This window comes from Panthera uncia (assembly GCF_023721935.1).
Source record: "Panthera uncia isolate 11264 chromosome B2 unlocalized genomic scaffold, Puncia_PCG_1.0 HiC_scaffold_24, whole genome shotgun sequence".
Taxonomy (NCBI): domain Eukaryota; kingdom Metazoa; phylum Chordata; class Mammalia; order Carnivora; family Felidae; genus Panthera; species Panthera uncia.
The window spans coordinates 5,147,637-5,268,504 of NW_026057580.1; the positions used below are offsets into that span (position 1 = coordinate 5,147,637).

The 120,868-nt window shown below is 44.5% G+C and overlaps 2 protein-coding genes and 1 pseudogene across 5 annotated transcripts; 2 read left to right on the top strand and 1 right to left on the bottom strand.

Moving 5' to 3' along the window:
• The first annotated feature begins 17,976 nt into the window (after positions 1 to 17,976).
• CCDC167 (coiled-coil domain containing 167) lies at positions 17,977 to 34,984 on the top strand. The gene is made up of 4 exons (XM_049653347.1): positions 17,977 to 18,086; positions 32,426 to 32,520; positions 32,701 to 32,753; positions 34,389 to 34,984. The coding sequence occupies exons 1-4, from the start codon at positions 18,045 to 18,047 to the stop codon at positions 34,490 to 34,492; spliced, it is 294 nt and encodes a 97-aa protein (XP_049509304.1). The 5' UTR covers positions 17,977 to 18,044; the 3' UTR covers positions 34,493 to 34,984.
• On the bottom strand, positions 32,520 to 87,249 carry CMTR1 (cap methyltransferase 1). 4 transcript variants are annotated; one of them, XR_007462659.1, is made up of 24 exons: positions 84,868 to 86,980; positions 75,344 to 75,495; positions 73,617 to 73,775; positions 70,623 to 70,715; positions 69,143 to 69,214; positions 67,951 to 68,045; positions 67,765 to 67,837; positions 62,697 to 62,895; positions 61,790 to 61,908; positions 59,403 to 59,499; positions 58,954 to 59,086; positions 58,062 to 58,241; positions 46,184 to 46,240; positions 45,347 to 45,404; positions 44,777 to 44,845; positions 44,013 to 44,144; positions 42,922 to 43,044; positions 42,175 to 42,266; positions 41,271 to 41,339; positions 40,045 to 40,092; positions 39,074 to 39,186; positions 38,351 to 38,459; positions 34,056 to 34,200; positions 32,520 to 32,707 (listed from the first exon to the last, which is right to left on the bottom strand). XR_007462659.1 is itself a non-coding variant. In XM_049653344.1 (24 exons), exons 2-24 carry the CDS (start codon positions 84,998 to 85,000, stop codon positions 37,425 to 37,427), a joined length of 2,508 nt encoding a protein of 835 aa, XP_049509301.1. In that variant the 5' UTR covers positions 85,001 to 85,005; positions 86,987 to 87,249; the 3' UTR covers positions 36,071 to 37,424. The 4 variants fall into 4 exon arrangements, 3 of the variants coding, with proteins under 3 accessions (XP_049509303.1, XP_049509301.1, XP_049509300.1); XM_049653344.1 differs by lacking the exons at positions 32,520 to 32,707; positions 34,056 to 34,200 and adding exons at positions 36,071 to 37,557; positions 86,987 to 87,249 and having other exon boundaries at positions 84,868 to 85,005; XM_049653346.1 differs by lacking the exon at positions 32,520 to 32,707 and having other exon boundaries at positions 33,304 to 34,200.
• On the top strand, positions 78,249 to 78,689 carry LOC125938153 (cytochrome c oxidase subunit 6A1, mitochondrial-like; annotated as a pseudogene).
• Positions 87,250 to 120,868: the final 33,619 nt, after the last annotated feature.

A 120,868-nucleotide genomic window follows, 5' to 3' on the forward strand; every position in this document is an offset into this window, starting at 1 on the left:
AACTTCACCACAATCCGATGAGGCAAGCACTCTCCTAATCTCCTTAGCAGATGCAGAAACCAGGCACAGGGAGATGAAACCCCTTGCTCCCGACTGCACGGCAGTGAGAGATGGGGTTCAGACTGGCATCTGGGCAGTGGGACCCCTCAGCCTGCGTGCTCCCCCCGAGACCCAATGCACTTTCTCAGAACCGTGGACTTCACTCTAAGTTCTTTCTTTCCCTCCACCTGCCCAGGCAAACCCCTGCCCCGTCCACACCTGGCATCCTCTGCGGGCTCATATGAGCGCCGGGCCCCGTTATGGCAATGCCAGGAGATTTTGGTCTTGATCCTGAAGGGAAAGGGAGAGAAGGAACTCCAGGGAGGCCCAGAAAGTACAGAGCAGCCAAAGAGAAAGGCACATCGAAAAGGGGGGGCCTTTTGTGTTGGGGGTGAGATTTCCAAAAGGAAACATCACGTATCTAATCTCGTGTATACGATGGGGAGTTAACGACCATCTACATGTTAGTGCTTTTCTTACGTGTTCTCATTTACACCCACACATCAACACTATGCAGCTTACACTCTCACCCTCATTTTACAGACAAGACGAGGCACAGAGATGGCAAGTAACTTGCCTGGGGTTGCCCAGCTCATAAATGTTAGAGCCAGTCTGTGTGACCCCCCCAAGCCCACCCTAGGTGGCCTCACTCTTACAAGATCTCTGTCAGAGATCTTTATATCCGTGACAGAATTCTGTTCAGATGCTGCTGCCTCTTCCCTCACCACCCTCCCATCCCCCTCCCATCCTGCTACCACAATCTGTAGTCAACATATGCCTCAAAAAGGCGACAAAGCCACAGACGTCCTCAGAGGTTTAAAAAAAAAAAAGTAGTATTATTATGCAAGAGCTGAGAGAATCATCGCTAGAAACACCCCTTGCCTTACGCAGTCCTGGCACGTTTGGAAAACCCGTCCTAAGACAAGGATCTGACTGCCTTCGGGCACCAAAGACCTTGGACTGGTCCTCCTCCACCCCCTGCCTCAGGGAAGGAGGCCTCTCAAATACCGGCTGAGCTGGGGAAGCGCCCCTCTGGAGATGGAGATTTATGTTTCCCCAGCTCGGGCCATGGATTTGTGATAACCTCTCCACAGGGAGAGGCCCAAAGCAGGGGTGCAAATCCGGGGGCCCGGGGGTGGGGGAGTCGGTGCTGCTCGCTCAGAGCTCAGCGTGCCTTGGTCCCTGGAGCTGCTGCCGTGGGCCCACCGCCTCCCCAACTGGCCTCAGCCCCTCAGGGCCCCACTGCCCAGCTGTCAGTCCTTCCAGGGCTTTGCACCAGCCTATGGGTGGCCTGCTCCAGACCTTGTGGTATTTTAAGCCCCAACTTGAGGCTGACTGATGGCTGGATACTGGGCGGCCCACACGTCTGGAGTTCTTCCCGGGAGAAGCCCCAAGTACAGCCCAGTAAATCAATAAACAAATTAATAAGCAAATACTGCTGTCTGCTGAGCCGAACTGGGACTCCCGGAGAACAGATTTCAAATCAACAACAGACGGCCACAGGGCATGCCGGGAACCAGGGCATCATTTCTGGGTGGAATTTTCAAAGCCCCCCCTTGCTCCCAGGACTAGTGACAAGGTTGGGGGCCGGAGCCAGCAGGGAGCTGAGGGGGACAGAGTCTGTTATGGAGGAAAGCGTCTTTCGGTCCCGAGTTCATCTTTCATTCTCACTTGTGCGGGTCCGCTGTTTCCTGCCGAGAGCGGGGCTTGGTGCGCAGCTGGCAGGAGCTTTGATCTGGGTACCACGGATGATGATGTGGGTGACAAAGGAGCCCTGAGTCACACAAGGCACCAATTAAGGGAGTTGGCCCTTTATTGCCGACTCTCATCTACACGCACAGGGGCTTCTGTTCACTTCCCAGAGGGGCCTGCACAGGCAGGAGGAGGAAGGCCCAGCAGCCAGGTGGAAACAGGTGCCTGTGGCAAAGGACAGACCCCGGTGGGCGCCACCCCCATCACCCCAGTTTTTGAGAAAGTGTGCACATAGGGTGCCTGGGCCTGGGGAAGACTGTTACTCCAGCTCTGGGCAGCCCGCACCAGATCCTCCAGGCGAGGAGGCCCTGGTAGAAATCCCTGTGCCAGCCCCCTCCCCGGGCAGCAGACCCCCCACCCCGCCCCACCCCCACCCTGCACTGCCCAGGGCCAGGGTCAGGACGCAAACAGAAATGCCCAACAGCCGAAAATAGACTCAACCAGACCTCCAGAGAATCTCCAGCCAGGAGGCCGGTGGCGCCCTTTTCTGAAAGGGACTCCAGAATGCTCGCGTCTTCTCTTTTGTGCTCACAAATGCCACCCAATCGCAGCGAGGCCACTGAAGCTGAATAATAAGGCAGAAAGAGTGTCTGCCTGGGGCGCTGGCCTCTGGGCTGTCTGCCAGGGCTGTCAGGCCGCCCAGACTTCAATACCAACAGAGAGAAGGGACAAGAACACAGCTCCGGTAAAGGCATGGAAGCTGGGGAGGGAAATGACCTGTCTTGTGAAGTGACAGAGTTCAGCCTGCCGGAGGCCTTGTGACGCGAGGCTGTCACGAGGAGGCCCGGGTGGGCAGGCTCTCCCCCACTGGGTGGGCACTTAATGGTGCCCACGGTCAGCAAAGCAGACCTTGTAAGCGCTGCCCTGCCTGGTTGCCTTACGGCTGGTGCTGCTCATGAGCTGGGCCTACCATTTCTCTTACAGTCGTTGGCGAGGGGTCTTGTCAAGCAAACAATCTTCAGAAAGGAGGACAGAGGCCAGCCCCAAACACCCCAGGACACTGGGAGGATTCTGATCGTGCAATGCAGGTGCTGACAAACCCCCCGTGATCCTCCACGGGCTCACAGAACAACATCAAGACTCATGAATATGTTCCCCTGCTGATTCAGTCAGAGGGTACCTGCTCCATCCCAAGCACTTTTGGAGGAAGGTGTCCAGCTGGTGACAGTGAGCAAGACAGACATGGTTCCTACCCTGCCTGAGCTTGTGGTAAGAAGGAAGCCCAGCTTGCAGATTCAAAAGGTGGGCTGGGGTGGGCAGGACACTCTCCAGAGGGAGGGCAGGATTTCAACAGGGCCTAGAAGCGGGCTGGGATGGGCTGGGAGCAGAACACATTGCAGACAGTGGGGAGGAGGCTGGCAAAGGGCAGAGGCCAGGATCAGCCAGTCAGGGAGAAGAGGAGGCCAGTCTGCCCAGAGGGAAAGGGTATGGGGCAAACATAAACCTCTCCTTCTTCCAGGCCAGGTGGAGGGACAGAGGGCCCAGCTCCAGGGCCTGACTCCTACCTCCCAGGCCACTGGCCCTGAGGTGCCCAGCTAGCCCAGGCCAGGATGGATCCCATACCAATCACCACATGACAGGAAGAGAGTAGCGGGGGAGGGGTTTGGAGGAGCTGAGAGAGGAAAAGAGATCAGGGCACAAGACGGCTTCCTTGCCTGCCCCAGGGAAGCTACACAACTATAGAGCACAGACCTGGGGGCCGAATCCTAGCTCTGCCTCTTAATAGCTGTGTGGCCTTGGGTGAGTCACTTCCCTTCTCTGTGTTTTGGTTTCCTCATTTGTTAGATGAACGTAAAAATAGTACCAATGTCCATAAGTTGTCATGGGATTAGATGAGTTCCTGTGTGTGAAGTGCCTAGAAGAGCTTCCAGCACATAGTAAGAGCCCTGTAAGTTTGACTCATTACGCTCAGGAACAGGCAGCTGGGCCTCCCCCCGAGGAGGGTGCACCGGGCCCAGACACTGTCAGTGTGGACAAAGGGAGAAAAGAGAAGAAAGGGGGGAGAAGTAGCCCTGGACGACAGGCTGCTCTACCCTTTCGGATGAGCCATGGAAGCCAGGTAGGAAACCACTGAGCTCTGAGGTGTGTGTGTGTGTGTGTGTGTGTGTGTGTGAGAGAGAGATTTAGGTATAGTCGAATGCACTACTCTTAAGTGCACAGCTCGGTCAGTTTTTACACACGTGTACACTCCTGTAATCACGATGCAGGTCAAGATGATATTTCTGTCACCCCAGAATGTTCCTACAGGGACATTGGCCTTTACAAAGCAGTCTGCATCAAAGCAGGGAGCCCACATCCCAAGGAGGCATGAAATAATCTATTGGGGTGCCGCTTCTATTTTACCTTATCCTTTTCAATTTGGCTTTTTGTGTGTACTTTATAATACATATAATACATTAACACAGTTGTGTGTGTTTAGAATTATTAATAGATAAACACATATTTGCTGGGGATATGAGCTGAATATCTCCCCCCTTGGCCCTCCTCCACCCTGCCCCGAGGCTCCCTGCCCTGGCGTTTCGGGTAAGATTTGGTTAATAGGAGGGTTTGTTGGAGGACAGTCCAGGGAAGGAATTTATTCTCGTGCCCCCCCCCCCCTGCAGAGCCACCTCAGACCGCTGTGTCCCTTACTAGAAAGCTCCTCACAGGTTGACTCTCTCCCTCCAAATTTCTATAATCATTCCCTTCTCTTGCCTGTGGACAGAGGGGTGGTCTTTTCTCTGCTTACTGCACAGTCCCTTGTGGTTCCTGTACACCCACATCTCTTTTTTTTTAAGTTTATTTATTTTGAGAGAGAGAGAGAGAGCGGGGGAGGGACAGAGAGAGAGGGAGAGAGAGAGAGAATTCCAAGCAGGCTCCCCACTGTGGGTGCAGACCCCGACACAGGGCTTGAACTCATGAACCATGAAATCGTGACCTGAGCCGAAGTCAGACGCTCAACCGACTGAGCCGCCCGGGCTCCCATACACGTACATCTTTACAAAGAATCCTTTGTATATAAACTCTCTTGGATTACCCTCATTTAAATAGGACATCTGTTTCCCCGCCGGGACCCTGGCTGATACACAGGCACATCCTCAAAAATGTTTCACCCACAGGAGTATGTGATCCAAACATTTGGAGATCGCTGTTAACTCCGTGCTCTGTTACCCAGAAATCTGGACCCATCGGGGCGGCCTGGCTCTTCCAAAGGGGAGAGGGGAAGACAGCAGTCTCCAGCGTTTGTTTCCCCTCCAAACTTGGAAGCAGCAGGTGTTTGGTCTGCTTTAGAGATGGACCTGACTGAACTCCCACACGTGGCTCGCCAGCGACTCCTCATCCAGGAGACGGGACAGTGGGGGCTGGGGTGGCCATGCCTCCTGCTCACCCCACTGCCTCTCGGTCCCCATTTCCTGTCCGTGAGGGGAGTTTAATGGTTTGCTTACAGAGGTACAGACAGGGTTTAGGGAAGCCCGCAAGGGGTAGCCCAGCACCCTAGGGCTGAAGAAAGTGGGGAGCCCCTGAGAGAGTAGCAGTGTGGAGGGGGCCGCCTGACAGTGCGTAAGGGTGGGTGGAGGGCACAGCCAGCCCGTGATGACCTCACCAGGAGGGAACTGGATAATAAAGTTCCCGTCCTCACTCCCTTCCCTTCCTCCAAATGCAGCAGGAAGCCAGAGGTCAGGGGAGCCCTCGGAGGCGGCCAGGAGGCAGCAGGATGTGGGAAGGTGGGATGTGGATCTGGAGGGACAAGGAGAAGGTTTCCTGTCCAGCACCAGAAACGACCTCTGTTCCCGAAAGGCCTTGCCGCTGCCCCCGGGGCCCCCGGCCCCCCAGGCGCTCAGCGTGGCCACAGCCCAGCTCCACACAGCCCTCCAGGTACCAGCGGGAGGGACTCTCACCCCAAGCAGAGGCTGGAGGAGTGAGTGGGAGGATCCAGGCAAGCCGAAGGTTGGAGGAAGAAATCTGAGCCTTCCAGGCAGGCGGGTGGAGGCAGCTAAGCTGTAATCTGGCTAACTCCTAGCCTGAGCCGGCACCCAGCAAGGACAGAATCTCTCTGAGTCCTCACAGCCTCAACGAGGGGAGGTGAGGGAGAGGGGAGGCCATAGATAAAAACGCCGGTGCCTCCAGCAAACCATTTAGGAACAGCTCCTCCTGAGCCTTTGTTCACCGCAAGCACAGGGAACTGATTCTCCCTTTCCCTGGAGCAGGGGTTCTGGTGTTTATGGCTGAGAAGGAGAGGGGAGGGGAGGGAGAAGGGGAGAGGTGGCTGGCAGAGAAGGTGGAAACGAGTTCTCTCGCCCTCACCCCTGGGAAAACTCGGACCCCCTCAGACCCGGCTTGCATCTTTCTGACTGCGTAGCTCCGGGCAGGTTCCTGCATTTCTCTGGGCCGCAGTGTCCTCATCTGGAAAGTGGCAATCATAGCACCCTCTTCCCCGGGTTCTTGGAGGAGTAAATGCGACAACACGTGTGGAAGCATATGTTCCTCACCAGAAGAAACGGGGGATGGTGGGCAAGTGCCATTTTATGGAAGACCCAAAAGGAATACTCGTCTCTAAATGTGTCTTGTTGAAATAACAGGACCTTTCCCCCGCCCCCTATGGGTTTGCTGAGTGTCTTCGTGGGCCCCCCTGCCCTGCAGGCTGCCTTGGAGCAGGGGAGAGGATGGGGGCTGGCAGCTGGGCTGGAGGTCAAACACAGACATAAAATGTGGGAACTTTGGGGGTAGGGGACACAATTTGGGGCGCATTTGGCAATTCTGGCCACTCTGCCCGACTTTCCTGTCCCAGCAAATGGCAAGACCATCCACTGGTCCAAGACAGAATTACATGCTTGTAATATGTCAACCAGTGTACCGGTGACATATTACATTAGCATCATGTGACGTATTACATTAATAGAGAACGTGATACACAAAAAGAGGTTTTGAAAGTACCTGCATGGTTTCGCTTGGCCTCTTGCAGTCTTGCCATTTGCTGCAAGGAGAGGAAATTCCCAGCAAACTGTTGTCTCCTCTGCCTGAGTCCCCAAATGAGACATACACGGAGCAGATGCGAACCTGAGCAGGATCACCCCAGCTAACCTGAAATCCTGTGAGCAAGAAGGGGAAATTGCCCCAGAGGAGACAGGCAGTGTGGCTAAGCATAGCTAGAGTCAGAATTCCAGGGGAGGGGCACCTGGGTGGCTCAGTTAGTTGAGCGACAGACTCTTGATTTCAGCTCAGGTTGTGACCCCAGGGTCGTGGGATGGAGCTCCAGTCAGGCACGAAGACTGTTTAAGATTCTCTCTCCCTCTCGGGGTGCCTGGGTGGCTCAGTCGGTTGAGCAACCGACTTCGGCTCAGGTCATGATCTCACGGCTCGTGAGTTCGAGCCCCGCATCGGGCTCTGTGCTGACAGCTCGGGGCCTGGAGCCTGCTTCGGATTCTGTGTCTCCCTCTTTCTCTGCTCCTCTTCCACTCACACTCTGTCTCTCTCTCAAAAATAAAGATCAAAAAAAATTTAAAAAAAAAGATTCTCTCTCCCTTTCCCTCTACCCCTCCCCTGTGCTCTCACTTGCTCTCCTCTCTCTCTCTCTCAAATAAAAATAAAAAAGAATTCCAGGTGAGGGGAGCCACCGAAGTAGAAGCAGGAGACTGGAACAGGAACATCACCCAGGAGGGAGGCAGGGCAGGGGCTCTGTGCTGGGGCGGGCTGGTAGGAAGGGCCACATACAGGACCTGGGACAGTCCATGCTGTCAAACACCACACCGTGTGTCTTGATAACCTCAGATGTAGAGACCCTACCCCAGAGAAGCCCCTCCAAACCTTTGTCCCTCTTGCTGTCTTTCGCTACTCCTTCTGAGCAAAACCCGTCCCTGAATTAGTCCAGCCATCTGCCTTTATTCTCCAGATTGCTGAGGTCTGCAAGAGAAAATGATTCCTTCTTATTCGTCCTGGAGCCCCTGCAAATTCATTCATATATTCATTCATTCATTCCCACATTTATTCATTCAACCAATATTTATTGAACATCTACTACTTATGTTCACTATTCTAGGCCCTGGGGGATACATCAGTGAATGAAATGGAGCCAGGTCCTCAGGGAGAGAGACAATGAACAAAATAAGTGAGCAAAATATAGAGGAGGTGCTATGGAAGAACAGGAAGGAGAATAAGGGGACTTGGGAGGGGGCATCAACTTAAAGAAAGTAGCCAGAGAGTATCTCATCCAGAAGGTGGCTTCTGAGTAAAGACCTGAAGAGAGCGAGAGAGGAAGCCATGGAGGCATCTGGGGGGAGAGTATTCCAAGCAGCGTGAACAGCAGGTACAAAGACACTGGGGAGTGTGGAGGTGGGAGTGGGCCTGGCATGTCTGAGCAACAGCAAAGGCCAATGTGGCTGAGGTAGAGTGAGCAAGTGAGAGTAATAGGAGGTGACATCAGAGTTAGTGGGCGGGAAATCCAGCTGTGGAGGGTTGTGGAGGCTATTGGAAGAGCCTCAAGACCTTAACACTGCATTTGGTTTCCTTCTTTCAAGCCACACTTCGGTTATTTCAAAATGTCAAATCCCCTGTGTCAATTAGGGTGCATTCGGCAATTAGGATGCATTTGAAAAACCAACAGTCAGTGGCTCAAATCGTGAGGGTATATGTTGTGTACTGGACAAGTATCTGCAGGGAGCAGGTCCCAACACTAGTTTAGCAGTTCTACAGATGTCATCAAGGCCCCAGACTCTTCCTGTTTTTTTCATTCTGCCACCCTTAATGTGTCTCCTCGTGGTGACAAGATGGCTGCTGCAGTTCCGAGCCTTGCACGCCCTCCCAACGGCTGCCCAAGTAGAAATGAAAGGGTCAGGCAGAGAAAAATTGTATGTGTACCGTGAGAAGACAGGAAGATTTTCTTCTCACGTATGTCTCTTATCATGGAGGAAACAGTTTCCTAGAAAACCCAGCAGACCTTTGGTTTTGTTGACCAGAATGGGGTCACATGTCTACTCCTAAGACGATCACTGGCAGAGGGGACTGGATGGTCATAACTGGTTTGTATCTATCATGATTCATCTTGGGCCTGGGCACACTGACTGGTGGAGAGGATTTGGGCTCTCTTAGTGAGGGAGAAGGAATCCTGTAGAGTAAGTGATAGGTAGTGTCTGCCATGCCCATCCCAGTCCCCACTGCTCCCCTTCTGGAGCACAAAGAACACAGAGACCTTCATGCTCCCTCAACCACCCACCTGCCCTCCCATCCCATCTATGACCCCTCCAGCTGTACCCTGGAGCCCAGCCCTCAGGGTCACCACTCCATTGAACTCATCACTGTTCTTCCTAAATCAGCCACTCTGCCCGACTTTCCTGTCCCAGCAAATGGCAAGACCATCCACTGGTCCAAGACAGAATTACATGCTTGTAATATGTCAACCAGTGTACCGGTGACATATTACATTAGCATCATGTGACGTATTACAATAATAGAGAACGTGATACACAAAAAGAGGTTTTGAAAGTACCCGCATGGTTTCGCTTGGCCTCTTGCAGTCTTGCCATTTGCTGCAAGGAGAGGAAATTCCCAGCAAACTGTTGTCTCCTCTGCCTGAGTCCCCAAATGAGACATACACGGAGCAGATGCGAACCTGAGCAGGATCACCCCAGCTAACCTGAAATCCTGTGAGCAAGAAGTAAATGTTTGTTGTTATAAGTCAGGGAGATTTTCTTAGGATTATTTGTTACTTAGCATTTTTTGCCAAATCGCGGTAGTAGCTGACTAATACAAGGGACGTTTAAGTTGTTTCCAGTTCTTTGCTATTGCAACAAGACACATGCTTATAACATGTCAGCTGGTGCACGAGTCCATCTTCAACTTTTCTGGTTAATGCTGATTTGTTTTCCAAAATATTGTACTAATTCACATTCCACCAGCAGTGTTTCAGAGCTTCCGTGGCTCCACACTCTTGTCAACCCTTGGTTTTGTCAGATGTCTGCTGATCTGATGGGTGTGAAATTGCATTGCCTGTCTAACTCTTACTCACCTTTGCCTTCCTCTGAGCCTTCTTCCCTAGCTCCCCAGTCTGGTTTTTTTTTTTTAATATTTATTTATTTCTTGGGAGAGCGCAAGCAGGGGAAGGGCAGAGAGAGGGGTTACAGAGGATCTGAAGTGGGATCTGCGCTGACAGGCTGACAGCAGTGAGCCTGATGTGGGGTGCGAACTCACAAACCGTGAGATCATGACCTGGGCTGAAGTTGGACGCTCAACCGGTTGAGCCACCCAGGTGCCCCCCTAAGTCCCCAGTCTGAACTAGGTCCACATTCTCAACACATCCCTAGCTCCTTACGTTTGCCTCTCTTACAGGGCTGGTAACATGGCATTGTATTTCTCTTTCAACCTGTCTGCCAGCCCCAGTATAGAGATCAGCACTTAGTAGGCACTTAGTAAATAATTATTGAATGAATGTTTGATGAGAAACTTTAAGCAAGCCGGTCAGTTCCTGAGTGTACGAGTTGAGACAACTGACTCATCACAGGTACAATACACATCAAGGTGTGTAAAATGTCAGAGGCTGATTGCTTTTCATGTGGGTCTCTGATTTGGGCTTTGAATGCTGCTGGTTTTTAGGCCGAAAATGTGATCAGACCAAGGTGGATCTCAGGAGACTAGCAGCAGCTACAGAAGTGAGTGAAAGCTAAACCCTAAGGGCCTGGGAATGTTTTGCGGGGAAATGCAATCTAAAAAAAGCAGGTAATAGTAAACAGCTAGCATTTACTATTGTTGCACACTGTTCTAAGCACTTTCTACATGTATGGAGGCTTACAGCAGCCCTGTGGGAGTAAATATCAGAGGAGGAATCTGAGAAAAGCAACTTGCCCGAGGTACACAGCTGGTGTGGAGGACCTTGATGGGTTTGAACTCAGGCAGTCGGGCTTCGGAGCCTGAACTTTTAATCTCCATTCTCTGTTGCTGTTGGAAACCATCACATGCACCTCCAAGGCAATTGCTTTAGAGATCATGGAATTTGCACCCCCCCCCCCGAGATCCCTTCCCTGAAGTGCTGAGGACCCCTTTGGATGGCATGGTTTTGTATGATATATCTAAGGTCATATTCAAAAGCCAGAGTTCTGAGGGATCCTTGAAAATGCATCTCTGCTGCCAGTCAGCGTGATGGAAAGAACACAGATCTGGGAGCCAGAAGACTTGGGTTTAATCCACTCTTGGCCACAGTCTTAGTTTAGGTTATTTTTGTTGCGAGAAGGAAGAAAAAACAACAACAACAACTCCAAAATTCCCAAAATGAAGACGAAATACAATAAGGGATGGGTGGTGTTCGTGGCATACCCAAGTGTCGAACCAAGAACTGGTGCATTGATCGGACCATGCATTCTTTCTGTGCCTTTCTTGCTAGGCTTAAGACCATCATCTCGTTCCAGGGTCAGATTCTTAGGTGATGAAATCTGATTGGTCCAGCTTCAGTCAGGTGCTCTCCTCAGGTCCCAACAGCTGTGATGTGGAAGGCAAGATCCCATAAACCTCAGAAAAGGGGGATCGTTGTGAGCTAGGCAGATTATCTCTAGAAGGTGTCTAATAAAGTTGCAAATTCATTGTAGACCTTAGGGAATCCATCTTCCTTCCCGGGACTCAGTTTTCACATTTGTAAAATAAGAGCTTGGATCTGTGTCTGTTTACCATTTTATTTGCTATGCTTGGCATATGGTAGATGTTTAACAAATGTTTGTTGAATGAATGAATGGGATCCAGCCATCTCTGTATTACCTTCTGATTCTGATAGTCTGCCTTCTGGAATGCTTATTTTCAAACTGTGGGGGTTGTGAGAGCTGACAGTGAGGAAGAAGAGGGAGAGGAGGGTAGACAGACACCAGCTGGAGGTGTCCAGGGAAGCCAATTGAAGCAGCCCTTTCTCTGGGCATCTTTCCAGTGTCAATCCTCTATCCTCACCAAGCACAGCCTCCTGGACAGAATTTGGCTTCTCTAATGGACTCTGCCCCTGGAGGGATAGTGCCCTTTGTAACTGAAATTGGCTTCCTGACAATAGACAGCACAGTGTCATTTGGTCTCAAGGAGATGACCCTGGTTTCGTTTTTTGTTTTGTTTTGTTTCGTTTTTCCCCTGGATTTGACTCCAGTGTCTAGAATCCAGACTCTTCCAGTTATTCTATGACCCAGGTGGGTCACTTAACCGCTCTGAACATCAAAGTCTTCATCAGCCACACAGATATGAGAATATTTGTTCTGCCTCATTCATAGGAGCGCTTGAGGAATATTGCACGTAAATTACCCAAAATAATTGAACTACATTTATGGCGTGCTAATAAGGTGCTAGGCGCATCATTGTATGCTAAAAGGGATGATTTCATATAATCCTCACACGAATTTTATGAGGTATCTACTATTATTATCCTCATTTTTTTATAGATGAGGAAACTGAGGCTCAGACATTAAATGACTTGCCCAAGTTCACACAGTTGATGAGCAACAAAGCCATGTTCGGAGCCACTCTGAACCACTAAGCTCTACGGCCTTTGTCGATGGCCCAGCTATAGACAGGTGCATGACAAGGTGGTGGTAATTACTATTATTGTTGCCCAGAGCCTAAGCCCCCTTGGTGAAGCTAAACATTGAGGTTCCTGACATGGGATCCAGGAAACCAAAATTTGCACCCCAGAGAAACAGAACTTCAGAGTATACTCCCTTAGAAAAGAAAAAAAAAAAAAGTCTAAATATTATATGAATTAAGAAATCTCTAGGCTGTAAGTGAAAGAAACTTAGCTCAAACTAGCTTACTCAAAAAAGGAGATTTCTTGGCCTCCATCCTGGGAGGGGCAAGGGTGAGGAACATGAGCTCCAAACAGCTGCTGGGCATCCTCTGTCTGTCATAGCTGCTGTTTTCTGCATGCTGCCGGCCTTCTCTCATATTTCACATGAGCTGCTTCTTCTCGAGAAGAGTATAGCTCCCAGCCGTTCCAGGATCACATCCCAACAGCTCTACAAGCAGAGCTGAGGTGGAATTTCATTTCCCAGCTAGAGATTAAAAATCTCAGTGAAGAACTCCATTGGCCCAGCTCAGGTCATGCGATTGGTCTGAACCAATCACTATGGTCAGGGGCATGTAGTTCTATGATTGGCTGCCCAACTTGAGTCACATGCCACCCATATGAGCAGTGGGAGTGGGTCTGTTACCAGAAAGGAGGGGCCAATAGAGATGGCCACACAGAGATAGACTCTGAGGAGGGAGGAGATTTCCGAAGCCAGCGGTCACCCCAGTTTGTGTCCTGTCCAACTGGCGACTCCAACCTTGGTTGGAGTCCTTCTCCTTCTCAATCGACATCTTCTAATAGAAAGTTACTTAATGGGCTGTTAGTTTCATATTCCTGTCTTTTTCTTTAAAGGTGTTCAGTGGTCTAGATATATAGAGGGTGAGTCTGTCCTTTTCTGCAAGTTACTGCATTCATGGATGCACCTCAGCTTCCTTGCCTGCAAAATGGGGCTGATTGAGTGTCTACCTAACTTTCCTTACGGGGGCGTGTGAGGATCCACAGAGCTAATGGATGCGAAAATTGCTTTAGAAAGAACAAAGTGCCATATTTACAAACACAGGATGTATTTATTGATTTATTTATGTTCTTTGTGTTCCAAAACAGGATTTGAGGTAGTTTACCAAGATGCACACAATAGAGTGAGATAAAAATAGAGTGAGAGAGCAAAGGGAAAACAAGGGTAGAAAAATAAAATAAAGCCAGGGAAAACAGTAGTCCTTTGAAACCTATGCTCAAAATCCCTGAACAAGTTCACACCTGAGCTTCCTCATGAACCCAAATGTGGGAAGCGTGATCAGTTACAAAAGAGACAGTGGCGGGGCGCCTGGGTGGCGCAGTCGGTTAAGCGTCCGACTTCAGCCAGGTCACGGTCTCAAGGTCCGTGAGTTCGAGCCCCGCGTCAGGCTCTGGGCTGACGGCTCAGAGCCTGGAGCCTGTTTCAGATTCTGTGTCTCCCTCTCTCTCTGACCCTCCCCCATTCATGCTGTCTCTCCCTGTCTCAAAAATAAATAAACGTTAAAAAAAAAAATTAAAAAAAAAAAAAAAAACAAAAGAGACAGTAGCCATCAAGGCAAAAACCTAACAACATGCCGGGGAAGGTCACACAGCTTATCTTGGCACTAGCATCTGATCAAGAGGATATTGTGGATATCAAGACATTAAGGATATGCATATTCAATAATATTTAGATCCCTGTCCTTTTGTTTTTGCGATGTCACGTGACATCTACTTCAGGGTCTCATGGAGACTCATCATTTATGATTTGATTCAATTTAGCTAAAAAGCAGATGCCAATTAAATAGCGAGCAAAAACATCCCTTTCGTCTCTTTTGCTTTCTGTTTATGGTAAAATGAGATTGGGCGCAAGGAGTGCTACATCGGTTCCCCAGTGAAGTACAGGACAGAAAAGTTCGAGCACCTTGGCTTAGCCGAAACGAATAAAAATCACCAAGACATAAAACTGATCCAAGCAGGCCATAAAGACACCGCTGCCTTTGCCTCAGAACTTGGGCTGTAATCTGCTGTCCTGGAACAAAACTCAAACATAAATCAGCCTCCACTGTATTTTTAACCACCTACGAAATTCTTCATTTCCTGCCTGAAATGCTTCTGACAGTGAAGGATTCCACTCTCCCCCACTCCTGCTCTGAGAAGGTGCCCTCGAGGCAGTGGGGGCGCGGAGAGGAGGGTTGGGGTCCAGGTATGGGCCCCACGGGTCAGGCAAGCCCAGGATGGAACAAGGGATAGAAGAATCGACCCAAGGGTCTCCGTGACAAATAAGCCAGGGCTGTGGCTAGCCTACACAGCGCTTTTGTGCAAAGTTGAAAGGGTGACCCTGTAGGCATGGGAAGGCCCTTGGGGTCCCACCTGCACTGTCCTCTCTTCCATCGTCACCTAACTTAACCTTGTCCATCCTGGGACCCACAGCCTAGACAAAGCCCACAGCATTCTCTTTTTTTTCTGAGCTCTAATGCATTAATGCCAGACAGCTGGCATTTAATTATATGATGTCTGGCGTTCACTATTTCATGTTGTCAGTCTGTCTCTCTAACTAGATCGAAGATATCTTGAGGTTAATGATTGGTTCTTATTTTACATGTCTCCTTTACGGTCAAGGAGGGCACCTTATGTCTAGGCACTTGACATATCACAAGGTCATTAAAACAGAATCTTAAGGTGTCTAAGCTATCCAGTCCCCCGCCCCATGCCCATTTCACAGATGAGGAAATTGAAAACCAAAGAGGAGGCTTTACCTGCCCAAGGCCATGCAGTGAGAACCTGGCCTTGCCAGGAATGAACCAGTTCTCCTGTCTGCCAATGCAGTGCTCTATTTCCCTTAAACACTTCGCTCTAAAACTCATAAATAGTTCAGAACCACAGCCCTCTGGAGAACAAAGACGGACAGACAACTGGCCCACAGTAATCCATCTGTGTGTGGGCAGAATTTCCAGCACAAAGCCAGGCCAAGCTGCAATAGGCTTGGCAGACAGCTCCCATGGGAATCAAAGCTGGTCTTTATATGTACCAGGGGGACGAAAGGACGTCGGGGGCTTACCTGGGGCTTTTCAGCCTCCCCAGCACCACAGGGATCACACTGACTATATGTCTGGACACGTGAAACCCATGACTGATGGTCTCAGCAGGAAAGACAAGTAGAGAGGTGGAGAGAGCATCACAGAGAGACCCTTGTGCATGTTGGGGGCTGTCTTTTGCAGTGAACCACTCATCCTTGACAGCAGGAAACAACCCAAGTATTTGCCCCAAACTCCTTACAACAGGTGCTTTACAACAGTGTCAAAGCTGATTGCAACCAATACCAAAACAATGCCAAAAAATACCAATGGCAGAAGTTACTAAGTGAAACCTATACTGGAAAGCTGGCCCCAGAGGCATCTCTCCTGGTCATTCACAAAGCACAGCACCAACCACTTCAGAATTCTCACAACAACCCTACAAGCCCGGCTCCACGAGCTCATTTTGCAGACGTAGAAAACATGGCTCAGGGAACTTAAGTGTCTCGTCCCAAATCACACCACTGCTAAGTGGCAGAGCTGGGATTGGAGTTCGGGGCAGTCTCCCTCACTTCCCTTACACCCCAACCCACACACACTCTGATTCCAGCCCCATTTCAAGTATTTGTCCCATCATCAGAACCATGGGGCAAGGTTTGGCGTGGAAAATCTGAGGCTCTTCCAGGAGAAGGATGATAGCTTGCCTAGCATTTCACAGGGGAATTGGGGACAGAGACAAGGGACCGAAGCCCACTTAGATCTCTGTGGCTTTTTCTTGGTGCAAACAAATGCAGAAGGAACCACTTCTAAAAGAACACAGTGTTTTTCCCCCCTCTTCTCACCTCCCCTGTGCCTGTGCCTGTGATAATTGGGAAGACAGAGTCTGGTTTTTCTGGGATTGGAACCAATACTGTGAAGAGTGTTCTGACAATAAATGCTGTTGATTGACAGTTGATGGACAATGTTCTTGAGTAAGTTTTTCCTGTGCTGGGTGTTGAGAACTGCTCTAAACAACTGCTCAACAGCCTGCCTCCTGTTCAGACAGGATTTACTATACTTTCCCTCTGTGGGCCTCAGTCAGGCAGCCAGGAGAGATGATATCTCAGGTCCCTTCCAGCTCCATCACTCAATGACTCTATCAAGAAGAGAACACAGATCTGAAAACATTTTTCCTTCCCCCCCCCCCCGCCCCAGACATTGAGTTGGGGTTATCACTCACACACACAAACACAGGTTCCAGTGGAGAGATAACTAGTCAGAAAGTAAGGAGCTTTGATTCTGGTATCATCCTCTTCGACCCAAAATTCCACTTGTGTGAATTTATCATAAAAAGCTATGTATACAAAGATGTTTGCTTTGGCTTTATTTGGAAGTAATGTCTAATAGAAGACTGTCCGATACAAGAATGGCATATACTTACCTGGCAATATATACAGCTATCACAAATGATGATTTCAAAGACATGGGAAAATGTTTATGACTATTTTTGAAATTGCAGTTCAATATCCATTAATGGGCCATGAAAGAAACTTAAAAGGTTTCCTACCACCAACTTTATTTTTTATTTTGTTTGTTTGTTTATTTACTTATTTATTTTATATTTTTTTAATTTTTTTAACATTTACTTTTTTTTAATTTTTTTTTTTTTCTTTTGAGACAGAGAATGAGCAGGGGAGGGGCAGAGAGAGAGGGAGACACAGAATCCACAGCAGGCTCCAGGCTCTGAGCTGTCAGCACAGAGCCCGACGCGGGGCTCGAACTCACAGACTGTGAGATCATGACCTGAGCTGAAGTTGGACACTTAACCGACTGAGCCACCCAGGCGCCCCTACTTATTTATTTTTAAGTAGACTTCATGCCCAGCATGGAGCCCAATGTGGGCTTGAACTCACGACTCTGAGATCAAGACCTGAGCTGAGATCAAGAGTCGGAAGCTTAACCAACCAAGCCACTCAGTCACCTCCCACCAGCTCTTTTTAAAAATGAAATAAGGGGGGCGCCTGGGTGGCGCAGTCGGTTAAGCGTCCGACTTCAGCCAGGTCACGATCTCGCGGTCCGTGAGTTCGAGCCCCGCGTCAGGCTCTGGGCTGATGGCTCGGAGCCTGGAGCCTGTTTCCGATTCTGTGTCTCCCTCTCTCTCTGCCCCTCCCCCGTTCATGCTCTGTCTCTCTCTGTCCCCAAAATAAATGAAAAACGTTGAAAAAAAAAATTAAAAAAAAAAAATGAAATACGGGTGTCTGGGTGCTCAGTGAGTTGAGCATCCAACTCTTTTTCAGCTCAGGTCATGATCCCAGGGTCGTGGGATCAAGCCCTGCGTTGGGTTCTGCCTGAGTGTGGAGGCTGCTTGGGATTCTCTCTCTTTCTCTCTCTCTCTCTCAAAAAAATAAAAATAAAAAAATAAAAAATAAAATGAAATAGAATGGAATGCGGTGAAAAAAGATGCGAAATGGTTTTGAACTAGAAAGAAAAGGAGCAACTCCATCCCTAGAGGGTGGGCCATTGCTCCTCACGGGCCAATCTAGCCATCCTCTCCACGCCCCTAGCCTGAGACCTCAAATTAGAGGTTGCCCCTCATAAACATGGCCGCCCCAAGCTGGCCACGCCCCTCAATAAGATGGTGACCTCCAGCAGCCCCACGCCCCCCGCCGCCGCCACGGCCAATGAGGGAGAAGCACGATTTTTGCTCATGCGTGGTGCCGCCAGTGGGTGCGTCCAATAATGACTGGGGGATCCCTGCGAGTAACATGACCAAAAAGAAGCGGGAGAATCTGGGCGTCGCTCTAGAGGTGAGGGGAGAAATGGGGGGGTGGGCCGGGTCGTTCGTTGCCTTCTCCCCGCGGCGGGGAAGTGGGTCGGCCCGGCTGCAGGTTGGAGGAGGGGTGAGGGGAGAAAGTGAGGGTGACGCGGGTTCGGGCGAGGGACGCGAGGGGCCATAGAGAGTCCGAGGGGGTGCCCGGGGATGAGGGGCGGGCTGAGGGAAAGGCAAGTTGGAAAGTCCGAGGGGGCACCAGAAGTGAGGGGACCTCCAGGGGGAAAGAGACGTGGGGGTGAAGGGAAAGCCCCAAAGAAGGCGGGACACGGAAATAAGGAGGCCGTAGTGAAAACGTGTAACTGAAGAGGACGTAAAAGGGGCGGGCACTGGGAGGTGAGGGGGACCCCAAAAGCATGCCTGTGGATGAGGGAACCCCCGCAGAAGTGAGGGGGCCCATGCCGTTTACTATATTACTAAATGGCTTAAATATCTCCTGAGATAGGAAGTTTTCCCTCTGGGGTGCTGAAGCTTGTAGCTTGAAAATTACTTTGGCGATCTGTGGGATTTTGTAGACAATTGTGGAATGATGAAGTTCCCAAAGAGCTTAAAAATAATTGACTGCATATGGAAGGGAAAGAAGATTGAAGCATATTGAGCAAGTGACTGCTACATTGTACTTCATTTGCGTTCTCAGTCCTCGCTATGGGCCTGTGAGATTTTTACAGGTGGGGAAACTGAGGTTGCAGATTGAGGCCAGGTCGAAGCAGTGGAGGAGCTGAGAATCAGCACAGGTGATTTGCCCTGTAATGCATCTTGTTTCTTCTGGGTTACAGTTCCCTAGATTACTGTCCCAGTGCAAGAGAGATAGATACAGGGTAATAGTCTTCCTGAACTTACTACCAGTAAGTAGTTCTCAGACTTGTGAATGTATTAAGAATAATTTGTCGAGCCTGGTAAAAATGGAGAGTTGTGGGGCACCTGGGTGGCTCAGTCGGTTAAGCATCCGACTTTGGCTCAGGTCATGATCTCCTGGTCTGTGAGTTCAAGCCCCGCACCAGGCTCTGTGCTGACAGCTCAGAGCCTGGAGCCTGTTTCAGATTCTGTGTCTCCCTCTCTCTCTGACCCTCCCCCGTTCATGCTGTCTCTCCCTGTCTCAAAAATAAATAAACATTAAAAAAAAATTTTAAAAAAAATGGAGAGTTGAATTGTCTTCTACCCCGAGTAATTTAGTAGGACTTGGGTGTGTATTTTCAACAAAGAATCTGCTTTTTTTTTTTTTAAGTAGGCTCCATGTCCAATGGGGGCTTGAACTCATGAACCAGAGATTGAAAGCCAAATGCTTTACCAGCTGAACCAGCCAGGCATCCCCAGGAAGCTCCATTTTTAACCAGCTGCACACACCCATGCCGATGCAGAAGGTTTTTTAGACCACCTCTTGAGAAATACTAGCCTACGTGGCACGAAAAAAAAGGTTGATGGAAATGTGAACCTCCCTCCAGAAGAGAATATGATTGGAAAAATGAGATAGCAGTGTGTGGTGGGAAGAGCATAGACTTTATAACCTGCATTAGGACATAGTAGGCTGCTGAAACAAATTCAAAAATTCAGTGGCTTCAGAAAGTTTATTTTTTTCTAATAGGACAGAGCAGGGATTGGCAATGTTGTCTATAAATGGCCAGATAGTACATTTCTAGGCTTTGTGGGCCATATGTCTCTGCTGCAACTATAGTTGATCCTAATTATTCACGGATTCTGTATTTGTGAATTTGCCTTCTTGCTAAAATGTATTCGTAACCCCCAGATCAGTACTTGCGATGCTGTTGCAGTAATTCCTACACAAACCGGTGAAAAATTGGAGTCACCTGAGGCCCAGCTAAGGTCGAACAAAGCAGTGCTCTGCCTTCGTGTTTCATCTTATGCTGTAAACATGTGTCTTTTTTGTGGTCTGTGTAGTGCCATGTTCTTTGTGTCTCTGTGCTTTTTGTTGATTTTGTTGTTTAAAATGGCCCTCACGTGTAGTACCCAAGTGCTGTCTAGTTTTCCTAAAGCACAAGAAGGCTGTATTTGCCTTCCAGAGAAAATATATGTTAGATAAGCTTTGTTCAGAGATGAGTTATAGTGCTGTTGGCTCTGAGTTCGATGTTAATGAATCAATAATATATATTAAATAAGGTCTCTAAACAGAAACACAAAAAACAAGGTTTTGTATTGATCAGTTGATAAAACTGTTGTGACCAGAGGCTCACAGGAATCTAACCTGGTTCAGTATTTGCTAATTCATTGTTGGCAGTAACTGTAATAGAACATGACTACCATGAATAAGGAGCATCAACCATGCTTAGACAGGCTGTCTTAGCACAAAAGCAGCCATAGACAACGTGTGAATTAATGGGAGTGGCTGTGTTCCAATAAAACTTTATTTATGAAAAAAGGCAGGGACTGTATTTGGCCCCCAGGCCAACAGTTTACCAATCCCTGGTCTAGAGTACCAGGGCAGTAGTGGTTCTGCCATATTCCTCTCATCTTGTGACTCTGCGCTTCTTCAGTGCCTTAATTTCACCTCATGAATGAAACTAAGTCACATCCCATTGATGTGTCCACTGGCAGGGAAAGAGAGCAGAGGAAGCATAAACATCACTGTCTTAAGAGTCGTGGGCCCAGAGCGCCCACTTTCGGTTGGCAAAGATGCGAGCTAAGACTCCAGAGCTCACCTAACTGTAAGGGGGCGCAGGGAAATGCATTCATTGGCCAGGAGGCCGCATGCCCAGCTACAGCCCCATCACTGTGGAAGAAGGGCCTAGTGTGTTTAGTGAACAGCCTGCAGTCTCTATTGCAGATTGCAGTTTGCCTCAAGTGTGGTTTCGAGGCTCACATGAGACCATAATGTGTGAAATGCCTAGCTCACGCCTGGCTCAGGGTGGATAATCAACAAACAGCGCTCTTACGAGTAGCCTTTGTAGTCCTTTTGCAACCTTCCATCATGGCTTAGGCCCCACATTTGGACTTTAGTTGCCTTTTCTGTGGCATGAAGGCCTTAAACTTAACCGGAGATTAGAAATTCATTGACCGTGATCCCAATACGGATCACAGATGTTTTCGTTTGGCTGACACAGGTTTCTAAAATGTTTCAAATTTGGTGGGCATATGCTCTCCTGGTGTCTTTACTGGTCACGTTCGCCTTTTTTTTTTTTTTTAATCTTGTCGATACTGATTTATTTACATATGTGATCTTGTTCTCTAAGGTTACTTTTTGCTTGGATATTCTAAGATTCGAGATCTATAACTGTGCACCTTAGGAAAAGCTTGGCATCTGGCTGTCTCCCCACCTGTTCCTCTGTTGCCCCCAGCAGATCTGAGTTTTGAATGTGCACTGATATTCAGTAGCAGGGGATATTGTCCTCTTATTAAAAGTCATGTGCTCAGAGCCAGTGAAGTGGTGATTTAATCAAAATGTTTGTTAATCTGACGAGTGCAATAAAACCCCCACAAGTGAGTGATCTCAGCACCTGCAAACAGTCTCCACTTGTTGTAATGAACCAATTACCACTGCCTGCTTGGTGGTTCTCACCCGAAGACTGGCTTGGGCCAGCTGTACTGGGCTGTACCAGGCAGTCACCTCCCAGGACAACCAAGACACCTCCTAGCCGCCTCTGCTTTTATCTCTTCTTAAGGTCTTTTTGTCCAACCCATTTGCTACTTTCCAAGATCTCAGAGTTGGAAAAGACTGGCTATGAGTTTTAGCTTCTGAGAGTTAATTCTGCATAATGAGAGAGCATTCAGATGAGATTGATTTTAATGTGTGGAAGGAGGGATAGGTGGCATTTCAGTCTAAACTGATAGGATTTTGGCTGATACAAAACCTGTTTCTGTTTTTTTTTAATGTCTGACAGTAATGAGCTGTTGGTCACTGTACTTTTCTTTTGTAGCTACACCGTCCATTCAGGTTGGTGTCTTTAGATGTTTCAACAGCCAGTGGGTCTTTTTTTTTTTTTTTTTAATTTTTTTTTAACGTTTATTTATTTTTGAGACAGAGAGAAACAGAGCATGAACGGGGGAGGGTCAGAGAGAGGGAGACACAGAATCGGAAACAGGCTCCAGGCTCTGAGCTGTCAGCACAGAGCCCAACGCGGGGCTCTAACTCACGGACTGCGAGATCATGACCTGAGCCGAAGTCGGATGCTTAACCGACTGAGCCACCCAGGTGCCCCATCCAGTGGGTCTTAAGAGATGTGTGGTGTCCTAGCTGACATCTTAAGGGAGATAACTGGCTTAGATCTGGTCCCCAGTACAAAAATCTGTCAGTTTGGAAACTTTTTGCTACAAGGTACAGGAAACTGACCTATATGGCCTAAGTAAATAGGAATATACTTTTTTCTCTCTAACAAATTTGGAGGTAAATGTCCCCTGGCATTTATTGGTTCAAAAGCTCAGCTAAGTCAAGGCTGGTATTTCTGCATTCTCTTAGCTATTTCCTCATAGTCACAAGGTAGCTGCCACAGCTCCAGTCATCATATCCAACTTTTAAGTCAGGAAAAAGGATAAAGGAACTACAACACTGTCCCTTTTATCAGCAACGCATAAGCTGTCCCAGGAGTCTTCCAGCTGACTTCTGGAACATCTCATTGGCCAGAACTGGATCATGATCACCCCTAGCTGCAGTGAGTCTGGGAAAGCACCTGTTGAGCTTTTCTAACCTCTGTAATGGAGGTGGGCAGAGGAAGAGGGGTTTGGGAATCAGTGTTGGGTTGGCCAACTAATAGTATCTGCTATAGGGAAGAAAAGTTAATGGAAGTCATTAGAATTCACTGGAATCCTTACCAGAAAAAGAGGTCAGGATCACTGAGGAGTAAGGAGAGTTGGTAAATTGAGGGGAGAAAATGGCCTACGCAGGATGAGCACCAGGAGGAAAGAACCTTGACATTGTAATTATTTGTTCGATGATAAGCCACTGCTGTAAACTCCCAGCAGGCATAGAGGGGCAAAAGCACCAAGTTGTTGGTTTGCAAACAGCCCCCTGACCTGGAGGGCAGAGAGAGACCCAAGAAAGGGCAGGCCACTCCAGACTGGTAGGTGGCAGGTTTAATAAGGGAACAGGGGCGCCTGGGTGGTTTAGTGGGTTGAGCACCCGATTTGGGTGATCTCGCAGTCCATGAGTTTGAGCCCTGTGCTGACAGCTCAGAGCCTGGAGCCTGCTTCGGATTCTGTGTCTCCCTCTCTGCCCCACCCCTGCTCACGCGCTCTCTCTCTCTCTCTCTCTTTCTGTCTCTCAAAAATAAATAAAAACATTAAAAAACTTAATAAGCAAGGGAATTCACATATGAGGCTTGTCTTGGGTGGTGAGTAGACCTCCACACCCGCCTGCCAAATCTTAAGTTTGTATAGAGGCCTTAACTGGGTTCAGTCATGTATGCTGTCCAGATGGTCTCCACAACACATTGGTCTCTCAAGGCTATGTCCTTAGAACAGCTCCCACTGTGGGAACAGTGGGCAGAACGTACATTCCAAGGTCAGGGGAGGGGTGAGGAGCCTCCAATTGCCCTAGTCCTGCGCGCAGGTCAACCTGCCTGCGGTCACACTCCCTTCATTACCTCCTGCGGCACAAAGGTGAAGACACAGTACTGGGATAGGCTGTGTACAAGGCTAAGGGGAACCTACCGGTTTTCTGAGACAAGGGGAAGCAGCAGCTTAGTGGATCATCAATATATATTTACTGAATTGGCTTGAGTGGCTGGAGGAAGCACTTGAACCCGCGCCCCTGACGTCTGGGCCCCATTGAGTGGTTCACTGGTCAGAGGTTAGGAGGCCACGGTGGGGCAGGCAGCTGGATGCCTCCCATCCAGGGGCCGGGAGAGAGGCTCATGGCGTGCGGAGACTGTTCAAGGGCCACTGACCATTAAATGAGCCTCACCTGCTGCCAGGCGCAAGCGACAGGTTGCCGTTGGGCAGGTGATTTCTCTCGGCAGCCCGTGTCTGGCTCCGTTCCACTTGACGGGGGTCAGGAGACTAAAACCTCATTACCTAACACGGCTGGATGTCAGCATGTGTGGAGTGGCTGTTTGCCAGCATCTTAATTAATGAATTCATAAGGCATGGGGTGGATGCCAGTTCTTGAACAGTGCTTTGAGCCTTTCAGCGATGAAGAAGCTTTTGCTAATTTATCAAAAAACATATATTGGGGGAAAGAAGGGAAAACAAACCCCAAACAGCGTTCTGGCCTGGGGACAGCTGAAGGCCTCAGGCCGGGACTGACGTGGCTCTCCTCGCAGAGCTGCTCGGCACGCCAGAAGGTCTCGCGGGATCTCAGAGCTGCCGTGTGCTTCGGCAGGGCCCCTCGTGATCCTGACCCAGGGTGGGGGGCGATTCTCCAGAGAAATGACAAGCCCTTTGGCTGTCTGCTTTTCCTGGAAGTTGTTTGTTAATTAAAAACTCGGAGGGTTTACTGTCTTCATCTGCTCAGCCTGGGAGAGAAACTTCTGATGATTTGGGGAGCCATGGGTGAGGTTTTTGTTTTCTGAGCCACCTCCACAGAAAAACACCCCTTAAGCGGTGTCAGGGTAACCGGCCCTTTGGGGTTTGAGGCTGGTCGCCCAGAAAATCGAGGCCCGTGACCCCCATGTGACTTGGCTGTGTGGTCTGACGGCCTCAGATGGAAAGCCCCAGTGCTCTTGCCAGAGACCATCTGTGCAGGTGTTCTGGCCTCTTTACCCATTATAATAAATGTCCCAGGGCCTCCCTGATGTGTGAAAATGATTCCAGAAATCCAGTTCCCCGGCCACTGGGGCTGGAGGTGAAGCCACTGACACCCTCTTCAGGGCTGTAAATTGGCAGGTGAAAAGAAAGGCCTTGCCCCCCACTGGGGAAAGAAGGACTTGTCAGGGCTAACTAGACCACCTTTTCCTTCTAGAAACTGGGTCTTTTTGTGTGAATTTTGGAGGGTGCTGTGGCAGTTTAGGCAATCTGGGGGAGGGTGCCAGGGATGTTGAAGAAGCTGGAAGGTGGGGGCGGGGGTAATTGCCTTTAACATGAGGACAGGCGCTCTGCTCCTGTCTTACTGTCTCCAAGCAGATTGCAGTCAGGTTCTTCCCTCACCGAGAGTATCTGTTCCGTGGACAGAGACCAAGCAAAGCCCTCGTACAAGATTATTCAGAGTAGAGAATCTGTTGAAGCCAGATCAACAAGCTTAGATTGGCTTCGACTGGGATGTGGGATGACTTTGTTCCCCAGAACCCTTCTTTGTCATGAATGTTTTCATGAGGGATTTTGGAGAAAGAGCTTGCAGTATTGGAAGGAGCATAAGCTCTGAAGCAGAAAAACTCAGATTCAGATCCCCAATTCTGCCACTTCCCAGTTACATGACCTTAAAATCTCCCCACCGGGAGTTTGCTCCCCTCTACAACAGGGACAGTCCCTTCCTTGCAGAGCTGATGCCGACATCAGTAGCATATACGAAGCCATCTCAGACTGCCTAGCCTGGGGTACAAGGAGCGGAGGTTACGCCCAGGAGCTGAGTGGCTTCGGGCTGGTAGCTCTCTGCTTTCTTCGTTGGGGGTTGGGGGGGGCAGCTAACAGCACAGACTCCGACTGCCCAGTTCCCCTATGGGTAGCCCTGGACAAATGGCTTCATTTCCATGACCTTAGTTTCGTCATCTGCAAAAGGCGAATACAGGAGATCCCCCTTACCCGTGATGTCAGTTACCTGCGGCCAACTCGGTCTGGAAGCAGATGATCCTCCCCCTGACATATTGTCAAAAGGTGGCAGGCAGGTCAATGCTCCCTTGCAAAGCCTGCGTCATTCACTTCATATCATTCTCATCACGTAGGCATTTTGTCATCTCATATCACAGGAAAGGTGAATACAGTACATACAGTAAGATATTTTGAGAAAGAGACTCCATTCACATAACTTTTATTATAGTTTTACTATTGTTAATCTCTTACTGTGCCTAGTTTATAAATTAAACTTTATCATAGGTATGTGCGGATAGGAAAAAACACCATATATGTATATATATAGGGTTCAGTAGTATCTGTGGTTTCAGGCATCCACTGGGGGCCTTGGAGCGTGTTCCCAGCAGACAGGGGGGACCACTGAGCAGGGGGGACCACCTCATAGGGTTATCGTAAGCATTCCGTGAGTGAAGTGCTCAGAACAACCTGGAATATAGCTCATGCTATAGAAGTGTTGGCTGCTACTGGTAGTGTGATTTAGTTTTGCATGGACTTTCGGCTTCCAGAAGCTGCTTTGACTCATGCTGTGCCATCTAATACCCTGACACCATGCTCTCTATTAGCAAGTACCTGGCCAGGCAGGTGTGGGATATGCCCCGTGACCACTGTCTGACTTCGGAGGTTAACCTATTCTGGCAATTTCTGTCAGTCACTGGCCAGAAGCTCTTGAGAGCAAGACTGGGAAAACCAGAAATAACTTCCCAAACCGGAAAGTAGAGTGATCTGCATTGTAACCCAGAGCTAAGCCCTGAGGGTGCTTTCTGCCCTTTCCCAGAAGAAAGCCTGGCCCTAGACGGTGGTTTGGGGTAGGCAGGGAGTCACCTCCCAGGCCATCAAGATGCTCATGGGAGCACCATTCAGCCACCTTCAGTAGGAACACCTGCAGCAGAGAAGCAGCAGCCTGTGGCTCAAGCTTGTCAGCAGAATATGAGCTGTGCACAGGGCCCAGCAGCAGCCAGACCTGGGGCTGCTCCCCCACCCCTGCGGGGCCTGACCTGACCAGCGTGCTGGGCAGTTACCCATGCGTGAGCTGGCACCCGGGTTCACCGTCCCCAAAGAGGCTTTATTCAGGGTTTCGATTCCAGGAGGCTCCACACTCCTGAAAAAAGTGCCTCACGGGATTTCAGACGAATTTTACAGTTTCTCTTAACACAGTGGTTTTATGGCGTTATAGGACCCCAGGGAGACTTCCCGAAAGCTCTGAGAATAAGGTGTTATTCCCCAAGTCAGGTGGCAGAGGGGCTTTTCTTAGCTGGCTCAGGGCTCCTGAACTGCCGGGGCGGCACACAGAGCACACGGCACTCAGCCGCATCTGAAGGGCACTTGAGGAAGAGGCTGCAGGAACTCTGCCCCCCAAGGACTGGAAATGAAGAAGCCCTTTCTTCCCTTGGCACCTGCCAACAGGATCAGTGGCCCCACTTGGTCTCTGCTGACCTTGACTGCTGGGCTGACTTCAGATCTTCACCTTGTTGTGCAGGAAACATCCCCCGCTCTGTGGAGAATCCCTGGTCCTAAACTTCTCACTGAGCCTGCTCCTCTGCCCGCTCTCGAAGCCGCCCCCCAGGCTCTGGGCTCTGATGCCCCAATCCATGTTTGGGGCATCAGAAAGACAGCGGTTCTCATCCTGATGGCGATGGAATCACTTGTGGGCTTTCTTGTTCAAGTACACCCTTCCTGGACCCTGGTTCCAGGACCGCCTCTGGGACCTTCAACTCCTTCCTGTATCCTTCTGCCTCCCTACCTTACATACTTCTTTTTCCCTCCTCCTCTGCATCTTCCTGCCTGGGCTCAGACCCATAGTCCCCATGGTCTCGTCTCGGGGATAAGAACAGACTTTGCTACCAGGACACCCTGCACACTCCCCACCTACTTCTCTGTCCACTGAACTGCTGCACACAGGTTTTCACACCTTCCAGGTCCTCAACTCTGCGTGAAGTGCCAGAGGTCACAGCTAATGATAGCTCACACCGCCACCTTTCTGACTTTTGGTGTGCCTTTATATCTGTGCTTCACTGGCTGACCGTCATCTCAAAGACTTACAATATTCTTTTTCCCTGTATGAAAATGGACACTTGGTCTTTTGAATATAAACGTAATGCATTTTTTAAATGTTTATTTTGAGAGTAAACACACATGCGAGGAGAAGGGCAGAGAGAGAAAATTCCAGGCAGGCGCCTCGCCCAGCACGGAGCCCCACACGGGGTTCAGTCTCACGAATTGTGAGATCATACATGATCTGAGCTGAAATCAGGAGTCAGACACTTAACCACCTCAGCCACCCCTTGGTATTTTTTAATGTAATTTTACATCAGTATCCACTCTGTGCTCCCACACTGTGTCTAAATGAGTGCCTTGTCTGAGTCCCCCCTGGCTGTTACCACTTTGCCTGTGACAGTCACAGCCAGCAATGTTGTCCCCTTTAGCTCCAGAAAAGCCCCAGTACCTGAGCTTACCTCGGGCCAGCCGTGCTCTTCTTGCCAGTTGACCCTGTATCGTCCATTGGGCAGGAGTCCTAGGAGACACTATGGCCTCCAGAGTGTAACCTTCTCTTCCTATTTGAGTCAGTCCAGTCTCTTTGACAGTCCCTTTCTTAGTCCCGGGGCTTCACATTCCTGCTGTCGGCTTAACTGGATGCCAGGCCCATGGTGTGGCCAAACACGGTCTCCAATTGCCAGGGTCCACCTGCCATTTCATGTCTCCTCAGAGGCCCATCTGTGCCCACACCACACCTGAATCTGTTCTGCCCTTAGGCACTGCTCTGGCCTCATCCTTGGGCCCAGCCTCAGCAGGCTGGTGCTGGCTCCAGAGCCCCACGCTTCCAGCTTCATCCTCAGACAGGAACATGAGGTTCCCAGCATGCTGTGTCCTAAGCCAGCGTGGTGGGCCAGCCTTTAGAGGCAGTGCTGTTTTGATGGTCTGTGCTGCAGGCCCCCCCTCCCCCACCGAACCCCACCACAGACCCAGAGGATGGCCATATCCCAGCTAGAGGGTCTCCCCTTCCCACTGCTGCCAGCCAGTGAGGAGTAGAGATTCCTCTCCATCACACACCCCACCCACTTCTGTCTCCTCCTCTTACTCTCACCTCACATTAACTCACTTTCCTTTTTGTTCTCCGAAGATCCAGTGAAAGCCATTCTCTGCTAATAGTGATAGCACACACTTCTTTAACTTTTAGGCACTATTCTAAGCACCTTACATGTATTGCCTCTTATTCTGACAACAGCTTTTTTTGAAATATGAAACATTAACTTTGTTTTGCACATGAATAATAGGTGCAGAATTAAGGAAGTCCGTTAGAGGGCAAGTGAGCAGTCAGCTGAGGCACCTGATCACAGCCCACACTCCTTACTACCACACTTTTCAGGAACCACAATTTCAGGTTTCTGGGCACTTGGACTCCCAACTGCTTGTCCAGCTCTGACCCTATGTTTCTAGAATCTGCTTGACATTCATCTCTTTATTCTGGTCCTAACCCTGTTGTCCTCTCTCTTGTCCTGGCTGTATTGTCTTCTATTGCCTTTAGCCTGGCAGCAGAGAGAAAGCTAACCAAGGATTATAGATTTGCACTGGGGAATCTGCAAGGTGAATAATCCACCTTGAGAGTGTCATTGTGAGTTGACTGAAAACCCAATGAGAGGCTTCCTTTAAGGCCCACTTTCTAGGTCCTCTCCCCCACTTCTGGGCCCATCTTGAGTCAGTCCCACTCTGTAGCCACCACTCCTGACCCCAGTCATAACTAAAAGCTGCGTCCTGACCTTCCCTCCCTGCCTTCTCTGCAGCCAGGTTACCCTGGATCTTTGCACCCATTATTAAGCTGCTTGAAAGCTGCCTCCTGCTTCAGCAAATGCTGCAGGGTGGTTGCCAGCAGAGTCACCTACTGAGGACAGGTTTGTGGCCTACTGAAGAGCTTCCTGACAGTCTCAGCCTCCCCTCACTCGGCCCACATCAAGCAGCTGGGTTATAAAAAAAAAGGGGGAACTTGCTATTTAGAAGGGAATCAGAGAGAGCTGTCAGCAGGACATAAATATTCATAGAGGGAGGTTAGAACTTGAGTCCCTAAAACCTTGATTTGTGTTCGTCCATTTAAGCCTCATTAAAAAGTGGTAAATGAAAGTGGGGATATTCAGTGGAACTGCAGATAAATTGGGCTTGTTCAGATAAAGACCTCCTACTGCCAGCTCCACACGCCCTGCCCAGAGCACGACAGCAGATTGGCTTGGCCACTTGTGGTTTGCCAACCTCAATTTAACGATTTTGCTTAGTGTGAGTTCCCGGTCTTGTTCTGGGCCAATTACCACTTGTTTGGGCACCCGGTAGCCTTCCAGAGATGTTTAGGCGTGGAAATACCGAGCCTGCTTGGGGACATTTGAACCAGGACTTGGCCCAAGGAGTGGCAGGAAGACATCTGACGCAAGAGTGAGCTCTAAGGGAGGGTTTCAGGCTCTAGTTTCTTCTACATGAGGCCTAGATGTATCTGTAGCCCCTCAGCCCCATCCACGTTCAACTGCAGTCCTTCCTCCGTGGCTACAAACACAAAGACTGCAGCAGGACAGGCTTTGTGGTGATCACAAAGGGGAGACAGACGGCCGCCATTCTAGGATAGGAGCTACAAAGTCAGGTATCCTTAGGAGCCGGGCAGTCACATTTGCAAGTGGAATGGGCCAGTCTGGGCTAGACTTGATCCCTGGGGTACAAGTTTACAACATCTGCCCTAGGGGTTCCCAGAGTATAGGAAGGTGAGGTTTAGACACCCGTAGCTGGGATGACATCGTGTGCAGTCAGCCTTAGGAGAGCCAAGGGAAGGAAGTGATACTGCTCCAGTCAAGGGCAGTAGAGAAGGCCTGTGGAGGGGGTAGCACTTCAAGAACTAAGCTTTGGGACCTAGCGTGGAATTTGGTGCCCTGATTGTGGTTTGCACACCATGGGATGGAAACAGCAAGTCTCAGGGCCCCAGGAGCTGGGCTGTGTGTGTTGAGGGTGCTGCTGGAAGAGGGGGCTGCATGGCGGCCTACACCACCTGCTGTTCTCGTTCAGCTCCACTGACCATCACGTCACGCTCTTGCTGTTCCGAGCCTGACTGCCCAGTGCTTATTTCCCTGTAGTGCAGGTTCCAGGATAGCCTTCGGCCTCCCAAGGCACAGGCCCCAGCTCGTGGCTGGGGCTGTTCCCCAGGACAGTCCTTCCTTTGGTGCCCATTAGCAGAGAAATGACACAATTAACCAGGCAATCAACTCAGGGCTCTTCAGTTGCTCCCTCCCACAGGGCCTTGCCTCTGGAGCTGCAGTTGGCAGGTGGCTGAGGCTGTAGGGAAGGGAATAGATGGTATGTCTAGAGCTAGGCGTTGGGACAAGGCAAAGTGGCTGACCCAGAAGTGGCTGGGAGGGGTGCTGGCCAGGGAGAGGGGCAGAAGGCTTCAAGTGCATCTCTCCTAACACAGGCCTCAGAACACCTGCCTGGGACTCTGGGATCTGCACTTGTAATCATTGATCACTGTCTCTGCAGGGGCCTCTCCGGGAGGAACTGGATAGAGAACTGGCTGAGACCAGTTAAGGAGAGGGGTGCTCCAGTCTGACTCCTCGAAAAAGTCTTTCCCTTTGGGGATCCCAGCCTCCCATATAGAGGTCATATTTGCTATCCCTCTCCAGGGATGTGATGGAAAATTGAGCATCATGGGACCCCAGGCACTATTCAGTCACCTGCCACTGAGGGACACTGGGCCCTCTGAATCTTCCCACCGACTGAGATCTAGGCTGCCTCCAGCAGGGCAGAGGTACAGGAACAGACCTGGGCCCAGAGAGGTGGCAGATTAGACACCTGGAGACAGATGGACAGAGATGAACTTTCAAAGCCACATACATGATACCAGGAATCAGGCTTGAACGATCCAGTCCAGTATTTTAGAAAACATTTTCCTACAACTCACATTATTTCCCCAAGAACATGACTCTGAAACTATAATAAATTAAAAAAAAGGGGGGGGGGGGGGAAACTGATACCTTTGTCAGCCAGCCTTTGAGGAGCTTAGCTACTTTGCCCCACAAGCGACAGCTACCTTGATGATAGGCAATGTTTTTGCACAAGAACCAAGTCAGAAACAAGTTTTTGAGCTGTGTTTTTTTACAGTCCGTGATTTTTATTGATTCTCATGGGAAAATATATATATATATTCTTACAACTTAAAACTACCTTAAGTGTGTCAACGCAAGAAATACCTCTGCTTCTTGGCCCCTATATGTCTAATCCCCATCCCTCATGTGTGTGGAGTGCTGGGGAAAGGCAGGGCCTCCCATAGCAGTGCCTTGTTCCCTCCTAGACCAGGACTGTCTCAGGTCACTTCTGCTGTCAGCCTGGCCGGCATGCGTCCTGGGAAGACAGGGAGATTGCTCCCGACGGCCCCCCACCCATGCCTGGTCCAGAGAAGCAGGGCAACTGTGGGAACCGCACCACACCCATAGCTGTCTGCAGTGGGGCTCAGGCTGCACTGTGTGGAGGTAGAGGACGGCAAAACAAAGATGCTGGGGGGACGGGGTGCCGTCCAGGAAGACTCCTAGAGGCCCCTTCCTCCCCATCCGAGGACCCCAACTGTTTTAAAAGTTGAAAGGCTCTGTCACCCATCTCTATCTGCCCATGTGCTGTGTGTTTCAGATCGATGGGCTGGAGGAGAAGCTGTCACAGTGTCGGAAAGACCTGGAAGCTGTAAACTCCAGGCTCTGTGGGACGGAGCTGAGCCCAGAGGCCAGGTAAGGCATCTGCCCTTGGCCCCTCATTCTCATCCTGGGGACCTGGCCCTGAGCTTCCATTTGCCCTACTCCTTGCCGCTGGAGATTTGGGCTCCTTGTCCATCCTGCCCCGGTGTGCCAGCTGCCCCTCAGATGGGAAGGAAAAGGGCTTGAGCCATAATACTCCTTCTCCCCTTACAGGAAGTCTCTGGAGAAGGAGAAAAACAGCCTGATGAACAAAGCCTCTAACTATGGTAAGAAAGTTCCCTTCCTTTACCAGCCCCATCCTCCAGGCCCAGGGAGCCCACCGGGTGATGGGGATCGAGAGGGTTCTTTGGGAGGGAGCCATCCCCCCCTGCTCCTCCACCGAGGCTGTAGGAACCCACTGTAGGCCCAGCAGCCTGGAAGGAGAGCAGGTTTGTTTCTTTGTTCCAGGGGAGATGGAGAGGCCTATGGGCCTCTTCTTCCTCTGTGGGATGAAGGGGAATGGCTGTAGTCAGGTTCAAAAGAGACTCTCATATCCACCCAGACTTGGGACATCTGTTCTCCGAACCCCCCCCCTCCCCCCGCCCCCTTCCCCTCCATTCCATCCCAGGACGAACCTCCCACTTGGGCAGCAGGAAGGGCTACTGTGGGTGGAGCAATGCTGCCACCTTCTGGGCGCTGGGGGCAGAGCCAGGTAGAACCAGGTAGGGTGCAGAGCAGGAAGGTGGCTGGTACCACCCCTACCCCCACCCTGCTCCAGCCAACCTCAGAGGAACATGGTCTACAGAGGCTCATCAGACTTCTCTGTTCTGTCCTCCCCAAGAATCAGCCCCAGAACAGTCCAGGTGACAGGGAATCTCCCAGAGGGACCAGTTTGAATCAACACTGTAAGCACATACACACCCCTGCGTGGGCCCCAATCTCAGTCTGGCCTGCCCAGCGCTGATTTACAGGTACATACCCACTCTTTTATGCAAGTAGGAGTGGGATATCCATTTTGCCTCAAGCCCAGCAATTTTTTTTTTTAATGTTTATTTTTGAGAGACAGAGAGTGAACCGGGGAAGGTCAGAGAAAGGAAGACAGAGGATCTGAAGCCGGCTCTGCACTAACAGCGCAAGATGCAGAGCTTGAACTCACAAACTGAAATCATGACCTGAGCCGAAGTCAGACACTTAAGTGAACTACCCAGGTGCCCCTTAAAGCCTAGCAATTTTTACAGCCGCAGCATCAACCCCATTTCCCTGAGAGGTACGGTACCTCAGTACCACCCACCTGCATGTCACACGAGGGGATGAATGGATTCAGTGTGGCCATAGGACTGGCCTCCTCTAGAGGCGAGCCCAACCACCTTGTGGGTACAAACTGCTTTCTTTTAGTGTCCCTGGTTCCTGCTTAGCTGGGTGTCCAGCAGGGAGCAGGACTGGAAGCCATGATGGTGTGGCCCCACCCTGTACCCGCTCCAGCGTCAGGCCCCAAAAGTCCCAGCTACCCCGAGTCTCTAGTTGGCCAGATGAGAACACCTGAAAGGATGAGCACCACGTAGCCCCCACCCCCAGCCCAAAGGACTCACCTGGTGATGCCATGCCAACACCTAGCTTGGCTTTCAGGTGTGGCCTTTTTCATAACCCCCTCACACACTCCATCCTCAACTTTCACTGCATTTGAAGAGAAACGGCTGAGCAGCATTGCGTGGTGGGATTCCTTTGGGCCAGGATCTGTAGCCAAAAGGTTGTGAGAATCTGGGCAGATCAAGGATAGTCATTTTTATAGATAAGGAAGTGGAGAAGCTGGGAAGGAACACGTCTGCCCCTCAGAGCAATGTGTGTGCCCATTTGTGAGAGAAGCAGACAGAGGAGAGTAGCATATGGGCCCAAACTACCTGTCCACTCCTGTTTCCTCCCAGAGAAGGAGTTAAAGTTGCTTCGGCAGGAGAACCGGAAGAACATGCTGCTCTCTGTGGCCATCTTTATTCTCCTGACCCTCATCTACACCTACTGGACCATGTGAGCCTGAGACTTCTCCAGAGTCAGCACGGGGTTCCTCCTTGGCCCCCTGGTCACAACCAAGCAGGCCCTTCAAGCCTCAAGACAACCAAGGTACAGGCGTATTTCTCCCCGACCCCGACACTGGATCAGGGCTGCCAGCCCAGCCCCTCTTCACTCCTGGTCCTGCTGTGGGGCCTGGGTCTCCAGAAGGACTTTGTGTTGATTCCCCTCTCAGCCCAAGGGAGAGGCAATAAAGAACGGCCAGGCTGCTTCTGTCTGCTGAGTAAATGTCATGGTCTGACTGCAGCTGGAGGGCAGTGGGGGTGGCACTCGGGAATCAAGGAAGAAAAGATGTTCAAGGGGAAGTGTTCAGCTTAGAACTCAGAAAGGAGAGGGAAGGCAGGGCTGCGAAGGTGAGTCCCCAGCTTAAGTGGGGAATAAGGAGACAGGAGGAAGCATGTAAAAGCCAAAACTATTCTGGGAGCCATTTCCAGGGCTTAGGCCTTGCACTACCAGTCCACCGTGCCCACCAAACACACTTTCTTGCCCTCCAGTCACGGTCGCTGCCTGTAATTGTGGCATGAAAAAAAAAACAAAAACACACGCCATGCAGCAAAGGGTGACCAGGGAAGTGGTCATGTGGAGGTACCACAGAGTTAACCCATCTTCAAGAGGCAAGCAGGGCTGGTGAGGCCCGGCAGAGTGAGTAGGCGGCAAGAGCCATGGTAATGACCAGACTTACAGTGACAGTGGGCAGCAAATCAGGCAGGGTTGGCTGGAGTGAGGGCAGGAGCAACAAACACGGCCACCCCCCAACTCTGCTCCCAGCACCAGGGGCAGGAGTGGGAGGCTGAGCAAAGCCGAGCATAGTAGGGCAACCAGAAGGATCAGGGGCTTGGCCTGGAGACTACACCAGTTAGGAAAGTGGAGTTGCCCTAGGAGCTCAGGGTGTGAGACATCAAGGACCCTCAGGGCCAGGGTGAAGGAAGGAGCCAAAGTACAGCAGGCTAGAGGAGGCCAGCACCAGAGCTGTGGAGCTGGTGGAGCAGCTCTAGCCCTGGGCTGAGAGGGAGGCACCATCAGCACCTGCACACCTCACCCCAAGCACCGCCCCCCCACCCCCACCGGTGCAGGCACAGAACGGAGGGGAGGCTGGCCAGGGGTCAGTGCAACCGTCTCTCCCTCCCTCTCTCCCTCCGGTCTAGTGACACTAATTGGTCTGACACCTCTGTTATTTTAGTCACACAAACTGATCCTGGATTGTCACAGTGCTACCATGGGGTGAGCCGTGTGATTTATGTAAGGGAGAAGGTGCCTCCCTGCCCTGCTGGGCAGTAGGTTCTTTCATTCTCCAGTCCCTGCTTCCAACAGGAGCTGCATAATTTCCGGACTCTTCCTAGGTGGGGCCCCTCTCTAGCAGCAGGGCCCACAAGGCCCAGGAGCTTGTAGAGGCTCTGATTAAACAAACCTGCTTTCCTCCCCACTTCTTAAGTAGAGCTTCCTCCCCTTCTCCAGCCCAAACTGTTTCATCCAAGCCAATCCCAGACCACACAGCACCAAGGACAAACAGCACTAGCCCCAGCACAGAGCCACACAGGCATTAAAAATATGTTTATCTTTAATGATCCAAGATTCTGCAAGACACACTGATATACCCAGAACGGGGTGGAAACACACCTTTCTCAGCCGTGCTGCCACCAACCTGGGGGGAGGGAGGGGCTGGATGCTGGCTAGGCGACACCACCCCCACCCCCAGGTAGAGTCATTTCCAACCTCACAGGGAGTCTCTGTGGCCTATCGCCATGGAAACCAGCCTAGCACTGGGATGGGGCTCTAGGGAGCCCATAAGAGCATCTCTGAGAGGTATTTCCCATTAAAAACAACCACAAGTACCCTCCCCCACCCAAAGCTACTGCCCAGCTTCCCTTCTTCCCCCTCTGCCAAGACAGAGGAAATGGAGTGACCGCAAAAGGACAAACAAAAGTGACTGTACTTCCTACTGGGGAAGAAAAAGGGGGTGAGTAGCAAGGTGGCTGTGGCAAATGGGGGGGGGGGGTGCCATGATTGCCAGAAGGCTGGGTGTGACCCAACCCGAGGTACCTCTGTTGCCAGGGGGCCACTGCTGCTGGGGCATAGAAAAAGGTCTTTAAAGGCTGCTTCCTCTTCTAGAGCTGCCCAAGGTTCAGAACAAAAGGGAATGGGGCCCAGGAAGGCTCTACAACCCCAGGAGGCAGTCATGCCCGCTATCGAGACAGCACTGTGTCCCGATGCAGTGGCAGGGAAGTATGGCCCACGTGCCTCCCTTCCCGGCCTGCGGGACTGTCAGAGGTCCGGCTGGGACGAACTCCAGGGAAGACCAGGACAGAGGTCAGGGAGGAGATAAAATCATCTCCAACTTGGCATCAAAACAGAGCAAGTTCAAAGAAACAAAACCTTGATTTGTACAGCAGCTGCCCCTGGCCTACACCCACTCAGGGTTGGCCCAATAAAAAGCTGGGCAGAGCACGGGCATGGCCGCCCTCAGGGCAGTGCACGGAACTCAGAAAAGTGAGTCTACAGGATACAAGAGAGAATGGCAGAAACAAAGCCCTGCTGTTCTCTGACACGTCCTCCACTGGCCACACATGCCCTCGGCCCTGACCTCAAACCCGCCTGTAGGAGCAGCATCCTTCAGGCTGATTCCTGGCAGGGAAGACAATTCCCAGGCAGGTCTCTGGGGAGGGAAGTCCAAAAGGTGTCCCAGAAGGAATGTCAGAGTCCTCAGAAGGCCCCCGACTGAGTTCTTCAGGGAGAATGGAGAGGAGACCACCCACCCCTTATGGTCAGGCTGCAGTGACTGTGCTCCCCAGTCCCTTTCCGAGAAGGGGTAAAAAACCAGTACTGTGAGCCCCAGGCAGAGCGCCCTGACTCAGAGAATGACAGATCAGTCAGCAGGGGTGGGCATCCCCACACCCTCAGGCGCTGTGCATCTGGATGAATGAGAGGACATCTTCCTTGGACAGCTTGTCTGGGTCCTGGGGCTTCTGGGAGTCATGAACACGGATGCCATCCCCCCACTCCCAGAAGAGCCTGCCATAGTAGCAGATGCTGGGGAGAAGGAAGAGAAAGGAGGTCAGAGGGCTGTACCCGGGTGGAGCAGGACCAAGAGATCACCACCCCAACCCTGGCAACCATGACTTAGAGGACTGATCCTTAAAGGGGTGGGTCATTTAACTCCAGTTGAGGGTCTTCCCTCTAGCAGCCAACAGGTACCCAGTAGGCCCCAGCTCCTTTCCAACAAACAGATGCTGATGCTAATTGTGTCCAACTAGATTCCTAGAATTACTGATATTCCTGGTTTATCTGTCTGTGCCGTTCTAATAAAACAGTATTAGTGTAGCAACAGACACTGGTGTCAGTGGCTAATTATAGGCGCATTAGAGCTACTGGCTGCTGTCAAAACCTATGACTGTAACAGTCTGGCAAACGGACTCTGGGTGCTCATGAGAGACACCTAAGACCCCTGAATCCCAAGGGGCAGGGCTGCAGGCCCTTGGTAGGTCTGCACCACCAGGCCAGTGTCAGAAGGTCACATAAGCAGTGGCTGCTCCATGGGGCAGACAGATGCCCTGCCTGGATGAGGCTCTTCCCACCCAGGACCCCCAGCCATCACAGCAGGTCTTGGTGTCACTTGCTTCTGAGCTTCTATCCAGAACTGGGGGCCACGCCCTAGAGGGGGCATAGCCCCACCCTTGGGAGGAGCCCAGTCTATGCTAGGGGAGCCCCTGCTTGGGCAGCCATCTTTCTCAGGACCTGGGGTATGCCCCAAGAGGGCTGGCCGGCATCCTGGCAGGAGCACCTGGGGTTGTGGAGAGGACAGGCACAGAGGAGGGCCACTTACTGAAAGGGGGCGATGGAGTCTGCAGGGAGGTCAAAGGTAGAGATCTTGGTTTTCTTATTGTAGAAGAACTTCCTCTTGAAGCTTTTGCTGAATCCCATAGTCCATGGCTCTGACAGAAGGAAGAGGGGAAAGCTCAGAAAAGGACACAAAATATTCATGCGGGACAGGAACAGACCAACATAGGGGTGTGCCTTTCTGCACTTGTGTTCTTCCATTGCCCTCTCTCCCAAAAAGCAGGCAGAGAACAGCCTGTGAGGAGGATGCAGCCTTTATCACCAGCCCAAAGGGGCTCAAGGAGGACGACTAAGATAATTACTTCTCAACAACCCCACCCCAGTCCTGCCAACCTGCCACCAGGGCAACAACTCTGGGAAGAGGGAAGGCTCTTTAGCCAGAAGGCACTGAAGAAAAGGGACTGTACAGAGGATACAAATGGCCAAGCCTGACTTGCTGCCACCCCCAGAGAAGGCCCTTTACCTGCATGAGGACACTGTGTGTGCACAAACCAACTGGGCTCCTCTCTCTCAGCCCCAACCCGACCCCCAGGACCCACCAAGGAACAGAAGAGGCTCGGGAAACAGTCCCCAACCCCACACCTCATAGAAACGCCAGCCTGGCTGCCATGCACCTTAGTAGGCAGCCTTCAGCTCCGGCTCAGACAGGGTCTGGGCCAGTCACCCTGGCTGCAGGAAAGAGGACAGGCAACAATCACCCATCACCTACCATTCACCGTCCTGACGATGTAGAGGCCAGTGGGCACAAAGTGCCGGTCATCCCGCCCTGTGTAGCTGAGCTTCGGGGTGCCACTGGAGCCCTTGATGATCTTCATTTCTAACCTAATTTCCCCGAGGTGAGTAAACAGCAAGTGTGGTTTTGTGCATGAGAGCGAGCCCTCACATTATTCTCCGGCTAATAATAAAATCCCACCACCCACAGCATTTTATCTCAGTTCAACATAAGAAATGGAAACTGAGGCAGAGATGTGAGTTGCTCCAGTTGCTCCAGGCTACCCATCGAGGGAGTCTGTGCAGAGCTGGATGGAGGACTCAGGCTCTAAACTCTAAGCAATGGAGTCAGGAAAGTGACAGAGGTCCCTGCTCTGTTGCTGCCGTTTGGGGGACAGGTGGGGGGGGGGGGGTGTTTCAAGGGTGACACAAGTAAGGTTAAGATCTGAGACCAGAGGTGCCACTGGGTCTTCGATCCCCCACCAAAGGCATCACTGTGGCCACTAAAGAGTTAACACGAGACCACGGAGACCTGGCCCAGCTCCCATGGCCGCAGCAGGCACAAACCCAGGATGAGACCCCCCAGATGAGAGCACCCTGCACACCACTAATGCAAGGAAGCAGTTACGCCCCCCTGCCCCTCCAGGCTCAATCTCTCTGTCAGCACCAGGAGCTGGGATTTATAGTGTTTCAAGCAGCTTGCTGCTCTGCCCCTCGCAGGGACAATCGTAACTATTACAGCATCAATGAGCCCGTATTTCTGCCTGACACACACCGCCCTGCTCCCCTCCTGACGGTGCTGAATCAGCTCTCAGCCGGGGGGCTCTTGGCTGCGGCAGGGGGGCTAAAGGCAGCCTGCCAGGGCCAACTCACCACCTCCCCCACGACACACCTCTGCAAAAAGAGAACGCTGCTGCACCCCCACCCCAACTCTCCTCTCAGATCCTGCACTAAGACTGAGTCACTCACCTGACAAAAATCTTCTCCATCTCCTCCAACCTGTACACCTCCTTCACCCTGTGTGTAGAGGGACAGAGAGAGGACAAAGGTTTTCTGGGGTGTGGGGCGCAGATATTCTTACCCAGCAGCAGCTGGAGGCAGGAGGCTGTGCCTGTCCTTGTCTTCTTCTGGCCCCAGTACCCCAACCCACCAGAATGAGAACCTCCAGCCCCGTGTGCTGCTATCCAACACAGATGCCCTAGCTCAGAGCTACCAAACACCCCCTTGGGCCTGCCCCACGGCAACTGAGGAGCACAACTATGGTTACTGAAGAAGGGGGAGAGAGGAAGATCTGGCAGACACCCAAGTCATCTTCACTGTCACCAGGGGCCCAAATACCAAGGTCCAGGCTCTTGTGTAGGTCACCATGGATTTTAGGGCTTCCTGTAGCAGAGTTATTTCCAAACAGTCCTAACGGGCCTTTTACCATAGGGGGTAGGGAGACCTCTACCCAGGATGCAGGGTTCCTTCACCTCTGGGGGCCTCTGAACACATCTTTGGAACTGCTGGGTAAGGTCTCCAGGGACCCAGCAACTAGACAACAAGCAACACAGGGAGGGTCCCCAGAAGGTGTCCCTCAGGACCTGGCAGACAGGACATTTTATAAAAAGTGTAGAGAGACACCTCGGTCTCCAGTCATATAGTCTGGGTCTCCAAGCCCCAAAGGTAATAACCTCTGACCCGGGCACAGCCTGGAAAGTCTGGTCTCCCTATGTGGGCTCCCTGACTGTCCTCATCCTCCTCTCCTACCTCAGGGCCTGGAACTTTCACACCATCTAACATGGCAACAAACACTCTCTTCTTCCTGTTCAAAAACTCCCATTCCCTTAGCACCCTTTTCTCACCTGAAAAAAAAGAAAAGGCCAGGTGGTATGCTAATGAGTGTGAATGTGCAAGGTGTGTCAGTGCCCCGAGAAGCATGTGCATCTTCAATGACACCTTAACCCCTAGGAATGCATCTCCTGTGGAGGCTGGCCCACCATGACAGGCGGGATGGGGAGACACTCTGGGGCGAAGGACACACCTACCCAGCACCCACCCCAATTCACATTCACCAAGGGTAGTCTTATCTCTAACCACAACTTTGCCTGGTCCTCTCTACTGAGCCCTCCCATCCTCCACAGGATGGGGAAGCAGGCACTGGCCAGAAAGAAGCAATGGGGAATGGGGGTTTGGGAGGGAGACCATATGCTCACCTGATGGGATTCATGTCAGGCCGACTGGGCTTGGAAACAGCTTTCACAAATTTCTCAGCAAGCTGAATTCTAGAGCACAAACAGAGTCTCTCAGAGGTGAGCCAAGGCGCCTCCACTAGCACCCCTGCCCCCAGGGCATCTGCGTGGCACCAGAGACGGAACACTTCTGAATGTGGAGCAAAGCCACTCCAAGAGGCAGCACTCCTATGCCTGAGGAAGCCCACCCTGCCCTTCTCCACTAACATCTTTGTGCACGCCCTCCCTCTGTAGATTTGGACATCCAGTTTTGCTACATGTTGGTAGGCTTTTCTGAAGTGTGCCTTGAGTTGTGCTCAGTCCCCTCCACTAGAACTTCAGATGTCATCTGTATCGTGTATGTCGACTCACCCCAAACCACTGATGCCACAGCACACCCACTCAGAAGAACCAACTTAGGCATATCAGTATCACGGCAGTGTGAGAGGTCCCTCCTTTGTGTCCCCCACCCCCCTTCTAACAACTGATCAGTCATCCATCCACAAGCAAAAGGGCCGCTGTGGGATCCAGATGAACAGACTTAAACGGGACCACCCATGCTCAAGACATGTTCTTCAGAGACCCTCCCTCTCTCCATAAGCCTATCCTCTTGCTCAACCTGAATCAAAACATCACTTCTGATCTGAACAGCTGTGGCCAAACGGAGTGTGCTGGTATCTGTGGCAATGGAGGCCCCCAAGCCCCAGCAAACTCTGCAGTGCAGATACTAATTCCTCACCCTGGCCCTGGAACCAGCCCACGGGTGGGGAAGGAAAACTAACGATAGCCTTAGGCAAGAAGGCCTGGGTGAGGGACCAAGCCTCAGAGGCTGCTGCCACACAGCTGACCTGGCCTACCCTGCCCTCCCTCCCCAGGACCCAGGTCAAACCGCTGGTTAAAGTGCTGCTCCCGCACGTCACTGCCATTCAGCACGAGGACATCGAGGATGTGGATGGCACTAATCTTCCGCTGGGCCTTCCCCTAGAAGAAGAAGTGCGCTGCCCATCCTGCCAAGCATCGGCCTGGGGCCCACTGCCCACCATGGCATGCTGGCCTCCGTTCTACCTATATATCACCGGGGGAAGAGAAGGACTCCAAACACAGAACTTTCTTGTGCCTCCCTCCCAGATCATTCTCAGCACCACACCACCCAGACTTCCGAGCAGCCAGAGATCTGAGGCTTTAGGTGATGAGCACCCCTGAACCTCAAACTCAGTGAGGCTGCCGCCATGGTGCTCCATTCGGGGCCTAGCTTCCCAATCTTGTCCACTGTTCCCATTGACTGTTCTGAAAGTCATCTGTATGGCTGTCATGGCCAAAGCTCAAGGGATCCCTGGTAAAAACAAAATCAGCAGCTAAAAAATACCCAGCAGGCCCACTAGGGCCCAGGATGCCCAGAGATGACTGAGGTTCCCTCTTGCACACATGGGGACTGTGATCCTTCCTACCTAAACGTATCATTGTTTCGAGCAACTACCCAAGGAGGAGGAATCATTTCACAGCCTTCCCCCAGCTCTGGGCCCTGTCAAGCACCACAATGTGACCCAGTTAACTTGGGGGGAAAAGGGCCAGGCTCAGCCGTGCCCCAGTTCCCTAGCTGGCAGGGCCAGAACACATGAGCAGAACCACCTCTGACCTCCCCTTTCAGTTCATGGACGATCTCCACAGACAGTAGAGTATCCCGGGGTAGCTCTGTCTTCAGGTCTAGCTTGACCCAGCGGTCTGACTGGCGGCCGTCCCACGTGTAGATCTGGGACTTCTACAGGCAGAGAGAAAGGGCCTCATGAGGCAGGCATGGAGACTGAGGGGTGAGCGCTCAAAAGAGCTTTCAGTTGGCGGTTATAAGCTGATGGGGCTGGGAAATGTCAGAAGAAAATGTCTAGGAGAGATTAGTGTTATACTTCAGCGACAGAGATCTGGCTCAGTCCTGGTGGTAGGGAACAGGCCCAGGGGACCATTCAAAAGGCCTAAGTCCAGGGGTATCTGGGTGGCTCAGTTGGTTAAGTGTCCAATTTTGGCTCAGTCATGGTCTCTCGGTTCAAGGGTTCGAGCCCTGTGTCGGGCTCTGTGCTGACAGCTCAGAGCCTGCTTCAGATTCTGTGTCGTCTCCTCTCTCTGCCCCTCCCCTGCTCATGCTCTGTCTCTCCCTCAAAAATAAACAAACATTAAAAAAAAAAAAAAAAAGGCCCAAGTCCATGATTAGTGACCCTCAAAAAAGATCAAGCTTATGGAGCACCTGGGCCTGGGTGGCTCAGTTGGCTGAGCACTTTTTTTTTTTTTTTTTTTTTAAATTTATTTATTTGTTTTGGGAAAGAGAGAGGCAGAGAGAGCGAATCCCAAGCAGGCTCCACGCTGTCAGCACAGAGCCCGATGGGGGTGGTGTTACAAAGAAATGGCTGCATGGATTCAAGCCACAGTAGCCTGCGGACAATCCTGTTAGCCTAGGAAGCTTAATATCACAAGAAAAGAAGCAGTGTTCCCTTTACAATGCACAGAGATGAATGCGCAAATGTGAATGAATGAAAAACTGAATGGATGAATGACACTTGGCTAACTCACAGAAAGGAAGTGAAGCTTTAAGAAATACCTTCCCTGGGGTCAAAGCCCCAGCTCCCTAGTGCCAAGAGAACACGCACCGAGGGTGGCAGGCAGCTGTCCAGACTCCCACAGACACAGAGCAAGGTTCCACCACCCCGACAGTAGAGAGGAAGCCAGCAGCAGACTTACCCCCAGACCGATGAGGAACTTCTGCTCGCTGCCAGACACCATGCAGCGGTAGTCAAGCACTGGGCGGATCTTCTCCAGGGTTTTGGAGGTGAGCAGCGTGGGCTTATAGCTGAAGATGTCAATCTCAGTGCCCTGCAGCCCCGGGTCAGAGAAAACATGGCTGGGTTGGGGGAAGGGACAGGCGCTCAGTATGGGTGCCTGTATGAGGGATGGGGGCAGGCTGGGAGAGGCGAGGGACAGGAAGCACTTGCTCTCTGAAACATGCCCCCCTGCTCTCCCTAACCATGCACTAACTGGGATCTAATTCCATCTGCTTGGAGTGTTCCTTTAGGACCTATTAGAAGAGGCTGGGAAGGGAAAGAACACCAACTCCCTGAGTACAGATCAATTTACCAGAACTATAAGGAAATGCCTCCAGAATATAAAAGCCACCCCTTCAATAAAACTGAAGGCGAGGACTCATCAGTAGTTGGTCTGAGAGCAGTTAAGTGACCGCTCCACCCCACTCAGAAATATGTACACATGCTACTCTTCTGAGGTCATCTGGAACCTCATTCTCCAGTCCGTGACCTCACAAAACCAGCACAACGGCCCCATAATCTGGGCTAGATTTAAATGAAGCCCAGCCCCTCAGAATCCAGGAGGTGCCTACACAAGCCCTCTGGAGGCCAGGCATCTGGAGGGAGGATGGCACGGGTCTGATACCTTCCACATCTGAAGTTAGGCCTCTCTGACTTTTTATTTTCAACAGATACCAAACTCACCTGGATTAGCTCAAAGAACTTAGATTTGGGGTCTGAGGAAGAAGGAGCAACTCGAGCCTGGTCTGGGATCTGAAAGGAGACAGCAAAGAGCTTTGATTTGCAAATGTACTTTCAATGAAAGCTGTGTGTATGCACATGCAGGCGAGGAGATAGGTCCAGACAGGGGAAGAGGCAATGGCCCCCAACAAAGGGGGCTAGAAAGCAGGAGATGGGAGTGGGTAATCCGGTCACTACCTCACTTCAAGCCCTGTGGTTGCACACCACAAAGGCCCCTTCCCTCTGTCTGGGACTCTCTGTGGGCAGAGAGTTGCTGTATAGGGCCCTGGCAACAAAATGAGGCCTGGTCACCCACCACCCTTGTCCTTTTTGACCCAACTGCAGGACCACAATGTCAGTGAAAGGGCCAAAAAGGTAACTCCTGACAATGCTAAGACGTCTAACTCTGGAACCCTGTGAGGGTAGGGAGACGTTTACATGTAAGGAGAAACCCTAAGTAGACAGGGTTGGTCAATCCATTCTTCTCTACAGCTTCCCTGCTCTGGAGTAATAATGGGCTAGGGAGATGCTCACCCCCCAAAGTCGAAGGCACTCTTTCCGGATCTCTGCCTGCCGAGGCTCACTCAGGGTTCTGGGAAAATAAAACCAACAAGTGATTAAAACCTCCAAGAGGTACAAGGAGTGTGCATCCCATGCACCCCTCAGAACTCCCAAGAGAGGAAGCCCAGATGAATAAACGTGTGTGCACACAGAGGCCATGCTGCCATTAGCCCAGGATGCTTACAACACTCACATGGCTCTGCCCCTTAAAGAAGGGGGATCAGATGTAGACAAAATGGATGACCTCCCCTTCTCACCACAAAGGGAAGGAAGACTACCCTCCCGATCACCCTGAATGCCAGAGTTCCCCACACACTCTCCTCTCTGAGCATGTTCTGGCTTTTCCTCTGCTGATACACATTAAGTCCATCCCAAAGGATGCCACTATGCTCCAGAAAGCTTTATCAGCTTATGCTGACCCCCTACCAGAAGAATGGTTTTCTTAGACCAGTCCTATCTCCCCTCTCTTGATCACTCTTTATTCTGTGTCCCCTCAACAGGGGACTGTTGGTATGGCATTCTACTCATACTATGCCACTCTACACCCTCTGATGCACCCTCTACATTCCTCCTGTATCCTTTTCCTGGGGTACTCTTATCTGCCTAAACACAAACATAAAGTCTTTGAGGGCAAGGTTCATGCCATCTACTTCTCTGGTATGCTTCACAGACCACAGCAGAGTAAAAGATTAAAAAAAAAGAGACGTTTTTAAATGTTTGTTGAAATGAAATAAAGAGCTCAGAGGAAGGAGCAAAATGAAAAGATCTTTCCTTGAAATAAAAGAATTCTGGGGAGTGGGCAACACTCACGTGTCTTGAACAAAGGCATGGATTTTGGCCAGAGCTTTGATCTGCAGACTACAGTGGCTAGAGAGAGGGGGGGAAAAAAAAAGATTTAATTTCAGAAGGATTACCAAAAAAAGGCAAAAGATATCAAAAAAGAGAAGCTCAGCCAGAGCAGTGGCCATCTACATTTGGGGGAGAGGGGCGGGAGAACTGAAAGAGAACCCCCTTGACTACACCCCAAGATACAGTTACATGGGGCCTGCTAAAGGCTTACAATAAAGCAGAACTGAGTCAAACCCGCTAGACACCCAGCTCCCAAGTCCTGCTAAAAGGAAAGTTCTGATCCCATCCTTAAAAACTTGAAAGCAGTAGTGAATTAATTCTAAATAAAGCAACGACAAAGCCCAGACCCAGTTCAGCTGCAGACTGAACTGACTCAACCCACCTACACTAGCAGCTGCCCTTGCTACTGTAATCCCCACTATCCTTTTATACAATGTCTGGCGTTAAATTAAAGAGTGTGTGACATGTGATAAAGCAAGAAAATGTGACCAGCTAACAAGAGGGGAAACAATCCAATAGCAGAAGATCCAGAAATGGTCCAGATGTTCATATTATCAGACATGGCCCTTAAAATAACTGAAAAACATATTAAAGGATCTAGTAGAAAAGATGTACAACATTCATGGAAAGATAGAGAATTTCAGCAGAGGTACAGAAACCATATTTCTAAAAAACCAAGATTCTAGGATTGAAAACTATGATATTAGAGATGAAGAATGATTTTGATGGGCTTATCACCAGACTGAAAACAGTAGAGGAAAGAATCAGTGAACTTGGGGACAATGAGGTCAACAGAAACTCAAACCAAAACATAAAGAGAGAAAAAAGTGAAAAAAAAAAAAAATACCAGTATTAAAACTCTACAGGACAATAGCAAACAGTTAAACATAAATAAGTAGAGTCTCAGAAGCAGAAAAAAGAATAAGACAAAAATATTAACAAGATAATAGCCAAGAATTTTCCCAAACTGGTAAATGATATCAATCCACAGATCCAAGGTCAGAGAACCCCAGGCAGAATCAGTACAAAGAAAACCATATATAAACACACTGGTCAACATGTTGAAAACAAAGATAAAGGGAAAATCTTAAAAGCACTCAGAGGAAAAAGGACACATGATATGCATGAAAACAGTAACAGTAATGACTGACTTCTCTCATCAGAAACAAGGAAGGCAGAAAACAATGGAACATTATCTTTAAAGTGCTGAAAGAGAAACACGACCAACCTCAAATTCTATATCCAATAAAAGTATCCTTCAAAGAGGAGAGGGAAATAAATACATTTTCAAAAGACAAATTACTCCAGCATACTTGCACAATAAAAATAGGCTAAAAGAAATTCTTTAGGCCAAAGGGAAAGGATTCCAAACAGAAACCCAGTTCTGCAAGAACTAGAAATGAAGAACACCAAAATGTGTAAATAGGTCAGTAGATACAGAGGACCTTTGTAAAAAATGTAAATGTACATATGCAGGCATACCTCGTTTTATTGCACTTCACATTACTGCACCTGACAGATAATGCATTTTTTACAAATTGCAGGTGGCAACCCTGTGTTGAGCAAGTCTATTGGTGCCATTTTCCCAACAGCATTTGCTCGCTGCATGTCTCTGTGTCATATTTTGGTAATTCTCATAATATTTCAAACTTTTACATTATTGTTATATTTGTTATGGTAATCTGTGATCAGTGAACTCTGGAGCCTGAAGATGTGGCTGAATTGCTATAAAACTTTATCAGATGAGGAGGTGCTTCTTATGAATGAGCAAAGTAAGTAGTTTCTTGAGATGGAATCTACTCGTGGTGAAGATGCTGTGCAGACTGTTGAAATGACAACAAAGGATTGAGAGTATTACATAAATTTAGCTGATAAAGCAGTGTCAGGGTTTGAGAGGATGGACTCCAATTTTGAAAGAAGTTCTGTCAGTAAGATGTTATCAAACATCACATGCTACAGAGAACCCATTCATAAAAGGAAGAGTCAATCAATGTGGCAAATGTCATTGTCTTATTTTAAGAAACTGCCACAACCATCCCAACCTTCAATAATCACCACCCTGATCAGTCAGCAGCCATCAGCACTGAGGCAAAACCCTGCACCAGCAAAAAGATTATGACTCACTAAAAGCCCCGACAATGGTTAACATTTTTTTTAGCAATAAAGCATTTTTTAAATTAAGATTTGTACATTGTTTTTTGTACACAGTGTTACTGCACACTTAGTAACCTATAGTATAAACAACTTTATATGCACTAAGAAACAAAAATTAATTTGACTTGCCATATTGCAATATTCACCTTACTGCAGTGATCTAGAACCATACCTGCAATATCTCTGAGGTATGCCTGTACAGGGAGATATACTTTAAATCTCTTTAAAAGATGATATAGACTTTATGGTTTAAAATAAAAATAATAGCAAGCTAAAGTAGGGTTTATATAAAACAAGAACACAAAGGCAGAACTGTAAATACATATATACTGTGGTAATAAGGTTCTTACATTGTTCATAAAGCAGGATACTCTTTGAAAGTAAACCATGATAAATTAAAGATGAATACTGTTATCTTTAAAAGAGCTAAAATAACTCTCAACAATAGCCAAATTCTGGAAAAAGCCTAAATGTCCATCAACTGATGAATGGATAAAGAAATTGTGGTTTATATACACAATGGAGTACTACGTGGCAATGAGAAAGAATGAAATATGGCCCTTTGTAGCAACATGGATGGAACTGGAGAGTGTGATGCTAAGTGAAATAAGCCATACAGAGAAAGACAGATACCATATGTTTTTACTCTTATGTGGATCCTGAGAAGCTTAACAGAAACCCACGGGGGAGGGGAAGAAAAAAAAAAAAGAGGTTAGAGTGGGAGAGAGCCAAAGCATAAGAGACTCTTAAACACTGAGAACAAACTGAGGGTTGATGGGGTATTGGAAGGAGGGGAGGGTGGGTGATGGGTATTGAGGAGGGCACCTTTTGGGATGAGCACTGGGTGTTGTATGGAAACCAACTGGACAATAAATTTCATATATTAAATAAATAAATAAATTAGCTAAAATATAAAACAAAAAGACATAAAAAAGAAAAAATCCAAGGAGATATAAACGAATATTAAAAAATACCAACCAGCCCCCCCCCCCCAAAAAAGGAAGGAACTGAGACACAAAAAGAAAACAGGATAAAGAGATACTAAACAACCAAGATAAGAGGATTTAAAAAAAAATTTTTTTTAATGTTTATTTTTGAGAGAGACAGAGTACGAGCAGGGGAAGGACAGAGAGAGAGAGGGAGACACAGAATCCAAAGCAGGCTCCAGGCTCTGAGCTGTCAGCACAGAGCCTGACACGGGGCTCAAACCCCGTGCTCTGTGCTAACAGTGCAGAGCCTATATAGGATTCTCTTTCTCTTCTCTTTCTCCCTCTCTCTCTGCCCCTTGCTCACTCACACTCTCTCAAAAATAAATAAATGAATTGAAGAAAAAAAGACAAATCAATACTAAGCAAAAGAAAGTTGATGTGACTATATTAATACCAGATGAGGTATTAATATACTCAAGACAAAGAGTATTACTAGAGATAAAGAAGGATATTTCATAATGACAAAAGGTCAATTCATTAAGAATAACAGAATACAGATTTAGAGACTAATAACCCTTATGAACACAGACTCAACTCAATAAAATATTAGTAAATCAAATACAGAATATATAAGAATGATATTCATAACCAAAGCATATTAAAAAATGCAAGACTGGTTTACCATCTGAAAATCATTCAATGTAATTCATTGTATTAATGGAATAAAGAATAATACCATAATAATTTCTATAGATACAAAAAGTATCTGACAGAACTAAACATCCATTCAAAATAAAAACGCTCAACAATCTCAAAATAGAAGAAAACTCAATCTGATAAAGGACGTCTACAAAAACCTATTGCCAACACCACACTTAATGATTAAACACTTTATGCTTAAAATTAAGAGTAAGGCAAGGCTGTCTGCTTTTATCACTTCAATTCAACATCAAATTGAAGGAATTAGTCAGTTCAATAAGGCAAGAAAAAAACCAGAACTACCATATGATCCAGCAATTACACTTCTGGGTATTTATCCAAAAGAACTGAAATCAGGATCTTGCAAAAATATTAGCACCCCCATGTTCACTGAAGCACTATTCACAGTAACCAAGATGTAGAAACAACCTAAATGTCCACTGACAGATGAACAGATAAAGAAAATGTGGTAATATATATACAATGGAATATCTTTTTAAATTTTTTTAAGTAAACTGCACACCACATGTAGGACTTGAACTCACAACCCCAAGATCAAGAGCCATACACTCTACCCACTGAGTCAGCCAGGCACCCCTTTACATACAATAGCGTATTTAGACAGAAAGGAAGGAAGGAAGGAAGGAAGGAAGGAAGGAAGGAAGGAAGAAAGGAAGACAGGAAGGAAGGAAGACAGGAAGGAAGGCAGACAGACAGGAAGGAAGGAAGACAGGAAGGAAGGAAGACAGGAAGGAAGGAAGACAGGAAGACAGACAGGAAGACAGAAAGACAGGAAGAAAGAAAGAAAGAAAGAAAGAAAGAAAGAAAGAAAGAGAGAGAGAGAAAGAAAGAAAGAAAGAAAGAAAGAAAGAAAGAAAGAAAAAAGGAAAGAAATTAAGCAATATGAGACAACATGAATGAACCTTGAGGATATCATGCTAAGTGAAATAAGCCAGTCACAGAAACACAAATACTACATGATTCCATAACTTATATAAGTTCTCTAAAATAGTCAAATTCGGGGCGCCTGGGTGGCACAGTCGGTAAAGCGTCCGACTTCAGCCAGGTCACGATCTCGCGGTCCGTGAGTTCGAGCCCCGCGTCGGGCTCTGGGCTGATGGCTCGGAGCCTGGAGCCTGTTTCCGATTCTGTGTCTCCCTCTCTCTCTGCCCCTCCCCCGTTCATGCTCTGTCTCTCTCTGTCCCAAAAATAAATAAAAAAACGTTGGAAAAAAAAAAATTTTAAATAGTCAAATTCATAGAACCAATAAGTAAATTAAGCATTCTCACAAGATACACAATCAATATACAAAAGTCAACTGTATTTCCACATACTAACAATGAACAACTGGAAAACAAAATTTTTAAAATACCCCTTACAGGACACATGATGGATCAGTCAGTTAAACATCCAACTCTTGATTTCGGCTCAGGCCATGGTCTCATGAGATCAAGCCCTGTGTCAGGCTCTGAGCTGAGCGTGGGGCATGCTTGGAATTCTCTCTCCCCCTGCCACTCCCCCACTCTCTCTCTGCCTCTTTCTCAAACAAACTTAGAAATAAATAAATAAATAAATAAATAAATAAATAAATAAAAATACCACTTATAAGAGCATCCAAATACACAAAATTCTTAAGGATAAATTTAACAAAAGATGTGTAAGACCTCTATACTGAAAACTATAAAACACTGCTGAGAGACATTTAAGAAACTAAATAAATGGGTATTGTTTAATTTATGGATAGAAAGATTCAGTATTAAGATGTCACTTCTTGCCAAAATGATTCATAAATTCAATGTAATCTTCATCAAATCTTATAGAAATTGACAAACTGATTCTAAAATTTACATAGAACTGCAAACAACACACCTAGACTAAGTTGAAACAGTCCTGAAAAAGATCAATGCTGGAGAACACACACTACCTGACCTCAAGATGACCTGTTTGAAGGTACAGTCATCAAGAGAATATGGCAGAAGACATACAGATTAACAGAACAGAATGCTCCAGATAAATTTTCAACAAGAGTGCCAAGACAATTAAATGGAAAAAGAAAAGTATTTTTAACAAATGGTGTTAGAACTGGGTATCTCTAAGGAAAAAAAAAGAACTTCAACCCCTACCATTACACCACATACAAAAAGTTAATTTCAGGTGGGCTATAGACCTAAACAAAAGAAATGTCTACATGAAAAGAGAAGAATATTTTCATGACTTTAGGCCAAGACTGTTTAGAAAGAAAAATCACTAACAAAAAGAAAAACTGATAAGCTGGATTTCATTATCAAAATTTAAAAGTTCTAGGCATCCAAACTGGAAAAAAAAAAAAAAGTAAAATTATCTCAGTTCACAGACAGCATAATCTTTCATGCAAAAAAACCCTAAAGATTCCACCAAAAACTATTACAACTAATAATCAAATCTGGCCAATTTGCAGGATACAAAATCAACACACAAAAACCAGTCATTTCTACACAATAATGAATAATCTGAAAGGATGAAGAAAATAACTCCATTTACAATAGCATCAGAAAGAATAAAATACTCAGAAATAAACTAAAGAAGTGTAAGACTTGTACACTAAAAGCTACAAATCACTGCTGACAAAAATGGAAAAAGACATAAATGGAAAGACATCCTGTGATCATGGATTGGAAGACTCAATATTGTTAACAAGACAATATTATCTAAAGCAATCTACAGATTCAATGTAATCCCTTTCAAAATCCCAAAGGCAATTTTTGCGAAAATGGAAAAACCCATCCTAAAATTCATATGGAATCTCAAGGGGCCCCATAGCCAGAACAATCTTGAACGAGAAAAACAAACTGAAGGTCTCATATTTCCTAGTTTCAAAACTTACTACAAAGCTAGAATAATCACAACTGTGGTACTGGCATAAAGATAGGCATACAGAACCAAAGGTACAGAATAGACAGCCCAAAAGTAAACCTCTGCATATATGATCAAATGATTTTCAACAAGGGTACCAAAACCATTTCATGAGGAAAGAATAGTCTTTTCAACAAATGGTGCTGGGAAAACTGGTTGTCTACATGCAAATGTATGAAGTTGGACCCTTACTTTATAACATCTACAAAAATTAACTCAAAATGGATCAAAGACCTAAAGATGAGAGCTAAAAGTATAAAACACTTCGAAAAAAGCAGAGTGAAAAGTTTCATGATGCTGGATTCAGCAATGATTTCCTGAATATTACACCAAAAGCATAAACAATAAAAGAAAAAAAAGAAATTGAACCACATCAAATTAAAATCTGTGCATTGAAGGACACAATCAATGCAGGAAAAAAAACACATAATGAGAGAAAATATTTTCAAATCATATATCTGATGAGGGATTAATATCCAGAATATTAATAAAGAATCCTACCATTTGACAATGAAAAACACCAATTTAAAAATAGGCAAAGGACTAGATAGAATAAGCATTTCTCCAAAGATACACAAACAGCCCGATACGAAAATATACTCAATATCAAAACTCAAAACTACAATGAGACACCACCTCACACCCATTAGGAGGGCTATTATCCAAAAAAAACAAAAACAGAAACAAAAACACAGAGACAACAACGGGTGTTGGTGAGAATGTGGAGAAACTGGAACCCTTGAGCATGACTGTTGGTAACGTGAAATAGGCCAAGTGTTGTAAAAAATAGTATGGCAGTTGTAGCTGCACCATTTTAAGCACAATTACCATAGGATCCAACAACTCCACTAAGTGTATACACGAAAGAACTGAAAGCAGGGGCTCAGTTACTTGCACACCAATATTCAAAGCAGTATTATTCACAGGAGCTAAAATGTGGGGACAATCCAAATATCCAACAACAGATGAATGGGTAAACAAAATGTGGTGTGTGTGTGTGTGTGTGTGTGTGTGTATGGAATATTATTTAGCCCTAAAAGGAATGGAATTCTGACACATGCTACAACATGATATAAACCTTAAAAACATTATGCGAAGTGAAATAAGCCAGACACAAAAGAACCAATATCGTTATGATTTCACTTATATGAGGTACCTAGAACAGGCAAATTCATCGAGCTTCAAGGTGGGAGAAATGGGGAGTTATTGTTTAATGGGTACAGAATTTCTGTTTTGGATGATTAAAACATTCTGGAAATATACAGTGATGATGGTTGCACAACAATGTGAATGTATTTAATGCCAGTGAATTATACATTTTTTTTTTTTTAACATTTATTCATTTTTGAGAGAAACAGAGACAGGGAGTGAGCATGGGAGGGGCAGAGAGAGGGAGACAAAATCTGAAATAGGCTCCAGGCTCCGAGCTGTCAGCACAGAGCCCGACGTGGGACTCAAACCCACAAACTGTGAGATCATGACCTGAGCTGAAGTCAGACACTTAACCGACTGAGCCACCCAGGTGCCCCAGAATTACACATTTTAAAAATAGAGGCACCTGGGTGGCTCAGTTGGTTAAACCTCCAACTTCGGCTCACGTCATAATCTCACGGTTTGTTGGTTCAAGCCCCACCCCACGGTCGGCTCTGTGCTGACAGCTCGGGGCCTAGAGCCTGCTTCGGATTCTGTGTGTGTGTGTGTGTGTGTGTGTGTGTGTGTGTGTGTCTCTCTCTCTCTCTCTCTGCCCTCCCCTGTTTGCACTCTCTCTCAAAAATAAACAAACAAATAAAAAGGGTCAAAGTAGGGGGCACCTGGGTGAGTTGGAGCCCTGTAACGGGCTTTGTGCTGTCAGCAGGCTCTGTACAGAGCCTGCTTGGGATTCTCTCTCCCCCTCTCTCTCTCTCTCTCTGGCCCTCCCCTACTTATTTATATTCTCTCTCAAAATAAATAAACTTAAAAAAAACTTTTTTTAACTTCTGTTTATCAAAATATACCATTAAGAAAATGAATAGGCATGTCACACATTAGGACAAAATATTCACAACACACATATTTGAAATCAGACTTGTATTCAAAATATAGAAAATAGAAAATATATTACAATTTAATAAAAAGAGGGGCACCTGGGTGACTCAGTCAGTTGAGCGTCTGACTCTTGATTTTGCTCAGGTCATGATCCTAGGGTTACGGGATTGAGTCCCATGTCAGCCTCCATGCTGAGCATGGAGCCTGCTTGGGATTCTCTTTCCCCAGCTTGTGCTCTCACAAAAAAAGAAAAAAAAAAAATCAACTTTTTTTAAAAAGTTTATTTATTTACTTTGCGAAAGTGAGGAAAGGGATAAGAAAGAGGGAGAGAGAGAATCTCAAGCAGGCTCCGCACTGAGAGTGTGGCTTGATCCCACAAACCGTGAGATCATGAGTCACATGTTCAACAGCCAATAAACACATGAAAAGAGGTTCAATGTCATTAGTCACCACAGATATACAAATCCAAACCACAATGAGATATCACTTCACAGAACTATTATCAAGAATAAAAAATAAAACAAGTTAAAAAAAAAAAAAAGAAACTGAAAACCAACCCCCCCCTCCCCAAAAAAAGACAAGAAATAACAAGTGCTAGAGAGGATGTGGAGAAGAGAACCCTTGTGCAGTGATGGTAGGAATGTTAATTGGTACAGCCACTATGGAACACAGTATAGCATTTTCTCAGAAAATTAAAGATATAAAACTACCACGGTCCAGCAATTCTTCTAGGTATTTATCAAAAGAAAACAAAAACACTAATTTGAAAAGACATATGTCCCCCTAGAGTCATCACACCATTATTTATAATAGCCAAAATGTGGAAGCAATCTGAATGTTCAACAGATGAATGGACAAATAAAATGTATATATACAATGGAATATTACTTGGCCACAAAAAAGAATGAAATCTTATTATTTCCAACAATATGGATGGATCTAGAGGATATTATGCTATGTGAAATAAGTCAAAATAAGAAAAAGACAAAAACACTTACACGTAGAATCTAAAACACAAAACAAATTAACAAATAAAACAAAACAGAAACAGACTTACAGAGAACCAACTGATGGTTGCCAGGAGGGAAAGAGTGGAGGGGGAATGGACAGAATAGGTGAAGGAGATTAAGTGGTGCAAGTGGTACAATCTTCCAGTTAAATAAATGAGAGACGGGAATGTAACATATAGCACAGGGAATATCGTTAACAATATCGTAACAACTTTATATGGTAACAGATGGTAACTAGACTTATTGTAGTTACCATTTCATATATGTATATAAATGCTGAATCACTATGTTGTACTCCTGAAACTAACACAGGTACTTAATTAACTATACACACACACACACACACACACACACACACACACACACACACAAACAAAAATAGAACCCCCCACCAGAATAGCTAAAATGAAAAAGACTAACAATACCAAATGTTGGCAAAGATGTAGAACAATCAGAATTCTCACACTCTGCTACAGGGAATATAAACTCATATAAGCACTTGAGAAAACTGTATGGCATTATTAAAAAGTACTCATCTAACCTATGACCTACAATTTCCACTCTTGGGTATTTATCTAAGAAAGGTGAAAACATTTGTCCACCAAAATCGCTGTACAAGAATGTTTTAGCAGCTTTATTCAGAATAGCCCCAAACTGGAAATAAAGTGTCCATTAACAGAAGAATAAATTTGGTATGCCCATACAATGGAATACTATTCAGCAATAAAGAGGAACAAACTAACACCACATGAGAGAATCTCAAAAATGTTATGGTAAGGAAAAAAGACAAATTAAACAAAAAACAGACACATAAGTGTGTATGTATATATGATTCCACTTACACTAAGTTCTAGAACGGGCAAAATCAGCCTAAGATAAAAATCAGAAGAGTGGTTACTTCCAGGTTGACTAGGTAGGGGCACAAAGAAATTTCCTGAGGTTAATTGTTTTTTTTTAATCTTAATAGGAATGTAGGCTATATGAAGATATGCATTTGTCAAAAATACACATAAGATCTGCATTTCAATTATGGAATTATCCATCAATCTTTAAAAAAAAAAAAAAAGCAAACTGATTCATTGTAGGTCTGCTTAAACACTGCACTATTGGGAGCCCTGCAGAGTCCAGTTCCGCCATGCGTCCACACACATTCATAGCAGATGGGAGCACGGTTCAGCAAACAGAAATGTTACAAAGCCCTGGCGTTGCTGACTCTAGACCAGTTCCCGGACCTGTTTCCTCATGTATAACATACCGAAGCTTAGTGTCTTCTCCACCGTGGTGCCTAGCATTACCATCAAGATGAAAGCGCTGATGTGGCAGTACTGTGCAAAGTTAAAACACTGTAGGATGGTGGGCAAATGGGTAAAGACGTTCTATCCTTCTGTGATTCTCCAGGGCCACCTATACGTTCAAACTTCCATGGGAGACAGGATTATACCCTTAGAAATGACAACAACACCTGTTTGGCCCTGTGAGAAAGCACTTCTACTGATCCACTGTTACTATACAACTCTCCAACTTACCTCAAAAATTTTTTCTCCAAGTTTTCCCTTAGAAAACTGAGTCAACTGTCAACTTTAAATTATTACCAATAACAAGAAGGGGGCAGAAACCAAAAAAAGGCTTAAAACAAACAAACAAACAAAAAAACCCCAGCATTCAGATCACGCATCTAAAGAATTCATGAACTGGCAAAAAAGTTTTACTACCAGAAATTTCCAAAGCACGTTGCATATTTGCTTTCTAGCCATCTCCTATTTCCAAACAGGGAGTTTCATAAGGCAACAACCATGATGGCTTTTCACAAACAGAAGCAAATAGAGTTACTCCTGCCTCCAGGGACCGGGCAAGGCTGCTCTCTATCAGGTTCCACTATCATATTCAGGCTCCCATGGGCAGGGCAACACCAACCAGGTTCCCACTGGCCACCCTAGGGACAGGGCATGGGAGTAGGACAAGGGTCCCCAAGGTCCCCCACGTCCCAGAGAGCCCTGGAACAAGCACACCGATCCTAGTTACCAATGTTTGGGAATCGACAAAGTGATACTAAGAGCCATTCAGTCCTTCAATCTCTGGTCTTCCTTGATAACTACAGTGGTATCAGCAAAAAACACTGGGTTTGCTTACCTCTCATTGGACCGTATCATGTAGTCAGTAAATTCATGGTCTCCCTTGATTACCTCCAAGGGGACCACAAGGTTGACATCAGAATCAGTGTTCCGCAGCTGGTTGAGTTTAATATTGACTGAGAAGAGGTAATCGCGCACGTCATCTATGCCCACCTTCAGGCCCTTGCACACCACATACCTGGCAGAAGATACCCTGTCACTCCACTGAGCAAGGGCTTCTCCCCCACATTCCTCCTCCCCAAACTCCTTGCTGAGTCATAAAGCTAAAGAATCTTAAGTCTATGCACAAAGAACAGTACCAATTCTGTGCTGCAAAAGTTCAATTCAATTCCTTCCTTTTTATGTTGGGCTATATTTCTACTCTCTGTGGCAGTGGTTCCCAACTGCCCGGTGCCAGGCTGGCTGTATCACTGTCACTAGGGAGTCTGTTAAATTACAGACCTTGTCAATCAGACTCCCCAGGAACAGGGCCCAGAAATCTGTGTTTTTAACAAGCCACCTAGCAATTCAGACTGGCCACATCTTCTCTCACGTCATGCATGAGCACTGTGTCCCAACTAGGATGCCAACAGTGCCTCTGGTTGGTGGCCCTCCTGCCCTGGCCCAGCCCATAGGTGCCCCTTTTCACTTTCTCTTTCCCGGACCAAGCCAAGGATCCCCGACCTAAGTGTGAGGAATAAGGCTTGTGGAGAAGGAGGCAGAAGTTGCACTGACACACCACAGAACCAGTAAGATCCAAATCTTGACTCCTCTTGGCTCTAATCACTTCCTTAAAATCAGGGTTTTAATGTAGCTTGAGTACAAGCTTGAGTAGTTATGCCAGAGAGCTGCACTTTTCTGTTCTAACATTTAGTCAACTAGTCTGATTAGAATGGAGAGGAAGGCTTTACCTCTCGGAGTTGGCAGGACGGCTGGTAATCGGCTTAAAGAGACACACTCGTTCAAAGCAGCAGTACAGCAGGTAGATGAGCCCCACGCTGAACGGTGTGAACAGGTCAAAGGTTTTACAGATGAAGTGGCCTCCTAGATTAGAGTGAAGACACCAACAGCCGTCAGTGGGCTCTTACCCAGTGGTAAGGTAGTCTGAAGGAGTAAATGTGACAAAGCCAGGGACCCAGCACTCGGGTCCATTAAAAGAGGCAATTTAAGGGGTAGTCTCAGTTTTAGAGGGGACTCTGGGGGATTCTATTGCACTAACTTCCCTAAATTCCTCATTTAGCCAACTGACACCTGATTTAAGCAGGTTTTTTTTTTCTTACTCCAAAACCCCATACGTGCTCGTGTCCAAACGGGGCCTCTAGCGGACCCCAGGCTGGGGAGACACCTGAGGAAGCATTACCTGTTCGGACAACAGACAGCGCCATGAGGAACTGACAGAGCAGCAGCTGCTTGCTGAGGATCTCTTGCAGGTTCTCCTGTCCCTCCACTGAGAAACCCTGAAATGAGAGTATAAGAATCGGGAGTAGGAAAGAGTAGTGATGAGGACCTCGTTCATCCCTACTACATCTTCATTAAGATTTCCTGAAGCGTTTCCATTGATTTCCACCATCAGGCTGATAAAAAATACAGCTCAGTGTTTAGATTATTTTGCACAGTCATATGGCTCCTCGCAGACGGAGCCAGTACCAGGACCCAGGCCTGACTCCTAGCACAGGGCCACTCTTCTGCTCCATCACTCCCAGGGGATACAACCAAGACTACTTTTCCAAGGAGATGGTCCAGAAAATTTTAAAACCCATTTGGGAACCCAGGGGAAGAGTAAGGCAGGGCAGAGGCAAAATACTGGCTGGTCACAGGCCAACTACAAGATAGGAAACAGAATGCCCTGGTCAGTCCAAGACCCTGAGAGTGGTGTGAATACTCTGCCTGGGCTTAGCCACTGTTCAGGCCCCAGGATGGTGATAGGTGAAAAATTAACACAACTGACAGTCACAATAATCTCGTTCTCTGCTAACCAAAACCCCCTTCCTGTCTCAAGACCTTGGAGCCTCTCCCTCTAGCTGGCAGGGTCTCTGGCCAGGGTGTTTGTTCAAAGAATGTGCCTTGCCACCCCTGGAGTGGTCTCCCTCTCTGTGAGATACCAGCAGGGAGCAGAGAGCCAAGCTCGCACAGAAGTAAAGGAGGCTAGGAGTTGGAGGAGGGGGGAGAGGAGAGTTGTTTAATGACTACAGAGTTTCAATTTTACAAAAAGGAAAAAAGCATGGAAATCTGTTTCACAAAAATTTGAACATACTCAACACTACTGAACTTAAAAATGGTTGCAATGGGGGGGCGCCTGGGTGGCTCAGTCAGTTGAGAGTCCAACTCTTGATTTTGGCTCAGATCATGATCCCAGGGTCGTGAGATCAGGCCCTGCATTGTGTTCCACGCTGAACATGGAGCCTGCTTGGGATTGATTCATTCATTCATTCATTCTCTCTCTCTCTCTCTCTCTCTCTCTCTCTCTCTCCCCCCCCCCCTCTGCCCTGTTTGCACTCTCTCTCAAATAAAAAAATTAAAATTAAAAACAATTTAAAAAAAATTTTTAATGGCTGAGATGGTAAATTGTATGTGTGTTGTTGTTGTTTTAACAATAACTTTCTTAAAATGTAAAGGACGCTGATGACTGTTAAGCTGGCACCAGCCAGGCCAGGTCTCCCTGCCTCAGTCCTACAAAGGTAATAGCTAAATGACTCAGAATCAGAAATTATTTAACAATGTCCTCCAGATTTGTAGATGTTTCTCAAAATGCATGCCTGTTCACAGAGTCAAATAAATAAATAAATAAATATCCCAAGTCATCAGGCTCCAATGCCCAAACAGAAAGACAATCCTTGAGTTTGTGCTCTAGCTGCCACAATGCAACAACAGCCCCCCAAGCACTATCAGGCCCTCACATCTGCTCAGCTGGAGCAGCCCCTCCCTCTTCTCCCCCAAGCCTATCTGCTGTTCCCTGCCACGCACGGTGCTGTGGAAAGCCAAGGCATCTTCAGAGCCTATGCTGACATCCTACACACTCTTTCACCTTTCCACATGGTTACTGCTTCAGAGGCCACCCAAGGAGCTCTAGAGGCTCTTCTCAATTCTAGCCATGTGACCCTGGAGCAACTGCCACATTCTGTCTTTCCTCTTAGTGAGTGGTGGCTTCCTCCAAAAAAGACTACCTGCAGCATCAGATTTCTAGGTGAGAAAGCTACAGTGGGCTCCCCTCTGTGCCTCAAGCAGCTGCCCGAAGAACAAGGTTCCTTGAATATTCACTGCAGCCCAGTCACTGACAGGGCTTCCAGTGGATTCCCCTGAGCCACTGCCTTTGGTTATGTGGTCATCTTCAGCCCATCCAGAGGCTTAGGTATGGTCATGTAAGGACAGCCTCTACCAGGAGCCACACCCAGGTGACCAACGATGGAAATGTTCTTTCCAGTCAGTTTTACGTAGTCCATCTTAGTCATGGTTCTCCCCTACCATTTCTCACAGCCAACCGAGGCCCTTCGAAGAAGTGAGCTCAGAAGGTCCACTTGCTCTAAGCAAAGGTGTCCACAAAATCACAGCATTGACAAAGTTATCATTGAAAATATGTGCAGAAAGAATAAAAAAATGTATCACATATCCCTACTATCTGAATAGTGAACTACCATTTTCTAGGGCAGCCAAAAGGACCAAGTAAAATAAAACAAAACAAAAGCAACTCTCAAGCTTCTAACATGATAAATCCTTAAAGCATCGCTCTATGGAGAACAGATCACCTACCCCATCAGCCATCAGAAAGTGGACACCCTTGCGATCTGTGTTATCCAGGACAAAATTCCGAAAAGCAGTGATGTTCTCTGGGCGGGTAATATCCCCATCTCCATCGATGCCACCCTCACCTGGCAGGACACAAGATTCACATTTAGCTCATCTGCCCTGTGGATCCCAGGAGCCGGAACATAAGCTCTCTGGGACTGTGAACACAGGTTCTCCTCAAGGACCTGGAGAAAAGGCCCTGTGAGGAGCAACTCAATGCAGGATCCATCCTGCAAGGCTGCCTTACAGTGATGGACCAAGAGGCAAAAACAGGGCTTGTTGTGATAAAGCAGAATTCAAAAAGAGTTGTCCAGCCAAGAGTCATCAATTGAAGTAGAGGGCCTTCCTCTTCAAGACTCAAGTTGTGTTTAAAGCACCTATATTTAGGAACCAACATCCACTTTTAAATAAGAACTGTTAAGAAAGAACTTGGGACTTTCTGCCAAATCACAACAATCAAGAAAGAGTGGAGGGGACTGCTGTGGGGCTGCTGAGCTGTCCGTTATCCAGTGAATTCCACACCCCGTGCACAGGCTGGAGATGGGCATGGAGTTTGTATTTGTTAATAACCCTGTCATTTCTCAGCTGGAGATCAGGCAGTTTCATTATCTCCTGTCACCACAAGAGAAGAAAAGGGGAATTAATATGGTTTTGATGAGAGTTTGCCTAGTGGAGTGTTTAACCTGTATCCTACAGGCCTGGGGTAAAAAGGGAAGGTCTAGAGGGAACGGAGATCTTCAGGACAAGGACTGGAAACCCCAGGCTGAGAGACCTAGGAAAGAAAGCATGCCAAGTGGATAATAACTGCATCTGACCTAAAGTCCCCACAGAGGACTCTCTCAAAGCCCATCACCCTCCTCCATGTTCCTACCATAGTAGGGTTCGAAGAGCTCACTGGAGGCCGAGTAGAAGTCCTCCAGCTTGAAGTCATTTGGGCCCTTCAGAGTCATTCCAAAGCCCTTCGCATGCCACTTCTTCCTCCACAGCACATACTCAGAAAAACCGCCTGGGCCTGCGCAGACGTCAGCAAAGTACAGAAGCTCAGCTTCCCGGTCCTTTACCAGTGGTTTCTGCAAAGGTAAGTGGAGGACAGGGGAGGAAGGGAAAAAGTCTGGCTCAACGGGCAACAGGAAGGAGAATGCAGGGGAGTAAAACGAGCCTTTCAGCAAGCGGAGTGCAGAACTCCCGCCAGGGCCACGACACCCAGGATATGTATCCTCTGTGATCATCACCCCCTGGAGTTGCCCATTCGTGCTTCAAGATACCCCTAATGCCTTTCAACTACATGGCCTGACTCAGACTCCTAATAAAAACATCTTAATGGGAATCTGAGTATTCGTTTTTATTTCTGAGTCCTTTCCTTACCATATCCTGCCTCTAAGAGTCCCATTGAGCAGAATAGATGCTGTATCCCCCACTTACAGACAGGGAAAAAAGACACCAAGACACAAAGCAACCTGTTCATAGCCTGTGTGCAACAAAGCTCAATCAGAATCCAGTTGGCCTGACTGCTGGACTCCGGTCTTCCTATCCAAAGTCTGAGAGGTCAGGGTTCCTGGGTGGCTTAGTCGGTTGAGTGTCTGACTTCGGCTCAGGTCATGATCTCACAGCTTGTGAGTTCGAGCCCCGTGTCGGGTTCTGTGCTGACAGCTCAGAGCCTGAAGCCTGCTTCAGATTGTGTCTCCCTCTCTCTTTGCCTCTCTCTCTCTCTCTCTCAACCATAAATAAAAAACATTAAGAAAACAAACAAAAACAAAGTCTGAGAGGCTTTAACATGTCTCCCTCCTGGTCACAGGGCCTACCTTTCCAAACCATAGCCTTTGCTTCCCTTCTCCCCTTCCTTCTTGGTTCTCCCTATTTTTTTCCAATTAACTTTTTATCTTGGAATAATTTTAGATTTACAAAAAAGTTGCAAAGACAGAGTTCTCATATACTCTTCATCCAGATTCCAATTTTGTTAGCATCTTACAAAATCTGTCAAAATTAAGAAACCAACACTGGTACACTGCTATTAACTAAATTCAACTTGATTCATATTTCACTAGAGTCCTTGTTTTGTTCCAAGATCCAGTCCAATATATCACAGTGCTTTGAGTCTCCTCCTTTTATGCACTCCCTTCTTCTCCTGCCTTTGCCCCTCTGCTAGCCAGGAGTACGGGGCAGTGCAGAGCTGGAGGCTGACAAGGCAGAGGGGGAAGGAGACACTGGCATGGAGCTTCCAGGCAGCCCCCAGGGTACCCACCCACACCTTAGGAATAACTAAATTACAACAAGTATTTGAATTTTTGCTGGATTATAGTTTTTAACCCTCCAGTAGCTTTTAACCCTTAATCTGAAATTTACGCTGAACCAGCACTGGCCCATATTGCGTTTATCTTTTACACACCTGGCCCTGGAGGGTGAATTCTACTTGTTCCGACCTGGCTCCAAGGCAGAGGGGATATACCACCTGCACACTGGTGACAACAAGAGGTTGAGCTCTAGAGCAGGTAACTAGAGGACCCTGAGGAACATCCAGCTAGAAGGAGCTTAGGCAGCTCAGCCTTCCCTCTCCATAGGTTTGTCTTGGCTGAGTACTTATCCAGAGTTCTGTAACTGCTAGATAAAGATCAGAAAGCTTTCAGGGAAAGAGCTGTAAGAAAGAAATGGAAAATACTAATGTTCACAATCTAGTCACTTTCTGGGTGAAAAGGGCCTAGCCTCTGATGATAGCTATCCTGCTTAACCAAAACAGTTGAAGAAGTCTCTGGACTTTAGCTAAAAATAAACTTCATCATCCTAAGACAAGCCTACCCAGGCATGCTGAGATGTATCAGTTCCTTCTCTTCTTTCCCACCAATCGGCCTCAGTATCCTTCCTTTCTGAGCCATCAATTATTCATATTTTTGGATTATATTCACTTGCACACATACAAAAAAGGCCTAATGGCATTTGCTGAGAACATTATGTAGCATTTTCTAGGCAGCCCAGTGGTAATGAGGCAGGGGTCACAAGTTTAAGGCCTGCACACACTGGAAAGAGGAAAAACAATGTTTCTCATCACTGGCTATGCCCTAGCCCCAGGCTCTAGGCTCTCCAGGTGAGCCACTGGCCCAAAGGAAGACCAGGCAGAGGAAGGAAAATGAATCAGTGAAAGAATCTCACCTCCAAAAAGAGCACTTAAGTATGATCTCCATCTGTGATTTCAAGACCTCACAGGTCATGGCCAGAAGGTCTTTTCATAGAAAGGACAGCTGGAGTTCTCACCTCTGCCACTTACTGGCTGCGCAGTTAAGGGCAAGCATAAGATTTATGCCTCTAAGCTCACATTCCCTCAACTGTAAACTGGGATTAATGTAACTAATTTCTCAAGGCTGTTGTAGGATTAAAGTATCATATGTCAAAGATCTTTATAAACTGTAAATACTAAATGTAAGATGACACAACATTCAACTGATCAACTTCCTTGGAGTCAAAACTCTTGTCTTTTCCCATCTTTTTCCTTTTCCAATGCCTAGTGCAGTACTCCACACTCAGTAGGCACTTTATAAGTGCTATCTAATTTCCTCTAAGATAGCACTGAAACTTAAAGATCTACATTCAATTTTTGTCTCCTGAGGCTACACAATGTTTACTACCTCAGCAATACCCCCAGGCACACAGAGCCTGCACATAACGTGCTAGCATATACCCAAAGAATCTTAAACTCTCTTCTTTCCCTTATCTCTTCCAATTCATATTTACAATTTGTTTCCCTAGTCTCTTTTCTCCTTTTACCACAACCCACAGAACCAGAAACCCAGTAAAAAAATTCACAGTCCCCTCTGCTTCCCACCTCGAACCTCCTCACACCTATCTAAGCTTCAAGTTCTCCATGCTCTTATTCTAAAGTTTGTGTGATCCCAGAGCCACTGAGATTCTAGCAAACCCAGTGTGTGTCTGGACCTTCAGCCACTCCCATCTCTGCTGGGGATTGCTCTGGAGTGTCTCTGCTCGCCTGAAAAACACACCAAGACTACTGGGCTTGGCTATCACTCTGGTCCTCAGGGGAAAACAGAGATGAAAAGAGGGAAGAAAACACTAGGGGCTGGAGAAAAATCCCTTTTTATAGCAGAGTGTAGAGAAACATCTCAGAAAGGGCAATTCTCCATGGCCACTAACAATCAATTCAGGTCAAGAAGCTGCCTGAAGCGTTACAAACACAGTTGCCTTTTCCTATGTAACTAACATCTCCACCCTTGACCTGAATGGTACAACCCTGGCGCCTACTTCATTTTCCTGACAGCAAAAGACAATAACCAGATACCAGCTGCTGGAGGCGTTTACATTCAAAAGCCCAAAATGATGCTGTGACTTCCCATCAGCTTGACAGAGCTCCTCTGCCAGGCAGGGGTTTAAAGGAAATCATTTGGAACTCAGAAAATTAAACCAACATTATATCAACCTAATTTTCTCAAGATGCTAATTCCAAGAGCCCTTTTGTGCTGCCTGCTGGTCCTGGCAAACAGAGAGGGAGACCTGGGAGAGAGAAATGACTACAGGCTGGAGGGGTCTACATGCCAGTTTTGCCAGCATTGAGGGAAGCAGTAAGGGAGGTGGAGCTGAAACACTAAAAAACTTGGAAGATAAGTTCCTTTAGCAGGTGGATAATCATGAGGCCTACTGGAAGGACAGAGTGTGAAGCAGAAACAGGTTTGGGAACAGCTGGCTGCCGACCCTTCACTGTCAAAGAGAACTAACTTTCTAGGACCGGGCAAAAATGCTTTGAAACCCTAAAGGAAATGCCAGAATGAAATTTCCTTTTTTCTTTCTCTATAATTATTGTGTGTCTGGGTTCAGATAAATGAGATGTAGCAAAGTAGAAAATCATTCTGCTCTACCACTTCTTGAGAAGGGCCAAAATCTAATAATTATGATCCCACGCAAAGCTGGTTCAGAAAGGCAGAAAGGGAAAGTGGCCACATCTGAAATCACAGATCTTAGATCTGGAACAAATCTTAAGGGCCTTTGGTCCAACCCTCTGGCAGGTTAGTAGGACTAATTCCAGAGATGAGGCAGCCGAGCCCCAAAGAAGGGATGAACTTAAGTGACACTACTTTCGATGGACGTTCTGTACTTCCTGCCCCCTGCGACCCCTCACTGAAAAACACAGCCTAGATTTTCAGACGTGATACTGATTTTAAATAGACCAGTGAAAGGACCCAGATGCCCACATTTCATTCAACACTCACATCACATTTGCCAGAGCACTCCCTTCTCATACCAGCAACAGCACTGAAGTCAGACGATATCACAAATTTGAATTTGGAAAATAAGCTCACTGTAAGGACTACATACTCACCCTTACCACTCCACCTCATCCATGGTAGGAAGGCAGCAGTCTAAAGCTCCCTGGCCGCAGCTGCCCTCCACACACCAATGAGCCCAGAAAGGCTTTACAAGCATCTCAACCCTGCACCCTTACCAGTTCTCAAATCCACCAGAACATCCGGAACCTAAGTGCCACGGGGGAAGGGATCACATCTATCTCATTTAAAATTATATTCCTGGTACCTGGCACATAGTAGGATAAATACATGTTTACCGGATGCAGGAGGAGGGCCCACGCCCTATCTCATAGCCTCACCTCCCTGCTCCCTAGGCCTGTAGGTAGAACAACTGCCGACTTTGCCCAGAAATGTCCCTTTGCCACTGCTGCAAGCCCTGCCCTCCTCCACTTGGGGTGGGCAGGAGGATCTGCAGAGTTGGGGGCTGGAACTCTGGGCCTGAAGCCCTAGGCACAACTGCCTTGTGGAGCATCCCTGGGACCAGAGGAAGCACTGAGGGACCCAATTTGAGGAGCTCCAAGCAAAATCTATCTCTACCACATAGCAGGAATACTCTCTTAGCATTGCACGAATGGCAATTTCTGGGCCGCTGAAGCTTAAGCTATAAATTCACACACAGAATCTTGTTCTCACCCCACAAGAGTCCCGCGGATTTGTAAACATGCGATCAAACACAAAATCCATGTTAGCCATCTTCATTGCCGCCCTGCAACAAAGACAGAAAAGTGCAACTCAGTACACCAGATGTACGGAAAGCTGAGGCTCAGATGAAACGTGCAACAGTACATATCAGGGCAGGGGAGGGGAACGTCCGCAAACCTGTTTAGGAAGAAGACTCCACGGATCATTTCGTAGGGATTAGCCCGGGTCCGAGCTCGCCGCATCTCCTCCCCATCCAGGACATCAAACACACTCTGCCCAGAGACAATCAGAACCTCGAGGTGAGCATCACCCTCCAGGATGGGACAGGGGACTCAAGTGCTAGAGGAGCCCAACTCAGCCCTCTGAGGAGGTAGAATACTGCTGCATCTCAGCTCTGAAACGACCGGTTGTGTGACCCCAGACAAGTTGCCCAATCACTCTGACCCTCCACTATCTCACCTATTAAGTGGAAAAGAGAAAATGTAAGCACCTCCCTGCATGGTAAGTGGTTAATAAATGGCACCTGTGGTTATGCAGAAAGCCACCTGTTGGCATCACAAATCCTTAGAGCAAATCTGTTTCTCCACTCCAACAGCAACTTTCCAGGGACCAGAATTCTGATGTTGAGCTCACTCAGAGAGGGCAAACAAACCAAGACCAGTGTTTTCTGATGGCACCTAATGCACAACGGAGACCCCTTCTTCCTTCTCCCAATTTTTTCCCTGGGGAACAAAAAGCCTCATTTCACCTGAGTTCCAGTCACCTTAAGGATATTCCCAACCCTCTGCCGGCAAAAAACATAAGTTCAGTGAGGCTGGTCTGAGGTATTACTTCTTCTCCAACCCATTTCTTCCTCAGAGGTTCCCTGGCTCATTCTGCCCCAGGCAACGTACTTCCCGACACAAAATCACTCCAAAAGTATCAAGGAGAGACTAACATTCACCCAGCGTGTCATGAGCTTCACGTGGATTATTTCATTTAATTCTCATAACAATCCTGGAAAGTATTCTCTCCCCATTTTATAGATGGGGAAACTCAAACTCAGAGCAGCTAAAGCAACTGGCCCAAGGTCACACAACAAAAAAAAACCTGAAAAACAAGGATCTGAATTCAGGTCTGATGGTAAAGAACGGACCCACTGAGTTGTTAAGTGAATCCTTTCCCGGCTACTGACCACAGGGACAGCGCACTACTGCAGGGAACCAGGAAAAAGGATACTATCTCAGAGAAATGTAGCAAGACACACATCTGATCTCCAGGAAAAACCTCAGCTAAACTTCAGCCCCACAACCAATTCAAAAGAACTGGAAGAGCCCAGAACATCCCCTCACACAAGGTTTTCAACCCCAGCTCTAGCCACAGGCCTTACCTTACACTGCAACACACTGTGAAGCAGCTCTTCCCCACAAAACTCTGTCTCATCTTCAATAATCATCTTTCTCTACAGAAAGAAGAAAACAATCAATAACGACCACGTGTGACTGCATTTAGGGGAATGAATGGAGAAACGAGGGTTCCAAGTGAGTAGAGCAAGAAGGGGCTTGAGTGTCTGCCAAGGAACATCAATCCCTGGGGGAAGGGAAAGAGAAAACCTTAAATCCCTCTGGCTACACTCCAGATGGCTGTGAGATGAAGCAGCCCCCTGGGTGCTCTGACTAGAGCACCATATGGATATAAGACTCATGAACGCTGAGGCTGAGAAAAGCAAACAGGAAGGAAACGTTCAAGCTGTCTGCCCCCAGAGCATGGAGGCAGACGGATGGGGACCACCCTAAATGACAGAAGCCTGTTCTTCCTTCAACCAGGAAGCCTCCTGATCGATGATGAGTACAAAGGTAGGACACCAGGCACCAGGTAGGAGCTGGTAGCATCAGAGAAGACAAGGGTTCAAGAGACCTTCACATGGGTGTCAGATCCAACCTCAGGTCTGAGTGAGGCTACCTCTAAACCAACGATGCTCAGACTTGGGTGTTCTCAGGTTTTACACACTTCAAAATCACTGAGGACCCCAAAGAGCTTTTGTTTATGTGGGGGATATATACGTATCAACATTATTAGAAATTAAAACTGAGAAAATGCTAAAATGTCATTCAGTGTAAAAAAGCAATACATTTTGTTAACATAACATATTTATGAAAAGTAACTATATTTCCCCAAAAAACTTTTAATGAGTGGCACTATTTTCCATTTTTACAAATCTCTTAATATCTGGCTAGATTCTCCTCTCTACATTTACATTCAATTGGTTGTGGTGCAGCCTCTGGAAGACTCCACTGGACACTTATGAGAGAATGAGTGAAAAGACAAGTAACTTTCCAGTACCATTATGAAAATAACCGTGACCCTGCAGAGCCCCTGAAAGGGTCCTGGAGATCCCCAGGGGGCCCTACACTTTGAGAACTGTTCTCCAGACCATACTGATTTGGTGGCTATCTACTTTATTCTTACAATTTTCCAGAAGGAGATTAAACAAATTCCCTCTGTAACAACTCCCTCATTATTTTCTGAGGACAGGGACGGTGTCTTTTCATCTACCTGGAACAGTGCCCAGCAGTGACCAGAATATACACAAATGTATAATCAGCTACTCTAAAAAGCATCCATGAGGAAGACAGAAGTTATGCATTTTGTGCTGCCTTGCAAGTTAAATGACTAGGAGAAAAAAACCTTGTCACATCTCCTAGGGGAATATCTGTAAAGCCCTTGACACACCATCTTGACACAGCTTTACTCTTGCCAGAATGGCAGATTTACATTTTTCTTAAACTATGAGTATACATACTAGACTCAAGGAGAAAAGTCAGGAGATAAGTGCCAATAATTCAGGGTGTATTTTCCTGAAATCCTACCTTTCCCACAACCATCCAATCACTCATTTCCTGAGTGTCAGGAATTTCAGTGGTACATTCTGGAAACCATGACACCTGCTCACAGGCACTGGGCTACAAACAAAAAAGAGGCAAGTAAGTCAAGTAAAACAACCCCTTAGGGCTATGCCCCAACTCATTAGGGTTTCCCCCAAAACAATCAAAAGGGACTCAGACAAGACTAGGAAGGGTCCCTTCAGAAAGCTGAGACCAAATGCAGTGGTCAGACATGAGAATTGAGAGCCATGATGCTAAAGTTTAACTTCTGAAGGCCAGCAACAATTCTAGTTTGAATCTCTAGAAACTTCCCAAAACTTCAAAGTTTCTTTTATTTGTTCCAATGTTATTTCAAAAATACATACTATGGGCTAAGTACTCAGAATGCAGTTAAAAAGACATGGTCCTTGACCCAAGGGGCCTACAATCAGAGCAGTAGGGACACAGGGAAGCACACATAGGATATAAGTCTATGAAAAGGTAATTATACCAGGAAGACCCAATGGCAATGTGTCTCACCTCCTGATGCCTTTCAAAGTGTTATGAACAAATAAGATTCTTCACCTATTCATTCCAAAGCCGAAACTGGCACCTCAATGGTGTATTCTCTTAATTTTTCAATTACATTATACATTAGAAATATCTTCAGTCCTGTTTTGTTTTTTTTTTTTAAGATTTTATTTATTTTTAAGTAATCTCTTCACCCCACGTCGGGCTTGAACTCACAACCCAAGATCGAGAGTCGCGTGCTCCGCTGACTGAGCCAGCCAGGCACCCCTCTGCGGTCCTTTTAAAAACTACTGATAGCTAGGCTCCACCCTCAGAGTATATAATTCTATCAGTCTGAGGCAGAATCTGGTTCTAAGTACATTTTTAGCTGTCCCCAAATGATTCTAATGTCCAACCAGGACTACATTCACTGGATTATAAAACCTAAACAGGTGGCTAACCTGCGTGGCAACACTACACACTGCCTCCCAAGCAAGTGTGGAGAAGAGACTCACCACTACAAACTGAAGCAATGTGATTAAAGGCAATATTCCATGCTCTGAAAAGCATAAAATGGTAACGCAATGCAAGGTCATGAGAGCAAGCCAACCATCAACTAGAGAGAGAAAGTTTCAAAGAAAAGTTACTGAAGCCTTTTGTCAATGAATCTGGCAGTGAATCATGGCTTCCCCCCCTCCCCCCACCCTGGTCAAATCCATTTGTAAATGGTTATACATTATAAACTCTAGGGGGAAGAAAACTCACATACACTTGGCATGTCCTTTTGGAGAAAATAAGCAGACTCAATCTCCCCACAGAAGTGCGAACATTAAGGGCAAAAATGGACCGCAAAGAGGACTTTGTCCGAAGGGTCAAACCTTGCATTCCACATTCCTGGGCTGCAGCAGGCACCAAGCACTTTCTCTGCAGCGACTCCAGGATTGGACAGTCACCCCAAGGCAACCCAGACTCATCTACCTTAAAGAAGTGGACACCAACTAATAGGCCAAACTCTTAAACAATAGGGCAGCTCTTTTAAGAGAAAAACTGAATCACAGTAAGTGATAATTAGGACAGCCTTGCCTCAGAAAGGAATTTCAATAGCCTGTGTCCATTAAAAACAGAGATCTTACAGGCAAATTTGAGATTCTGAGTTAAGTTAGTTCTAATTCTGCCCCACTAAGAGAATCAAATCAAGACTCTTTACTGGTTTTCATACAAATGAAGACATGGAAAGCACCAAGTATTTCTGAGGTAAAAACCTCTACCTAGCACCCAATTACAAATATTTACCCTATTCTGCACTGTGTCATCTGCTATTCTGCTGGTCTCGTCTCCTCACAACTACAAGGCAACACAGCAGGACCACCTCCAGAAACCATTAGCTCCTGACTTGTCAGCGTCTTATTCTGAAGCCTTATTAGGCTTTTATCATGTGCATTCACGAGAGTTCTTTCCTGAACTGGAATATCAGGGAGACAAAATATCAATTCTCCAGAGTTCAGAGCCACGTGTGAAGCTCAACTACAGCAACTAGGTAGAAGACTAGACATTTGTGTTCTATTTTCTCTAGTTTCAACTCCGTAATGGTAATATTTCATCATTATTTTTAGTTGCTTTTATCGCATCTACTTCAAATCCTCTGTGAAATACGATAGGACATAAATAAATGAATAAAAATAAAATCTCAACATCATCTGTGCCATGAAAAAGGACAGGAGTCCCTTTTGGTAGTTGGGGTTAGAACTGGTACCCAACCAGATAAGCAGACCAAACAGTAACTTATGGAGTATAAACAAACACCTACATAGGTAGAGATGGGGTGTCATAAACCCATAGAGGTGCAAGACCTTAGAGGGCATCTAATCCAGTCACTCACACAATGGGTAAACGGGTCCTCATTCAGCGCCTCTGAATCCTTTCAGCAGAGAGAGGGACCTCACTATCTCATGAGGTACCTTAACCACTAGTGGAAAGGTATACCTATTTACTAAAGTTCTTTGTGGGAGCGCGTGGGTGGCTCAAGTCGATTAAGCATCTGACTTCGGCTCAGGTCATGATCTCACAGCTTGTGAGTTCAAGCCCCACGTAGGGCTCTGTGCTGACAGCTCAAAGCCTGGAACTTGCTTTGGATTCTGTGTCTCCCTCTCTCTCTGCCCCTCCCCACTCACTGTCTCTGTCTCCGTCTCTCTCTCTCTCTCTCAAAAAATAAACGTTAAAAACAATTTTTTTAAGCTCTTTGTGAAGTCAAACTCTGTCTTCCAGCATCTTCTACCCACCGGTCCTTAACAGAAAACAAACCCACATCCTATCATATCTCCCTCAGTATATCTCTTCTGTTTCCATTATGGACATCCCCAGTACAAGTCCATGTAAAAAAAACCAGTTCCAATCCCCACTGCCTCTGGAGACTTCTAATTTGTTAATATGGCTACTTAAGGCCACGTATACAAATTGGCTTTCCTGTCTCCTCCTCCCCTCACCAGTTACCTCTGGCTCATCTCGCCAGTCCACATTCAGCTCTTGATCAAAACCTTGCAGGGTCAGACCCAGGCCTCTTCGACCTTTTTGATTAGAGGCCTCAACGATGTCCTTCCGACCCTGGCTGTATTTACCCAATCCTTCACCTTCCCTGAAGCCCATCTTGGCCTGAAAAAGAAATAAGATAGAGCATTTAAATAAATAAACAGATAATAAGGGAGCACTTCTATAAACAGACATTTACTTAGCCCCTATCACGTGTCAGACATTGTGCTAAGCTCTGAAAAAACATGAGTTTTTTTTGAGTAAGGCCTGAAGTTTTCCTTTAGGAAAGCCCTAATGAAGAAAATAAGCACAAAAAGTAACTGCAGTTTAACTGTGGGTCCAGTGGCTGTCTATTCTGGAGGTGAAAGTCTAGGGCAACCAGAAGCTGGATAAATGAGAAGGAACCTCATAGCTGTAATTAAAAGCACCAAGAGCACTTAACAAATCTCATTGGACATTTGCACAACTACCCTTCCAGCTAATTTGTCTGATTAACTGAAACGTAGCTCTAGAGTAGAGTTGATAAAGAGAACATAATTTAAAATGGAAATGCTTCAAGCAGCAACTCCACCTTACTCTCAGCCACTCAAACAGCCTTACCAGGTAAAGACAATGAGGGCTTGCAGGAGCCCACTTAATCAAGATATTAACTGAAAAATCACTTCATGTAACACTGAGGTATGGAAGGTACCATAAGATACTGGACAGGAATGTTTTTTAAATGTCACCATTGTCCATAAGCTCACACTAATCCCCTGAGGCATTGGGCCCAGTTATATGCCCCCAAAATCAGAAACCCAAATCCCAAACCCAAGCACCCTTATCTAATAAAAGAACTCCAATCCTAAGAAAACATAGTTCCTCCTTGAGGGTCTATATTCCCTTTGGAAGGAGCATTACCAACTCAAGAACTGGACAGAATTCCTACAGCAGCCACAAATCTCTCCCCAGGTCAAAAAGGCTGACTGAGCTACAAACCTCCCCACTGTCCACTTCCCCAAAGTTTGTGGCCCCCCAGACTAGAATCCGGACTATGACTTCAGAAGTTGCAGTTCTTACTCTTAAATGAATCCAAAAGAAAATGGAGGGGTTAACTATAATATTAATATTTCTAGTCAGAAAGCAAACTTGAATTTCCCTAACCTTTGTGCACTAACGTTTGATAAGGAAAGCAAGCAGGTCTTCCTGGTCGCTTTCCTTCTTCTGATATATCAATGGAGTATAGAAATTGGGAAGGAGAACCGGACCTTCTTTCGAAATAATATAAAAGACTGTTCTGCTCCCACTTATTTTAGGCATCTGAGAGTGAGCAGGATTTTAGTCATTTCTCTTGAGATTACTCACTAGAGCAAAAATTCACAGCATGAAGCCTCTTTACCCATCCACACACATCTATGTGTAGGGAAGTATGTTCACATGTACTTACAATAAGCTTTCATTACTAGGGAGACTAAAGAGTGATCCAGCTCTGGACAGAAGAAGCAGGCTTGTGCAGCCACTTACCATGGATGATTCAAATGTGACAGATAGTTCTATTAAGAAGGGGGCCACGCTCTCTCTACTAAATTTCAGTGGCTGAAAAGCAGAGGAAAAACTCATGCCCTAGCTTTTCTTCTTTTCATACCAATACAATTTCCCTTCTCTTACTCTGCTGGTGGAGCTTTAGAAACCCAACCCGAGCACTGACATACCATAAGCTTCTGGGAGACACTATTATACATGGAATAGCGAGAAGAAGTTCCCTCCACAAGGGAGTCTGCTTTGAACGCATCGTCAAAAGAGTCAGAGCTGTGTTGCTTCCCCTCAGTCTCACTGTCGGACCCACTTAGGCTCGTGGTAGATGCTGGAAAAGAAGAAAAGAAACTGTTTAGGTGAGCTTATGGCACGAAGTATCCTCTAGAAGTCCAGGTTTCATTTATTCAACTAGTGTTCAGTTTATGCATCGCACACATAAAGTCCATTAAATGACCCAGGGTCAAACGTATTCTCTACCTCTTACTATGTTAACGTGAGCAAGTCACTCAAAGTTCCTAATAGTACTTGACACACGACGGGAGCTCAGAAATAACAGGTGTCCTTTCCCATCCTTTCAATTTCTCCCCCACAAAACTGAGATGATAATACCTACCTCATGGGGTTGTATGAAAGTTAAATGAAACCAGTGTTTGGAAGTACACTGTCAAATATAAAATGTATTTATTGAAATTTTATTTATTATTTGAACATCAACTTCCAAACACTGATACCTAGCTCCATTTTCAACAATTTTATCATGGGACTAACAGTTTCTGATTGCTTAATCTCCTGGTTTCCTCTGTTTTCACAGTCCTTCAAACATGTAGGTAAGAGGGCAGATCTACAGCACTGCCCCAGAGAAGAGGTAGAAGAAGAGCAAGGGAAAAGAGAAGGGTGGGAAGAAGGAAAAAGAACAGGAAGGGGGAAAAGAAAGGAAGGACAGGGAAGAGGAAAGGTGCTTATGCAGCAGCATCAACTAAGGCAAACAGCAGAGGAGCTACACCTAAATGCTTCAGGAGGAAGCTGGTGGCCTAAATAAGCTAAACCATTATCTTCATGGTCAACCACCTCGTTACCAAAGGACTCCAAATAAGACCCACCTTAGCAGCTGCCAGAAGTGGTCGGTTACCTGTATCCTGGCTCAAAGTGGGATGACTCACACTCTATTCACTATGTCTGTCTGGCTCTTACCCTCTCTTTTATAGATACATGAATTTCTTAAATTGAAAGCGATTTCAACCTGATGTAATTTTATTCAGGTAGTTTCTCAGACAAACCCAACCAAATTTAGAAATGGACCGTATCTCAAAAACTTATCAATTTCTGCATATTCCCATTGAAAATGGTATAACTTGCAAGCCAGGAAGAATGCAAGACAGAAAATGAGGGTGGTGGTGTCTAATCTCATCCCAAGGCTTGAGATGTTGTACAGTGCTCAACGGTACACACATTTCATTAATAAGTAACTGTACTTATTTAAGAATAAAAAAATTTTTTTCCAGTTTACATGTATTATGCTTTCAAACATGTACTAGTTGTTACACTAGAAATGCTTGTTACTTAGACCTAAATATTAATAACACAAACTTTTAGTTATTTCTTTTGGTCTAGGAGCATGGTGAAAAAGTTAAGGGAACACTGAGGGTGCCAAGAATCAAAAAAAAAAAAACACTTGGGAGTCTCTGCTCTATGTACTGAAATGAACAGATCACCAGGACATACTGTCAAATGAGTAACAGAAGAGCTAGACCATATGCATGACACATGGCATCCTAAGTCTATACTAAAGAGAAAATAAGAATATATATTTATATTTCTTGTAATTGCACAAAGAGCTTTTGGAAGGAAAGATGTACAAAAAGACCAATAAAAGTGATTATCCACATATGCGGAGATGAGGCATGGAGACAGAATGCCAAAATGATTACTTGGAACAAGTGAAAGACATGACATTTGATTTACATTTTATATCACTAGAGTTTATACTTACTATCTTTTTATATTTTTGATTTATGAACCATGTGAATATATTACCTATTAAAATTTAAAATAAATGTGAAAAAGAAAGTGACTGACACAATTCTCTTAAGGAAGAAAGGAAGTCCCGGAGAAGAGATGCGGAGTCAAAGCCTGGCTGCTTGTTAAGGAAAGGCACTCGGGTAAAACAATTCTTCAAAAACCCAAGATGGTTACTATTCAGGTATTCGTAACTTGCAATGACGTCATAATTCTAAAGCCTATCTGCACTGATCCGCCCACTTCCCCATGAGAACACAAACTCACTAAGGGTGAACATTTGAGAAGAGCCAAGCCTTCCTCCAGCACCCCAGGCCTGATTCTCCCTCCCACCGGGCCCCAGCAGCAGCAGCAGCAGCAGCAGCACTATCAGCCCAGCACTCATCACAAATACTAGGACAGGGTCACTCCCAGAGAGCAAGAACTGTGTCACACTCCACATCCCATCTCCAACACCTGGACTGAATCTTTCCATTTAACAAAAATTAAGTACTCACTGCAGTGAATTTAAAAAAAAATTTTAAGCCTTGATTTATGGTCTTAATGTATTAACTACGAATACATTTGTCTATAGAATGAGACATGTACAAAGTAATCTAGAAATTGCAACATAAATTTTCCCTTCAATAGTTTCATATAGAGGAGAAAACTTGAAAATAGTAATACCCAGGGGACAAAATGTACAGTATTGCCAAGAATGGCTTCATGTCTCACTTAGGTACATTTAACTTTGTTTTACCGTTAAAACTCTGACAAAGATGGTTTTTAAAAAAGCTGCTTTATGACCTAATGCCATAAAAATTTTTTAAATTAAGTCTTTAAACTTTTTTTTAAAAAAGGTTAAGAACAAAAAGTTTAAGCATGAGTGTGAAATGCCTATACCTTAACAGAGAATTGGGCCTTCCTTGGACTATTAACAAAGCCCATTCCCCCACCCCTCCCACCAGTAGGCTGAAATAGGACATGTGTCAGATCTGTCAGAAAACAAAACACTGGTATTGTTTAATTGATCAGACAACCACTCTGGTTCAGAACCTGTTCTACAAAAGGTCCATGCTATATATAATGGGGCACTCCCCTAAAGTAATAACTCTACCCTCAGAGTTTAAAAATCAGATAGCTAAGGTCCTGGTTGAAAATGGTGGCAGCAGCTGGGTACAGGTTTCTAGGCCACTGGGTTGGTCCAGGGCACAACTGGGGTGGTCCATGTCAGATGGCACACATGGCAAGGAAGGCTCAGCCTGCACGTGTAAGGCCCTCACCCACTCTGTAGGGCTCCCCAGTGTGGAAGTGAGCATGTTGAACATCTTCCTGAAGTCATCTCATGGAGAGCACGAGAGATTGGGAGTTCATCACCTACCCCCATTTCCACATCAGGTCCAAGCCCTTTCCGTGGGGAGATGGTAATCATACTCTATTCCATAACTCTCACATGAATTCACTTCCCACTAGCTATGAAGATGAATAAAGAGAACCTGGACCACTGCCCCGTGGGGACCACAGCACTGGTTTAGACCATGACTCAGCACAAGGACCAGAAAAGTATATAGGAGGGGCACCTGGGTGGCGCAGTCGGTTAAGCGTCCGACTTCAGCCAGGTCACGATCTCGCCGTCCGTGAGTTCGAGCCCCGCGTCAGGCTCTGGGCTGATGGCTCGGAGCCTGGAGCCTGTTTCCGATTCTGTGTCTCCCTCTCTCTCTGCCCCTCCCCCGTTCATGCTCTGTCTCTCTCTGTCCCAAAAATAAATAAAAAATGTTGAAAAAAAAATTAAAAAAAAAAAAAAAAAAAAAAAGAAAAGTATATAGGACCTTAAGCCCACCTTCCTTACTTGTATCAGATGATGACTGGTACACTGATCTTGAGTCCCTTTGCTTATGGCAGGAGATGGCTTAAATAAATAACTTAGATTGGTCCATGAAAAAAAAAAATTTAATAATAATAAATAAAAATCAGATAACTAAATATGCATTTCTTTTCTTTCAAGGATATAGCATTTTGCAAAATAAAGAAAAGTCCTATGAACATGTTTGAAAAAAATAGAATAAACTTAAAACCAACATTCTGGTTCCTAAGCAGTTAGCAAGGAGAAATTTTGGTTGAGAACGTCCTGTATGAGAGGTTATCAAATCTACCCTTTCCTCTTAAGGTTTCTCCAATTCTCTCAAAAAGGAACTGACTTGCTTACACAGACCAATGCAGCACATGTCACAGAGTGCCAGAGAATGCCACTCAGAAGGAAAGACCCAGAACAATGAGTAACCATGGAAACTGTGAGGTGAGGTTATATTTATTTTCTGTTTTGCACTTGTCTACATTTTCTGTGTGAGAAATAAGAATATATTCATTAGAGGGCGGCTGGGTGGCTCAGTTGTTAAGCATCTGACTTCGGCTCAGGTCATGATCTCACAGTTCGTGAGTTCGAGTCCCACATCGGGTGAGCATGAGCCCTGCTTGAGGTGAACACGAGCCCCGCTTTGGGTAAAAAAAAAAAAAAAAAGTCCTGCCTCTCTCTCTCTCCTCCTCTCGTGGGATATTTTCTCTCTCTCTCCCCGCCAAGCCCCGCCTCTGCCCCTCCCTCACTTGCACACACACACTCTCTCTCTCAAAAAAAAAAAAAAAGAAAGAAAAAAAAAAAGAATACATTTGAGTTAAAAAATAAATAAATAAATAAAGCTATAAAGAAATAAAGTACCATTCCACACCTTGAGAAGAAGCCAGTTCCTTTTTAGACCAATCTTCAGAGGGCAGCAGATCTAAAGAGGAAGAGCTCTCAAGTGGCTCAAGACTAACCCTGGGTTTCTCATCTATTCTCTCACATACAGAGGAAACAGATACACTCTACAGCACAGTGCCCACATACTAAAGAATTGTGCTTCCAAAGGTGAAATTCTCTTTACTCAATTGTTTCCGTGCCTTCAACCTGTACCAAATGACACAGAAAGAGGTGGTATGTGGGCAGGTCCCTAAGCACAGCCCTTAAGTTTCTTTCTGTGTAGCCCAGGGATTCAGGGTCCTGACTAACCAGAAGCTACAATGTTAAATCAGTTACTACTCCTTTCACCAGCTCTCTGGGGATTCATAGGCCTACCTACGACAAGTTAGGAAAACCTGGTATCCTCACCAAAGGAGAGTGTGCCCTTGGTCTAGCTCCAGTTAGAGTTGCAGGCTCTCAGGTTTGCTTGAGGACCTATCTGTGGTCACTCATCAATGGTATGAATATCATTCCTGGGCATGCAGGGCACACACCACCCTCAAATCTCAAAGAGAAATCTTTTGTCTTTTTTGTCTTCGTAACATTCTTGGACCAAAATGACAGGGAGAACCAAATTTGAGTGGAAGGCTTATCAGGCAAATCAGTGGTGACTCTGGTGCAAACTACCAGCACCAGATTCTGGCACAAATTACCTTTCCACTCCGTTCCTCTTCCTTAGGCGTTACCTAGCATGCAGCTGTCTACATGGTTCTGAGAGTGAGGTTGACGGGAGCTAAAATATCACCTTACCAGGCATTTGTGAGATCAAGAAGTGTCTTGGATAAGCCTTATTTCTTTTATTTCATGCAGTATTTGAAGCCAATTCTTAGCCTGCCATGATTTAAGATAAAGTTGCCTGGATTAATCCTGATGCCCACAGACTGCCACAGTCACTACCCATTTTACCCCTGGGCCTTTGGGGCCACTCTTTTCAGATGAAAAGGAGACAACTGTCATTGCTGCAGCAGTAACTAAAGAGGAGATTTAGCCTCCCAAGACTGATAAGAATTTAGCAAACACTGGGCAATTTTGCAATGAAGATATAAATTAACAGGAGTAATAAGGTCAGTCTATTAAAATGATTAGTTTCATTAAGAACTTGCCAAAGCTGGGTGGCACTCCCATTTACCTCCCCAGGAGCTCCCCTTCTAAAACCTAGCAGAGAGCCCAAAACATTATTTAGAGTTTTCATTTAAGAATTCTTCTCTACCTGATAGAAATCATTACTCTTAAGTCATTTTAAAGAAGAAAAGTTCAAAATTTTTCACATAGCAATACAACAGTAGGGCAGAATTTTTTACATGGCAATAGAACAGTAGGGCAAACAAGCCAAGATTAAAAATGAGAGTGACAACACATATAGAGAGGCAGTTCCAACCACTAACGGCCAAGGTGAGCAGCACACAGATACAGAAGAATAAATTATGGATTTTAATAAATATCGCATCCTGCCTAACAACTGCTTTGGAATACACTCATTCCTGTTTAAAGACTCAATTTCTCCTTCATGCCAGACAAATGGTAACTCGTTAGAGCAATTTAAGCAGATACCGATAAAGGAAGTTTTTGATTAAGGTCATGAATCTGGGCTGACAGGAAAGCGATGGTGTTTCAGGGAAAATAGCCTATTTAGGGAAGAATTAAACCTGGTGGAGGGGAAGACGCTACTAGCGTGGTGCCAGCAAAAGGGCCTGGCAACATCCAAAGCAACACACTGTGGGAGGGCCAGGAGCCCGCACTGGATACACACACAGCTGAAGAGAAAAGGAAACTGTCTTGGAGCCTAGACCGCATTTTCCCTGAGAGAAACAACTAAAAAGAACAAAATGACCTCCACCTGCCTCTTCTTACTTCAAAAGGTTGTTACTTAATAGCAAATTTCCAAGAGTTTATTTAGGCTTAAAAATCCTTCAAAGTCCTCTTAAAATACTCAAAAGAGGGGCACCTGGGTGGCTCAGCTGGTTGAGCGTCCATCTTCAGCTCAGGTCATGATCTCGAGGTTAGGGAGTTCGAGCCCCACGTCAGGCTCTGTGCTGACAGCTCAGAGCCTGGAGCCGGCTTTGTATTCTGTGTCTCAGTCTCTCTCTGTCCCTCCCCTGCTCACACTCTGTCTCTCTCCCTCTTTCAACAATGAATAAACTTAACAAAACAAAACTCAAAAGAACACATGATGCCAGAGTGGCCATTACAATAACATCCCTTTTTTCCTCTACTCTGGTCAAATGTCAATCTCTGACCAGGCAACGCAGTTACCTTGTCAATAAAGTAAAATAAACACACTGATTAAACTAAATAGATCTATTAATGAGTCATTGCACTGAAGTAGCAGACAAAGCACAAATAAAGACAGAAAGCACAAGAAAGCACAGAAAGACAAAAACAGTAACTACTATTTTTTGTTTTTCTATTTGTACTCCCTAAAGAGCATTTTTCAGTCATCTGTTCAACAGTATGTTCAGGTAGAAGTGGTTGAAGCAAAAGGAAACGCATTTGCTTTAATGCAATGACCTCACTAGGAAAGCTGTATATAAACCCCAGCAAATGTAGTTTCTGGAGAGACAGTAAACTACCAGGGCACACCGTCCAGAGGACACCTAAGAGAAGCCAATACAGAACAGAAATGATATAAATGCTAAGTACTTAGTGAAATGATCTTCTACAGAATGGAGGAGGACAGGCAAAATGAAAGAGGTGAAGCATTTTAAGCTCCTTGGAAAAGATGCTACTGGTACTTCTATCAATTCTATTCAGTGAATATTTATTAAGCATTTATTCCATGTGCGAGGTGGGGTGGGGGCAGCACAGAAAGCAATCTTGCTGATGAAGACACCAGACTCCAGCCCTCAGTTTTTGTGACGTGGAGCTGCCCCTTCTTAAGATAAGCTAAACCAGGGAAATCTCACAATGTTTCTTTGCCTCTGCCTCCCGCCTCATTTCCTGAAAAATGAAAAGGACCAAATGGCCTGCTGCCAGACACATACAAGGTACTGGCCACATCTAGACTTCCATTCTGTACACACAACAGCACTAGTCAATCTAACTGAATCATATGGCGCTACTTCCAGAAAAGGTTAAAGCTATTTGGTGCAATTAAGGGGGACGCAGGGGGGAGTTGGGTAATCTCAATTCAGTCCATTTTAAAAGCTTGAAATTTAAATCAGACTGGTTCCCTTATAAGATCCTTAACCATGTACCTTCCTCTACCTGGGCGCTGCCCTCTCCTTACCTCAAAGAGATGTCCCCCGAGAACCGCTTAGACCCAAATACTGCCGGCACCTGAGCACATCTGAGAAACGTGAAAAGCATTTGAGAAATTGTGAAAGCACAGATGTGCTTTCCCTTCTTCTCTTGTAGGCCATCTCTCCCAATAACCCACAGTTCTACCTAAGGAGACTCTACTTTCACCAAGCTGCTCAAACCCCAGGTGAAAAGCAAAACTCCCTTTCTTCAACAATCCCTAGAACCAACGCACCCAGTATGTTTTTGCCTTCCCACTCAGTAACCTCAATTACATACAGCCTTTCTCAGCTACCTGGAATGGAAGCTACTATGACAACTTTAAAGGCAAACATATCTCCACACACAAGGTTATGAGTCTCTTATTCAACCGGGACCACAGCTGCACCAAACGCTTCATTCAGCTCTATTGCCAGTCAAGCTTCTCCTCTCGGAACCAGCTTCTCAGTACAATTGATGAGTAACTGTCCTTCCATTAGTCTACCACTTGTAAACTGTATTTCCTACCACTCTCAAAGGATGCTTCACACCCTTTCAGTCACCAATCTGTCACCAAATTTCATTCTAATTTACCAGTGATCCAGCAAAGGATCCAAAATCCAAGATGGCTGGTATACTGGACTGACTAGCGTCCCTCCAAAAAGCTATATCCACTCAGCACCTGGGAAATGTGAGATTTGGAAATATGGTCTTTGCAGATGTAATCAAATTAAAATGAGGTCATACTAGATTAGGGTGGGCCCTGATCCAATGACTGATGTCGTTATAAAGGAAATTTTGCACACAGACACACACAGAGGGAAGTCAGAGGCAGACTGGAGTTATGCTGCTATAAGCCAAGAACACCAAGGACTGCCAGCAACTACTAGAAGCTAGAAGAGGCAAGGAAGGATCCTTCCCAAGAGACTTAGGAGGGAGCACAGCTCTGCCGACACCTTGATTTCAGACATGGGGCCTCCAGAACTATGGAGAATAAATTTGTTGTCTTAAGCCACCCAGTTTGTGGTAATTTGTTACAGTAGCCCTAGGAAATACAGCTGGCAAGTCAAGGTAAATGTAAGTGGAACTACTTCTAATTGCTTGGTATCTGAGGCAAGCTCGTAGGCACCTTACAATTTCTCACAGAAAGCTACCTATGGAAACTGTGAATGTCCATAACCCTAAAAAACAGGCAAAGCAAACGTCAGTTTCAACCAGATCAGTGAAATCTTTTGAGTTTAACGTCAATAGTGAGCACAGGATGCTCCAATTCATTTAGGTGTTTCTGGTCACACATGCTGAGGGAATTGAGAAAACAGAATACAAAAACCTGAGGGGAATTAGGCCAGATCACTGCAGCAAAGAGCCCATCCCCTGTGAAAGAGCCCCGGGATCATTAAGAGCAATTAAGAGCACAGGGCACTCAATGCTCACCACTACTTCCAACAGGTTTAAGGCAGCAAAAGAGTGCCACCTGCTGAAAGGCCAGCAGCAGAACTAAGGCACTACTGTCAAAATTCCAATTTTTTTATTTAAAACAAGTTGCCCGTTCCTAGTAGAAGAATGGCAGAAGCAAGAGAAGCTATAGCAAACAACTCTCCGTAGAACTTGCCTAATTTCCCTCAAGGGGCAGTGGACTGTGTTCTGCCCAATTCAGGCACCAGGGATTCAAATAACCAGATGGCCAGTGGCCTCACATCACGTGGGCAAGCATACCTTTTGCTGCGTGATTGACAGAAGAGGGAGGTTCGTCATCAGACGTAGAGCTGAGGTTCAGGGCAAGCTCTGCAACTCTTTTCTTCTGTTTCTTGATAGGGGCAGTGCATTCTGGATCATTTCTCCTCCTCATTGTTACTGCAACCATAAATCCAGATAGTCAGCTGCCCTTGTTAGAGCCACTAGGATCAGAGCAGGGATTCCAAGGTAAAAGTCATCAATGGAATGGGATTTGGCAATTCTAAATAGCTTCCAGTGCCAGCACTTGAATAGCCTCTTCCTCAAATTGAAGTCCAGGAAGGATGCTAGCCAAGCTTGTCTTCAATAATAGCAGTTAATTTTACTGGATAATGTGTGGTGCTTACAGATCCAGAGGCCTCAGGGAAAGGGTGTCAGATACCAAAAAGTCATGGATCAACTCCACAGGCCACAAGGAGGAAAAAAAAAAAAAAAAAAAAAAAAGCCTTGGGAACTTATCATTCTATACTTTTCATGCAACACTAGCCATGCACGACAACAGTGTAAACTGGACCTAATGAGTACCAACCATTCCAGAAGGTGAAGGGACCACCCCAGAATGACTGCTCCATCACCATTATTATTTTAGCAAGACAATTAACGGATTACATAATATGATAAAAATACTGGCTGTGGTTTATTTCGGGATATTTGAAAGCATGGAAGAATTGGGAAAGTTTTTAATGAGTAAGGAATGGAAACAGTAGTTGACTCAGGGCTGAGGATACAGAAGAGTAGGAAAATTACTGAAACCAGAAGTAGCCACGTCATAGGACTCAGGTACAAAAATAATTTTAAGAACACGAACACACCTCCGTGAAAAGAGGATGGAAACAATCAGGCACCACATCACCATCACCCATGCCCATGTGTAGGCACAGGAGGTAAGCATGAGGGGGAAAAAATGCGATGGAATGAAGTGATTATTACATCTAGAAACTTTAAGGAATGATCAAGTCAAAGAGCAAGCAAGAGTAGTAGTGAATACAGTGTGGTTTACACACAACTGACTGTCTGTTAAGACTCAGAAAAGAGAAAGAACTCAAAACATAGGAGCCAACAGGTGGGTGACCAGCTGGGCTGCAATTCCTTGAGGAAGGGGAGGTGCAGAGGCACAAAATGGTCTTTTAACATGAATCACAGCAGGAAGAAAGCAATGAAATGCACAGATATCACTGATCCCTTCAATCTCACAAAACCCTGAATCACATGTTTCACTTCTCTCCAGCTCAAGGATGAGCCCATCAACCCAATGCATAATCTTATCCTCTTTAAGGAAGCAGCCTTTTACTAGGCACAGGCAGGGGTTATCCCAGGGAAGAAAAACGGGAGACACTGAACAAAGAGAAAGCAAGACCACGTTTCACTTTAAACCAGCGTCTTAAATGCCCCCAAAGGCCCATAACAAAAGTAAAAGGGCCATCTGATTATTAGCGACTCTGAGAGATGGTAAGCAACGGGAATTCAACGTGGACTGCGTCGCGGTGGGTGCAAAAAAAGAATACATAGTTGTGTGAAAGGCAGGAGACACTGATGCTCCTCCCCAAACCATCTTAGATTTGGGCCTTCCAAATCATCTACTCCAGCGCTCTCATTTTCCACTGGAAAAAAACTGAGGCCTGAGAGGGGAAGGCCGCACACCTTAACCAGTGCCCTGCTCCAGTGACCGACACAGGCCAGAAGAATGTGCCCAGGCAGGGAACTTCTGCGTGGAAGGCAAGAGGCCTGGTTCTACCTGCTGCTCCCCCAAGGGACGGGTTCAAATCCCCTCTCCAGTCTTCTCTCCCGGGGTGTCGGTTTCGCACTGCCACCCCTATCCACTGAGGGAGGAGATGAGCTCCCATCTCTCCGAGCCAGTCTTTTCATTTGAAAACAACGTGTGTGAATGTGTGCGCAGAAACGTTTGTCAGCGGCAGCTCGGGCTGCGGGAGCTGGAAGAGCGGGTGGGGAGCGGGGGAGGGTGGAGAGGAGGAGGGGAGAGAGAAGGGGCGGCGAGGGTCACCACCGCCGGTGCGTGGCCGAGGCGGCGGTGGAGGGGAGAGGGATGCTGAGCCCGCGCGCCCGCCCGCTCGCTCCCCCCGGGCCGCGCGTCGGCACTCACGCTGAGGGGAGAGGGTGAGCTGCCTGGGAGCGGAGAGGGGGGGGTCAGGCCGCCGTTGCCGCCGCCTCCTCCACCAGGCCTGGCCCTGCCGCTGCCAGAGCCGCCGCCTCCTCCCTCAGTTTCGTTTCCCCCACAAGCCAGCCAGCTCCGCCGGCCGCGCTGTCGCGCTCGGGTCCCGCCCTGCGGGCTGCGCAGTTTGATGACGTCACGGGCAGCCCGCTCCTTCCCGCGGCCGGGTCCTGGCCCCGGGGAAGAAGACCCAGGTTAGGGCCCGCCCCACCCCCACCCAGGGCCTTCCAAGGCGCCTGCGCGGAAGAGCCTAGCGGGGAAGGATACGAAAGTAAAAGTAACCGAGGTACCTTCTCTTCCCGCTCTGGGGACGACAAACAAATATAAAAATTGGAAGAGCAGGTGTCGTCACATCACCCCATTTCACTTAATCTCATTGTCTTCAGTTTACAGATTAAGAACAAGTTGAGAAGGTAAATGGTGAACTGGTTGAGGGCAGAAACCCAGTCTTCTTGTTCACTGCTGGCTGTATCCCCAACATCCAGCATATAGTATATCCTAACCAGATGTTGAACGAAGGTCGGGAGGAAAGAAGGAATGCTGCCTATGGCATCTTACCATATGGACGCAGATGGTTTCCCATCCCAAACCCTCTTCCAGTTTTCTAGCCAATATGGCCAGACGTGTGCTGAACATCCTCACTCAGTCACTTCACACCCATAAATTCTAATCTGACTTTATGTTCTGTAAACCTGCCCTTTTCCCAGTGAATGGCACCACCACTCATCCTGTTGATCCAACCAGAAATCTGAGATGGCCCATTTTCCTCATTCCCCAAGTCCTCCCAATATATACTTCATTGAGTTTACCTCCTAATTATGTCTCATATATATCCATTCTTCTCCATCCCCATTGCCACAACCCATGCACTCACTTTCTCTAACCAAGATTAGTCCAATAATCTCCAAACCATTATCCCTGTCTCCATTGGTGATGCCTCTGGTGTAGATTTTTAAAATTTTATTCTGATCCTGTCACTACCTATCCATGGTTAAAACCCAGCAAGGACTTCCTATTTCACTTAGGTTGAAGCTAATGTCCCTGAGATGGTTACAAAACTCTCCAGTCTCACCCCTTCTGCAGTCATGCCTTGTGTTACTGATCCTTTATCCCCATTGCCATGTCTCCTAAGGGTTCATCCTCCTGTCTGGATAGCTCTTCTCCCCCTTTGCTTGGCTAATGTCCACATATCCCTGATATGTGTTTAGCATCCTTATCTGGAAATCTTTCCCGACTCCCCAAGTATGGGTTGGGAGTCCCACCCTGTGTTCCCATAGCTTTGTCCTTCTGCTATCAAAGCATTTATCACAGTGTTGTGTAATGACCCCTTGACAGGTTTGCCTCCCCAACTCGGTTGTAAATTTTGTACAAGAAAGGTTCTTTCCGGGGTGCCTGGGTGGCTCAGTCTGTTAAGCATGTGACTTCAGCTCAGGTCATGATTTCACAGTTCATGAGTTCGAGCTCCGCATCAGGCTCTGTGCTGACAGCTCAGAGCCTGGGCACTGCTTCAGACTGTGTCTCCCTCTCTCTCTTCCCCTCCCCAGCTCATGCTCTGTCTCTCTCTGTCTCAAAAATAAATAAACATTAAAAGAAATTTTAAGAAAGGTTATCTCCATCTGTCTGTATTAAATCCTTAAGATCCATAAGATTTAATACAGCGGCTGGTAGTAGGTGCTCAATAGACATTTATTGAATCTGTTGAAGTATGGAAGATGAATGAAGGTTAAGTGATGTGCCCAAGGTCACAGAACCAGGAAGCAGCAGATGAGCATTTAAACCAACTCACGACAGATTCTTAACGTATGTGTGCCTTAGACACCTTTGGTAATCTTGTAAAGCTTATGGACAGACCCATTCTCAAAAATAATAATTTGAATGACACAAAATACAAGTTTAGATAACAGGGGAAATCAATTATATTGAAATAAATTATTTAATGAACTTTGTGATTTTTTTGTAATTTTAATGTAAAGCATTAAGTAATGATTTTAAAAATAGGAAAATTAAAGATAAAATTAGTTTTTGATATATATGAGTAGAAAACCAATGAATAGAGCTGAAACAACCAAATAAGTATTTAGGGGAATGATGAATCTTGATTTCTACCTTACACCATGTGCAGAATTAAATCAAAATGGATCAGACCTAAACATAAGAGCAAAAATGGTAAAGCTTGTAAAAGAAAACATTAGCAACTATGGAGAACAGTAATGTATATTTGAAAGTTACTAACAGAGTAGATCTTAAAAGTTCTCATCACAAGAAAAACAATTACCACTGTGTGAGGTGATGGATAGTAACTTATTTGTGGTAATCATTTCACAACATATACATATTGTCATTATGTTACACACCTTAAACTGATACTATATGTTATTATAACTCCATAAACAGGGGGACAAGGAAGTTAAAAAAAGAAAACAGGAGAATATCCTTGCAGACATGGAGTAGACAAAGGTTTTTTTCACAAAAGACCAGAACAGCATTAATCAGAAGAAAAACTTAATAGACCTCATCAAATAAAAGGCTTTTTGCTCCTGAAACCAATATTGCACTGTATGTTAAATAACTAGAATTTAAATAAAATTTTGGGAAAAAAATAAGAGGCTGTTGCTCATCAAAAGACACCATTAAGGGGCGCCTGGGTGGCGCAGTCGGTTAAGCGTCCGACTTCAGCCAGGTCACGATCTCGCGGTCCGTGAGTTCGAGCCCCGCGTCAGGCTCTGGGCTGATGGCTCAGAGCCTGGAGCCTGTTTCCGATTCTGTGTCTCCATCTCTCTCTGCCCCTCCCCCGTTCATGCTCTGTCTCTCTCTGTCCCAAAAATAAATAAAAAACGTTGAAAAAAAAATTAAAAAAAAAAAAAAAGACACCATTAAGAGGGGCACCTGGGTGGCTCAGTGGGTTAAGCCTCTGACTCTTGATTTCAGCTCAGGTCATGATCTCATGGTTTGTGGGTTTGAGCCCTGCATCGGGCTCTGCACTGATGGCATGGAGCCTGCTTGGGATTCTCTGTCTCCCTCTCTCTCTCTGCCCCTAGCTTGTTCTCTCTCTCTCTCTCTGAAAAACATAAATAAACATTTAAAAAATAAAAAAGACACCATTAAGAAATTCAACAGGCAAAGGGCACCTAGCTGGCTCAGTCAGTAGAGCATGCAATTCTTGATCTCAGGGTTGTGAGTTCCAGCCCCGAGTTGGGTGTAGAGATTACTTAAAAATAAAATCTTTAAGAAAAAGAAATTGAATAAGCAAGCCGCAGACTGAGAGAAAAACATTCACAACACATATATCTGACAAATGACTTACATCCAAAAAACACATAATACTCAGTAATAGAAAGAAAGTTGCAATTCTTGTCAAAATTCCATCCCATTTCTCCAACTGAATGCAACTAAAACCTAGGAAGAATGCATGGAACATCTCTCTAAGGATTCTGAAAAGGAAATGGTAGCAGGATTAGTGGAGAAGGAAACCAGAAGTCAAAGAACCACCAAATTGGAGATAAGTTTCCCAATTCTAACCTCGTTGGTATCTCCTGGCGGGGAATGAAAGGCAGCTTGAAACGTGGAGCTATCCAACAGGTGCAGGTGAAAAGAACTCCAAGAGAAACCATGTATTTCTCATCCCAGAAGCAAGAAAGAGGTTCCTACAGATTACAGAAAGTGTGTGTGTGTGGGGGGGGGGTGTTTTGTCAGCTTCTTTAATTCACTTCCATCCCAGTCTCCCGGCAGTCACCAGGCGACAATGCGGACAAAGCCTACAGCCCATTAGAATCACAGCCCACAGAAGGTAGATAGGCAATTGTGGTTTGGACCTACTTGGGCCAGTTCCCCATTATTTTGCTTGTTTGTTTGTTTGTTTGTTTGTTTGTTTATAGTAGGCTCCACGCCCAGCACGGGGTCCAATGTGGAGCTTGAACTCATGACCCTGAGATCAAGACCTGAGCTGAGATCAAGAGTTGGACACTTCACCAACTGAGCCACCCAGGTGCCTCCAGTTCCCAGTTAAAACAAACAAAAACAGAACAAAAAACAATCAAACAAAAACAAATAAACCAAAAAAGAAAAAAAAAATCAACATTCTCCATAGGATTTGAGCAAGACCCAGCATCATATATGTAATATTCAAAGCGTCCAAGATAAAATCCAAAACTACTCAGGTGCCTGGGTGGCTCAGTCAGTTGAGCAACCAACTCTTGATTTCAGCTCAGGTCATGATCTCAAGGTTGGTGACATTGAACCCCACTTCAGGCTCTGCGCTGACAGTGCAGAGCCTGCTTGGGGTTCTCTCCCCCCCCCCCCGTCTTTCTCTGCCCCTCCTCCACACACTCTCTCTCAAAATAAACAAGTAAACTTAAAAAAAAGACTTTATCTTTTCTAGAGTTTAAGGTTCACAGCAAAATTGAAGGGAAAGTACAGAGATTTTCCATATACCCCTGCCCCCACACATGTGTGGTAGCTTCCCCCTTTATCAACATCTCCCACAAGAATAGTACATTTGTTACAATTGATGGACTTACACTGACAAGTCATAATCACCCAACGTCCGGAGTTTACATTAGGGTTCACTCTTGATGTTGCACATTCTGAGGGTTTGGACAAACGTATAATGACATGTATTCATCATATGGTTTCATACATAATATTTTCACTACTGTAAAAGTCCTCTGCATTCTACCTATTTTTCCCTCCCCACCCCAAACCCTGGCAACCACTGATCTTTTTACTGCCACCATAGTTTTTGTCTTTTCCAGAGTGTCATTAGTTAGTAATACGCACTAAGTTTCCTCCAGGTCTTTTCATGGCTAAATAGCTCATTTCTTTTTAGTGCTCAATAATATTCCATTGCCTGGATGTACCACAGTTATTTATCCATTCACCTACTGAAGGATATCTTGGTTATTCTGTTACTTCTAAGTTATGAATAAAGCTGCTGTAAACATCCATGTGGATGTTTTGGTGTGGACATAAGTTTTCAACTCCTTTGGGTAAATACCAAGGAGCACAATTTCTGGATAGTATCTTAAGAGTATATTTAGTTTTATAAGAAACTATCAAACTGTCTTCCAACGTGGCTGTACTATCTTACATTCTCACCAGCAATGCATGAGAGTTCCTCTTGTTCCACACCCACACCAATGCTTGGTGGTATCAGTATTCTGAATTTTGGCCATTCCAGTGTGTGTGTGTGATGGTATCTTATTTTAATTTGCATTTCTCTGATGGCATATGATGTGGGGCATCTTTTCATATGTTGATTTGCCATTTGTATATCTTCTTTGGTGAGGTGTCTGGTCAGGTCTTTGGCCTATTTTATAATTAAGTTGTCTGCTGTCTTATGAAGTTCTAAGAGTTCTCCATAAATCTTAGGTAATGTACTTTATCAGATGTGTCTTTTGCAAATATTTTCTCCCAGTCTGTCTTCTCATTCTCTTGACATTGTCTTTCATAGAACAGGTTTTTTATTTTAAATTTTTTTTTTCAACGTTTTTTATTTATTTTTGGGACAGAGAGAGACAGAGCATGAACGGGGGAGGGGCAGAGAGAGAGGGAGACACAGAATCGGAAACAGGCTCCAGGCTCCGAGCCATCAGCCCAGAGCCTGACGCGGGGCTCGAACTCACGGACCGCGAGATCGTGACCTGGCTGAAGTCGGACGCTTAACCGACTGCGCCACCCAGGCGCCCCGAACAGGTTTTTTATTTTAATGAAGTCTAGCATATCAATTATTTTTTTCATAAATAATGCCTTTGGTGTTGTATCTTGAAAGTCATCCTCATACCCAAATTCATCTGGGATTTCTCATATGTTCTCTTCTAGAAACTTTACAGCTTTGTGTTTTACATTTAGGTCTGTTATCCATTTTGAGTCCATTTTGGTGAAATGTGTAAGGTCTCTGTCTAGATTGTTTTAAATGTGGATGTCCAGTTATTCAGGCACCATTTGTTGAAAAGATTTTTTTCTCCATTGTATTACCCTTATTCATTTGTCAAACATCAGTTGGCTATATTTGTGTGGGTCTATTTCTGGGCTCTCTATTCTGTTCCACTGATCTATTTGTCTATTCTTTGGTCCATACCACATTATCTTGATTACCACAGCTTTACAGTAAGTCTTAAAGTTGGGTAATGTCAGCCCTCCAACTTTTTTCATCACCTTCAATAATGTGTTGCCTATTCTGTACCTTTTGTCTTTCAATATAAACTTTAGGATCAGTTTGTCAAGGGGCACCTGGGTGGCTCAGTTGTTTAAGCATCTCCAGCTCTTGATTTTGGCTTGGGTCATGGTCTCCTGCTTTGTGGGATCAGGCCCAGCATTGGGGCATGGGCCCTGCTTGAGATTCTCTTGCTCCCTTTCTCTCTGCCCCTCCCTCAATCATGCTTTCTTTCTCTCTCTCTAAACAGGTAAATAAACATCAAAAAAATAATAATCAGTTTGTCATTATCCACAAAATAACCTTCTGGGATTCTGATTGGGATTGCATTGAATCTATAGATAAAGTTGGGTGAAATTGATATCTTGACAATATTAAGTATTCCTATCCATAAACATGGAATATCTCTCCATTTATTTAGATCTTTTATTTCATTAATTGGAATTTTATACTTTTTCTCCTATAGATCTTGTACATATTTTGTTAGATTTATACCTAAGTATTTCATTTTTGAGGGTGTTAAAGTAAATAATATTGTGTTTTTAATTTCAAGTTCCGTTTGTTCATTCTGGTATATAAGAAACTGATTAACTTCTGTATATTAATCCTATATCCTGCAAGAGACAAAAGGTTTTTTTTTAATATATATTTATTTTTGAGAGAGAGAGAGAGAGAGACAGAGCCTGAGCAAGGAAGGGGCAGAGAAAGAGGGAGACACGGAATTCAAAGCAGGCTCCCGGCTCTGAGCTGTCAGCCTACAGCCTGATGTGGGGCTCGAACCAACAAACCGCAAGATCATGACCTGAGCTGAAGTCATTTGCTTAACCAACTGAGACACACAGGCACCTCAAAAGACAAATAATAACTGTTTATAATAACTGTTTATAATAACTGTTATAAAATAACAGTGACCAAAACAAATAGCCCAATTTAAAAATGAGCAAAAGACTTGAATAGACATTTCTGCAAAGAGGAAATACAAATGGCCAACAAGAATATGAAAATATGCTTAATATCAGAAATCATTAGAAAAATGAAAATCCAAACTGCAATGAGACATCACCTCACACCCATTAGGATGGTCACTATCAAAAAATGAAACAGGGGTGCCTGGGTGGCTCAGTCTGTTAAGTGTCTGACTTCAGCTCGGGTCATGATCTCATGGTTTGTGGGTTCAAGCCCCATGTCAGGCTCTGTGCTGACAGCTCAGAGCCTGGAGCCTGCTTTAGATTCTGTGTCTCCCTCTCTTTCTCTCTCTACCTTCCCCACTCATGTGCGCGCTCTCTCTCTCTCTCTCTCTCTCTCTCCTTCTCTCTCAAAAATAAATAAAAATGTTAAAATTTTTTTAAATATATACTATAACAGAAAATAACAAGTATTGATGAGGGTATGCAGAAATTGAAACCCTAGTGCTCTGTTGGTGGGAATGTCAAGTGCAGCCACTATGGAAAACAGTATGGAGGTTCCTCAAAAAATTAAAAATAGAGCTACCATATGATTCAGCAATCCCACTTCCAGGTATATATCCAAAAGAATCAAAAGCAGGATCTGAAAGAGATATTTGCACATCCCTGGTCATTGAAGCATTATTCACAGTAGTCAAGAAATAGAAGCAACCTAAGTGTCTAAAGATCTGTTGCACAACAATATGAATATAGTTAACACTACTGAACTGTACGTTTTAAGATGGTTAAGATGAGGGGCGCCTGGCTGGCTCAGTTGGTAGAGCATGAGACTCTTGATCTTGGGGTTGTTAGTTCAGGCCCCATGTTGGGTGTAGAGATTACTTAAAAAAAAATCATTAAAAAAATTAAAATGGTTAAGATGAAAATAAATGGTTACAATTTACAAATGGTAAATTTTTATGTGTTTTCCTCACAATTGAAAAAAAATGTCTATTATAACCACAACCTAAGAAGGAATGCAGACTATTAAAATGAATAGAAAAATAGTAAGTTTCCACAGAGAAAGAAAAAATATAAAAGAGAACCAAGTAGGGATTTTAGAATTGAAAAATACAGTAAGAGAAACAAAAATTTCACTGGATGAACTCAATATCCGAATGGCAATGCCAGAGGAAGAGTCATTGAACTTGAAGATAAATCAATGGAAACTCTCCAATCTGAACAACAAAGAAAAAAAAAATGAACAGAATGTCAGGGACCTGTGGGAAAACATCAAAAGGTCTGACACCAGTCCCAGAAGGAAGACAGAAAGACAAAATATTGGGTGCAGAAAAAAATATTTGAAGAAATAATGGCTGAAAACTTCCAAAAGGTGGGGGGGGGACCCATAAATTTATAGATTCCAGAAGCTCACAACTCTCCAAACATGAAAAACTCAAAGAAATCTATTCCCAAAAGCATCATAACCAAACTGCTGAAAACTAATGACAAAGAAACTATCTTGAAGGCAGCAAGAGGGGCGCCTGGGTGGCTCAGTCAATTAAGTGTCCGACTCTTGATTTTAGCTCAGGTCATGCTCTCACAGGTTCATGTGTTTAAGCCCCGCATCTGCTCCTTGCACTGACAATGCAGAGCCTACTTGGAATTCTCTCTCTCCCTCTCTTTCTGCCCCTCCTGAGCATGTTCCCTCTCTCTCAAAATGAATGATAAACTTAAAAAAAAAAAGAAAACAGAGAAAAACCGAATATCATATATAGAAAAACAACAATTAGAGCAACTATGGATTTCACATCGGAAATGTCAGGAATGAAGGAAGAATGATAAAAATGGTAAGTATTTAAGTAAATATCATAAACTGTTTTTCTACTTTTATGTTCTTTAAAATTCACATGAGATTTGAAAGGAAAAAATATAACATCGTCTGATGGGGTTTTCAATGGATGTAGACCATTGTAGATGTCTGTCTCTATGTATGACAACTATAACATGAATGCGGGATGGCAAAATGACCTATAAGGTGGCAAGGTTTCCATATTCTGCTGAAAGTTGTAAAATATTAATTCTAAATAGACTATGAAAAGTTAGCTATGCATATTGTAATCCCTAGAGCAACCCCGTAAAAAAGATTTAAGAATTCCAACTTCTGGAATAGCATAGTAAGGACCTCTAAAAACACAGTCTTCCAGGGGCGCCTGGGTGGCGCAGTCGGTTAAGCGTCCGACTTCAGCCAGGTCACGATCTCGCGGTCCGTGAGTTCGAGCCCCGCGTCAGGCTCTGGGCTGATGGCTCGGAGCCTGGAGCCTGTTTCCGATTCTGTGTCTCCCTCTCTCTGTGCCCCTCCCCCGTTCATGCTCTGTCTCTCTCTGTCCCAAAAATAAATTAAAAATGTTGAAAAAAATAAATAAATAAAAATAAAAACACAGTCTTCCATAGAAGCAATGAAAACACAGGCAAATTTGTCAAAATCAATTTTTTTAGAACTCTAGAAATTAACCAGAGACTTGCAACAATCCAAGGAGGGTCTCCTCAGGAAAAATGGGTTCAGTAAGAACAATGAGCTTTGTGGCATTTTAACTTGCCCCAATCCTATCCCCTTATCACCAGCTCCATAGTAGACTTGAAAATCAACAGCATCACAAGCATGGTAGCTATGAAAACCATCAACCTAGCAGCAACTAGCAGGACAAAACAGGTTTGGAGCTCCTCCAAAGCCCCACCTCCAGAGAATTATCTCTATTTTAACTGTCTGGCAGCTTGCTGAAAAACTCCATTCTCAAAGCATGTCTTTATTTTATCTGACCCAGAGGTTACTCTGTGCAAACAGTTCTATTTGCAAAACATTATCAAAAATAATCACTGGCAAGCATTACTTGAGGCAGCGTTACCAGTTGGACCTAATAAAAAACAAATATCTGGGAATGAGTTGCCCAAAGGGCTCTCTAAAAAGCCCCAGAATATTCCTAGGTATCTAGAAGGCTACAGGAATATGCAGGGCTGTGCACATGCTTAAGAAAGACCTGAGAGGTGGGGCGCCTGGGTGGCGCAGTCGGTTAAGCGTCCGACTTCAGCCAGGTCACGATCTCGCGGTCCGTGAGTTCGAGCCCCGCGTCAGGCTCTGGGCTGATGGCTCGGAGCCTGGAGCCTGTTTCCGATTCTGTGTCTCCCTCTCTCTCTGCCCCTCCCCCGTTCATGCTCTGTCTCTCTCTGTCCCAAAAATAAATAAAAAACGTTGAAAAAAAAAATTTAAAAAAAAAAATAAAAAAAAAAAAAAAGAAAGACCTGAGAGGGCCCTAATCTCTCACCTCTCACCTACTGTGCGGCTCTGCACAAGCAGGAAGTGAAGACAAAGGCAGAGTTAGTTGCAAACTGCCTGTCAGAGCATTGAAGCCATATCCCAACATGCACACACAGACCTTGACAAAGGCTAGGAGATTTATTGGTTCCAGGCATTTAAGGAAATCTGTCTAGTCATTAGCTGACCATTAAACTAACCAAGCAGAGACTTCAGTGGCCATCCATGACAAAGAATGCAAACTTTACAGAATTCAGGAAAATTACTAATAGCAATGAAACCAAACTAAACTAGTTGCGGGCGGGGGGCGGGGTGGGGAGGGGACACTGCAAAATTATTTTAAACATTCCGTTTTCAAGACAGAAAGAAATGGTAAAGTATGACTCATACAAGGAGGGGAAGCAGCCAATAGAAACTATACCGGAGAATGCCCAGAAACTGAACCTAGTAGATAATGACTTTTAATCATCTATTATAATATGTCCAAAGAATTAAAAGAAAGTATGAGGGTAGTGTCTCACCAAATAGAGAACATCAATAAGAAGATAGAAATCATTTTTTAAAAAGAACAAAGTAGGGGCGCCTGGGTGGCTCAGTCAGTTAAGTGGCCAACTTCGGCTCAGGTCATGATCTCGTGGTCCGTGAGTTCGAGCCCCGTGTCAGGCTCTGTGCTGATAGCTCGGAGCCTGGAGCCTGCTTCTGTTTCTGTGTCTCCCTCTCTCTCTGCCCCTCCCCCATTCGCGCTCTGTCTCTCTCTGCCTTTCAAAAATGAATAAATGTTAAAAAAAATTTTTTTAAATGAATAAAAAGAACAAAGTAGAAATTCTAGAGTTGAAAAGTACAAAAACTGACATGAAAATTTCACTGTTGGGGCTTATAATGGACTGAATTGTCCCCCATAAAATTCATATGTTGAAGCCCTAATTCCCAATGTGACTGCATCTGCAGATAGGGCTTTTAGGAGATACGTAAGGTTAAATGAGGTCATAAGGGATCCTCAATAACATTAACAGCTGACTGCATCAGAAATCATGGAGGCCAGAAGACAGTAGGATGACATATTCACAATGTTCAAAGAGTGCACCTGGGTGGCTCAGTCAGGTGTCTGACACTTGATTTTGGCTCAGGTCCTGATCTCACAGTTTGTGAGATCAAGCCCATGTGGGGCTCTACACTGACAACATGAAGCCTGCTTTCAATTCTCTTTCTCTCTCCCTATCTCGCCTTCCCTCCCCTCTCACATGCAAGCTCTCTCTCTTTCTCAGAATAAACTTAAAAAAAAAAAAGTGTTGAAAGAAAAAAATTGTAAATTAAGAATTCTATACCCAGCAAAACTTCAAAAAAATAGCAACAAAACCAAACTGGGGGTAGGGGTCATAAAGAAGAAATTAAGACATTCCCAGATTAAAAACAAAAATTTGTCATTATCAGACCTGCCTTACAAGAAATACTGAAATGAATTTTTCAAGCTGAAAGAAAAGACACTAGACAGTAAATTGAATCCACACAAAGAAATATATAGCACCAGTAGAGGCTGCCTCAAATCCATTTTCAGAGTAGGCAAATGAAAAACAGTAAATAAATTACATTCAGAGTTCTCTGTCTTCTATTCTCTGCCATGTTCATCCCTGTCACTTAATCAGAAAACCAAGTCAGAAGTAACTTGAGAAGATGTATTTTTATTTCTTACTTTAAAAATAAATATGAATTTTTAAAGTATATACAGAGATATAGTAAAAAAAAAAATTACTATATCAATTAAAATGGAATCTTAATCCAAAAAAGTCAGAACGAGACAGAGGTATGAAAAACAGAACAAACAGTATAAACAAACACAATATAAAGAATGCAGACCTATAGCCAAATATATCAATAATTGTATTTAGTGTCAATAGTCTAAACACATCAATTTGAAGACCAAGATTGTCATAAAGGATAAAAAAATCAAGAACCAATTTATATGCTATCTATAAAAATTCACTTAATACAAGAGTCAGTTAAAATTAAAAGAATCAAGAAATGATATACCAAGCAAATACTGACCAAAAGAAAGCTGAAAGATCTAGAATAATATCAAAGTAGACTTCAGAGAGAGGAAAATTCTCAAGAATAAAGAGAGACATTGTATAATGATAAAAAGGATCAAGAAGACATAACAATCTTAAATATGTATGTGCATCACAACAGGACTTCCAAATAAAAGTGAAGACTGATGGAAATGGAAGGAAAAATGGGCAGTTATGGTTGGTGAGTTCATCTCTCAGTAATCAGTGGGACAAGAGACAGAAGTCAGGAAGGATATAGAAAATCTGAACAACTTCATTAACCAACTGGATCTAACTCACACTGACAGAACACTTCACCCAACAACAGTGGAATACACATTCAAGTACACATGTGCACCAAGATAGACTACATACTGGATCATTAAACAAACCTTGATACATTTAAAATAATTGAAATCATACAAAGTAAGTTCTCTAACTATTTAGCATTAAAGTAGAAATCAATAACAGAAAGATAACTGAAAAATCTCCAAATACTTGGTACTTATATTAATTATTTCAAATGATCTATGGGTCAAAAAGAAATCTCAAGGAAAATTAGAAAGTATTTTGAACAAAATAAAAATAAAAATACAACATACAAAAACTTCCAGCATGCAGATAAATCATGCATAGAGGTCAATTTTATTGCATTAAATGCAGAAAAGAAGAAAAGTCACAATCAACAATCAAAGCTTCACTTCAAGAAAATAGAAAAGGAAAAGCAAATAAACCCAAAGTAAGCAGAAGAAGGAAATAATAAAAATAAAAGCAAAAATGAGTGGAATTCAAAAAAGAAAAAGAAAGAAACCAGAAGCTGTTCTTTGAAAAGATCAGTAAAATTAATAATCTTTTTGTAAGACTGACCAAGAAAAAAAGGAGGTATAAATTTCTGATACCAGGAATGAGAAAGGGAGTATCTTTTTTTTTTTAATTTTTTTTTTTTAACGTTTATTTATTTTTGAGACAGAGACAGAGCATGAACGGGGGAGGGTCAGAGAGAGGGAGACACAGAATCTGAAACAGGCTCCAGGCTCTGGACTGTCAGAACAGAGCCCAACACGGGGCTCGAACTCACGGACCGCGAGATCATGACCTGAGCCGAAGTCGGCGGCCTAACCAACTGAACCACCCAGGCGCCCCAGAAAGGGAGTATCTTTACAGGCCTTGCAGGCATTAAAAAGATTATAAGGGGGGGCGCCTGGGTGGCGCAGTCGGTTAGGCGTCCGACTTCAGCCAGGTCACGATCTCACGGTCCGTGAGTTCGAGCCCCGCGTAGGGCTCTGGGCTGATGGCTCAGAGCCTGGAGCCTGTTTCCGATTCTGTGTGTCTCCCTCTCTCTCTGTCCCTCCCCCGTTCATGCTCTGTCTCTCTCTGTCCCAAAAATAAATAAACGTTGAAAAAAAAAAATTAAAAAAAAAAAAGATTATAAGGGAATACTAAGAACATCCCTACATATAAAAATGGACCAACTGATATTGACCAATTTCTTAAAAACTACAAATTACCAAAACTCACCCAAGAAGAAATTGATATCTGAATAGTTCTATATCTGTTAAAGAAAATGACTTCATAGTTTTAATTTAAAAAAAAAAACTTCAAAATAAAATTGAGGTCCAGATGGCTTCACTGTTGAATTCTTCCAAACATATAAAGAAGAAATCACACCAACTCTACACAATCTCTTCCAGAAAATAAAAGAAAGAACACTTTCCAGTTAATATGAGGCCAGCATTATCCTGATACCAAAAATGAGATAAAGACAATAGAAGAAAAGAAAATTGTAGACCAATATCCCTTACGAAAATTAGAAACAAAAGTCCTAACCAAAATACTGGCAAATCAAATCCAACAATGTATAAAAAAAATTCTACACCATGGCCAAGTAGGGTTTATCCTAGGAATGCAACACAGATTAAATATTAAAAGGTCAATGTAATCCATCATATTAACAGACTAAAAAAATCAAACCTCATGATATTAATTGTTGCAAAAAAGTATATGACAAAATTCAGCACTCATTAAAAACTAGTAGTAAAAAGGATATATATAACCATATATTATCATAATATAATGTAGTGATATGTGATATATATTAATTATCCTAATTAACAGTAAAAGTCTGATGCTTTTTATCTGAAATCAAAAATGAGGGAAGGATAAACATTCTCACCACTCATATTCAAATCATACTGGGGCTCCTGGGTGGCTCAGTCAGTTGGTTAAGCAGGTTAAGCGTCTGACTTCCATTCAGGTTATCATCTTGCTGTTGGTGATAGCTCAGAGGCTGGATGGAGCCTGCTTCAGATTCTGTGTTTCCCTTCCTCTCTGCCCCTACCCCACTCACACTCTGTCTCTCTCTCTCAGAAATAAATAAAACATTAAAAAAAAATCATACTGAAAGTCCTACTCAGTGCAATAAGGCAGGAGAAAAAAGACAGATTATTGGAAAGGAAGGAAGAAAAGGATCTTATTCACACAGAAAATGGTATCTATATAGATAATCCCAAAGAATCTACAAAAAAGTTCCTAGAATTAATAAGTGAGTTTTTTAAGTTTGTTGAATTCAAAGTCAACATATATAAATTAACATTTCTGCATACTAGCAATTAATAATTGGACATCAAAGTTTTAAAAATACCATTTACAAAAGCTTCAAGAAAATGAAATATTCTAACAAAACTTATTCAAGGAATGTCTGCTAAAAAGAAAAAACAACTACAAAATGTTGATGTAATAAATCAAGGAGGACCTATATAGAGAAAAATACCACATTCAGGGACTGGATGACTCAGTATAATTAAGATGTTAATTATCCTTAAATGATCTATTGATTTAGTGTAATTCCGATAAAAATTCCAGCAGCAATATTTATAGATATAGACACACTGGTTTTTAAATTTATGTGGAAAAGCAAAGACACTTGGATAGCCAAAAACAATCTCAAAAAAAGAGAAGTTAGAGTTCATAGTACATGATTTTAAGACTTACTATAAAAAATTTACAGGTCACCTGTAATTTACAGGGCTCAGTCAGTTGAGCATCTGATTCTTGATTTCAGCTCAGGTCATGATCCCAGAGTCATGGGATTGAGGAATCAATGGAAAAGAATATAAAGGTCATAAATGGACTCGTACAAACATGGCCAATTGCTTTTTGACAAAAGTACAAAGGCAACTGACTGGAGAAAAGATGGTCTTTTCAACAGATGGTGTTAGAACACCAGTTAAATATCCATATGTAAAATCATCATCATCATCATCATCATCATCATCATCATCATCATCATCTTGAACTAAACTGCAGCATTATACAAAAATTAAACCCAAATGGATCATTGATCTAAACATAAACTCTAAAGCTATAAAACTTTTAGAAAAAAAACATAGGAAAAAATCTTCATAACGTTGGTTTAGACAAAGGGTTCATAGATATGACACCAAATCATAATCCATAAAAAAATATTGACAAATTGAACTGCATCAAAACTGAAAATTATTGCCCTGTAGAAGACATTGTTGAGAAAATGAAAAGAGATGCTATAGTTTTGGGGAAAAGATTTGCTAATCATATATCCCTCTATGGACTTGTATCTAGAATATACAGACAACTCTTGGGGTACCTGGCTGGCTCAGTTGTTAAGCCACAGACCCTTGATCTCAGAGTGGTGTGAGTTTGAGCCCTGGTTTGGTGGCGCCTACTTAAAAAAAAAAAAAAAAAAAAACCCTCTCAGTATTAAACAGTAAGAAAACAACCCACTTTTTTAAATGGACAAAAGATTTAAGCAGATAACTTACCAAAAAAAATATATGGATGACGAATAAACATCTGAAAAGATATTCAACATCATTAACCATTAATGAAATGCAGTTTAAAACCACAGTGAGATATACACCTACAATTTTTTAAAAATCTGATAATACTAAGTGCTTGTGAAGATGCAAAGCAATTGAAACTCTTCTATGTTGCTGGTGGGTATACAAAATGGTACAAACACTCTAGAAGAACTTTATTTGGCAGTTTGGCAGCGTCTTAGAAACTTAATATGTATACACACACCTATTACCCAGCGGTCACACTTATCTATTTACCCTATATAAATGAATCCTTTTTTACAATCTTATTTTTTATCTTATTTTTAAATTTATTTATTTTGAGGGAGAAAGAGAGTGAGAGAGAGCAAGAGTGTGTGTGTGCACATAAGCAGGGGAGGGGCAGAGAGAGAGGGGAGAGAGAGAATCCTAAGCAGGCTCTGCACTGTCAGCACAGAGTCCCACGGTGGGGTGGCGCTCAAACTCACAAACTGTGAAATCATAACCTGAGCCGAAATCAAGAGTCTGACTGAGCCACCCGGCACCCCCATAAAGATTTTATTTTTAAGTAATCTCTACACCCAACATGGGGCTCAAACTCACCACTCCAAGATCAAGAGTCACATGCTCTTCGAACTGAGCCAGCCAGGCACCCCTGTATAAATGAATCTTATGTTCACACAAAAACCAAATATAGGGGCACCTGGGTGGCTCAGTCAGTTGAGTGTCTGACTTCGGCTCAGGCCATGATTTCATGGGTAGTGGGCTGAGACCCACATCAAGCTCTGTGCTGACAGCACAGAGCCTGGAGCCTGCTTCAGATTCTTTGTCTCCCTCTCTGTCTATCCCCACTTGCACTTTGTCTCTTTCTCTCTCTCAGAAATAAATAAACATGAAAAAAGTTTTAAAAAATACAAATGTTTGGGGCGCCTGGGTGGCTCAGTCAGTTAAGTGTCCGACTTCAGCTCGGGTCACAATCTCCCGGTCCATGAGTTCGAGCCCCGCATTGGGCTCTGAGCTGATGGCTCAGAGCCTGGAGCCTGCTTCCCATTCTGTGTCTCCCTCTCTCTCTGCCCCTCCCCTGTTCATGCTGTGTCTCTCTCTGTCTCAAAAATAAATAAAAACATTAAAAAAAATTTTTTTTAAATAAAAAAATTAAAAATAAATAAAAAAAAATAAATAAAAATAAAAAATACAAATGTTTGTATATCAAGTAGCTCTATTCATAATTGCCAAAATCTAGAAAGAACTAAAATGTTCTTCAATTGGAGAATGGATAAACAAACTGTAGTACACCTATATAATGGAATACCATACAAGCAAGAACTATTGACATAGGCAACAACATGAAAAAATTTCAAATGCTGAGTAAAAGAAGCCAGGTTCCAACGGTTACATACTGTATGATTCCATCTACATGACCTTCTGGAAAAGACAAAACTATAGAGACAAAGAATGGATTAGTGATTGTTAGGAGTTAGGAATGCGGGTGCAGGGTTTACCATAAAATAAAATGGGATCCATGAGGCACAATTTAGAGTGATGGCACTATTTTATATCCTGATTGTGGTGGTGACTACACAAGTCTACACATGTTAAAACTTATAGAACTGCACACCAAAAAGCCAATTTGACTATATGTTAGTTATCAAGAACATACAAATTAAAACCATTATGAAATACCACCTTACACCCACAAGAATGGCTAAAATTAAATATACGGTACAGACAAAACCAAATGTTGACAAGGGTATGGAGCAACTAGGACTCTCATACATTGCGTGGAAATCACTGTAGCAAATTTCTCATGAAGTTAAATGTAACCTATTCTATGACCCAGCAATTTCACCTCTAGGTATTTACAAGAGAAATGAAAACATGAATGTTCATAGAATCTTTATTGATAATCACCTGAAACATAAAATATTGTGCAAAAGGAGCCAGGTACAGAAGAGTATTTATTATTCCATTTATATGAAGTTCAAGAGCAGTCAAAACTAATCTATGGTAATATCAGAACAATGGTTGGCTCTGGAACAGAACTAAAGAAAAGAAGAACTGACTAAAAAGGGGTGTGAAGGGACTTCCTGAGGTCCTGGAAATGTGGTGGTTACACAGGTACATACACTGTCAAAATTCATAGAACTGTTCACATTTAACATCTGTGATTTAACTAGATGTAAAATTTACCTCAATAAAAATTTTATCATGTATATGATGTGTATCATATATATGTATATCAGTGAGAAAGCTGCTATTTAGCTTAAATAAGAAACCTGAATTGTGAGATGGTCTTTACACTCATGTTTTGTTGAACATTCAATCAATTTTTAATTTTTGTTTTGATGGTCAGAAGTGTTGAAAATCCCCACTTATAGATTCATAAAGATCTATTGTTACAAATGGAATTAAAGTTTCTAGAGTATTTTTTAAAATCAAGGCAAGGATAATCCTATCTCAAAGAATACCAGAATTCTTCAAGTATGTTTGAGTTAAACTTCAATTGTAATTTTTTGTTCTAAAAATCAATGGATTAATCTTCAGTTAGGTCAACATCTTAACATCTTTGATTCAGTTTATATAAGAAAGAAATGGATTACATATCTATAGTTCAATTTAGGAGCCATCAAGATAGAAATAACTTTTGAAGGACTTCTGAAGTGTTCCAGAACTTTGCAGATTTCTCCTTTCAAAGAAATTGACAGAATTTTGTATTACAACTCCATCTTAGACAAGCATATCCTCCAGTTTCTTCTTTATTGATCGCTTAACCAGGAATGTTCTAAATTTTTTAGGAAGCGTCTATAATGTTGACTTCATAACATTGAATTGAAAGGTTTAACTGATTCAACATGGTTAAAAGTATGTGCCAGGTAAGCCAATACACAGATAGAACTCTTTTTCTCATGACCCAAGGGTGGATTTCTTTCTTTCTTTCTTTCTTTTTAAAATTTCAGTTAAAGTAAAACTTCTGCCCTTAGTTTGAAAAAGCGCTTGAAGGCATATCTTCACGAAGGCCAGTGAATTTCTGTGTGGTAGAGAACGAATTCATATTTTGCTTTCATATCTTTACAACAAATTTTAAAATGCATTTGACTCAAAGATCTGCCTCTGGTGAAGTTGATGACATTTCTGGCTATTGACAAAACTTCTTTTTCAGGGTTGTTAGAAAAATCTTGTTGTCAGTGTATGTCTGTAAAAAGACAATGAGTGATGTGAAAAGTTTCCTTTCTCGTGAGAGTAGCGAAACTAGGTGCATTACCGAGCATCTCAGGGCCTCCATCAATGCAGAATCTGAAGGTTTTCTTTCCAAAGTTTTATTTGGCAAAAAATATTTTTACTATTCTCAAAATATCCATAGCCTTTTTAATTTCTCAAAGCATTCACAAAATAAGAATTCTTCCTTGATGGCACCAACATGTGTACAGGAAACACAAAAAGGAAGTTGGCTACATTGAGAGATATCTGTGGAGAGACATATCTTATTTAGATGCCTTTCAGGCTGGACAGATGTGAGAGGCTCTTTCAATTTTGCTGACATTATACTTCAATTCACATTAATTTTTATACATATACACATCCCACTCTGGCCTTTGTGTTCCATCACATTCAATGATGCACATAAAATAATATAATACATGGTCTTCATCATCTGTCCTTTTCTTTGACATTTCATTTTAAATTGGGTTTGTGAAAAAATATACAAAATAAAGCTAAAATAAAACATTTGATCCAATTTACTTAGTTTTTTTATTTTGAAATAATTTAAAACTTATAGAAAATTTCAAGAATAATACAAAGAATTCCCATATACCCTGGACTATATTCCCCAATTGTTAACATTTTACCACATTTACTTTATCATTTTCTCTCTATATATATATACCTATACCTCTCTCTCTCTCTCTCTCTCTCTCTCTCTCTATATATATATATATATATATATATATATATACACACACACACATATATAGAATATATATAAATATAATTTTCTATTTTATCATTTCATACAAACATAACACATTCATCTCTATGTAAATATGTATTGTTTTCATGAACCATTTGAAAGTAAATTGCAGACATGATAACTCTTTATTCCTAAATACTAATGTATTTGTTTCATAAGAACAAGGATATTCCTTTACTTAGCCATAGTATAAGGATCAAAATCAGGAAGTTAACATTGATATGCTAATGTAATCTACAGACCTTATTTATATTTTACCAACTGTCCCACAATACCCTTTATAGTAAATAATAATTTTTTTGATGAATAGAATTTTTTAAATGTGCTAGTCTCTCTCTCTCACACACACACACACACACACACACAGGAATAAGGAAATCCTGCCATTTGGAATGACATGGATGAACCTGGAGGGCATTATGCTAAATTAAATAAGCAAGGCAGAGAAAGGCAAATACTGTATGGTTATCACTTATATGTGGAATCTGAAAAAAAAAAAAAAAAAAAGCTAATAAAACCAGAGAGTAGAAAAGTGATTGCCAAGGGCAGGGAGATACGGGAGCTAGGGAGACGTGGTAAAAGGGTAGAAACTGGCAGTTATAAGATGAATAAAATCTGATGATCTAATGTATAACATGGTGACTATACTGGCTAATACTGTATTGCATAATTACAATTTGCTAAAAGAGTAGAGCTTAAATGTTCTCACAAAATAAAAGGTAAATAAATGAGGTGATGGATGTGTTAATTAACTTGATGGGGGAATCCATTCACAATGTACACATATTTCAAATCATCACATTGTACACTTAAATATCTTATAATGTTATTTGTTAATTATACCTCAATAAAGCTGGGAAAAAAATTTCTGGTCCAATCCAGGATCATTTGTCAAATTATGTAATGTCACTTTAGTCCTCTTTAATCTGGAACAGTTCCTAAGTCTTTGTCATTCATAGCCTTGAGGTTTCTTTTTTTTCTGGGTCCTGAATCAGCTTTATTTTTCTCTGCGTAGGGAACCCTGCACAGGCAATTCAAATTAAGACAAAATAAACGTATGAATATTTATGTAAAACTGTCCTTTCTAATGAACAACAATACACAATGTACAACTTCATGTTCACTGGGTGGGTTTACAAAAATGTACCATTCCCAACTGATAACCTTGACATTCTTAAAAAGGCATTTTGTGGAATGCTCCTCAATTGGAATTTGTCTGTTTCATGATTGAATTGAGGTTATGTACTTTTTTCATTTTAATTGTTTTTAATGTTTATTTATTTTTGAGAGAGAGACAGAGTATGAGTGGGGGAGGGGCAGAGAGAGGGAGACACAGAATCTGAAGCAGGCTCGAGGCTCTGAGATGTCAGCACAGAGCCCAACGCGGGGCTCGAACACACAAACTGCAAGATCATGACCTGAGCTGCAGTCGCCCAACCAACTGAGCCACCCAGGCGCCCCTGGGATTATGTACTTTTGAAAAGGATACCATAGAAATGATACTGTGCTAACACCAGCCCCCCCCCAAAAAAAAACCCCAAATAATCTAGTGAATGGGCAAAAGACACGAACAGACACTTTTCCAAAGAACACATCCAGGTGGCTAACAGACATACGAAAAAATGCTCAACACCACTCATCATTAGGGAAATACAAATCAAAACCACAATGAGGTACCACCTCACACTGGCTAAATGTGCTAAAATGGCTAAAATGTTAACAACAGATGTTGGTGGAGAAAGAGGAACCCTTTTGCATTGCTGGTGGGAATGCAAACTGGTGCAGACACTCTGGAAAACAGTTTTGAGGTTCCTCAAAAAATTAAAAATAGAACTACCCTATGACCCAGAAATTGCACTATTAGGTAATTATTCAAAGGATATAGGTGTGCTGTTTCGAAGGGGCACATGTACCCCGATGTTTACTTATAGCAGCACTATCGACAATAAAGTATGGAAAAAGCCTAAATGTCCATTGACAGACGAATAGAGAAAGAAGATGTGGTAGCCTCATGCCAGTCAGAGTGGCTAAAATGAACAAATCAGGAGATGCTGGCGAGGATGTGGAGAAACGGGAACCCTCTAGCACTGTTGGTGGGAATGCAAACTGGTGCAGCTGCTCTGGAAAACAGTGTGGAGGTTCCTCCAAAAATTAAAAATAGACCTACCCTATGACCCAGCAATAGCACTGCTAGGAATTTACCCAAGGGATACAGGAGTGCTGATGCACAGGGGCACATGTACCCCAATGTTTATAGCAGCACTTTCAACAATAGCCAAATTATGGAAAGAGCCTAAATGTCCATCAACCGATGAATGGATAAAGAAATTGTGGTTTATATACACAATGGAATACCACGTGGCAATGAGAAAGAATGAAATATGGCCTTTTGTAGCAACGTGGATAGAACTGGAGAGTGTTATGCTAAGTGAAATAAGTCATACCGAGAAAGACAGATACTGTATGTTTTCACTCTTATGTGGATCCTGAGAAACTTAGCAGAAGACCATGGGGGAGGGGAAGGGAAAAAAAAAAGGTTAGAGAGGGAGGGAGCCAAAACATAAGAGACTCTTAAAAACTGAGAACAAACTGAGGGTTGATGGGGGGTGGGAGGGAGTGGAGGGTGGGTGATGGGTATTGAGGAGGACACCTGTTGGGATGAGCACTGGGTGTTGTATGGAAACCAACTTGACAATAAATTTCATATTAAAAAAATAAATAAAATAAAATAAATAAAAATGAAAAAAAGATGTGAGATATATATACACATACACACAATGTAGTATTACTAGGCAATCAAAAAGAATGAAATCTTGCCATTTGCAACAACATGGATGGAACTAGAGTGTATTATGCTAAGCGAAATTAGTCAGAGAAAGACGAATATCATATGACTTCACTCATGTGGAATTTAAGATACAAAAGAGATGAACATAAGGGAAGGGAAGCAAAAATAACATAAAAACAGGGAGTGGGGCAAAACATAAGAGACTCAAATGTAGAAAACAAACTGAGGGTTGCTGGAGAGGTTGTGGGTGGAGGGATGGGCTACGTGGGCAAGGGGCATTAAGGAGGACACTTGTTGGCATGAGCACTGGGTGTTACATGTAGGGGATAAATCACTGGATTCTATTCCTGAAATCATTACTTCACTATATACTAACTTGGATATAAATTAAAAAATAATTAATTTTAAAAAAAGAAAAAGAAAGCTGAAGTAATGGGAAAAAAAAAATGATACTGTGCTCCTCTTATTGGGGGGTGACATGATATCAGTTTGTACCATTACTGGCGATGGTAACTTTTATCACCTGTTTAAGGGGATGTCTGTCAAGTTTCTCCACAGTAAAGTTACTATTTTTCCCTTTGCAATTAACAAGTATTTGGAGGTGCTCTATTCCTCCTCAAAATTTTATTAACTAGTTTTTAGCATCTGATGATGACTCTTGGCTAATCAATTTTGACTGTGAGATCTACAAATGGTGACTTTCTAACTATGTCATCCTTCTGACTTTAATGGCTGGCATTCTATTGTAAGAGGTTTTCCTTCTCTGTAATATATGTATGTATGTACATATGCATGTATGAATGTATTTGGTTATAATAGCATTGACTTATTATACATTACTGTTATTTATTTTACGGCTCCAAGTGACATTTTTGAAACTCAATTTTTGTATGATTTTTAAGCAAATTGTTTTTCATGAACCTAGAAAGAAATAATTTGTTAAGTCAAATGACATTCAAAAGATATGTGTAAGCTATAAAACAAGGCAAATTTTATACTTTATCTAGTTTTATCACCTTTACTGACTTTTTTTTTAAATTTATTTTTTAACATTTTTTATTTATTTTTGAGACAGAGAGAGACAGAGCATGAACAGGGGAAGGTCAGCAAGAGGGAGACACAGAATCTGAAACAGGCTCCAGGCTCTGAGCTGTCAGCACAGAGCCCGACGCAGGGCTCGAACTCACGGACCGCGAGATCATGACCTGAGCTGAAGTCGGCCGCCCAACTGACTGAGCCACCCAGGCGCCCCTCACCTTTACTGACTTTTAATCCTTACAATGGATTATAGCAGCAGTAGCTCAAGAATTATATTTTTCCAAGAATCTGGTTTGTTGAACATGATGTTGAATGGCTTTCTGTGCCTTCCTAGAAATAATGGTTCTTGTTTTTTATATCATTTTTTTTGCAAAGTTTTTATCATACACACACACACACATCTGTTGTGGTAATACAGTGTTATAATAATTGTTTTTTATAATCTGTTTTTTAAGATAGTTAAGGAAAAAAAATGAGGAGGGGTGCCTGGGTGACTCAGTCAGTTAAGCATCTGACTCTCAATGTCATGATCTCATGGTTTGTGGGATTGAGCCCTGCATCAGGCTCTGTGCTGACAGCTCAGAGCCTGCTTGGGATTCTCTCTCTCTCAAAATAAATAAATATTTTCAAAAAAAAAAAAAAAAAAAGAGGGATGGGGCCTGGGTGGCTCAGTTGGTTAAGTGTCTGACTTCGGCTCTCAGGTCAGGATCTTGCATTTCATGAGTTCAAGCCCCAAATGGGCTCTGCATTGGTGGTGTGGAGCCTGCTTGGGGTTCTCGCTCACTTCCTCTCTCTCTGCCCCTCCCTCACTTGTGTTCTCTCTCTCTCAAAAATAAATAAGTAAAACTTCTAAAAAAATAAAGATTAAAAAAGAAAAGAAATGAGGAAAACTAAGAAATGAGGAAAATTATATTTCTAAAGTCTTTCATATCAATCCACGTATTTACCATTTGTGATGCTCCTAATTTCTTCCTGTGGATTTGAGTCATTTTTTGGTGTCATTTCCTTTCAGTCTCAATGAATTCCTTTAGTATATCTTAAAGGCAGCTCTGCCAGTAACCAATTTTCTGTCTTTATCTAGGAATGTCTTTATGTTACTTTCCTTTTGAAAGGGTAGTTTTGCTAGATAGAGAAATTTTCATTCAGCCCACTGAATATGTCATTCCACAGTCTTTTGGCCCCCATCATTTCAGATGAGAAGTCAGCCAACAGTATTTATGCTCCCTGTATGTGATGAGTCATTTTTCTCTTGCTGCTTTCAGATTTTTCTCTTTGTCTTTCAGCAGTTAGACTCTGATGTGTCTAAGTATGAATCTCTTTGTGTTAATCTGACTTGAGGTTTGCTACATTCTTGCATGTATAGATTCATGTTTTCATCACATATGTAAAGCTTTTGACGATTATTTCATTTAAAAAGTCTTCCCTTTTCTCTCCTCTCCATTTCTTCTTTGGATACAACCATTAGACATACATTGGCATTCTTGATGTTGCCCCACAGGTCTCTGAGCACTGTTTATTCTTCTTCAGTTTTTTTTCAATCTTCAGATTGGGTAATCTCTATTTTATTCAAGCTCATGGGTTCTTTCTTCTGCTATCTAGCATCTGCTGCTAAATCCCTCCACTGACAGCACGGAGCCTGACAGTGCAGAGCCTGCTTGGGATTCTCTCTTTCTCTCTCTTTGCGCCTGCCCCACTTATTCCCTGTCTCTCTCTCCCTCTTTTTTTCTAAGTGAATAAAATAAACATTTTCAAAAATAACTGGAATCAGGGGCGCCTGGTGGCTCAGTCGGTTGAGAGTCCGACTTCAGCTCAGGTCATGATCTCACAGCTCGTGAGCTTGAGCCCCACGTCAGGCTCTGTGCTGACAGCTTGGAGACTGGAGCCTGCTTCGGATTCTGTGCCTCCCTCTCTCTCTGCCCCAACCCACTCACATTCTGTCTCTGTCTCTCTCAAAAATAAATGAACATTTAAAAAAATTTAAAAAATAAGTGGAATCATACAATATTTACCCTTTCGTGACTGGCTTGTTTAGCAGAATGTCTTCAAGGTTCATCCATGTTTATAGCCTGTGTCAGAATCTTCTTTCTTTATAAGGTTGCATAATACTCCATTGTATGTGTATACCACATTTTGTTTATCCATTAATCCATCAATGAGCATTCAGATTGCTTCTACCTTTGGGGTATTATGAATAGATTTCTTTGAAAATGTGTGTACTTGTATCTGTTCATGGCCTTGCTTTCAATTCTTTTGGATATAAACCCAGAAATGAAATTACTGAATCATATAGTAATTCAATGTTTAATATTTTCAGGAACTGCCACACTGTTTTCCACAGCAGCTGCACCATCTGACATAAATCCCCATCAGCAGTGCACAATGTTTCCAATTTCTCCACATCCTCACTAACTACTAGTTATTTTCTGGAGGATTTTTTGTGTTTTTTTCTTCTTCTATACTAGCTATCTTAATAGGTATGAAGTTATATCCCAATCTCATAGTGCTTTTTATTTGCATTTCCTTAATGATTAGTGATGGTGAGCATCTTTTCACGTATTTCTTAGCCATTTGTATATTTTTTCTGGAGATATATCTATTCAAGTCCTTTGCTCATTTTTTAATTAGGTTGTTTGGGTTTTTGTTGTTGAATTTGTAGGAGTCCTTTATATATTCTGGATATTAATTATCAGATATATGATTTGCAAATATTTTCTGCCATTCCATAAGATGCCTTTTCATTCTGTTGGTAGTGTCCTTTTTTTAAAAAAAATTTTTTTAACGTTTATTTATTTTTGAGAGAGAGAGACACAGCACGAGCAGGCGAGGGGCAGAGGGGGGGGGGGAGACAGAGGACCCAAAGCAGGCTCTGCACTAACAGCAGAGAGCCCGATGCAGGGCTCCAACCCATGAACTGTGAGATCACAAACCGAGCCAAAATTGGACGCTTAACCAACTGAGCCACCCAGGTGCCCCAGTAGTGTCCTTTGATGCACTAAGGTTTTTAATTTTGAGTAAGTATCTATTTTCTCTTTTGTTGCCTGTGTTTCAGTGTCATATTCAAGAAATCATTGCTAAATCCAGTGTAATGAAGATTCTCCTTTATATTTTCTCTAAAGAATTTAATAGTTTTCACTCTTACATTTAGGTCTTGAATCCACTTTGAGTTATTTTTTGTAGATGATGTAAGGTAAGAGTTCAACTTTATTCTTTAGCACATGGATATCCAGTTTTTCCAACACAACTTGTTGAAAAGACAGTCCTTTCCCCATTGAATAATCTTTGAATCCTTGTCAAAAATCATTTGATCATATATGCAAGGGTTTATTTCTGGGCTCTCTGTTCCATTGATTTATATGTCTGTCTTTATGCCAGCACCAAACTGGTTTTTTGTTTGTTTTTGTGTTGATTATTTTTAGATTTTTTAAAGTTTTAATTTAAATTCCAGTTAGTTATTAGTTTCACATGTACAATATAGTGATTCAACACTTAAATAAGCACCACATTTTTTTGATTACTCTAGCTTTGTACTAAGTTTTGAAACCAGGAAGTATCAGACCTTCAGTTTGTTTTTCTTTTTCAACAATGTTTTAGCTATGGGGTCCCTTGAGATTTCACATGAGTTTTAAGATGGATTTCCTATTTCCACAAAAAAAATGTTTTTGGGATTTGGATAGGGATTGTATTGAACATACAAATTGCTTTCAGTAGTTACTGTATTCACCTCCAGAATATCCTTTCATTCTTTTTTTTTTTTTTAAACAATTTCTATCTATTAAGAAACTCCAATGGGGCTCCTGGGTGGCTCAGTGGTTGAGTGTCCAACTTCAGCTCAGGTCATGATTTTGCGGTTCATGAGTTTGAGCCTCACATTGGGCTCTCTTCTGTCAGCGCAGAGCCTGCTTCGGATCTTCTGTCTCCCTCCCTCTCTCTCAAAAATAAACATTTGGGAAAAAAAGAATCTCTAAGGGTGTCTGGGTGGCTCAGTCAGTTGAGCATCCAACTCTTGATTTCGGCCCAAGTCACGATCTCATAGTTGTGAGATTGAGCCCCATGTTGAGCTTTGCATTGAGTGTGGAGCCTGCTTGGGATTCTCTCTCCCCCTCTCTCTGCCCCTCTCCCTCATGTGCTACACACACACACACTCTCTCTCTCTCAGAATAAATAAACATTAAAAGCAGAATCTCTATTTGTTGATTCATTAGTGTAATGCTTTAATTCTTTAAACATAATTTCCTTAGTTCTTTGAACATAATTATAATAACCTCTTTGAAGTCTTTGCTAAATTCTATATCTGTGGTCAGTCACAGAGAGTCAATTTATATTGACTGTTTTTTTTTCTCTTGAGTATGGGTCACACATTCCCATTTCTTTGTGTCTTATAATTTGTTGTTTTTATTGTTGAAAATGGGCATTATATATTTTTTTAATGTTTATTTATTTTTGAGAGAGAGACAGTGCGAGCAGAGGAAAGGCAGACAGAGAGGGAGACACGGAATTCGAAGCAGGCTTCAGGCTCCAAGCTGTCAGCACACAGCCTGATGAGGGGCTCAAACTCACGGACTGCTAGATCATGACTTGAGCTGAAGTCAGATGCTTAACCAACTTAGCCACCCAGGGCACCCCCAAAACTTGGCATTTTAGATAATACCCTGTATCAAGTCTGGATTCTAATTCCCCCACCACAGGTTACTGTTATTGATATTTTTATTTGTTTGTTTTTTGTTTCCTTGCTTAATAATTTGTCTGGGCAAAACCCATTAAATCTGTCTCTCCTCCAGTATATAGCACTGACGTTTCTGTTCTGTTCTGTTGTTTTTTATTCTTATTTTTATTTCTGGCTTCCTAAGCATTGCCCCATGTCTGTGTAGTTTAGTAGTTAGCCACTGATCAGAAAAAGGTTATGCTTAAACACTTCAAGCAAGTGAGTCTTCTGTCCTCTACTGATAGATCTGTATACAGGTAGGGGAGTGAATTCAAAGTTGAAGTCATTTTCAAGTTTTATCCAGCTTTTACTTTCTGTTGGGCCCTTTTGTGTCTCCTCTGCACATACACATAACCTCAGGGCTGGTCCACAGTTTGTTGTTAACTTGGGCCCTCTCTGATCTTCTCTGCATGCATGCAGCCTCAGTCTAGAACATGCTTGCCCCAACCCAAGACTACAGCCTCAAGCTAGCAGAGCCAATGGCCCTCCTCACTTGCCTGCCTCTGAGATTGTCACTTTCACCAACAACACTGCTAGGTGTGGTAACTGTCCACTGCTCCAAACTGAGTAAGGCCCCAATGACCACAGCAGAGATGTTTCTGGTCCTGATTGCCCCCAAATTTTGAACTTCTGTGTCAAATAAACAGAGGAGAGTGATGGAACAGCCTCAGGCTAGAACTCCACAGATTCCCACTATTCTTGCTGAAGTTCAGCAATTTTTCAAGCATAAATGCTTCTCAGATTGTTGTATGATTTTGTTTGGTTTCTGGGGAACCAAAATGGTTGTTTCTCTCCATTTTTCTTGTTGTCAACTATTGCTTTTGTCACTAGTTTTGTTTTTCTTTTTTTTTTTTTTTAATTTTAACGTTTATTTATTATTGAGAGACAGAACATAAGCATGGGAGGGGCACAGAAGAGGAGGAGACACAGAATCTGAAGCAGGCTCCAGGCTCTGAACTGCTAGCACAGACAGAGCCCGACGTGGGGCTCGAACCCACAAACTGCGAGATCATGACCTGAGCCGAAGCCGGATGCTTAACCGACTGAGCCACCCAGGCACCCCTAGTTTTGTTTTTCTTTTTGTTGTTTTGGAGGAAATGATATGCTGATCTTTTCACTTGGCGAAGTCCTGCCTCTAGTTTTATTAGTTTAAATGCTCAGTATTTTAGGGAGAAACAAGATACAAATACCACCTGTACAATATACTGTGTGTTTATGCCTTTACTCCGAAACATAGGCAATATACAAAAGGGAGTTTAAGGAGTAAAGTAAAAGAAAGAGCCTTTGCTACTCACAGAACTTATAACTGTATATACACCTATATCATGTGTTAGCAATAGTAAATTATCTCAAATAATATCCTGAGACAGTTACCTAAACTATTAGACATGCTTTAAACTGCCTAGTCCATACTTCTAGACTGCATTCTTGTTCACATTACAGAGGGTCAAGGTGCCTTTTGGAGAGTTAAGAATTTGAGCTGTCTGGTTTGCAGAAGTTGAACCAATAACAGAAACAACTGACTTCCTTTGTTTGTTTGGTCAACAAAACAATTTTTGATAGAAACTCCTAAAAAGCAACATAGATATCTGGGTTATCAATGGGAGGAAACATGTTAATCAACTAGGTGCAGAGTTGCCCCATGGCTGCTATACCCCACTATACCCCACTATACCCCAAAGCTGCCCCATGGCAGCTATACCCCACTAATGTAAGTAGATGGCAGACTGTAATCATGTATTATCCAGTGGTATATCTAAAAATACTATACTTCTAAAGTAAAGATGAGTAGAAATATTATGAAATGTCTACATCAACTTTGATGTGATATGAAAATAGCTATGGTTTCAAGAAACAGACTCAACTACAGAGAGCAAATGATGGTTACCAGAGGGAAGGAAGGTAAGGGGATGGGTTAAATAAGTGACGGGGATTAAGGAGTGCACATGTTGCGATGAGCACTGGGTGATGTATGGAATTGTTGAATCACTATATCATATACTTGAAACTAATATTACACTGGGTTAGCTAACTGGAATTAAAATAAAAACTTAAAAAAAATAAACTAAAAACAAAAGAAAATAGCTATGGTTTCTATTGGTGATAAAGTCTTAGATAATTACTATTACTGGGGTTTGGTGCTTACTATATTAGTTTACCTACTGCTGTATAACAAATTTCCCCCAAATTTAGTAGCTTAAAACAACACTGATTATTTTAAACTATTTCTAGGGGTCAGGAATCTGAATTTAACCTGATAAACATTAAACACTATAATCTTAGAAATGTTATAAAGAAAAAGGAGGAATCTCAGAGCAGCTTAGCTCAGGGTTTGAGTCTCTCATGAAGTTGAAGTCTAGCAGTTGGCCAGGACTACAACCATCTAAAGGCTTGGGGCGCCTGGTTGGCTCAGTCCGTCAAGCCTCCAACTTCGGCTCAGGTCATGATCTCACAGTTTGTGAGTTCGAGCCCCACATCGGGCTCTGTGCTGACAGCTCAGAGCCTGAAGCCTGCTTCAGATTCTGTCTCCCTCTCTCTCTGCCCCTCCCCTGTTTATACGCGGTCTCTCTCGCTCATTCTTAAAAATAAATAAACACACAAAAAAAATTTTTTTAAAGGCTTGACTCGGCTGGAAGATCCACCTCCAAGCTCACTCATGTAGCTGTTGGCACAAACGTCACTTCCTCAATGAACCCTATTTCATTCTGGGTGGCAATTTGTCCAGCTGAAAAAAAAAAATTATAATGCTAGCCTCCCTTGCATCTAGGTATGACTATATACATTTTAGCCAATGATGTGTAAGTAGACGTTGTTGGGTAGAATTTCTAGGAAGTCTTAAAACTTCCCAGATGGTTGCTGTCTTGGACTATCAGTCAACCACTAATAAGAGTGAAGAAAAAAGAAAAGAGCCTTATTCCTTAATAACAATAGAGCCTTGGGGCACCTGGGTGGCTTAGTCGGTTAAGCATCCGACTCTTGGTTTCGGCTCAGGTCATGATCTCATGGTTTGTGAGTTTGAGCCCCACATCAGGCTCCATGCTGGGGGTGTGGAACCTGCTTGGGACTCTCTCTCTCTCCATCTCTCTCCCTCTCTCTCAAAATAAATAAATAAACTGAAAAACAAAAAAGAAAATATCTTCTTAAAAAAAATAGAGCTTTCCTTTAGCTTCTTTTATGTGGGTGGAAAATGGCTTGTTTAGGGCCCTGTATTAGCCTAACCTAACTCTGATATGTATGTGTAATCTCATTTCATCCTCACAAAAACCCTGGGAAGAAATATTTTATTATCCTCATTTTATGGGAAGTAAATCAGAAGACAGATTAGTTGACTAGCCCAAGCTCGTGTGCATAGTACAGGCTGTAGTGCTAAAATTCAAACTTAGGTGTGTCTGACTCCTTAGCTAGTGCTCATGACCTCCAGGCCGCACGGCTGTTTTGCAACATGGGCAATCTAAGTCCTCTGCAATAGCAATAATGGCAATAATAACAATACTTAACACCTGAGCTCTTGGCATGTACCAGGCATTATGCTACAGGCTGCATACTTATAATTTCATTTAATCTTCTACAACAACCCCTAGGAGATAGATACTGTTATCCCCATTTTACAGATGAGGAAACTGACACTTGGAAATTTTAAGTCATTTGCCCATGACTCAAGCAGAAACGTAGATGGCCAAGACATGATCTCACATGTACTTTAGAAAGCTACCTTGGGATAAGGAGTAGAAAATGGACTGGAGAGGGAAAGAGCAAAGACCAGAGACTCATTTAGAAAGCTATCAAAAGATTTTGATGCCTGTCCCAGATACCAACTTCTAAGATGCTCAGTATGTATGCTCTAAGGAAGCTCCTTATAAGAAGCCACCTGTAAGAGGGTAGGGCCTAGGACATGTCTGTCTCTCTGTTCCCTGAGCTTTATTTTTTTTTTTTTTAAGTAATCTCTATGCCCAACATGGGGCCCAAACTCACAACCCCAAGATCAGGAGTTGCATGCTCTAACCAACCAAGCCCTCCAGGGGCCCCTCCCTGAGCTTATTTGGGGAGCTCCTTCCATTCCCTCTTGTCTCTCACTTCCTTTAGCTTCTGGAATGTCCACTCTCCCAGTCTCACAGAGTTTGTGAGGGAAGAAAATGGATGGAAGAGAAGAGGTGATAAACCTATTTGCTTCAGGATGTTATGAACTTAAAAGAGAACCTCGGTGGGTGGGGGGAAAAGAGGGAAGGAAGGGAACCATCAATCAACAGTTCAACCTGTTGCTCACTACTCAGTAGAGACCTTTGAGGAGCCATCCAAATTCTATAACCAGAACAGGTCAGAGTGGGAAGTGCCCTCTTATCTGTTAGAAGAGGTAGGGTAACTGGCTAAAGGTCATAGAGTAAATTAAAAAAATAGACTCGAAACTCATACTCTTTTCCTCATCACATTTGCTACCCAGACAAGTAATGGACCCTGATGCTAACTCAAATCAAAAGAAAATGATTTGGAAGGATATAGGCTAGCTCAGAGAATTGAGGCAAGGCTGAACCAGGCTATGTCAGCTTTCTGACTTAGTAGTAGAAATGGATTCTGGGCACACTACTTAGAGAAGGAATATATTGACAGGATTGAAAGAATATATCAGAAGAGGCTTGGCAGCTATGCAGCCAGGAATAATACCCCAAATTTGTACTACAGAACCAGTTTGGTGAAGTCACTTCTGCCCCTAGTACCTGGGCACACATACCAAAGTTTGCATGGCAAATGCCTTTGACCATGGATAATGCTGAGCACCACTGCCACAACTGTTTCTAGAAACTGGACTCATGAGCCACCGTCTTCACAGAACCATGATTCTGCTGGTCCCAGCTTTTTTGGATCACATTTCCCATTCACAGCTTGAATGTGTCCAATTAATGGATCCTTGTCATGTGTACAGCTCTAGCTGCAAAGGATTCTGGGAAAGTTAAGTATCTGGTATTTTCAGCTTCCTTGTGAAGAGGTGGGCTTTGCTTCATAAGGAAGAGAACTAGTTAAAAATAAGAAAGTAGTTCTGGTGCTAGATAGTCAAAGAAAGGACAAATGTAGGTGGAACAGTTGCAGGAAAAGGACAGGAACCAAAGATTTTTGT

Coding starts and splice junctions, on each gene's coding strand:
- CMTR1 (XM_049653343.1), bottom strand. CDS start 85,015: ATGGTTGCAGTAACAATGAGGAGGAGAAATGATCCAGAATGCACTGCC. Junction 75,496..84,867: donor TGTCAATCACGCAGCAAAAG/GTATGCTTGCCC, acceptor CTTCTTTTCCAG/CATCTACCACGAGCCTAAGT. Junction 67,838..67,950: donor GGAGTCTTCTTCCTAAACAG/GTTTGCGGACGT, acceptor TCTTTGTTGCAG/GGCGGCAATGAAGATGGCTA.
- CCDC167 (XM_049653347.1), top strand. CDS start 18,045: ATGACCAAAAAGAAGCGGGAGAATCTGGGCGTCGCTCTAGAG. Junction 18,087..32,425: donor ATCTGGGCGTCGCTCTAGAG/GTGAGGGGAGAA, acceptor TGTGTGTTTCAG/ATCGATGGGCTGGAGGAGAA. Junction 32,521..32,700: donor GAGCTGAGCCCAGAGGCCAG/GTAAGGCATCTG, acceptor CTCCCCTTACAG/GAAGTCTCTGGAGAAGGAGA.